General features: G+C 43.8%; 4 protein-coding genes across 11 annotated transcripts; 2 read left to right on the plus strand and 2 right to left on the minus strand.

The window, feature by feature from the left end:
• The first annotated feature begins 1718 nt into the window (after window positions 1-1718).
• Window positions 1719-20644, plus strand: LOC110509611 (inactive carboxypeptidase-like protein X2). The gene is made up of 21 exons (XM_036967250.1): window positions 1719-2644; window positions 6148-6474; window positions 6682-6726; window positions 6945-7028; window positions 7270-7314; window positions 7418-7471; window positions 7560-7619; window positions 8267-8344; window positions 8983-9092; window positions 12484-12623; window positions 12944-13028; window positions 13120-13264; window positions 13465-13544; window positions 13802-13925; window positions 14035-14231; window positions 14445-14618; window positions 14800-14931; window positions 15123-15378; window positions 16028-16167; window positions 19227-19326; window positions 19455-20644. Exons 1-21 carry the CDS (start codon window positions 2401-2403, stop codon window positions 20042-20044), a joined length of 3210 nt encoding a protein of 1069 aa, XP_036823145.1. The 5' UTR covers window positions 1719-2400; the 3' UTR covers window positions 20045-20644.
• Window positions 20645-22286: 1642 nt separating this feature from the next.
• ddx56 (DEAD (Asp-Glu-Ala-Asp) box helicase 56) lies at window positions 22287-29799 on the minus strand. 2 transcript variants are annotated; one of them, XM_021590605.2, is made up of 14 exons: window positions 29658-29799; window positions 29055-29216; window positions 27926-28080; window positions 27613-27783; window positions 26603-26693; window positions 26231-26472; window positions 25970-26107; window positions 25560-25673; window positions 25243-25337; window positions 25045-25118; window positions 23740-23829; window positions 23541-23646; window positions 23333-23433; window positions 22287-23081 (listed from the first exon to the last, which is right to left on the minus strand). In XM_021590605.2, the coding sequence occupies exons 1-14, from the start codon at window positions 29712-29714 to the stop codon at window positions 23001-23003; spliced, it is 1677 nt and encodes a 558-aa protein (XP_021446280.2). In that variant the 5' UTR covers window positions 29715-29799; the 3' UTR covers window positions 22287-23000. The 2 variants fall into 2 exon arrangements, with proteins under 2 accessions (XP_021446280.2, XP_021446279.2); XM_021590604.2 differs by having other exon boundaries at window positions 22287-23084; window positions 29658-29798.
• A 22635-nt stretch (window positions 29800-52434) lies between these two features.
• Window positions 52435-88433, plus strand: LOC100136324 (scavenger receptor class B member 1). Of its 7 annotated transcripts, XR_005040341.1 has the most exons (15): window positions 52759-52872; window positions 56704-56864; window positions 59597-59738; window positions 59863-60066; window positions 61475-61570; window positions 61869-61984; window positions 62272-62438; window positions 63770-63888; window positions 80596-80669; window positions 80842-80893; window positions 81231-81377; window positions 82560-82604; window positions 83421-83479; window positions 84509-84608; window positions 84719-88433. XR_005040341.1 is itself a non-coding variant. In XM_021590607.2 (14 exons), exons 1-13 carry the CDS (start codon window positions 52759-52761, stop codon window positions 83472-83474), a joined length of 1491 nt encoding a protein of 496 aa, XP_021446282.2. In that variant the 3' UTR covers window positions 83475-83479; window positions 84509-88433. The 7 variants fall into 7 exon arrangements, 6 of the variants coding, with proteins under 6 accessions (XP_021446281.2, XP_021446283.2, XP_021446282.2 ...); XM_021590607.2 differs by having other exon boundaries at window positions 84509-88433; XM_036967255.1 differs by lacking the exon at window positions 82560-82604 and having other exon boundaries at window positions 84509-88433.
• A 26958-nt stretch (window positions 88434-115391) lies between these two features.
• Window positions 115392-134972, minus strand: LOC110509316 (substance-P receptor-like). Its single transcript, XM_036968104.1, has 7 exons — window positions 134259-134972; window positions 133892-134067; window positions 121867-122070; window positions 116942-117092; window positions 115943-116148; window positions 115723-115825; window positions 115392-115634 (listed from the first exon to the last, which is right to left on the minus strand). The coding sequence occupies exons 1-7, from the start codon at window positions 134487-134489 to the stop codon at window positions 115422-115424; spliced, it is 1284 nt and encodes a 427-aa protein (XP_036823999.1). The 5' UTR covers window positions 134490-134972; the 3' UTR covers window positions 115392-115421.
• Window positions 134973-144179: the final 9207 nt, after the last annotated feature.

Consider the following 144179-nt stretch of genomic DNA (forward strand, 5'->3'; position numbering starts at 1 on the left):
TAACAGCAAGGCCAAATGTGTGTAAGTGAACAGGAGAGAGAGAGAGACGAGATCTTATGGAAATAAATCTGCCAATTTTCCATGAGACACACAGATACAGATGATACAATGCAGACATCAGTATGACTGATTGGGTGACTGGTTACATGCTACAGTAATAATGAGGAAGGTATTTTTCCGTCCTTGAGGCTTCAACATAGACGTATCTACCAAGTCATAAACTGTACAGGAATTCACAACCCATTCATTTATAACTTTTATGCATGATCAAATGTACAACATATGATAACCAGGTATGTTGAGCTAAGTACATACACTACTGCATTACCTCCCAGAGTTCATAGCATTTTAATTCATGTTCACTGACTTCTGATGATCTGTGAATAGCAGACTTCTATCGTTTCTTTGTACATCAGATCAGATGTGTTCTTTGATGCATGGCAATACAAAGGAATGTCCTCCTGCTGACATTCTTCAGTCTGACTCACTGCTCCAGAAATAGAGAACGTAGATATCCCAGCACATCTGGCCTAGAAATTGAGCACTTAGACATCACAGCACATCTGACTGCCATTACTCTCACAGGATAAATAACTCTCTGTAACTCAGTGGCCCCTAGACTCAGTAGTCCGAGCATGAGTTGGGGTCATACTAAATCTATTACTGTAACTGTAGGTCACTTTCGGTACAAGTCTATGACGAATGAATAGTAACGAACATATTTCTTTATTATGAGAGTATATCGACCAACGCAAAGCTGTAGGTTCTTTCTCCTTCAATGTTTCTAGTCGGAACCCAGAGAACTCTGAAGGAATGAACTGCAACTCACCGCTATGTCCCGACCCACCTTTGGGAACCAGTGTAACTTCATGTATTTTTGGGGGGGAAATTCACTTTCAGCTCACACTCTCCTTTCCACACTTTCTCTCTCTTTTTTCTCTCTCTTTCTCTCCTGTTTTCTGCTTGAGAGCAGAGTAGGCGAGAGGGATAGGTCCCGACATCTCGTGTATGACCTGGAGGCATGTGAAGCTGAGCTGGGTTGTTTTTGTGTGCGTGTGTGTGTGTGTGTGTGTGTGTGTGTGTGTGTGTGTGTGTGTGTGTGTGTGTGTGTGTGTGTGTGTGTGTGTGTGTGTGTGTGTGTGCGTGCGTGCGTGCGTGCGTGCGTGCGTGCGTGCGTGCGTGCGTGCGTGCGTGCGTGCGTGCGTGCGTGCGTGCGTGCGTGCGTGCGTGCGTGCGTGCGTGCGTGCGTGCGTGCGTGCGTGCAGTCTTTTAGCAAGTCTGCTGAAGCACTTATATCCAACCACACAATGTGGGTGCATTCTTAAAGATGGAATGAGTTTTCCTCTCCAATAAATCATTTCATGTGTAAATACTGTAGTTTTTCCGGAACACATTGAACATGTTGACCTAGCTGGATAAAATGGATTCACTATTTTGTCTTTCTGTGCAAATGCCTTGTCAATTTTTTGAGTCTAAACATTCTCTTCTTTTAAAAAATTCTCATTACTATTCTTCTCTTTTCTTTTCTCTTTTCTTTTCTCTTTTCCTTGTCAACTTTTGTCAACTTTTGAGTCTAAACATTCTTCTATTTTTTAAATTCTCATTACTATTCTTCTCTTTTCTCTTTTCTTTCTCCCTCTCTATCTCTCCTCCTCTGGAATGTGAAGTGTGGAAGGCTCCTCCCCTGTGTTTAGTGAAGAGAGGGAGAGGGGGATAGAGGGAGAGGAGAGGAGAGGGGATAAGAGAAGAATGCCTACGGAGGAGCAAGAGGGAGAGGAACAGACGGGAGCCAGGAGGTGTGCTGTGTAGCTGCTTCTGAGACTCCAGACTCCTGCATGCATCTGCGGTTCCTTTCCTTGGTCTCTGCCAGGAGGCTGCTTAAAACCCCTGAGCCCACAGCTATATCCTCCTCCTCTCCTCTCTCTGACACACCACCAAACAGGACTAAGTTCTATACACATCTGCACACCAAAGTTTTCACCACAGCCTTCTACGAACCAAAACGTTCTACACACCAAAGATTTCAACAATATTTTCTTCAGTCTCCTGGCTCTTAGAGACTCTTCAAGCTCTTAGAGACTCTTCAAGACAGACTGACTCCGGCTGAGACGTCTTCTAAACCTGAGGACTGTTGGATGGTCTATTGTTGTTGCTCGTCTAACTCATGCAGGTCATCTGTTAGCTGACTACTCTGACTGGTCTGTGTGAGAGACTGTGGGTGGCCTGAGGATTTTGTGCGTCACTAAAACATTAGTTGGCCTATTTGGTCTGCAACCTTGCCTTTGTTTCGTTGGTACAACCCAGAGTGACTGAGGAATCTTCTCCTGCACGGCAGATAAGGCCTTTTTAGAGCTGGGGTCAGGTTGCACTGCGAGTCCTGGTTCTGAGTGTAGGAAGAAGATGAGGGGTGCAGTGTTGAGTTTGTGGGTGTCTCTGGTCCTGTGCTGCTGGGTTCTGGGCTGGGCTGGAGGTGTAGAGGGACAGGACACTGCACGTGTCCAGACACAGGTGAGACAGACTGGACCTGTGGCACGTGGGAGAGAGGTGGAGGAAAACAGGGAGGAGGTTATGATGGACGACCCTGGCGTGGAGGTGGAGGAGAGCAAACCAAAGAAGAAGAAATCTCCAGAGGAGGTCGAGGAAGGTAAGAGGTGGCTCCTTCAGTTCTTCTTCTTCTTCTTCTTCTTCTTCTTTTGTCCTCTTTCTCTCCTTGACTGTATCTTCCTGGTGGTCCATCAACCAGCAATCCCTGTAACAACCTCTTGGGAACAAACTTACCAAAGACTTGGCCCAGTTTTCCCCTTGTTGCGTCTTGTTCACAAACATGCGTGGAGACAGAGGCATTGGCAGAGATGATCCTGGTCCAGTAGAGCTCCCAGCAGAATGATTCCCACACACTCCTCTCTGAAACACGTGTGCATGGAGCCAACCAGTCTCATCCAAACCCAACACGCCTGATGCTGTCGCCTCTGAGAGAGGAGGGTAACGGAGCTGTAGCACTTTTCTATAATGTTGTTTCTCTATAGTTTAGATATGTAATAATAGTATTGAACAATGTGTGGGAGCCCGAGTCGTTCCTTGAGCCTCTTACTGTCAAAAATGACTCACAATTTCTCATAGGCAGTGGGAAACATCCCAGTTCAGCAGTGTGTGTGTGTGTGTGTGTGTGTAGATGGCAAACACATCTGGTCTGTCTCATGGTAGAAGCGGGGTGGTAAGGGGTACGTGGTGGTAAGGGGTAGAAGCAGGGTGGTAAGGGGTGGTTCAGTGGGTTTCGTTTCCATCCTTTCATCATCCTTCTTCTTATAACCCTTCTCTCTTTACCCCCCCTCCCCCCCCCCCCCCTCCCCTCCATCCTCTCTACACTCTCCATTGCGTGGGGAAAACACACAGTTAGTTATCTGTCAACAATATGTTTTCAGTGAGACTGTTGATGTCTAGACTCCGTAGTGCAGTAGTCTTTATTATCCACAAATGATCTCAGAATACCAATTTTCTAAGAGGCATGCATACATATACATACAGTTTACTTAAAAAGTTTTACAAGTTTGTGTTGTAGTGGGAAAGTGGGGAAGACTCCCTACTGTGGATTTAACCGGTTAGTAACCATGTGGTGTTTGGCTGATGCAGAGTTGTGCTCACTCTCAGCCTGAAGAAAGTGTATGTTTCCGGTTTTCGAGGATACAGTAATTCAGGGATGAGGGAGAGGGTTACTGTCATATACACTTACTTAGCGGTCTGACAGCATTTTCATGGCAGAACCAGAGAAAATATTGCATTGTCTGATTGAATACATTATAGCATCTTTCTGCACACCCAGGCCATCAATTTCCAGAATACTTTTGTGTAAAATACAAAAACATTTTCACAGTAAGGAGAGAGAATTTCTGACTGGGCCCAGTTGTAACAATGGAATTGATGTTTAATGTGTGCACTATTACATTTTCCACTGCAAAGCCACAACTCTACTAGTTCTTTCCAAATCCATTCCGGGCGGTTAGAATTAGGCTACATTTTAAAAAAAAAGGCTGAGTTTGCAGAACCGGGAACCACTGAGTGATCTTTCATTTGGTTGTGCTGCAGGGAGATACAATTATGAACAAAAACTGCTTGATTTATGCATTTAACTTGTCATAAAATGGCATGATTCACAATGCCAAAGACGTCTCACAGGGATCCAGGAGTGCTTCATTGTTTTTACCTACAGATATCAACGTATCTTCATGGGGGGAAAAAAACAGCCTTCTTCAGGCTTGAGTTCTCACTTATTCATTGATTAACAGCACTTGAGGAAAATCCTTACCTACCAATAAAATGTTAGTGGAAAAGGTGAGTAGACAGAGAAAGAGCAGACAGTTTCCTGGGCAGTGTGTTTAGCTGGCCTGTGTGTGTGTGTGAGGATGTTGACATTTACATTTCAGACAGCTAGGTAATGCTGTGATCATGGAACCATAACAGAGCTGCAGGAGCAGGTCTACTGAAGTCTACCGGGGAGAAAACAAGCACTTCTTTGTCTGTTACAGTCCTGTGTCTGTCTGCTAGTCTGGGGATAGTTATGCTACTACTCTGTGTGTTACAGTCCTGTGTCTGTCTGCTAGTCTGGGGATAGTTATGCTACTACTCTGTGTGTTACAGTCCTGTGTCTGTCTGCTAGTCTGGGGAGAGTTATGCTACTGCTCTGTCTGTTACAGTCCTGTGTCTGTCTGCTAGTCTGAGGATAGTTATGCTACTACTCTGTGTGTTACAGTCCTGTGTCTGTCTGCTAGTCTGGGGATAGTTATGCTACTACTCTGTGTATTACAGTCCTGTGTCTGTCTGCTAGTCTGGGGATAGTTATGCTACTGCTCTGTGTATTACAGTCCTGTGTCTGTCTGCTAGTCTGGGGATAGTTATGCTACTACTCTGTGTGTTACAGTCCTGTGTCTGTCTGCTAGTCTGGGGATAGTTATGCTACTACTCTGTGTATTACAGTCCTGTGTCTGTCTGCTAGTCTGGGGATAGTTATGCTACTGCTCTGTGTATTACAGTCCTGTGTCTGTCTTCTAGTCTGAGGGCAATTGCATGGATGGCAATGGTTGACTAGTCTCTTTCCACAGCTGCAGTGTCTCTGAGTATGGCAAGTCTCTGAACACTTTTGATTACAAACTAGTTTTAAAAAAAAAGTTTGTTAACCATAAGTAAACTGCTTTTAAATCATTATATGAAATAGTAGTATTCCACAATACTTTCCTGGGTGATCACTGTAGCTCTACAACTCAACGTCTTGCTTGGTGCGGGGACTGAAGTGTAAATGATTACACCGATAATGAAGCATTATCCACAAGCCACAACGAACCAACCAGGAACAGTTGGACAGCTGTCGACACTCAGAGAGTTGAAGGACCGTCAACGCGGTGGGTTTGAGCTTGGTCAGCTGGCTGCCTGGCCTGCAAACCAAAACAAAGCAGTGACCTGGCTGACCCTGTCTGTCCGTACAAGGGCTCAGCATCATTGCTGAACCCTTGAACCCTGTGGGAGAGGGAGAATGTGTTCAGGCCTGTCCTTCAGGAAATAGGAAAGAGAAGAGAGGGAAAGAGAGGGCAAAGGGATATCTGTGGAGATCTCTCTCTCTCTCTCTCGTTAGTGGTCCCGTCTTCTGTTCCAACCTTTTAGTCTCTTTCTCTAATTTTCTGGATGGAGCTAGGGTGTAGTAATGGTGGTGGTCATTTTTTATTAAATGCTTTTTCTCACACTCTCTCTGTCTCTCTCTCTCTGTCTCTCTCTCTCTGTCTCTCTCTGTCTCTCTCTCTCTCTGTCTCTCTCTGTCTCTCTCTCTCTCTCTCTCTGTCTGTCTCTCTGTCTCTCTCTCTCTGTCTCTCTCTCTGTCTCTCTCTGTCTCTCTCTGTCTCTCTCTGTCTCTCTCTCTGTCTCTCTCTCTATCTCTCTGTCTCTCTCTCTGTCTCTCTCTCTATCTCTCTGTCTCTCTCTCTCTCTCTCTCTCTCTGTCTGTCTCTCTGTCTCTCTCTCTGTCTCTCTCTCTATCTCTCTATCTCTCTGTCTCTCTCTCTCTCTCTCTCTCTGTCTGTCTCTCTGTCTCTCTCTCTCTGTCTCTCTCTCTGTCTCTCTCTCTCTCTCTCTCTGTCTCTCTCTCTCTCTCTCTCTCTTCAGCCAGGGCAAAGAAAGCTGCAGAGAGGGAGGCCAAAGCCAAGAAGCAGAAAGCCCCCAAGGCACCGAAAGCCACCAAGGCACCCAAGAAGCCCAAGGCTACCAAGGCACCTAAAGCCACCAAGGCACCTAAAGCCACCAAGGCACCCAAGAAGCCCAAGGCTACCAAGGCACCTAAAGCCACCAAGGCACTCAAGGTCACCAAGCCCAAAGCTACGAAGGACTCCAAGACGACTGGAAGGAAGGACGAGGTGGTGGAGCCAGTGGCCAAAAGACCCACTCTGGAGGAAGAGGAGGAGAAACTGCTGATTGAGCTGGGCTGGGATAGATGTACTTATACAGAGGCTTTAAAAATAATGTGACAGATGTATATTTGATTTATACAGGGCTTTTCTAAGGACCCCCAAAATGCTTTACAATATTACGTTAGTCTTTTAGTGGGCTGTAGGTTTCAGTAGACAATATAGTATTTTAATGCATTGCGTTGGTTTGTGACTGAGTAGAACGGTTGGTGACTTAACAGAACTGTCTCTGCAGTGATTCCACCTGTGACTCCCAAGGAGCCCCAAGAGCCAGGCCAGGGTAAGAGATGGTTTGATATCAGACAATGGGATCACACATGAGAAATCAGCTTATCTCTGTGCTATGAGCTGGTTCTTTTCACGCGAGACCTTTGACAGGTCACGTTCATGTAACGTTTCAGTGTAATCTCATTCATTTGCAATGTGCAGGTGTTGTAGCCAATTGTTCTCTGTTGACTCTGCGTTGGGGTTTGTGTGTGTGTTGTTTCTGCCCAGTAGACAGGAGACCCTCGGGGCCCACACCACCCTCTGCTGGCTCCAAGACCCTGACAGAGCATGACCAAGATTACTGGGATGCCAAGCGTGCGTCTGACATGACTCAACAGTCACTTTCAATCCAATCTTCTCTGTTTTGACGCATGAGTTCAGCTTGGCAGAGATTATGATCATACGTCATCTATGAGAAATTGCAAAAAAAGCAAGACACTAATATTGTCAAAGCCTCATGTTCGTGACAGTTGAAAGCAAACACGTTCATGTAGAGTACAGAAACAGAAAACTGTTGTTGTTCAGCCCACTAAGACATCTAAACGTCTGTTTACAGCTGACAGAGAGAGGACCACCACTGAGGTCATTATGTATGTACCAGGTAACAACCAATCCCGTCACGTAAAACAAATTACAGTACTAGTTTCAATCGTCTATTTTGCATCTATTTAACACGCACACAAATAAATTTATTTTTCTTTCAGAAGAAACCACCGTACCGCCCATGCCCTGGTACGAAGAGTATGATTATGCAGATTGTAGGTACACCACCTGCCTGTCTGGTTATTTATCATGCTCTGTAAGAGCACTCCCCTCTGTAACGTCCAACCTCTGCTCTCTCCACAGTGGCAGCTAAGAAGCTAGAGGAGGAGGCAGAGAAAGCTCGCAAGGAGAAGGAGGAGAAAGGTCTGAATCTCTTTGAATCTTTCTGCCAGGAAGAACCCTGTAGCTCTGTCCCTTTTAGGACACCCTTATGTGTTAATTCCTCACTTAGGCGACTGGGTTGTTTATGGGACAAGGTATGTTATATCCTGTGGATTGCGACCGTGTCAATACCGGGGAGTGGAAGGAGAGAAGAGTCAATCGCCATGTGGCTGTTGGAGAGAGAATGGGGTGGATTGAGAAAGGGGGAGAGGAAGGGAGAGTGATAAGGAAAAGAATGGGGTTTATCAAAACAGCTGCTGTCACGTGTTGGCGCCCTGGGCCTCAGTATCAGTGAGACAGACAAGGGGGGGAGGGATGAAGAGAGGGAAGAAGGGAGGGAGGGTAGGAGGGGGGTTGGGGTTCCTTTTGAGTGTGTGCAGAGCAGGCGGAGATATTTCAAGTGTACATTTGATGATGTAAAGTGGAGTTAAATTCACCACTCAGTGTAGGCCTATCAGGAAAGTTTCATAGAGTAAACTGAGCCATCTGCTTTTGAGAATATGCAGGGAGGGTTATTGGAGGGTAATGGAATGGCAGTAACTGCGCAGTGCTATATCGGCAGCACATATGAGAGGACAGCATTTGATGCTTGCTGAGCTGGAGAGTAATGGCGGTGTCTTGCACCACAGTGGAGCGGCTGAGGAAGATGTGGGAAGAGGAAGAGGAGGAGAGGCTGAGGCAGATCCCGTTACACGCCGAGTCCAAGAGTAAGAAAATCACCTCAAAACCCAGTTTTCATAATCATATTCACCAATGATCAGCTTCAACTTTACTTGAACCCCTAACCCTATACTCCCAAACCTTCCCTACAGTAAATGTCTCGGTCACAGTCTTTGATATGTGAGTGTTTATCTGTCGCAGTTAGATACTGTTGGAATGCTGGCCTGTTTTCTTCTGTTTCCTGTAATAAACTTGTTTTCTCCACAATCAGCCTTCTGGTCCGGCCAGAAATAGATGTTTACTGTACAGTCAGACTAGGAGACGACTAGCCTGTTCTCTCTTTATCTCACCGTCTCTTTCTCTTCCAAGTACCAGATCTGAGACTCGTGTTACGGCCTCCGAGACCTCATAAAAAGGAAAAAGAATGCTATGAGAAAGCAAAAAAAACGTTTTTTAGCACTTGAAAACAACAACAATAGCCTTTTCAGAATAAAAAAAAAGCATTGTGTGTGGTTGTGGGTGAGTGTGCGTGCGTGTGTGTGTTTGTGTAAGATGTGGTCGGTATTGGACTGTGTTTTCAGCCTGTTGCTCTTGATGACGACAGACCAAAACATTTAGCATGGCTGACTGAACTGTTTTGGTGTGTGTCCCATTAGTTTTCAGTTGTTTTGTTTTGTTTTCCCAGAATGCCCTCCTCTAGGCCTGGAGTCCCATCGTGTTGATGATGACCAGCTGCTGGCCTCGTCTCAGTCTCACCACGGCTTCTCAGCTCAGAGAGGCAGGCTCAACATGCAGGTACACAGAGTACACTATAGTATAGAGATACACAGTACTACACCATAGTATTGCCTTGTCTCAGTCTCACCACGGTTTCTCTGCTTAGAGGGGCAGGCTCCACATGCAGGTACACACTGTATTGTATAACATATACTACATAACATACACACCATAGTACTGCAGATATACTTAGAATACTACATACTGGACACCAAATAAAATAAAATGTTATTGGTCACATACACGTGTTTAGCAGATGTTATTGCAGGTGTAGCAAAATGCTTGTGTTCCTAGCTCCAACAGTGCAGAAGTATCTAACAATTCATACCAATACACACAAATCTAAAAGTAAAAGAATGGAATTAATAAATATATAAACGTTAGATTGAGCAATGTCGGAGTGGCATTGACTAAAATACAGTAGAATAGAATACAGTATATACATATGAGATTAGTAAAGCAGTAATGTAAACATGATTAAAGTGACTAGTGTTCCATTATTAAAGTGGCCATGTCTATGTATATAGGGCAGCAGCCTCGAAGATGCAGGGTTGAGTAACCGGGAGGTAGCCGGCGAGTGATGGCTATTTAACTGTCTGATGGCCTTGAGATAGAAGCTGTTTTTCAGTCTCTAGGTCCCAGCTTTGATGCACCTGTACTGACGTTGCCTTAAAGATAATAGCGGGGTGAACAGGCTGTGGCTCGGGTGGTTGATGTCCTTGATGATATTTTTGGTCTTCCTGTGCTGTAGGTGTCATGGGGGTCAGGCAGTGTGCCCCCGGTGATGCGCCGCATCACCCTCTGGAGATCCCAGTGGTTTTTGGTGGTGCAGTTGCCGTGCCAGGCGGTGATACAGCCCAACAGGATGCTCACAATTGTGCATCAGTAAAAGTTTGTGAGGGTCTTACAGGCCAAGCCAAATTTCTTTAGCCTCCTGCCGTTGAAGATGCACTTTTGTGCCTTCTTCACCACACTGTCTGTGTGGGTAGTCCATTTCAGATTGTCAGTGATGTGTACGCGGAGGAACTTGAAGCTTTCCACCTTCTCCACTTCGGTCCCATCGATGTGGATAGGGGCTTGCTCCCTCTGCTGTTTCCATTGTTGGTAATCAGGCCTACTGCTGTTGTGTATTCTACAAACCTGATGATTGAGTTGGAGGCGTGCGTGGCCAAGCAGTCATGGGTGAACATGGAGTACAGGAGGGGGCTGAGCACGCACCCTTGTGGGGCCCCTGTGATGAGGATCAGCAAAGTGGAGGTGTTGTTTCCTACCTTCACTACCTGAGGGTGGTCCGTCAGGAAGTCCTGGACCCAGTTGCACAAGGCGGAGTGCAGACCCAGGGCCCCGAGCTTAATGATGAGCTTGGAGGGTACTGTGGTGTTGAAGGCTGCGCTATAGTCAATGAACAGCCTTCTTACGTAGGTATTCCTGTTGTCCAAATGGGATAGAGAAGTGTGATGGTGATTGCATTGTCTGTGGATCTATTGTGTCGAATTGAAGTGGGTCTAGGGTGTCATGTAAGGTAGAAATTATATGATCATTAACTAGCCTCTCAAAGCACTTCATGATGACAGAAGTGAGTGTAGTCATTTTGTTCAGTGACCTTTGCTTTCTTGGGTACAGGAACAATGGTGGCCATTTTGAATCATGTGTGGACAGCAGACTGGGATAGGGGGAGATTGAATATATCCTTAAACACTCCAGCCAGCTGGTCTGCTCAAGCTCTGAGAACGCGACTAGGGATGCCGTCTCGGCCGGCAGCCTTGCGAGGGTTAACACGCTTAAATGTCTTACTCACATCGGCCACGGAGATCGAGAGCCCACAGTCCTTGGGTGCAGGCTGCGTCGGTGGCACTATGCTATCCTCAAAGCGGGTGAAAAGGGTGTTTAGCTTGTCTGAGAGCAAGACGGTGTCCGCGACGTGGCTGGTTTTCCCTTTGTAGTCTGTGGTTGTCTGTAGACCCTCGGAGGGAATAATTACACTGTTTGTATTCAACCATATTATCAGTCACCTTGCCATTGTTTAATGCGATAGTTCATGCTTTCAGTTTTGCGCAAATGCTGCCATCTATCCATGTTTTCTGCTTTGGGTAGATTTTAATAGTCACAGTGGGAACAACATCCCCTATAGACTTCCTGATGAACTCACTCACCGTGTCAGTGTATACGTCAATGTTATTCTCAAAGGCTACCCGGAACATATCCCAGTCCGCGTGATCAAAACAATCTTGAAGCATCGATTCTGATTGGTCAGACCAGCGCTGAATAGACCTTAGCACTGGTACTTCCTATTTGAGTTTCTGCCTATGGGAAGGAAGGAGTAAAATGGAGTTTGGATCTGATTTGCTGAAGGGAGGGCGGGGGAGGGCCTTGTAGGCATTTCGAAAGGGGGAGTGTTTTACCAAAGCGAGTACTACAGCAAAAGTGTTGATAGAACTTTGGTAGTGTTTTCCTAAAATGTTCTTTGTTAAAATCCCCAGCTACAATAAATGCTGCCTCAGGATATGTGGTTTCCAGTTTGCATTATGTCCAGTGTAGGTCCTTGATGGCTGTTGTGGTATCGGCTGGAGGGGAATATACACGGCAGTGACTATAACCAAAGAGAATTCTCTTGGGAGGTAATACGGTCTGCATTTGATTGTGAGGTATTCTAGGTCAGGTGAACCAAAGGACTTGAGTTTCTGTATGTTATCACAATCACACCATGAGTAGTTAAAATAATCATGAAACATACAGCACCGCCCTTGTTCTTCCCGAAGAGTTCTTTATTCCTGTCTGTACGATGTACTGAGAACCCAGCTGGCTTTATGAACGGGAACGAGAGTATGTTACAGTCCCTGATGTCTCTCTGGAAGGAGATCCTCGCCCTGAGCTCGTTTACTTTATTGTCCAGAGACTGAACATTAGCAAGTAATATACTTGGAAGTGGTGGATGGTGTGCACGCTTCCTGAGTTGGACTAGAAGTAGTCTCCGAATACTTGTTCTCTGCTGGCGGCGTCTTGGAGCAGCCTCTGGGATAAGTTCAATTGCCCTGGGGGGTACGAACAAAGTATCCAATTTGGTAAAGTCATATTCCTGGTCGTAATGCTGATGAGTTACCTTCGCTCTGATATCCGAAAGTTATTTCCGGCTGTATGCAAAAACACAAAAAAACGCTCTGGGCTAAAAATGTAAGAAATAACACAAAATACTAAGTATTGCAAATTTGCTTAGGAGCTAGAAGCAGAGCTGCCATGTCTGTCGGCACCATCTTGCCACCATAGTACTGGAAAATGGGCTCCCCCTCTAGAGACAGGTTACTCTCAAGGTTCATTCCTACCTAGGGAGCTTTTCCTTCCAACTATTTCCTCAGATCTTAAAAGGATGCTGCATGATTGACCAGTTGAGGGGATCATTTTGTCTCCCCAGAGTTCCGGTGATGACGACGGTGTGTACGGGGGTGCGTGGTGCGCAGAGCCAGAGGAGAATAACCACTGGTTTGAGGTGGACGCTCGCAGAGAGGTGGAGTTCACTGGAGTCATTGTACAGGGCAGGAATTCAGACACAGTGTAAGTCCTGCTGTCCGGGGTCACTGCCCTGGGGTCACTACGCTGTTCACACAGCCAGGGCCAGTTGGAATCCCCATTAGCCTGCACAATTGATTTGAAATGAACAACACATGAAATTAATACAAACCAAACACCATTCACATCAATGTTTTTTTTATCCATTAGATAAGCAGAATGCTGCAAAAATGATTATAAGGAAAAAGTAATAGGAAATTGAATATTTCCTGTGGAATCAAATGGCACTTTGAATGTTAAAGATTACACAATGTTGGCTATTCGTATAAAGTATCTTTCTCTCGCTCTCTCTTCCTGTATTTCAGAGAAGATTTTGTGTCCACGTTCCACGTGTCCTTCAGTAACGACAGTCGTGATTGGACGGTGCTCCACGATGGCTATGCGGAGTGGGTGAGTAACCTCTTAAGATTGGTCAGTGCAGCTGCCAATTTATTATCTCAACTTTCCTCCTCTCTAATCTTTCCCCTCTCCATCCCTCCAGTTGTTCTATGGCAATGTGGATAGGGACACGCCAGTGATGGTGCAGTTTGATTGGCCAATTGTGGCACGTTACATCCGTATCCTTCCCCAGAGCTGGAACGGTAGCTTGTGTCTCAGAGCTGAGGTCATGGCCTGCCAACTGCCAAGTGAGTACAGCACAATGCATAACCCCATCACCTCAGTGAAAACATCCCCTCCAACAACTCCAGAACCTCATCACGTCCCTAACTCCATCACCTCATAACCTATAAAAGGATCATAATCACGCCCACAACCATCCCCGTTACTCTCCCATATGAATTCCACCACATGCTTCCAATGTTGTTCCTCCCTTCACTCCCCGCAGGCAGCTTCCGTAGTGAGAATGAGGTCCACCCCACAGACGACCTGGACTACAGACACCACAACTATAAGGACATGAGACAGGTGAGTCTAAAATGAGAGTGGGGCACAGGTGGGTATGTCAGGTGAGATAGCCACTGTCCCTCTTTCATCTCTCCCTCATCCCTCTCTCTCTATCCTCCTCTCCCACTCTCTCCTCCTGCTCCATCTCCCCCTCCGTCACGCCCACCTAACACATCACTCTCCTCTCTCCCTCCATCTTCCCATATCTCCCACCTCCCTCTCCTCCCTTCCTCTCTCCCACCTCCCTTCTCTCTCCTCCCTCCCTCTCTCCATCCCAGATGATGAAGGTGATAAATGAGGAGTGTCCTAACATCACAAGGATCTATAACATTGGGAAGAGTTCTGCTGGCCTGAAGATGTACGCCATGGAGATCTCTGACAACCCCGGGGAACACCAGACAGGTGTGTGTGTGTGTGTGTGTGAGTAATTGGTGAGCCATACAGCAACGGACCTCGCACACATACTAAGTGATCACAAAACACTGTCACATAAAGACATCTTACTCAACAGGTGAGCCGGAGTTTCGCTACACGGCGGGTCTCCATGGCAACGAGGCGCTGGGGCGGGAGCTGCTCCTCCTGCTGATGCAATTCATGTGTAAGGAGTACAATGACGACAACCCCCGAGTGCGCCGCCTGGTGGAGGGTGTGAGAATACACCTGGTTCCCTCACTCAACCCAGACGCCTACGAACTGGCTTACGAGATGGTGAGGGACCTGGGCTCATTCCAGAAAGATGCTCCAACAAGGAATGTATATGTTTTAATTGATGAAACGGGAACCAATGTAACATTACATAATGTTCTTTCCATATCCTATTTCTCTCCCCACAGGTCCCAAACTGCCTGCTCTAAGAAGTGTATTTGCAATAATCTCTCCAATAGAGATGGCATTTTCTCACCTCTCCTCTCTCGTTTCCAGGGCTCTGAGATGGGGAACTGGGGTCTGGGCCACTGGACGGAGGAGGGATATGATATCTTCCAGAACTTCCCGGACCTCAACAGTGTTCTGTGGGGGGCAGAGGACAGGGGCTGGGTCCCACGCATTGTACCCAATCACCACATCCCACTCCCAGAGAACTTCCTCAATGGCTCTGTGAGTGTTTGGGCTCGAGACGTTGTTGTTTCTGTTATTGATTTTGTACTGTTCAATTTCCAATTACACTAGTCTCTATTTTCTCTCTCGTTTTGTCTCTTTCTCTCTCTCTCTCTCACAATTTCCAATTATACTAGTTTGAATTTCTGGGGTGACATCTCTATTTTCTCTCTTTTTGTAGGTTGCCCTGGAGACCAAAGCTGTCATTAACTGGATGGAGCGGACCCCATTTGTGTTGGGAGCCAATTTGCAGGGGGGAGAAAAAGTAGTGGCATACCCGTTTGATATGCAGCGGCCTCCAAGGGCTGCAGGGGTGGGTTTCGGTTGTGACTGAAATAAGATAAAGCAGGAAAAGTAGTATCCTATATCGGGAATCTTTCTAGGGAATTTCAGACGTACCCATAGATTTATATCTGCACAGGGACCCAAGAGAATAGGATCCCATTTCCAGCCCTGCTACCTTCTATTACATTAACATAATCTGATTCCTGTGTCTTTCAACAGACGTTGGGGTCTCGGCGTGGGTCTCGGCCCGGTATGGACCATGAGATGAACGAGGAGACGTGGGCCCGGATGCAGCGTCAGAACGGGGACGCGCTACGGGAGACGGCAGACGACACCATGTTCCGCTGGCTGGCCATGTCGTACGCCCACAGCCACTTAACCATGACGGAGACCCAGCGGGGCTCCTGCCACACCGACGACATCTCTGGGGGACAGGGCATCATCAACAGGGCCAGCTGGAAGCCTGTGGTGGGGAGTGAGTGTCAATGGGGACGGGGAAAGACGTGAAGAGTGGAGGAGAGGCGAGAGAAGAGAGGAGTCTGAAGGAAGGGCGCGGGAGAGAGATAGAGAGAAAAAAAGGAGAGTATCAAGGCTCAGGAGAAGACCCAGATGCAGTCAGTTTCGAGGTAACAAAAGGTTATTACAAAAACAGTGGGGCAGGCAAATGACAGATCAAGGGCAGACAGAGGTCAGTAATCCAGAGCAGAGTCCAAAAGGTACAGAACAGCAGGTAGGCTCAGGGCAGGCAGAGGTCAGTAATCCAGGCTGGTGTGAAAAGGTACAGAACATCAGGCTGGCTCAGGGCAGGCAGAATGGTCAAAACCGGGAAAACAGAAACTAGAGCAAGACAGGAGCACGGAGAAAACGCTGGTATGCTTGACAAAACAAAACGAACTGGTAACAAACAGAGAACACAGGTATAAATACACTGGGGATAATGGGGAAGGTGTGCCACACCTGGAGGTGGGTGGAGACAAGCACAAAGACGGGTGAAACAGATCAGGGTGTGACAGAGAGAGGAAGAAATAAGTATGATGAATCAGGTTAAAGAGAGATAGAGAAGCAGACAGTGTTAAGAAACTCCATCTCATGATTTATACTTCCCTCATGATTTAAACCCCCAGGTATGAATGACTTCAGCTACCTGCACACTAACTGCTTTGAGCTGTCCGTCTTCTTGGGCTGTGACAAGTTTCCGCACGAGAGTGAGCTGCCTTTGGAGTGGGAGAACAACCGAGAGGCACTACTGTCCTTCATAGAACAGGTCAGAATACACACTACAAAGACAACATCAATTAATGTTTAATATTATCTTGTTTTTTAATGCATTTTACTGTGCCTTTTGTTACTTTGTTATTTTATAAACAGTTGGTATTTTATTAGGATCCCCATTAGCTGTTGCAAAAGCAGCAGCTACTCTTCCTGAGGTCCACATAAAACATGAAACATAATACAGAACATCATTAGACAAGAACAGCTCAAGGACAGAACTACATACGTTTTTAAAATGCCACACATAGCCTACATATCAATGCAGATACACACACACTATCTAGGTCAAATAGGGGAGAGGCATTGTGCTGCGAGGTGTTACTTTTTCTGTTTTTCAAACCAGGTTTGCTGTTTATTTGAGCAATATGAGATGGAAGAAAGTTCCATGCAATAAGGGCTGTACTGTACGCTTTCTTGAATTTGTTCTGGATTTGGAGACTGTGAAAAGACCCCTGGTGGCATGTTTGGTGGGATAGGTGTGTGTGTCTAAGATGTGTATAAACTGACTATGCAAACAATTTGGGATTTTCAACACATTGTTTCTTATAAAAAGAAGTGATGCAGTCAGTCTCCTCAACTCTTAGCCTGGAGAGACTGGCATGCATAGTATTTATATGAGCCCTTTGATTACAATTAAGAGCAAAACGTGCTGCTCTGTTCTGGGCCAGCTGCAGCTTAACTAGGTCTTTCCTTGCAGCTCTCAACCACACAGCTGGACAATAATCAAGATTAGACAAAACTAAGGCCTGCAGAACTTGCTTTTTGGAGTGTGGTGTCAAAAAAGCAGAACATCTCTTTATTACGGCTAGACCTCTCCTAAATCTTTACAACCATTGAATCTATATGTTTTGACCATGACAGTTTACAATCTAAGGTAACGGCAAGTAATTTAGTCTCTTCAACTTGTTCAACAGCCACACCATTCATTACCTGATTCAGCTGAGGTCTAGCACTTAAGGAATGATTTGTACCTAATACAATGCTGTTAGTTTTAGAGATGTTCAGGACCAGTTTATTACTGGCCACCCATTCCAAAACAGACTGCAACTCTTTAAGGGTTTCAGTGACTTCATTAGCTGTGGTTGCTGATGCGTATATGGTTGAATCATCAACATACATGGACACACATGCTTTGTTTAATGCCAGTGGCAGGTCATTGTTAAAAATAGAAAAGAGTAGAGGGCCTAGAGAGCTGCCCTGCGGTACCCCACACTTTACATGTTTGACATTAGAGACGCTTCCATTAAAGAAAATCCTTTGAGTTATATTAGATAGATAGCTCTGAATCCACGATATGGTGGCAGAGGTTGAAAAGCCATAGCACTTAATTAAGTTTTTTCAACAACAGGTTATGGTCAATAATATCAAAGGCTGCACTGAAATCTAACAGCACAGCTCCCACAATCTTCTTATTATCAATTTCTTTCAACCAATCATCACTCATTTGTGTCAGTTGAGTGCCCTTCTCTATAAGCATGCTGAAATAGAGAAATAGCATTGTATTTGGTCAAACACCATTTTTTCCAACAGTTTGCTAAGAGCTGGCTACAAGCTTATAGGTCTGCTGTTAGAACCAGTAAAGGCCTCTTTACCACTCTTGGGTAGCGGAATTACTTTGGCTTCCCCCCAGGCCTGAGGACAAAGACTTTCCTCTAGGCTCAGATTAAAGATATGACAGATAGGAGTGGCTATAGAGTCAGCCAACATCCTCAGTAGCTTTCCATCTAAATTGTCAACGCCAGGAGGTTTGTCATTATTGATCAGTAACAATACATTTTTCCACCTTTCCCTCACTAACTTTACAAAATTCAAACCTGCAGTGCTTTTCTTTCATTATTTGCTTTTTATGCATAAATATAATTGCTCACTGTTTGTCGTGGGCATTTCCTGCCTAAGTTTGCCCACTTTGCCAATGAAATAATCATTAAAATAATTGGCAACATCAAATGGTTTTGTGATGAATAAGCCATCTGATTCGATGAAAGACGGAGTTGAATTTGTCTTTCTGCCCATAATTTCATTTAAAGTACTCCAAAATGTTTTTCCATCGTTCTTTATATAGTTGATCTTGGCTTCATAATACAGTTTCTTCTTCTTTTTGTTGAGTTTAGTCACATAATTTCTCAATTTGCAGTAAGTCAGATGTGTAGCCAGACTTATTAGCCACTCCTTTTGCCCCATCTCTTTCAACCATACAGTTGTTCAATTCCTCATCAGTCAATGGAGTCTTAACAGTTCTAACAATCAGTTTCTTAACAGGTGCATGTTTATCAATAATTGGAAGAAGCAATTTCATAAATTCATCAAGTGCAGCATCTGGATGCTCCTCATTAATCACATCAGACCAACAAATATTTTTAACATCACCCACATAAGAGTCACAGCAAAATATTTTGTATGATCTCTTATACACTATTTTAGGCCCAGCTGTTGGAACTTTGGCTTTCCTGGATATAGCCACTATATTGTGATCACTGCAGCCAATGGGTACGGATACAGCTTTGGAACAAAGTTCTGTAGCATTAGTAAAAATGTGATTGATACATGTGGATGATCTTGTTCCTGTAGTGTTTGTAAACACCCTGGTAGGTTGATTAATAACCTGAACCAGATTACAGGCACTGGTTACAGTAAGAAGCTTCCACTTGAGCGGACAGCTTGATGAAAACCAGTCAATATTCAGGTCCCCAAGAAAGTAAGGGTGGCAGGTGGCCTAGTGGTTAGAGTGTTGGGCCAATAACCGAAAGGTTGCTGGATCAAATCCCTGAGCTGACAAGGTAAAAATATGTTGTTCTGCCCCTGAGCAAGGCAGTTAACCCACTGGTGCTAAAGACGTGGATGTTGATTATGGCAGCGTCCCGCACCTCTGATTCAGAGGGGTTGGTTTAAAATGCGGAAGATACATTTCAGTTGAAGTCATTTAGTTGTACAACTGACCAGGAATCCCCCTTTCCTTATATGCCACTGAGTAAATGCTGTACTTGATCGAATTGCGCCCAGTGATGTCATCTGAGCGTTGAGCCCTGATAGAGGTTCTGTTTCCTGTGCCAGGTGCATCGTGGGATAAAGGGTATAGTGAGGGACATGGAGGGCAATCCTCTGGCCAACGCCACCATCTCTGTGGAAGGTATCAAGCACGACGTCAAGACTGGTAAACCTGCATTTACACACACACAGCATATCGCAGAGGAAGACCAAATGCATGGTATTTACATGGTATTTCCTTCCAAAATGATCCTTTCTTTCTGGTCTCCTCCTCCTCCTCCCCCCCCCCCGTAGCTGCAGCCGGAGACTACTGGCGGTTGTTGAACCCTGGGGAGTACCGTGTGATGGCCCGCGCCGAAGGCCACACTCCCCAGACCCGGCTGTGCATGGTGGGCTACGACTCCGGGGCCACCCCCTGCAGCTTCACCCTGGCCAAGTCCAACTGGGATCGCATCAAGCAGATCATGGACCTCCACGGCAAGAGGCCAATACGGCTTGTCACCAAAGCACCACCCCAGGCAGGAAGTGACATCAGTGGTGGAGCCGTTGGCAGCATGAACACCACGAAGACGGACACCGGTGGCAGGGCAGCCGACTCACAGAATGCTAAGAATCTCCGCCGCTTACGGCTGATGCGCCTGCGCCGCCTGCGGAGACTCAGGGCCAACCTCTCCACCACCACGACCGTTGCCACCACAACCACCACACCGGCCCCCACGACGACAGCGGAGCTGGTGACCGAGAGCACTACTTCCTGGTATGACTCGTGGTTCCCTGTGGAGAGTTCGTACACAGAGCCCACGCAGGCCGAGATCCTCACGGAAATCCAGGAGTCAGAGCCCACACAGGACTACATCTTTGATTACAAGTTTGATGATTACTAAATTGAATTGCTAAAGTAACAAATTACAGTCTGTAAATACACAATCATAGCTAAAAGGCATTATTCAAATTGTAGGAAATAAAAAACAAATTTAATTCCGTCTCGTGCTGAAAGACTATTGTAACTGCATTTTTTGTAGCACTTTTTATATTAAAAGAATAATACTTCTTTGGTGCTCTTCTATTAATGTCTCATGATGGTTTTACATTTATTCTGATATATTCTTGTGACGCACACATTGATCAGATAATAGGGCTGTCTTTCTGTGCAGATCAGGGAGTCAAAGTCATGCTAACGGTATTATTTACTCAGGCAAGCCTACTCTGAGGTATCTAGCCTTGCTATTATGTTGCGGGTCAATTCGACCCATTTCCACTTTTTGAGTCGTCTAAAATACCAGTTAACCTCTCTTTTTCGCCATGAAATTAAATGACTTTCCCTCATTTAGGGTCATGAACCTTCACTTCAAAATGTGGACACACTGATGTGTTGTGGAATGTCTGTCTAGATTGTGTATAAAAACATGATGTCGGAGGTCATTTTGACCAGGAGGCTTTCGTGTGTATAGATAAATCCAAAATAAACAAGTGTCTTTGATGTATTTTGTGTTGACTGGTTCTGGTTGCAATTTTAGAATTATGTTTGGGTGAAAAGGAGCTTTCCCCAAGCTTCTCCTTCTCAGTGCGAGAGCAGCTGATCTCTGACACAGACGGTCAAAAATTAGCTCTGAAAGACATTCAGTCCATGAAGCCTTATCACAAATTCTGGACTGTGACAGTCAAATAGAAGAAGAGGTTTCAGAGACGGAGGACATTTCATAGATGGAGGACAATGCTGTCGATGATCCAGACTGAATTTTTCTTTGGTGAAGAGGATTCCGAGATGATATCTTCCATACCATTCCCTCCATCAGATGAGAGAGAGAGAGAGAGCAACAGCCATCATCCAGAGAAGGGAGGACATAGAAGTCTAAAGATGGTAATACTGAATGGTCACCGTCACCACGACGAAGTAGAGGTAGACTGTCAGCTTCCAATGTAATCAGAGTTGATCCAGGGCCTACACGATTTGCTGTCACTCGAGTCCATGATGCTCTTTTTTACCCCAAGCAATAGAGAAGATTGTACTGGACATGACCAACTTGGGGGGGGGGGGCGTGTGTTTCAAGAGAACTGGAAGCCACTGGATCGGATTGACTTGCAGGTGGACATTAGATTGCTGATATTAGCTGGAGTGTACAAGTCAAACGGAAAGCGAAGGGCCAGCCTGTGGGATGAAGAAAATGGAAAGTCAATATTCCGGGCAACAACTTCTCTGCAAGAATTCCACATCATTTCTCAGGCCATTTGCTTCGATAACCGTGATTCTAGACCCGGTCGACGTGAGAGACAAACTAGCTGCAATCAGAGATGTATGGGATAAATGGGTGGACATGTTACCGTTACTGTACAATCCTGGTCCTCACGTTACAGTGGATGAACGATTTGTTCCATTCTCCCACGTGCCACAGGTCCAGTCTGTCTCACCTGTGTCTGGACACGTGCAGTGTCCTGTCCCTCTACACCTCCAGCCCAGCCCAGAATCCAGCAGCACAGGACCAGAGACACCCACAAACTCAACACTGCACCCCTCATCTTCTTCCTACACTCAGAACCAGGACTCGCAGTGCAACCTGACCCCAGCTCTAAAAAGTCACTCTGGGTTGTACCAACCAAACAAAGGCAAGGTTGCAGACCAAATAGGCCAACTAATGTTTTAGTGACGCACAAAATCCTCAGGCCACCCACAGTCTCTCACACAGACCAGTCAGAGTAGTCAGCTAACAGATGACCTGCATGAGTTAGACGAGCAACAACAATAGACCATCCAACAGTCCTCAGGTTTAGAAGACGTCTCAGCCGGAGTCAGTCTGTCTTGAAGAGTCTCTAAGAGCTTGAAGAGTCTAAGAGCCAGGAGACTAAAGAAAATATTGTTGAAATCTTTGGTGTGTAGAACGTTTTGGTTCGTAGAAGGCTGTGGTGAAAACTTTGGTGTGCAGATGTGTATAGAACTTAGTCCTGTTTGGTGGTGTGTTAGACAGAGGAGAGGATATAGCTGTGGGCTCAGGGGTTTTAAGCAGCCTAATGGCAGAGACCAAGGAAAGGAACCGCAGATGCATGCAGGAGTCTGGAGTCTCAGAAGCAGTAGCACAGCACAACCTTTCATTAGAGGGAGAGACCTCTGGGAGTGACATGATCAACAGCTTAAAGAGCACAAACCATTTAATAAAATGTTACACTTTTCTGAATTATTATGTTACAAAGAAACAATACCCACATGTAACCATCTGAAATCACATGGACATTTCAAGGTACATCGTGTGTCGTAAAACAGGTGTTGCATTTCAGTTACGGAAGTCAATCGAGATCCCAATTCAACAATAGAAAGTTACTTACTGAAACTAAATGGCAATTTTCGTTCTTCAAATTAGGATTTTGAACACTAGTGAAGGTAATTTGCTTCAGTGGAAGTTCAGAGTAATGCAGTCATTGTTACATTACTGTGATAAACACCTGTTGTGTTGAGGGAAGGGACATTCTGTTGAGTTCACAGAAGGTTTTCTAACCAGACAATGGAAACGAGGATGTTGGTTCACTGACAGAGGAGTAACGGTGCTGCTGGGAGGTTCCTCAAACGTGGGTGGTATTCATTAGTGCACACCGTTTCAAGACGTAGCAAAACTCAAATAAGTGTTTCTTATTGGAAAAGTTCAGGCAGTCCCGCCCTGTTTCAGTCGGTTTTCTTCCGTTTGGGGTCTAGTGAATACCACCCTGATGTTGGACACTCCGGCTGCATCTCAGTAGTCTACAATGGCTTCCTCAGTTTGTCTCCTCTCCACCTGAACTGATCTGGAAACTGGTGATGTCATAGGCCAGCTGTGCACAGCAAGTCTGATTGGTGCACGTTAACATGGAGGCCTAGGATTTGCCAGCCTTGCCCCCTCGGCTCCTCCCCCCGGTGTAGTGGAAACTCTTCAAGGGGTTCTTGCCTCGGAAGTCCTTCTAGGAGGAAAAAGGGATGAGACGGGGTTAGACGGATCAGAGTATCCATTACAGTTTTGAAAGTAAATGCTTGCTTATTGTTTGCTGCTCCCAGTGTGAAGGAAATAATGGAAGAAAAAAAAGCTAATGGAACATCTGCAACTCCCCAGCGTGGTCTTTGTTGAGCTAGGTTAGGGTTAAGGCCAGGGGTATAGGGATTATGTTAGGGCTAAAGTTATGTCTGGGCTAGAGTTAGTTCGGAACCTTACCTTAAAGGTCGTCTTGACGACCCCGTCAGGTTTGGGCTTCTCTCTCCTCCTCCTCTTCCTGCCAGACATTGGGTTGGCCACTCCCCTCAGCGTCGGAGGGACTGAAACAGCCAATGAGAATATTGTTTACATATTACCATAAGCTGAGTGTAAGGTTGAAAACCATTATTGATAGGAGAGAGGTCCCTAAGCAATGTGTGTGTCTTACTGAGGTATTCTGGTACGTTCTTCAGGTGTGGCTTGATGACAGCAGGGTGCAGGTCTTTATCGTGCCTCAGCAGCTGCAGGTCTCGGGGGTTGTCCTCAAAGTACGTCTGAGTGACAGAACTGACCAATCAGTGCCATGGAAAAGGAAGAGAAACAGAAAGGGGAGCAGGAGAGAGAGCGAGAGAGAGAAGCCCACTCACCTTGAGTTTCTCTGAGTTGAGCAGCTCCTGTTTGATCTCTTTCAGTCTGGCCTCCCTCACCGCCTGCTTAGTTACTGACCTCATGGCATCCTAGACACACACATTTATTATTACAAATTCCAAACTCATAGACTACCTGTGTATAGCCCAGAGCTTTTCAAACCGCACCTGCCCACACCCGCTGGATCTGTCCAACTACCACCCGCTACCGCAGAACTGGTCCCGAACCCAACCGCAGTCCCACAATGTTATTTTAGGCGTATGTGACGCAGCTCACTTGCCAGCCATATCAAAAACACGCAAAAATAACCTAAGTAGTAGGTTAAATTACCAGACATTCTCACATGGCCCATTATATTAGTTTTATAGGCTCTCTTTTAGGAGCAGGACGATTTTCAGATGGAGACAAATGTGGGTGAACAATATTTATTTCTAGGCAATGTAGTAAACTATAGCCTAACCATATTTAGGAAGTACATTTCCTTGAGAAGACTTCCTTGGAAAGTTGCCCCATGCTTCTCTGCCCATGCAGGAGGCTGGATCCTACTCTAATTGAGACCGCACACACGCACAAACCTGATCTCGCAGGTATGACCACTGAACTAGAGGCAGCAAGAATGACGACAGCGACACTGTCTACATTTCGCATTGTCCTATAGGATATAGCCTGCCTTTAAGGAGGACGATATTCAAGCAGAGACAAAATGGGTCTTTTTGTATGAAAATTAAAGTTGCTCGCGACGCTCACCACGGTTGCCCATACGCACTTCCTGCGCCTTTATCCCATCACGTCATTTTTGGATTGCACCCCCACTCACGTTGGTTGAGCGCCATCCACATCTTTCCACGATCCATATTTATTAGCGAAACTTAAGTCTAATCATACTTAATAAAACTACATTTCCTTGGAAAGATAACCGCCACGTGATTCTCCACCCACGCAAAAGGCAGCCTATACTCTTTCACTGAGAGCACACATAAACTAGGCGCACTTTATCTCGCACGCCCGACCAGGAGAGGGTTACTTAACTCCAGGAGCGAATTGTACCATTTTTTTTGTGTGCTTTTAAGACAATAGGTAGGCCAACTCATGCAAAGCAGAAAGACGACCGTTTCCAAATGATCTGCGGAAACAACAAAAATAGTTGAATAGTTGTCCGTCTGACCGCCCGCTCCCGACCGCCCGCTCCCGACCGCAGCATGAAAGAATCCAGACCGCGCCGCAATGATCTCTGTTGGGACCCGCAGCCCCTCTAGTGTGAGGTGAACAAGTGTGATATAACATCCCAGATGTGCTGTACGTACCCGGCAACGGTATCTGAAGCCCTCAATCTCCTCCATTTTAAACCCGTACGGCTTCAGAGCACACTCAGTGTTATCTGAAAACGCACAACACAGAGACGCTAGGTCAAACACACACAGACTACCGTTACATCCGCACAGAGAATAGGTTTTGTCACAAAGACAGACTACCTCAGATAGAAACACAGTGCCTGATCTTACCGCCAATGAGTGCGTCCTCCACCTCTGCCAGCAGGGGGAGCTCTGTGTGTGAGATGAAGGTGAGCGCGGTGCCTGGGTTGTCTGCTCGTGCCGTTCTACAGAAGGAAAAGGTTGAATTGTTGAGATTTATCCAATACCTTCATCCTTTGAGCGGATAGCCCAGGGGCAAATTTTGAATGACACCCTCTTCTAGAGCCCCGCTCAAAAAGTAGTGCACTACAGGAGCAATAGGGCGTGATTCGAGACGTAGCCTTTGTGTGTTATTTCAGAGGTGCAGGCTTGTTTCTTGTATTCCGTTGCATTCTGTTGACACTGACCGTCCAACGCGGTGGATATAGGACTCCACGGTGGTGGGGAAGTCAAAGTTGATGACGTTGGAGACATTCTGGAAGTCGATTCCTCTGGAGACGCCGTACTCCTTGTCCTTGGCTCTGTGGGAGTCAGGTGTGAGAGGTCAAGGGTCATTGTACCATCACCTGGGGGTGTATTACCTATGAACCAAACCAAACGAAGCAGGGCGCTATGTGAATTTGTCCAATAGAAACTCTCGTTTCCATTGCGAAACATTTTGCTACAGTGTACAGCATCCTAACTAAGTGACTCCTTCTCTGCTACAACAAACAAATTCAGTCCAACTGGGCACAAACGGTATCATTTCAACACTGGATAAGGCGTTTAAAACGACCGATTGCTAAATAGCTCAATTGTATGTTGCAGCATCCCATACCTCCCTGCATTCTTCTTCTTCTTCTTCCCTTTCCCCTCGGCAGCCTGCGCTGTGGTGGTGGGATCAGCCAATACCTGCTCGTCCGTGGCGATGATGTAATCATAGAACCCCTGGTTAAACTGGGTTATGATGTGACACCTGGGGTGAGGGGGGGGGGGGGGGGCGAGAGAGCGCAGGAAAGTGTTCAGATTTTGATGGATAAAACGGATGGACGTCAATCAACACCTACATCGTTCCTTCCCACCCTCCCTCCCTCCTCACCTGGAGTGGACAGGCAGCTCAGAGTTGAGTACACAGGTGGGGATGCTGAACTGTTCCAGGAACAGTTTGAGTCTGTAGCACCTCTCCACTGCCCCAACAAACACCAGGGTCTTGCCCTGAACCAGGTGCAGTTTCAACAGGGTGTAGATGAGCAGGAACTTGTCCTCTTCCTCACACTGAACACTGTACTGCTGCAGCTGGGAGCTGTCTGGCAGCTGGGAGCCCTGCAGCTTTAAAATCACCTAGGACGGACACACACACACACACACCATATGAGAGGAATTCCGACAGATAATATGCTATCAAAGCAGGGCCGTCGAAAAAAGTTTTGAAAAGGAAAACTAAAATGAGCACTACTCTTGTTTGTCTCACAGGATTGTGCAGCAGCAGTTCCTTCAGGGCCTGGACATCCTCGCTGAGAGTAGCTGACATTAGGAAGGACTGGTAGATCTTTGGCAGGTGGCTGATGGAATGACACACACAAATTAAAAAATGTATACTAAAAAAGGTACATGGGAAAGGGAGATTCCCTCTGAACAGGTTTCCATCCAACCTTTCTTACGCAAGTAAAGTAACTGTCACGACAGGCCTGATGGAAACGTGCCAACAAAACAAAATGAGCCCAGACTAGGTGGGATCCTATTGTGTCTGCAAAGATAGTTATGACTAGGTGGGATCCTATTGTGTCTGCAAAGATAGTTATGCGAGAAATTGCGGTGGAATACAATAACCATCATATCGAAGGAAACGGAGTCAAGCAATGACATGCTGTGTGGTCCTCCCACCACGATTCGAGTAAGCACACACTGTATTAGGCTACAGATCAAATAAGTTATGATGAACTTCACAGGGTGGTGGAAGTGCACGGCGATGAGGGTCGGTGCTGCTTTTCAAACGAATATCGAGCGTCTTATTCCGGTGGCATGATTGGCGGCCGTGTGACAAATAAAAAATAATCTTGCGCTTATCCCTAATAATGTCATCATACCGGTAGTCTTCCCACACTATCTGCAAGCTATTGGCTAGAGAACACCTGCTAAGACCAGAGTGGGTACATTCGCTATACAACGCAACGTTTATTGTGACCTAATTATCGGGGGGGGGGGGGGGGGGGGGGGGTCGGTACAAGGGAATTTAATCGCAAAAGTTATTTGTATGTGCACGGTCATCACGCACAGCCCTTTATGCAAGACACGTCAATTTGATGGAAACATCTCTTGTTAGGAAAATGAGCATATTGATTTCTAGAATATTCACATACATATTTTGCCAATTGGATGGAAATCTAGCACATTTCAACATAACCACTCACAAACAGTACTCCGTTATAGATTAGTGACACTGTCAGAGTGTGTGTACGTCTCTCTGTCTTGGTGTCTTACCATAGCAGGCTCTTGAGGTCGGCCTCGAAGCCGAAGGAGAAGAGCAGGTCAGCCTCATCTATGACCAGGGTCTCCAGCGAGGCCTGCAGGTCCAGGCTCTGGGCACTGAGGTGGGCCAGAACCCTAGAGGGGGTCCCCACTACCACATCTGGCTTTTCCATCAGGATGGGCCTGTCATGAAACACACACACGTAAGTGCAGGTACACACACAAGCATGAAGACTACAGATGATTTTTCCCAGGCATTAATATGCAGACCAGAACAATGTCTCCTGAAACAATATGTTAGATGATGACAGTTGAGCAAACTGACCTCTGGGCAGACAGGTCAGCCTTGCCGGAGATGTCTGCCACCCTCACGTCTCTGGCACAGTAGGCAGTCAGCTGGCGGATCATGGCCTGTACCTGCTGCCCCAGCTCCTTGGTAGGAACCAGGATCAACACTCTCACTGCCTGCTCACGGACATTCTGGAGAGAACACACACGCAAGGTTCAAGCTGCTCCCGCTCGCTACATCACCTACTACTATGCTAACTACGGATTACTCTTAGCCCAATCGAAAGGCTCTGCCACTACTACCAGAGATGGTCTAAAGCACAGGTGTCAAACTCGTTCAACGGAGGGAAGACTCAAGTCTCTTTGGGTTTCCACTCCTCCATTGTACTTGATGGACCAAAGAATAATCAATTAAGATCACTGGTTAGTTGGGAACTCACCTGGTTGAGGTTTTACTTGGCTCCGCTCTAGCCTCTATGAATCAGAGAGTGAAAGACTCGTCTAACATTTTGTGAACAGTCCCATGAATGTGCTCTACCTGTTGTTCTGATTTTGTCGTGTAGGAGGTAATCGGAGACAAAATACCCAGAGAGTAGTGTTATTAACCTGACTTTCAGTATGCTGGTCTGTATATCGGTTTTTATTTTCAATGCGAACGCATGCGACTAGCATGCGACTTGCATAGTGTGTCAACAATGGCCGAGTTTAACCCGAAGCACAGACCAAATGTTATCCCACGCAATCAGCCGGCAAATTTCACAAGCACTTCCAGGTGACTGCAAAGGAACACGCTTTGGTCGACAACGTTTGGTTACATGCAGCCATTGTTCACATATTGTGCATCACATGAAACTCATCAGAACCCACCGGTGCTGCAAAACATTGGGTAAACAACATTTTCCCGTGGATACCCCATCCACACTTCCTACAGCCAAATGTACCAACAGCACAGACAACCAGTAAAGTACGTTTAAATGTCTTCTTGAAACTATTGAATATTTCTTAAAGCGGCTTATTTTGGACTGATAGCCATGGAGTACCCATGGTAACAGTGTTGATTAGACCACAGCCATACCACCCTCCACCCATGGAATGAGTTTGACACCCACGGTCTAATGTTATAAACACCTTGATACAGTATGGCCTTTGCTACTACTACTTCTCACTTGTTTGGATGTCAAAATACGCTGGATGACGGGCACAGCGTAAGCAGCTGTTTTTCCTGAGCCAGTCCTGGCCCGGGCTAGAATGTCCTTGCCCTCCAGCGCCAGTGGAATGGCTTTCTCCTGGATCAAAGTGGGCTGAGCCCAGCCCAAGTCCGCCAGCGCCTAGGTGGGGGGGGGGGGGGGGGGTCTTAGTTACTAGCTAGGAAATCATATCAGAACAAAATACTGTGTGACGTTATATGATCTCATTCGTTTATTTCTTAAATATTCTGCATGACAACTTCTTGAATTTCCTGGTGATTGTTTAAATAACTAGCTAACTAGTTACATAACGAAATAACGTAGTTACATAGATAACTAGGTTAATTCTACGTCCCATATTAAATTGAATACGTTGATATCCAGACAGATTGACAGGCAAAGTAAACACTTTTACATGGTAGCTAGCTAACAGTTAGCTATGGTTAGCGACGGATGTTAGCTATCCTAGCAGCGTTCAGTGTCTACTGGCGTATAGTTCTCGGATTTATATCACAATTGAGGTCATGCAATTTAACAATTAATTTATCCTCATATAGTTTCACAGGAGAGAAGAACATCTACCTTTAAAATGCGATCATCTATGCCCATTTCATGGAACTGCAGCCTGTCGGTAGCCATTTCTTGTCTCTAGTGCTTCCACCAGGCTTCGACACGTGTGTACGTCGCTTGACTTATACGTCATCCATCACTTGAGCCGGGACGCGTAGAACATTTTTTATTTGTTTTTACGAAAGGCAACATTATTCCCGTCAATTAATATATTTTCGAATCTATATATATATTTTTATTTTATTTTATTAGTTAAAATATTTACAGAACACGTATGCAATAATAGATCAAATAGATTATTATACCACAACTAAATTTTGTAAAGACCAATAGACTCTGGATGGCGATATTAGACTACTTTTCCTTAAAAGCACACGTTTTTAATCTCGATATATTCATGATATATACCTTTCTCCAAGCAGCAGGATACTATGACCGCAGGAGCCACGGGGCACGAACGCAGAACAACAAAAAATAAAAGAAACCAAAACAAAAATCTTGTTTATTTACAAGTTAAATGTAATGAACATTAACAAGGCTATTAGGACACAGTATAATCACACTTTCTGAACAGGAATGGAGAAAATGATTTACAAGTTGTAGGCTGATATGGGCAGCTTTTCTGTAAATGGCAGTAAATCACCAACCTTGGCTTTATACCTCTTCAGGTGGCAGTAAATCACCAACCTTGGCTTTATACCTGTTCAGGTGGCAGTAAATCACCAACCTTGGCTTTATACCTCTTCAGGTGGCAGTAAATCACCAACCTTGGCTTTATACCTGTTCAGGTGGCAGTAAATCACCAACCTTGGCTTTATACCTCTTCAGGTGGCAGTAAATCACCAACTTTGGCTTTATACCTCTTCAGGTGGCAGTAAATCACCAACCTTGGCTTTATACCTCTTCAGGTGGCAGTAAATCACCAACCTTGGCTTTATACCTCTTCAGGTGGCAGTAAATCACCAACCTTGGCTTTATACCTGTTCAGGTGGCAGTAAATCACCAACCTTGGCTTTATACCTCTTCAGGTGGCAGTAAATCACCAACCTTGGCTTTATACCTCTTCAGGTGGCAGTAAATCACCAACCTTGGCTTTATACCTCTTCAGGTGGCAGTAAATCACCAACCTTGGCTTTATACCTCTTCAGGTGGCAGTAAATCACCAACCTTGGCTTTATACCTCTTCAGGTGGCAGTAAATCACCAACCTTGGCTTTATACCTCTTCAGGTGGCAGTAAATCACCAACCGTGGCTTTATACCTGTTCAGGTGGCAGTAAATCACCAACCGTGGCTTTATACCTGTTCAGGTGGCAGTAAATCACCAACCGTGGCTTTATACCTCTTCAGGTGGCAGTAAATCACCAACCTTGGCTTTATACCTCTTCAGGTGGCAGTAAATCACCAACTTTGGCTTTATACCTCTTCAGGTGGCAGTAAATCACCAACCTTGGCTTTATACCTCTTCAGGTGGCAGTAAATCACCAACCTTGGCTTTATACCTCTTCAGGTGGCAGTAAATCACCAACCTTGGCTTTATACCTCTTCAGGTGGCAGTAAATCACCAACCTTGGCTTTATACCTCTTCAGGTGGCAGTAAATCACCAACCTTGGCTTTATACCTCTTCAGGTGGCAGTAAATCACCAACCTTGGCTTTATACCTCTTCAGGTGGCAGTAAATCACCAACCTTGGCTTTATACCTCTTCAGGTGGCAGTAAATCACCAACCTTGGCTTTATACCTCTTCAGGTGGCAGTAAATCACCAACCTTGGCTTTATACCTCTTCAGGTGGCAGTAAATCACCAACCTTGGCTTTATACCTCTTCAGGTGGCAGTAAATCACCAACCTTGGCTTTATACCTCTTCAGGTGGCAGTAAATCACCAACCTTGGCTTTATACCTCTTCAGGTGGCAGTAAATCACCAACCTTGGCTTTATACCTCTTCAGGTGGCAGTAAATCACCAACCTTGGCTTTATACCTCTTCAGGTGGCAGTAAATCACCAACCTTGGCTTTATACCTCTTCAGGTGGCAGTAAATCACCAACCTTGGCTTTATACCTCTTCAGGTGGCAGTAAATCACCAACCTTGGCTTTATACCTCTTCAGGTGGCAGTAAATCACCAACCTTGGCTTTATACCTCTTCAGGTGGCAGAAATGTACCCTTTCAGTTTGTTTACCAACTCATTTTTATTTTTTACGAGGCAAGCCAGTTAAGAACAAATTCTTATTTACAATGACCAGCTCCAAATACCTATAGAGAGAGAGCATGAGGGAAAAGGGGATAACTAGTCACAACAATGCATTCAACTGAAATATGTCTTCCGCATTTAACACAACCCCTCTGTCAACATCCACATCTTCAGCGCCCGGGGAACAGTGGGTTAACTGCCTTTTTCAGGGACAACGGATTTTTACCTTGTCAGCACGGGGATTCGATCTAACAACCTTTCAGTTACTGGCCCAACGCTCTAACCACTAGGTTACCTGCCGCCCCTCATAGAAGTATTAGTAGAGAATGGACTACTTCAAAAGGGAGATGTTTTAGGGTTTGGCCAGGGTAGGCCGTTATTGGAAATAAGAATTTGTTCTTAACTGACTTGCCTAGTTAAATAAAGGTTATACATTTTTCTTTTTTCAAAGCACTTGGCCTTCCCGTTCTGTGAGCTTGTGTGGCCTACCACTTCGTGGCTGAGATGCTGTTGCTCCTAGATGTTTCCACTTCACAATAACAGCACTTACAGATGCCCGGAGAAGCTCTAGCAGGGAAGAAAGTTGACGAACTGACTTGTTGGAAAGGTGGCGTCCTATGACGCTGCCACGGGGAAAGTCACTGAGCTCTTCAGTACAGGCCATTCTACTGCCAGTGTTTGTCTATGGTGATTGCTAATTTGAATGGGTGTCCACATACTTGTGGTGTATTTGTGTGTCTGTAACTTTCTCACTCATCATTATTAATGATTAACGACTAAAACTTCTGTAATTTCTAAATGTACAAACAAAACAAACAAAAATAAAATATAAACTATCATGAATTATGTTTATTTAGAGTTTTTTGGGGGGCAAAAATGGGGGGGGTTCAAGCTTCTAAATCTTTTTGTCCCGAATACAGTGTTATGTTTAGGGAAAATCCAATATGACACATTACTGAGTACCACTCCTCATATTTTCAAGAATAGTGGTCACTGCATCATGATATGAGTATGCTAGTAAGGACTGGGGATTTTTTTTTGATAAAAAAATTGAGCTAATAACAGGCAAAATCCTAGAAAAAAAACAGATTCAGTCCGCTTTCCACCAGACACTGGGAGATTAATTCACCTTTCAGCAGGACAATAACCTAAATCTACACTGGAGTTGCTTACCAAGAAGATAGTGTATGTTTCTGTGTGGCCGAGTTACGGTTTTGACTTAAATCTGCTTGAGAATCTATGGCAAGAACCTGAAAATGTTTTTAGCCAATGTAGGTGTAAAGGACGTCACGCTGTTTGCTTAGCGAGTACCACTTCCTCCTGATTATGCTCACACTGAGGCTCGAGCCCAGTACCTATGCCTTGCTTGCACACGTGACCACCCTCCCGAAGTATCGTACCAGTCGGCACCACACTAAAAGCTAGCTATTTGCTTGCATAAGTGGGGACACTTTAGACTGAGGAGTACGTTTTACACATCCCCATGTGCTACACTTGCACCTGTCTGACAATTTTTCTCCCCAGAATGCAACACACTTTGAAAGGTGGTGACCAACGATGGTCATCGACTTGATGGCTGGGGCAGAGGCACCAGAAAGAGATCCGCTGAGGTGTGTGATTTGTCTCTTTGTGCACCTCAAAGGAAAATGTATGTTCTGTGAGATTGGGCCATGTGTTCATGTATGTGTGTTTCTGGGAGGACAGCAGAGTGAGGGGTTGTGACCAGAAGAGGAGAAGGTGGAAGGAGGAGGAGAAGTGAGCTCATCCCAAAAAGACCTCCACTACTACACCTCAGTCCTGCCCTCTTCTCCTGCTTCCCCAGAAATTGGTGAGTCTACCTGTCATTCATTCATTTATCTAATCAGGCATTCAACAAATCTGTACATCTGGTAATTGATCCTCCCCTCCCTTCTCCCTGTCTCCCCCAGTGTGTCCTGTGACAGTCTAGAGCTCCAGCGTCACTACCCGCACCTCCCGCTTCTGCCACCTCACAATCAACTGGATTGACAGCTTTCCTTCCTTCCTTCCTTCCTTCCTTCCTTCCTTCCTTCCTTCCTTCCTTCCTTCCTTCCTTCCTTCCTTCCTTCCTTCCTCCTAGCCCCTCCACTCCCCTTCCTCTTCCCACAGCCCTGTCTCTTAGGTCCGGCCCAGCCCGAGCCCAACCAACACACAGAGAGAGAGGCCACAGAATAAGGCACTCACACACACTCACCACCCGTGTGTCTTGTTTGCCCAATGGATGGTAACTGTGTGTGTGTCACAGGTGCTGCTGTTGTCCATGGCCAGATCAGAGGAGCTGTACAGACGGTGCAGTATGATCAGACATAACCACAGGTGAGCGCTGTGGGCACCATGCCTCTTTCATCAAGGTGAGGACGGTTACGTTGTGATTGGGTACAGACCGCAATTTACCTCAACTATAATAAGCACATCATCTTTCTCTCCTCTCCCCCTTCTTCGACAGTTCCTGTTGGGGGAAGTGGGGTCCAAGTCTGCTGAAGGACCTTCAGGCACTGCTGAGGACCGCCTTGCACTGCGTGATGGAACGTAGTGGATTGGACCTCGGCGCCTGCTCCCAGTGGTCAGTATACACACACGTTCACAGTCAGTCCCACACACACACTACACAAGCACATGTTCATGCTCACACACTGGGGAGATTAGATTAATTTGTCCCGGGCGTCCAGAAAGGCGTGTTTTGCACTGGGTTAAAGATGAGTGTATCCGTTTTGGAATCGGGCAGCCTCCTGTTCAAAAGGCGAAGTCGGACCCATAAAATTGTGACATAATTGGCTCAAAACAAAAGTGACGTAAGCATGATGAGTATTGATTTAAAAAAAAAAAGCTTTATCTGCATTCCCAATGAAAACTAGTTTGAAAATACAAACAGATATTTTTAATGGAAAAGAGATGTATGTTTCTGGACGATGCATCATGCTGCCTTGTTGACAACATGACCGAACAGATTTGAGAAGGGCACTCCTCCCTCACCGTTTTTGCCCGTTCACGCTACGGGCCGTAGACCGGTGCCCCACGGCTCAGTGTAATCAAATCCGCCCGCTCTCTCAACTCTCACAGATATACACACACATATACATAGGCAGTACAACAGCCAATCAGATGCTTGCTTTGTTTTGCCCTTTTCCACTTTATGTGGCACTCCATCTACAAACCAGTAACAGTGAATTGGAATGAACAACCCTCCCTCTCTCTCTATCAGGTATAAGTGTCTCTGTTACCCGATGTCTGGCGGATGGTACCTACGGAGGAGGACAAGAACACATTCAGAACGTAACATCAGATGTGTGTGACCTTGTGTTTGTGAGTGAGTTCCAGCCATATCATCTAGTAGTCACAGCTCGCTGCTATTCTAAGGCTTTGACATTGTCTGTGTATCAGGAGGGGGCCCCTCTCCCTGCCAACCTGTGCCTGGTTACAGAACGTAGACCTGGGCTAGCCCCGTCCCCCTCTCCTCTCTCCTGAAGCAGCACACCTCAACAACCAAGGAGGCCTTCGAGGTAAAGTAGGCCCCTAGACCACACAGAGTTTTACTGATATGTAATGTACTAATCTGCTTTGGAGTAAATTCATCCTCGTGATACAAAATAAATTATTATAATGACCGCTCTCTATTCTCACCTGCAGCGACAGGTGAGTTGACCTTCTCAACATCTTACTGTCACTAGGGCTGTGGCTCACACCTACCCAGGTGCAGGAGTTGTTGAATAAGGTGTGTGGAGGGACAATGTCCACACAAGATAGCCTCTCGCTGGGAGGAGCCAGAACCTAATATCAGCATGGAAGGCTATGCATTCTCTTATCTAAAATTATCTGAAATTCCTTCTCTGTGTCAGGCGATTGCCTCAAGGCCAGGATGTAAAGTGGATATTCCAACGGCCCTAGAGCTATGAGATCAGAGGTGTTTACACAATCAATTTAAATAAGGAGAAATGGCCTCACTTTTACTCTCCTGCTGGATGATAACGTTGTGAATGAGCCATCTTCACACCATTATACACACACAAACACAAACACACACACACACACACACACACACACACACACACACACACACACACACACACACACACACACACACACACACACACACACACACACACACACACACACATACACCACACTGAGCGAAAGAGAGTGGTGGCCAATAAAGATAAGGATCTGTACTTTACTCTGTTTCTACAAGACAACTATAGATATTGAATAGATAATGATATAATGGACAAACAGAGATACTGGATACATCTACCTTCATTACATGCCACAGTTTATGTAGGGTATGTTTTTGACCATAACACCACTTAGGATAGATAATGACAAAGTCCTTGTTTGAACCATTACACAAACACATTCATAAACAGTCATATAACATACAGTCGTGGCCAAAAGTCTTGAGAATGACACAAATATACATTTTCATAAAGTCTGCTGCCTCAGTTTGTATGATGGCAATTTGCATATACTCCAGAATGTTATGAAGAGTGATCAGATGAATTGCAATTAATTGCAAAGTCCCTCTTTGCCATTCAAATGAACTGAATCCCCCAAAAAACATTTCCACTGCATTTCAGCCCCGCCACAAAAGGACCAGCTGACATCATGTCAGTGATTCTCTCATTAACACCGGTGTGTTGACGAGGACAAGGCTGGAGATCACTCTGTCATGCTGATTGAGTTTGAATAACAGACTGGAAGCTTCAAAAGGAGGGTGGTGCTTGGAACCATTGTTCTTCCTCTGTCAATCATGGTTACCTGCAAGGAAACACGTGCCATCATCATTGCTTTGCACAAAAGGGCTTCACATGCAAGGATATGGCTGCCAGTAAGATTGCACCTAAATCAACCATTTATCGGATCATCAAGAACTTCAAGGAGAGCGGTTCAATTGTTGTGAAGAAGGCTTCAGGGCGCCAAAGAAAGTCCAGCAAGTGCCAGGACCGTCTCCTAAAGTTGATTCAGCTGCGGTATCGGGGCACCACCAGTACAGAGCTTGCTCAGGAATAGCAGCAGGCAAGTGTGAGTGCATCTGCACGCACAGTGAGGCGAAGACTTTTGGAGGAAGGCCTGGTGTCAAGAAGGGCAGCAAAGAAGCCACTTCTCTCCAGGAAAAACATCAGGGACAGACTGATATTCTGCAAAAGGTACAGGGATTGGACTGCTGAGGACTGGGGTAAAGTCATTTTCTCTGATGAATCCCCTTTCCGATTGTTTGGGGCATCCGGAAAAAAGCTTGTCCGGAGAAGACAAGATGAGCACTACCATCAGTCCAGTGTCATGCCAACAGTAAAGCATCCTGAGACCATTCATGTGTGGGGTTGCTTCTCCGCCAAGGGAGTGTGCTCACTCACAATTTTGCATACGAACACAGCCATGAATAAAGAATGGTACCAACACATCCTCCAAGAGCAACTTCTCCGAACCATCCAGGAACAGTTTGGTGACGAACAATGCCTTTTCCAGCATGATGGAGCACCTTGCCATAAGGCAAAAGTGATAACTAAGTGGCTCGGGAAACAAAACATCAATATTTTGGGTCCATGGCCAGGAAACTCCCCAGACCTTAATTCCATTGAGAACGTGTGGTCAATCCTCAAGAGGCAGGTGGACAAACAAAAACCCACAAATTCTGACAAACTCCAAGCATTGATTAAGCAAGAATGGGCTGCCATTGACAGCATGCCAGGGCAGATTGCAGAGGTCTTGAAAAAGAAGGGTCAACACTACAAATATTTACTCTTTGCATCAACTTCATGTAATTGTCAATAAAAGCCTTAGACACTTATGAAATGCTTGTAATTATACTTCAGTATTCTACAGTAACATCTGACAAAATATCTAAAGACACTGAAGCAGCAAACTTTGTGGAAATTAATATTTGTGTCATTCTCAAAACTTTTGGCCACGACTGTACACATACATGTTAAGTCGCTCTCTCTGTGTGTTCAAGTAACTGTGGGCTGTTACGTGGAGCTCCAGTGAAGGAGGAGGCGTGTGGCTGGAAGTCTGGAGGGTCCAGGGAGGCAACACCAGCTGTGGGGGCTGAAGTGGTGTCTAACAGGGGCAGTGTGGTCAACATCCCCAGCCTGCTGCAGGCCCTGGAGGCAGCAGGTGGGACAAGGCAAGCCCCGGAACTCAGCATCACAGCCCGACAGGACACACTCGGTTATACATGCACACGTACCTCTCTCTCTTTTCATTCTCTTTCTCACACACACGCTCACTCACTCACTCACTCACTCACTCACTCACTCACTCACTCACTCACTCACATAATATGTTAGACTCCTATTATACATGTTGTTAATGTCATAGATTTAGACTGGCTAACCTTATTTTCTCTCTCTACCACCTCCCCCTCTTTACCTTTCTTCACTCTCCCTTGCTTATGACAATTTGTTCTTAACTGACTTGCCTAGTTACATAAAGGTAAAAAAAATAAAAAAAATAAAAAAGTATTATAATATGCTAATATGGCTCAAATTTGCCAGCCAGGAAGGTCTTAGTAGCAGACTGGAGAAGGTTGCGCTTCCGATCTCGTCCTATAAGAAGCCGAAGGAGGACACTGGTCACATGATTGCCCTCATCCACAAGATGCAGAAAATGGTGTAAAAGGTGAGACGTTATAATTGATAAATAAACAGTCCAATGTTATAACAGTGTGTTGCCTCACAATCCTCAATACGGGTTTGTCTAGCACAGACGACAAGTCTGACCCCATCAAAAACAGAGACGAAGGATGAAGAGACCTGATTGGTTGGAGCAGAACAGAGGAGAGAAGATGAACTTAAAATATTACACTACTACTACACACACAATACTACTACAGTCACTCTACTGGGATGATAGAGTGACTACAAACACATGATGTGTTTCTCTTTCCAGACTGTCACCACACAGGAGACCATTTCAACACTAGAGCAAAATTATAAAATGTATTAACTTCTATTTATTTCTCAACTTACTCCCTAGTTCTGAACTCGTCAGGAGAGATATATGTATTTTTTCATGATGATGTAAATGTTACTGCAAACATTCTTCCTTCAACAATTACTTCCATCCATGGTTGGAATGTGATTTTGGAGGAATAAACACGTTTGAAAACATTTGCACGTCATTGTCAAGCTATTTTGGTATATTCCTGTTGTATGTGTGATTTGACAAGGAAAACGATTATGGCCTCAAATATTGGACTATCTTCCCACACAGCTAATTTTTCACACAGCAGTGCAGCTACGGGGAGCTAGAGCTTCAGCCGTACAGGCTGAGACAAACTAGCCTAGCCTATTCATATGTCCGAGAGTTGTTATGATTCTGAACGGTCAGATATATTCAGCAACAATGACAAAAAGCTGCTATGTGGGGAATCAAAGATGGCTTTTCAGCTTGTTGTATTGTTATTGATACCATGTCTTGTCTTGAGGTGTTTTGACTGACCTCGTGTAAATGCTAATATTTGCAAAGATTCGCTAGCTAGCTAACTAACAAATGTAGCAATGACATTTGAGAGACAACAAGTGCTCATTGTGCAAATGTATTTATGTTTTAGTTAAGTACTTGGAGACTAAATGTAATTTAAATGTTATCAACAATCTAAGCCAACCCCATCTCTTTTGCCCCATAGTTGCGCACATGTCGGTTTTGTTGCTAAACAACCAACCCGTCTATACAGTGGCCCAACTACAAATGACTGTTGGTACTCTCCGATATCAATATATTTGACTGTAATGTTGGCCCTACCACTGAGTTATAATAAGAACTGGGGATTTCTTCCAAGATGTCTGACCGTTGTTATCAAGGTAATCTACTAATGTTTGCATATGCCAATTTATGGACCGCCTATTTTCAGGTTGCATCCAGTTTATACTGACATGCACACTAACACACAATGTCATCACGTTGGGCTGTGAATGATGACAATAGCAACATAAAAAACAGTCTCAGTGACAATTATTTGATTAATTTAATGGATGTTTTGTGCACAAAGATGACTACTGTGTCTTATTAGGAATTTTCTAATATTACTTCTCTGTGGCCGTCTATGGAAATTGTCTTTCTGGGCCGGGAGTCAGATAAACTGCTGTGTCCTTTTTTGTTCTGGGGCTGTGTCTCGTGACGGCTTTAGAACAGGAAACCAGGGCCATTTGGAGGAAGTGAGTGCATGGAGACACATCAAATCAAATCAAATTTTATTAGTCACATGCGTTGAATACTACAGGTGTAGACCTAACAATGAAATGCTTACTTACGCGCCCCTAACCAACAATGCAGTTAAAATGAAAAAATAAATACATTCGAATAAGAATAAGAATTCAAGTAAAGAGCAGCAGTAAAATAACAATAGCAAGACTATATAAAGGGGGGTACCAGTACAAAGTCAATGTTAGTCGAGGTAATTGAGGTAATATGTGCATGTAGGTAGAGTTATTAAAGTGACTATGCATAGATAATAACAACAGAGAGTAGCAGCGGTGTAAGGGGGGGGGGGGCAGTGCAAATAGTCTGGGTAGACATTTGATTAGCTGTTCAGGAGTCTTATGGCTTGGGGGGTAGAAGCTGTTTAGAAGCCTCTTGGACCTAGAACTGGGACTCCGGTACCGCTTGTAATGCGGTAGCAGAGAGAACAGTCTATGACTAGGGTGGCTGGAGTCTTTGGCCATTTTTAGGGCCTTCCTCTGACACCGCCTGGTATAGAGGTCCTGGATGGCAGGAACCTTTGCCCCAGTGATGTACTGGGCCGTACGCACTACCTACCCTCTGTAGTGCCTTGAGGTCGGAGGCTGAGCAGTTGCCATACCAGGCTGTGATGCAACCAGTCAGGATGCTCTCGACGGTGCAGCTGTAGAACCTTTTGAGGTTCAAGGCACACTTAACCAGCATGGCTACCACAGCATTCTGCAGTGATACGTCATCCCATCTGGTTTATGCTTAGTGGGACTATCATTTGTTTTTCAACAGGACAATGACTCAACACACCTCCAGGCTGCGTAAAGGCTATTTGAAGGAGAGTGATGGAGTGCTGCATCATAGTGCTGCATCATATGACCTGGTCTGCACAGTCACCCGACCTCAACCCAATTGAGATGATTTGGGATGAGTTGGACCGCAGAGTGAAGGAAAAGCAGCCAACAAGTGCTCAGCATATATGGGAACTCCTTCAAGACTGTTGGAAAAGCATTCCAGGTGAAGCTGGTTGAGATACTGTCAAGAGTGCGCAAAGGTGTCATCAAGGCAAAGGGTGGCTACTTTAAAGAATTTGTTTAACACTTTTTTGGTTCCTACATGTTTCCATATGTGCTATTTCATAGTTTTGATGTCTTCACTATTATTCTACAACGTAGAAAATAGCAAAATGAAGAAAAATCATTGAATGAGTAGGTGTGTTAGAACTTTTGATTGGTACTGTACATACTTTAGTATACTGTACTTGAAATACCAGGATGCCATTGCAACACAAAATAAAATCACTATACTGGTCATATAATATAAATACCATCAAAGGATAAATACTATACAATCAAAAAACTGTGCACGTTTTCTGGAATCTTTCTCAACTGCATTTGATTTGCACAGCAGTGTATCCCAGTGGAGGGAGTTGACAGTGCCAGTCCCACTGTGGTTGCATGTGTTTGATTGAATTCCAGACTAACATTACTGCTAACTAACATTACTACTCGCCTTTGAGTTTCCCCAAACACCACATGGATATTTTTTTAAGTATTTTTCTATTGTAACACTCATCACATGCATGTGACCTATTAAGTATGGAAAATGAACTGTTGCATGACTTTTGAGTACTTGTAATGATTTGAGTCCACCTTCCCCAACTCAAACCAATGAAGCTGTTGAGTAATTATGTGCATCGCTCTATTGTGATTTGATTGCCCATCCTCTTCATTCCAACACCACTGTGGGCAGTTGTGTTGGAGGGGTGATCTAGGATCAGCCCCCCCCCCCCCCCCCCCCCCGTTCATTCATTCAAATCTTAAATGCAAGATCAGCAATTCTACTCTGAGCCGCTTATAAATACAATGCTACCTTGAGAGAAAACTATTCGAAAACAGAATTTAGCTATGTTTAGGAAAGGAATGTTTTTTTTTGTAGCTCTAATGAAGTTATAATTCGAATTCTGTTTGAGTCTGACTGAGCAATAAGAGGGCAGACAGACAGCCTCTTGACTTCATGTTCTACCACTAATAAAAGTATTCACTGTGAATAAACTGATAGAAATCAGTGCAGTGTTTACCTGATAGAATGTTACTCTAGACAAAGAAAAGGAAGTACTCGCGGGAAAACCACGTGTTTTGGTAATGTGACTGTCACCATGTCAGAGGCCGTGTGATTCAGAGTGTGTGCCTGTGTCAAAAACGGCGTTATGCTTCTGTCAGCGATTGGGCAGGAAGGCATGTGACAGAACAACCATTTCAGCTCTTGATCACTCCACCAGACAGGTCCTTTTAAGCTCAGTTGGAAGAGCATGGCGCTTGTAACACCAGGCTTTTATGTCTGATCACACGAGAATAGTATTGATCACCGGCTTCAGTCCGTTTCTATAGTTTTCAATACATATATATTTTTTAAATCAAAATAAAAGCCAGAAAAACAGACAGAACATACACAATGTCCAGATAGAAACACAGTGTGTAGAACAGACATGCCTGTCTGTCATGCAGAGCTAGTAGTGGCATCAGGTCTGTGTGTTGCAGCCCATCGAGACAGCTCCACGATGAGGTGTTTTTGGGTGAGAAGAGACACAACTGGAGAGGGTATGCCCCCCCTAGTAAGACTGACTGATCCTGCAGCCTGTGCTCTCACCAGACTACCATTAAACACCATTTGAGGTCCAGATCCTTTAGCTCCTTTAGATCCTTCAATTCACATATGGTGTCCAAGGCACAGCTGGGGGCTGAAGGGGGTCTATAACAAGTGGCAACGGTGAGAAACTTGTTCCTGGAAAGGTGGATTTGTAAAAGTTGAAACACGAATTGTTTGGGCACAGACCTGGATAGTATGACAGAACTCTGCAGGCTATCTCTGCAGTAAATTTGGCAGTTCCCGTTGGCAGTTCTATCTTGTCGGAAAATGTTATAGTTAGGGATGGAAATGTCAGGATTTTTTTGTGGCCTTCCTAAGCCAGGATTCAGACACAGCTAGGACATCTGGGTCGGCAGAGTGTGCTAAAGCAGTGAATAAAACAAACTTGGAGGAGGCTTCTAATGTTAACATGAATGAAACCAAGGCTTTTACGGTTACAAAAGTCAACAAATGAGAGCACCTGGGGAATGGGAGTGGTGCAGGGGGCTGCAGGACCTGGGTTAACCTATACAACACCAGAGGAACAGAGGAGGGGTAGGATAAGGGTAGGGCTAAAGGCTATAAGAACTGGTCGTCTAGTGCGTTCAGAACAGAGAGTAAAAGGAGCAGATTTCTGGGCGTGGAAAAATAGATTCAAGGCGTAATGTACAGACAAGGGTATGGTAGGATGTGAGTACAGTGGAGGTAAACCTAGGCATTGAGTGACGATGAGAGAGGATTTGTGTCTAGAGGAACGAGATAAGCCAGGTGGACCTCAACTTTAACAAAAGGGCTAGATAAGGCATATCGGACAGGGCTGGAGGCTCTACAGTGAAATAAGACAATAATCCCTAACCAAAACAGCAATAGACAAGGCATATTGACATTAAGGAGAGGCATGTGTAGGCGAGTGATCATAGGGTTTGACAAACAAGGTATTGTAGCCCAAGAATTGGCTGATGGACCTCTTCGGCTAGCCGGGAGATGGGCCTAGCTCCAGGCTATCTGGTGCTTGCTTCAGACAGAGATGTTAGCCAGGAGTAGCCACTCGGATAGCAGCTAGCTAGCTGTGATGATCCGGTGTAAAGGTTCAGAGCTTGCGGTACGAATCCAGAGATGTGGTAGAGAAAAAACAGTCCGATATACGTTAGAGAAAAAACAGTCCGATATGCTCTGGGTTGAAATCGCGCTGTGCAGACTGGCAGGAAGCAATCTGAGGCTGGCTGATGTCCGAGCTAACAGTGATAACCACTAGCAGTGATGACCGCTAGCAACTGACAGCTGGCTTGTAGCTAGTTAGTTGGCTAGCTTCTGGTGGGGGTTCTGGTTCTAAAGTATAAAAATAGCAGTCCGTACCACATTGGGTGAGGCAGGTTGCAGGAGAGTATGTTCAGTCCGTAGATGGAAATTGAGATTAAAAGTATATGCGAAATATATACAAAGAAAATGAAGAAAACGATACATACACGGGATGGGACAGGACAGGACAAGACAAAAACAGATGTCCGACTGCTACGTTCTATTACCAGGTAAATCAAAAAAATCCTCCATGATTTAACTTCTGGTGCTGTGTTCAAGACAACTGGGAACTCTGACTGGGAAAAAAAGTTTTGAACTGTCATCCAACTCGGAATTCCAGGTCGGAAATACGGGCATATTTCTAAAGCTCCAAATTTCCGAACCGAAGATCATCAATGACGTCATGATTTGACCGAGTTCCCAGTTTTCCTTGAAAGCACCATAAGCGGTCTTTCGGTGAAATCGTGTAGAAACGCGTCATAGCTACATGGTTCTCATCGCTGGAAATAAGGGATAACACACTATCACTTTTTTCTTTATTACCTGCATTCCAGATCACCAAATCAGCCACTAAATGGTATTGGCATAATTGTCTATAACACATCCATTCGTTTATATTCTCATGACAAAGTATATATTTCGCTTAGATGTGCTCAATCTAAACAGTGTAACAAATTATTCAACACAGTTTCTCCTTCAAGTACCAAACCTCGCAATGCACCCCATGTGTGTCTGTGGGATATGTTGGAAAAGGCCATTGTTACCAAATTTAGTTAGCTATAGTTACAGACACTGACATAGTTAGCTAGCCAAACTTGGACAAAAACCGTACATTTAGTTATATTCACTTCAGCAAGCTAGCTTCACAAGCATGGTCGCAAGGCTAACATTAGCTAGCTAGCTAAGGTTACCACAGCCAGAGATATTAGCATAGAAAATGGCTAGCTAGCTAGCTAAGGCTCTAGTTAACATTAGTAAGGAAGCCAAAACACCCTTAGTCTGTCGAAATAACATTAGCCGTTTTCCACTTGTCAGTCACCTAGTTGCACTAGAACTAGAATATTAGCAAGCAATGTTACCTAAAAAAAATTGTCACTGAGCAGGTCTGCTGAGCGCAAACTTGAACATTGTCATAATTCTAAGAATTCTTAAATTGAATTGACTTTAACATTGGTTGGCACACAACAACACCTGGGATTTATTTTACGCACAACCCCTTAGATGACAGAAAACTGCATTTCCTGGTTCGCCGCTAGGTCAGAGATCAGCCACAGATTTATTGGCAAGAATACATTTCTGCACTTTGCTGAAAGTTGCCCGGAATAAAGTCCTTAATTGTGAGATTATCTGACAACACCAGCTGAAAAGTAGCAGTGCTCAGTGACACTTGACATTAAGGCCTAGATTCAATCAAATCAAGCGTAAACACGCAATAGACGACATCCGTATAGCTGGTGTTTTGGCGATGTCAGAGGTGTAACTGCATTAAAGGTGTAACTGCATTAGAGCTGTCAAATTGTTAAAGAAAATTAGGATTTCTATCAACCTTATCGAGGTGTAGATTAAATACTGTATCACATTCCAGTGTTCTAACTTGTAAAAATCGCTGCATGGGATTTGTCTTAATGCAGCTCCGTGCAGCCAATGGCAGTTTCCGCTTCAGGTATAATGCCGGGAGACACTTGTAGATTTAACATCTTTAACCCAACGCCACCTCCGACACAGCAGAAACAACCAGGTGTCCGCTATGTGGATCTGATCAAATCTAGGCCTAAGTGTGCAAAAATGCTCTCTGTATTTGAACGTTAAAGGACAAGCAATCCATAAACTCCGACATAATAAGCCAGTAGGGCCCAATCATCAGAATACAAAAACACAACCATTAAGCATTTCCCAATCAAAATGTACCACTATAACTTCACATAAAAAAATTTAAAAAATCATGTTTAGCACACAAAGTAACCTGTGACCCAAAGTTTAAAGTGGAACTGACAGCGTTTTAACTTGTTATAGCTGCAATCCCGCTAACGGGATCGATATGACAACTACCAGTGAAAATAGAGGGCGCCAAATTCAAATTCATTTTAAAGTTAATCTTGTTGTTAATATAGGCAAATAGGCTTTTCAACGAAAGCATTACAAACGATTATGTTAGGTCTCCACCAAACCACAATAAGCACAGACATTTTCCAGCTAAATATAGCATTCACAAAAAGCAGAAAAAGATAAAATTCATCACTAACCTTGAATTATCTTCATCAGATGACACTCATAGGACTTCATGTTACACATGCATGTTTTGTTTGATAAAGTTCATATTTATATCAAAAAATCTGAGTTTACATTGGCGTATTAGATTCACTAGTTCCAAAAACATCAAGTGATTTTGCATAGCCACATCGTTTCAACAGAAATACTCATCATAAATGTAGATGATAATACAAGTTATAGACATGGAATTATAGATATACCTCTCCTTAATGCAACCGCTGTGTCAGATTTCAAAAAAGGTTTACGAAAAAAGCAACCCATGCAATAATCTGAGACGGAGCTCAGAACAGTAGCCAAATTAGCCGCCATGTTGGAGTCAACAGAAACCAGAAAATACATGATAAATGTTTCCTTACCTTTGATGAACTTCATCAGAATGCAGTCCTAGGAATCCCAGGTCCACAATAAATGCTTGATTTGTTTGAAAATGTCTGTTATTTATGTACAATTAGCTACTTTGGTTAGCACGTTTGGTAAACAATTTCAAAGTCACAAAGCGCGTCCACTATAACGTGACGAAATGTCAAAAAGTTCCGTAACAGTCAGTAGAAACATGTCAAACGATGTACTGAATCAATCTTTAGAATGTTGCTTACATATATCTTGAATAACATTCCAACCGGAGAATTAGAATGACTTCAGATGACCGGTGGAACGTAGGTCCTTCCCCTGTGAACGCGCATGATGAAAGCATGGTCAACTCGTGGCAGTGGTGACTATTTCCTGTCTCATTCGACCCCCCTTCACATTAGAGTCATCAGACAAAGTTCTATTGACTGTTGACATCTAGTGGAAGGCGTAAGAAGGGAAAACTCATCCATATCTCGCTGTAATTTCAATGAGAGCTTAGTTGAAAATCTGCCACCCCCAGAAAAATACAAACAGGAAGTGGAATTTCTCAGGTTTTTGCCTGCAATATGAGTTCTGTTATACTCACAGACATAATTCAAACAATTTTAGAAACTTCAGAGTGTTTTCTATCCAATACTACTAATAATATGCATATATTCGCAACTGAGACTGAGGAGCAGGCCGTTTACAATGGGCACCTTTTCATCCAAGCTACTCAATACTGCCCCTGCAGCCATAAAAAGTAAACTACTTTGCAGATATGAAACAAACAGACAATCATAATATGAGTAAAAAATATTAAATTCCCTGTTTATGCTACAAAACCAACTTTATAAGACAATTTACAAATATGTTATATTTGACTCAACTTTCCATGACGTTAGCAGAATACATGGATGCAGTTCAATGCATGATTAATACAATTCGCCAATACATTTATTGATAGTCCAAAAAATATTGCTATCAGTTTGTAAATCACAGCTGGCCTGGTACATTGTTTTCTGTCTCCATTCAGGATGCACTGTTTCAGTTTCAATGACTCAATATTCTGGACAAAAACAAAAATGTAACTAAGGCTGGGAATGTAAGAGTGTTTGCATATTTGCAGAAATCTATTCAGGTGTATTTTGTGGGTTTTGGCAAATGCGTTCTAATGATCTAATGTCACGCTGTTGCAACTGCCTGTAAACACACAGTCCAGTTCAAAGTGAATGATGGCAGGCCTGTGTGGCATTTGGCTTGTTTGTATAAAGGCCTACTGTGGTTCTCATTGGCTTTGTGCAGACTCCGGTCCTGGACAAGACAGATGTTTTTATTCAGGTTTATTTACTGCAGTGTCTAACAATTGTACAAACGCTAGGCCACTTTCCCACTCTATATTGCTATAGAATTTTTACAAATGCCTTAGTATAGGTAATTCCCAAACATTCTAAGAATTTATCAAAACGTGAAAAGGGCCATATCTAAGTGGTCGCTTGTCAGAAAATGTTTAAAAAAGTGTCATATTCTTCCTGGGGGTATATATGAACAGATTGTAATAAGATTACATGTTGCTAAAATGCAGTTCCACTTTAAAAAGTTTCACACACTTAAGTTAATTTCAAAGAGATGGATAACAAAAGAAAGAAAACAACACAGTTCCACTCACCAGATGATGATCCTTTGAATCTTAACTTATAGTTGAAAGTTATTCTTGAAAAGGGAGAAGCTAACAAATTAGCAGCAATTCCCTCTATGATAACACCTGCTCGAAACCACTGCAAACTAGCTGACAATAAAAGCTAGCTTGGTAGACCGTGGTAAAACTACTGCTTGCTATTGTGCAGTGACCTAGCCTTCAAGGCAGAAGTTTCCATAAGAACGGGTCCAACCATTAAGTCAAATTGTGAATGGTTGATTCCACTATCAATCTAAAATGTTGCCCTAATACAGGTGAATGGCAGAGCGTTTATCTAGCTTCTGATGGTCTAGCCAATGGCTGACCTAGATTAATCTCTCCAGAGACGAGCAAAGAAAAATCCTGTAAAAAAAACAAACATTAACTTAAAGTACAGCTATCATTCATGTAACCAAATTATACAGTTCAAAAACCATTTTAATAGATTGCTTTTTATAAATAATGTTTTGTTGTTACATTTAACTGCCAAAAATACTGTTATCGAGCTAATTTCTTTAGTAGGTGGCGTCAGAGGTCAGCATGTTGGAGAATTTGGAGAAGATGCATTTTCCACTAGTAATTACCAGTTGGAGGGTAAACTCCCACTTCCCACTTGGCAACGAATGCAGCATTAGGTACAGTCATTACTGCACTTTGGAATGTAGGAGGGGGCAATGTGCTGGTGGGGCTCATTAGCATATTTGGGGTCATGGTCTAAAATATGTTGTATTTTTGCCAACCTTCAGTGTGAATGGTGTATCATTTTAAGTGGATTTATTGTTATGTTGATTAAACTTAAGGCCTTTTTTGTCTCCACATTGTCAGTTCTGCAATATTTATACGATCTTGTGACAATTGAGATCTGCATTGTTAAGAGGTTACTGTACAATTTCTACTAGCTTAATGACAGCTGGTTCGCTGGAAGTTACTGTTTAATTGTCAATCATTTACTGTCAACTAGTTACAAGTGAGTTATAGTAACTTACTGTAGCTAGTTCATCATACTCACTGACCTGATGGTGTGGTAGGTAAGTGAGTAGTACAATTATATGGAGACTAGCTATACATGTATGTTGCGTTGTAGAATAGTGTGGGGGCACACACTTAATGTTTTTAACTGTATAACTGCCTTAAATGTTCCTTGGCAGCAGCTAATGGGGATCCATAATAAATAAGTTAAATACAAATTAAATATCTTATGTATCTTTTGTATTACATGCAGCTTTTTTGTCACCTACTGTTTCATTAAAACAGCTCATACTTTTACATAGTACTTTGTACACTTCAAAATAGCATAATAGGTGTTAAAAACAGCATTGAACATTTACAAAAAGGTTTTTTTTTTTTTATTGAAAACAACAAAGCTGCCTAAGATAGTACTTTAAAAAAAATCCAATCAGTAAAATCCATCTAAAATGTGCACATATGATTTAAACAAGAGTTTACATTTTTGAGGCATGAAAACATGTTAAAAAGTCACTTTGTTCAAAAAGCTGTCTTCTGTCCTTTGTGTAGGAACAGGGTGAGTCCTTATCAAACTCGCCTCCTCCTGCTCTTCTGAATCAACTCAGTCCCATTCCTTCGGGGCACAGATCCCTCCTCTAGGCGCCGTAGCACTGTCAGGCCGTGGCCACCGGTACCTTAAATGTTGCGGGAGACCCTTTGTCTGGTGTTGAGGCATCCTCTCGTCCATACCATCCCATGGCTATCAAAGTCACTGCCTACTGGCTAGTCAACACGCTATTCCTGATTTAACATGCCATTTTTCTTGTTTTTTCTTGTTGAATTTTCTTTAAAAATAGCTCGATTATATTTTTGTAGATCATTTTATGCACATAAAAATGGCATAAAAGCATAAAAAAACAGCATTTGAATATTGCATTGAAATTAGTTAAAAAGTACATGTTAAAAACAATAGAAACAACCATGAATAAAAGTACTTTTTCTTGTAAAACATAAAATCTGTAAAAGGCATTTGAAATGTGTACAAATTATTTAACCAGGGTAAAACATTTAAGAAATGAAAACATGTTAAAAGCAACTTCATTATAAAGCTGCCTTCAGTCCTTTGTACAGGAATGGGGTGAGTACTTATCAAACTCGTCTCCTCCTGCTAGCACACAATTTAATAGTTTATGAACAGACCACGTTAACTGGGATGACATTCCCTCTTATGGGAGACCGAAAAGCGCTAGCTGAAAGCCACACCTATAATAAACTGTGCCTGCAATCTTCTGATAGGCTACCACTGTTAGAGTATGCTGCCAATCAGCAAGCGATGTGCATGTTGTCAACAGAAGTTAGTGGAGGCACAGTTGGTTATTGGCAAGATTGCTCGTGGCAGCAAGTTTGTTACAGGCAACATTTTGTAAGTTATTGTAGTTTCCTGTTAAGAAATGACAAATTCGCAACAGGCTGCCGTTAAGTTACAGGAAAATACACAATAACCTCTTTTCACTGCAGCTCATTACTGACAATATTTTACCAAGTTTGCAAACCTTCCAAAATAGGTTCTCTACCTTCATCAGCATAAACATCAAACTGTCATTACACTTTTTGGTGTTTTGCGTAATGGTCTCTTTCCATTCTCCATTGTTTGGAGGCTGGAAATATGTGGCAAGTGGATGAATGCGCTTGGGTAGCCTAGTGAAGGAGACATTGAAAGTCAGATTTTTTTTTAAAACCATCATGACAGGTTGTGTTTACGCCACAATAAAATGTAATACATTTTACAACTGAAAATACATACATCTTTATGACTATGTCCATAGAGATCGTATTGAATTAATATGTAATTCTATGATTAGGCCCACACAATGTTTTGGAGCATGCGCACCCTTGCTCAACATCAAGTGTCCTTTAGCACTGCTAGTTTTAAGCTAATGATACTTTCGTGGTGATAATTGGATAATTATGTTCTTGATTCTGTGCAGCTTGTGTGATGTGCAGAAATGCATTCTGGGCCAATAAGTCTGTGGCCATAATTCTTTCACACTCACAAATCTGATGGTGTAGCTGCACTGTAAGCAGGACATTACCGGTTGCCTGTGACCAAGAGGATATGAGTTTGTCACAGTACAAGATTTGTCAAAGTACAAGATTCTTGACTTATTTCTATACTAGATTCTAATATATCTACTGCTGTACATATCACTCTTAGTATATATTGTGTTAATTGCATTTGGATAATTGTTACAGGGCTATTTGATTAGATATGCTGTGCCATTTCTTGATTTATTTTAAATTTAAAATGATTGTGTACTGTTTGACATTTTACTGCAGTGTTAAGAGCTACAATGCCCACTACAACATTCTACTAAACTGTGTAGACTCTGTGACCATTTATTGAAATTGATTAATGTACTGCATTGTTGAGGGAGCTACCGCATAAGCATTTCACTGCACCTTTTATACCTGCTGTACACTGTGTATGTGACGAATAAAAAGTCATTCAAATTCTGATTTGACATGCGCTGTATGCCATGCATGTCTGTTTTCTGCTTTCCCACCACGCACCCCAGCCTTCACCTGTTTGGCCTCGGCTTTTGTTTCGGTCAGGGGGATTGGTATAGCACATCTTGTTCACTGCCTGTAATTATTATTATCTTACATGATGTATGCTCTGGCATTGAGTTACCCTGGAGTAGCAGAGCTTAATGCTAAGCCTGATGTACTGCAATCTTCTAATAAATAAATGGTTAACGAATACGTGGTGTTTTCTGTCTAAACTAAAGGCTTCCCTTTTACTATGTCTTTGAAGGGCTGGAGGTTTCAAAAACTCATCTGAAACTGTAATGTGTATGTCAGTAAGTCAGCCTTGAGTGTACAGATTTGCTGCCTTCCACGGGGCTCTTTCGGTCCAGAGCGTTTCACCACAATTTACACATGGCATTATTATTATCGGTCTGTTGTTTGTCTGTCTGCCTCATAATTCACAACTGCAAACCAAAGGTGATTGATCAACATGTTGTGCTCCATCTTCCTTTCCCACCTGGGGCCTCATTTATAAAATGTGTTTAGTTTTCAAATGTTAGTGTATGATCAGTTCTTAAAATGTGAGGAAACGCTATTCATACAATGTTGATATACATTAATAATGTGTATATCACATTTTCTTATTTTGCACGAAACGTCATGACATAAATTAAATGCGTCTCTGTTAACGCAAATAAACTACAGCCCCCACCAGCCTCAGCGTGAAGGAAGGCGTGGCTTGTACGATATAAACACTGCGGTTCCGCTGCTGATCGCTTACACTCGACTTCAAGACAAGCCTTATTAATGTACCTGTTTTTTGGACTTTAAGATCATCTTCTGAAGAGTGGCAAGATCCTTCAACACTTGAGGTGTTGTTGTGAGTCGGTTGACAGTCCGTCATCTTCTTGCCTTGTTTAGCTCTGCAACGAACCAGGCAGCGCTCCGAACAAAAGCCAGTGAACTTGACATTGCAGATAGCGTACATGCGTTGTTTTTATCTATACATTTCGGTAGGCCTACTGTTTTATCGGTGAACAGTTAAACTGTGTCCATAACAATGAATAAATCTAAGTTAGCAATTGGACTTTTTGTCGCAGGTACTCTGACTGCAGTGTTTGGGTTAGTTATTTTATTCGTTGGACCAATCATCATTGACGACCAAATAGTAAAGGTAAGTTTTGAGATAAAAGCTATGGAATGTAGCTTTTTCCTATAGTTGTATACTTCTGTTGTAGGCCTACATCTAATGGAAAAGGCTTCGTTTTCTCCTGGTCAGTCACGACTAACGTATAGCGAAGAATGAACCTGACTTATTACTCGTATTTCTCGTGTTTTTCTACTTATTTGATTGATATTGATATTGATTACTGCATTGTTGGGAAAGCGCAAACAAGCGAGGCATTTTACTGTAGGGCTTAACTATGCTTAATACCTACCACATGGCTACAGTCCGAGATGAATGCCATACATTTGTTTGGAACATTTCCTAGTTCTCTACAAGCCAGAACGTACTCCACTGGTTGCGGTCGATACTTCTGTGGGTGTGATTTAAAAAAAAATAGAAAATAATAATCGTTCCTTCGTGTTTTGCTAAATATAAGGAATTTGAAATTATTTATTCTTAAGTGTATTTGAGCAACAATTTTTTTTTTACTTTTGAGATTTAAGTAAATATAAAATCAAAATTTTACTGAAGTAACTCACTTATCTGTATGACAATTGGCTACTTTTTACACCACTGTGTAGACTAAACACATGCAAGACTTCGGTTGGTGTCGATGACTGTAGACCTATAGCAGGGTTTCCCAACTGGCGGTGATTTTATTTGACACCCCCAGTGTAGTAATCTATACTATTTATTACACCACCCTGCAACCCACTGCTGGCTTGCTTCTGAAGCTACTGGTCAGTCCCTGGATGCGAGACTAGATGCTGCTGGAAGTGGTGTTGGAAGGCTAGTAGGAGGCTCTCTTTCCCCTGGTCTAAAAAAAAATATCCCAATGCCCCAGGACACTGCCGTGTGTAGGGTGCCGTCTTTCGGATGGGATGTTAAACGGGTGTCCCGACTCTCTGAGTTCATTTAAGATCCCATGGCACTTATTGTAAGAGTAGGGGTGTTAACCCCGGTGTCCTGGCTAAATTCCCAAGCTGTCCCTCATACCATCACGGTCACCTAATCATCCCAAGCTTACAATTGGCTCATTCATCTCCTCTCCCCTGTAACTATTCCCTAGGTCATTACTGTAAATGAGAACGTGTTCTCAGTCAATTTACCTGGGAAAATAACAGCAATAGATTATTTTTTTATTTGATCTGTACTTTATATATTGGTTTTGCCCCACAACTTCCTTTTAAATGTTAAGCTAGTTCCTCCTTGATCATTTACCGTTTTATGCCGTGTAATACATAATCTTCAGCTTTTTAAGTTCCTGGTTGTTAAAACTACAATATAGAAATTGTGACCTCTTAAATGATTGCTATGAACGTGCATATTTGAACCAGCGCTACTGTCAGATGACATGGAAAAATAGAGGTCTTTGGCCACACAGACCAGTGGTGGGTTTGCTCTGGAAATATTGATGCATAAGTGGAAAATAACCCCCATGTCTACTGTAAAATATGGTGGAGGATCTGATACGGGGCTATTTTGCTTTCACTGTTGACCTGACTTTCATTCATGTGATGTCTGCTATTCATTGAATAATTATCTACTCCACTTAAATTGGGTAATAATTAAATGATCATGTAACAATTAACTCATTAGGAATCTGGGGCACCGTGGGAAGAGTTTGTTTAATGAGTTACGATTTCCCAAATTAACTCCATCATAACAGTCAATAATTAATCATTTCCTCATATCAGCCTCGCATAATTAGCACAAACCCGAGTCTCACTGATCATTCTGTTACACTCATTGATTTGATTATTTATTTGCTAACAAGCTAAATGGTAACATGCACACACTCGGTATGGATTAGAACCTTAATATGACGACAACAGTCCCTAGTGGATCAACACATTGACACGTGTTACACAAGATGGAGATTTTAAAGAGAAGCAACGTCTTCATATAACTTAATGGCATCACAAAATGGACATTAATTTTCCACATTCCACCTCTTATTACCAGCATTTGGAGGATGATAGAGATCTCTTTCTGTCCTCATGTCCATTGTTTAATGTTATAGTTTTGGGCTGTAAACCCCTTCATAAGGCACACAGACTTTCCAATCTCTCCAACTAGAGCAGAAAAGAATCGTCTGCTGCCTTACAATTTCTGATGGGCTTGAGGTGTGAACCACACACACACACACACACACACACACACATCAATCCCCCTCCCTCTGCGGGAGAGTTCTGTAGAGCTGATGCACTGTAACCTGATCCTTTGGATCCTCCCAGGAGTCATGACACTGGTCTTGGCGCCCTTGTTAAGGTCAACGGCATCATTACCTTTACCCAGTACCAGGACATTTTAGCCAAAAACCCAGTAGCCTCTGCCAGGGAGGCTGAAACTTGATTGCAATTGGATCTTCTAGCAAGACCACAGCCCCAGGCACACACCAACAAAACCCACAAATAAATGGTTATCTGACCTCACAGATCAACATTTTGCCATGGCCATCAGTCTCTGAACTCTGTTGAACCCCATTAGAAACCTGTGGTTTGAATTGAAGTGGGCAGTCCATAAGCACATACAAAGGAAATCAAGGATCTGGGAAGATTATATGTATATGTATGAATATGCAAACAAATGTAAGGTTTGAAATTGTTTTAGTCAAATATTATATCCGTTTGGGCTTCTTGCGGCCAATTTCGATTCTACAAATGATTTGTAGTTATGTACCAGCCCCCTGACAATCCGCTCAAGAAAATAAATTGCTGTCGTCAACGAGCTACCACAGCCACAAGGTTATAAACCCCACCTATTTCTACAATTTATTTTCTTAAATCTGGTTTCAAACCTAACCCTAACCACACTGCCTAAGCTTAACAGAAATATATAAATTCAAGTTGAAAGATTTTATTGATTTACAGCTCATAGAAGGAAATCAGTAAATTGAAACAAAGTAGTGTATGGATTTCACATAACTGGGTAGGGGAGCCCGAGAGGGCAATCCAAATACGTTTTGCCCCTTAAAGACCTATTATTAATAAAATACCAAATTGCCAATTACCTGCCAAATTCTCTAAAATGTTGGAGGCGGGTTATGGTAGAAACATGGACATTCAAAATTCTCTGGCAACAGCTCTGGTGGACATTCCTGCAGTCAGCATGCCAATTGCATGCTCCCTCAACTTGAGACATCTGTAGCATTGTGTTGTGACAACTGCATATTTTTAATGGCCTTTTTATTGTCCCCCAGCACAAGGTGCACCTGTGTAATGATCATGCTGTTTAATCAGCTTCTATCTAACAGGAATGAAAACAAATTTGTGCACATTTTAGGGAAATGAGCTTTTTGTGGATATGGAACATTTCTGGGATCTTTTATTTCAGCTCATGAAACATTGGACCAACACGTTACATGTTGCGTTTTTATAATTTTGTTCAGTATATCGTCAATGCACTTGACGCCCTATTACCTAAATGTATTGTTTCCTATCCTGACATACAGAAGCCCCAGCCAGCAGGGACCCCTGTGCATTGCATGTTTGACTTCCCATAGTTTATAGGCCTACGGTACGTCTTGCTTTCCCAAGATGTTGCTCCTGTTTTTAAGGATGATTCTGCCATAACCAATTCCCCCTTGGGGTTAATGTCACTTTATACTGCTACCACTATCCTTTTATTGCCAACACCAGTTCCAAAGACTCAGCTGGTTGGCATGAAGTACTGGCAGCCACACAGTTATGGGTTTGGTTCCCCTGTGGATCAGGAACACTGAATATGAGTGTCAACTGCCAGTGATCCCATCCTGCATAGAGGAACAAGCTGTCACACTGAACACCTTTGTATATGTTATGTATAATAATATGCCTTTTATCATTGTTCTCTCAGAACTTAGTAATAGACCCTGAGAATGAGGTGTCCTACACCATGTGGAAGGACATCCCTGTCCCGTTCTTCATGTCTGTCTACTTCTTCAACATCCTCAACCCCACCGAATTCCTGGCGGGAGAGAAACCCATGGTGGAGCAGAGAGGACCCTACGTATACAGGTAGGCTTTCACACCTGACCGGCTACGTAAAGCGTAATAAAGAGCAGTGATACTAGCAGGAAGTAGTGTGTGGATTTCTTTCTATTTCTCATCTTATTCAGCTGTTACCATGCACCTGCAACAAAGAGCTCAGATTTGCGAGTGCCTTTTTGTTTACCCGTTTTCAATTCGTGTGTCCCAAAGTTTGGGGAATGCTGTGCTAACCCGTAACTAACATGTTACCTAGCCTTAACCCTTAGCTAGCATGTAACCATTTAACACTCCAAAACTTAACCTTAACCCCTAGCCTAGCTAACATTAGCCATAAATTGGAATAACAACATGTGATTGACACAATTTACTTTAGAAAATCTTGTGGTAATTAGTCTTTTTCACGACATTCTATGATGGTGTGTTGACTGAACTACTGTACGTTTGAAGAAGGATACAATTGCATCTGCAGGAACCTCTCACTTTTATTTCTATTGGTCAGTTTTTAAAGCTAGAACCCCGGTACACAGTTGGAAGGTGGGGAGACCTCCAGTACAGTAGGTGGCGGTAATGCACCATAACGTTGGTAAACCCCACAGAAGAGGCGGGAACTGGTTTCTCACAGGGCTGTTCGGCAAGTGGGAGCGAAGGACACTGCTAGGTAGGACTCTGGTACACAACAGGTGTGATGAGTAGCTAGCTAAAAATAGCTAGGACACTGTTAGATTGTGTACTTCGCCCCCACCTGTCAGGTGCTGTTTTCCCGCAGTTCTGTTAACAATGGCGAGGGCAGACGTGAGCGAAAGACACTGTACTCGCTAGTAGGATTCCAGTACACAGCAGGCTAGAGACGGGGTGCGACACCGGTAGGCGGTGTCCTTCAACCCCGAATAATTCATTTTTGACCCACATTTTAATTGCGTTGACAATCAGTGGAAATTAAGTGCCACACAAACATGAAGATAGTGTGCTCAGGGGGACGTTCATGCAGGAACCAATGAGACGCTCGAGGAGGGGGGTTGCCCAAATGACTGCATCCTGCAATATTTTGTGCCATCAGTTCTTCCCAAACTAGTTTTCTGCTCTGATCCACCAAAAGCCTCTGCAATATACAGTGAGATTGGACAACCTAGACTGTTCCCAGAGCTGGCCAACTGAGAAATTAATTTGGCCTGAATGCCAAGTGTCAAGTCTGGATTGAGGAAAGATGAATGGAGAAAAGTACAGGCAGATCCTTGATGAAACCTGCTCAGGACCTCTGACTGGAGCGACAGTTCACCTTCCAACAGACAACGACCCTAAGCACACAGCCAAGACAACGCAGGAGTGGCTTCGGGACAAGTCTCTGAATGTCTGAGTGGCCCAGCCAGAGCCAGGACTTGAACCCGATCTAACATCTCGGGAGAGCCCTGAAAATAACTGTGCAGCGACGCTCCCTATCCAACCTGGCAGAGCTTGAGGATCCACAGAGAAGAATGGGAGAAACGCCCGAAATTGAACCCCCTTTCCTTATGGATCTGGCCTGTCTCACCCTGTAACGTATCCAATTGATCTATCCAGTCTCTGTTCTAGGGCTGCACAATTAATTGAATTTGCATCAAAATTGCAATATTGACATGCAATATCATAAAAATCATATTGGAAGAGATCTACACTGCTTGCATTATTTGGAAATGCTTATCAGCCACATGTAACCAACTTTTTGATAGTTTTTTTTAATTTTTATTTTTCTGCTCTTGCGGCTGCTTTCCGCACACGTCAAGCCCCGCCCCATTACTCAAGCAGCGCAGTTCCTCCTAGCTGTTAGCTTCACCAAGTTTGCATGCTCTTCTGTTAGGTCAAATGCAGTCGGGTTGTTCCAAACAAGAACGATGCTGCGTTTTACTTCTAAAGAAATCGGCATCGCACAATTTCGTTAAAAATAAATCTCAGGCCTCCCGGGTGGTGCAGTGGTTAAGGGCGCTGTACTGCTGTGCCATCAGAGTCCCTGGGTTCGCGCCCAGGCTCTGTCGTAACCGGCCGCGACCGGGAGGTCCGTGGGGCGACGCACAATTGGCCTAGCGTCGTCTGGGTTAGGGAGGGCTTGGTCGGTAGGGATGTCCTTGTCTCATCGTGCACCAGCGACTCCTGTGGCGGGCCGGGCGCAGTGCGCGCTAACCAAGGTTGCCAGGAGCACGGTGTAGCCTCCGACACATTGGTGCGGCTGGCTTCCGGGTTGGAGGCGCGCTGTGTTAAGAAGCAGTGCGGCTGGTTGGGTTGTGTATCGGGGGACTTTCAACCTTCGTCTCTCCCGAGCCCGTACGGGAGTTGTAGCGATGCGACAAGATGGTAGCTACTACAACAATTGGATACCATGAAATTGGGGAGAAAAAAGGGGTAAAAATTCAAAAAAACAAACAAAAAAATAAATCTCTGTTTTTTTGCCCATATTGTGCAGCAAGTTTGGCCTACTCTGTTCTCAAACTGATCCTTCTCTCATTACCTTACCTCTCTTTATCCTTGAATAACTCTGAGAATTTCTACCCTGTTCATCTCGGTAAGCGATTTTAGGAAGCCAGTGTCAGTGATTTAATAAAATAACCTAAACTGACATGCCCTATCCCTGCAAGTTAACTGTCAATCCCCTTTCTGTTTCTTTTCTCTATCAGCTATTCAATCAGATCTCCAGTCGTCTTAACTACTAAGTCTATCAACCCTCTGTTGTAAAGTGTCTCCATTTGCATCTGTCAGTTGGGAGGTTGACCTGAGTTGTGTGTTTTCAGGAAGCGTCTTCAGAAGCAGAACATCACGTTCCATCCCAACCATACAGTGTCGTATCTTGAATACAGGAGCTACTTCTTTGAGCCCAGCATGTCAGTGGGCAACGAGTCGGATGTGGTCACCATCCCTAACATGCTGGTGTTGGTAAGACGGCACTGCTACACACACACACTATGTACTGGGCTCCTATCTCTTTGCCCCCCTCATCTCTCCCCCACTTCATCCCGTTTCTCCTCATCCTCTTTTCCCTCTCCCCTCTATCTTCCAGGGTGCGGCGGTGATGATGGACAACATGCCACACGCAGTGCGTCTCTTGCTCAGTGCCACCTTTAAGAGCTTTAAGGAGGGACCCTTCCTAAGCAAGTCTGTAGGGGAGCTGATGTGGGGCTACGACAGCAAGCTGGTGGACTTCCTCAATAAGTGGTTCCCTGGGATGCTGCCCTCCACTGGCAAGTTTGGCCTCTTCTCTGAGGTGAGCGGGTGGAGGAGATGAGCGCACAATGACCGAAAGTCTACGGGTACAGTAGCATATGCTAGTGTTAGTTGGCATTGGCTTGCGAAACCACCTCGTTCTCCCTTCACACTGAGACATAAAAATGCGATTCACAAGTTCATCTCTACTCTGAGTAAGTAGATAAAACAATTGCTAGGATCTCACGGTATCCCTTTAATGCTTGAGCTAATTTAATCAGGGCCTCAGTCAGGCTTTGGAATGATGTAGTGCGAGGGTAGGTTCCCTATTATGTTAATTCACAGGCAGACCTTAAAGCACTATTAATACCATGTCAGAAATGTCCAGTTGGTCAAGTGTTAGATAGGCTTACCAGCTATCTAAATCTTGTAGTTATCCAAGCCAAATAATGTGCCTAGTGGCCTCATCCCCCAGGAGGTAGTTTAGTGTTGGAACCTAGATGGACATGACCACATCCACACTCCATCCCCAGGGGACAGTTTGAACAGTTTGGGGTTGCATGGGTAGTGAGCAATGGCTATGTATGGATGGACAAAGCCATCGCACCTCTCATTCCTCCGTGAAGATTTAACTTACTTTATTTGGCTTCAATGCTCTGTTAAGATGCTGTTCATGGAGACCTAATATGTGCAGTTTGAGTTACTCCTGGAATTGACTTTGCTCAGTGCTGCCCCCTCCATTGAGTAACTCAAGTTCAAGGCTTCAATTGGCATCAAAATAATCCTTTAACTTCTTCTGTGGGGGGGGGGGGGGGGGGGGGGGGTTATTTTTAATGTATATAAAAAATAATCTGTTCAAGAACCTTATCTGGTGTATTAGAAGCAATTATTGGTACCAAGATTATCTTCAAAAAACGTTTTTATTTAGATTGGCCATGAAGATTGGCATTTTTTCCATTCACTCTAATGGGGGATCCTGTTTCCTGTTAACCATGCCTGCAGTACTGAAGTCAGCCTTAACTACTTTGGCTTTTTTACATTTAAAAAAAATATTTTAACCTTTTTATCTAACTAGGCAAGTCAGTTAAGAACAGATTCTTATTTATATTGACAAACGCGCTCGGCCAATTGTGCGCCGCCCTATGGGACTCCCAATCACGGCCGGTTGTGATACAGCCTGGAATCGAACCAGGGTGTCTATAGTGATACCTCTAGCACTGAGATGCAGTGCCTTAGACCGTTGCAACACTTGGGAGCTTCAATGAGGGGGCAGTCGTTCGCCACTGTTACTACGCTGGTAAATGACTATCCATCCGGACTTGTGCCACATAGGAAGTGTGTGTTTGACCCAACCTTCTCAAATACTATATAAGTACCCCTTATCTACAGCCTGTTTAAGTTGGCTGTCTAGTTTTTTTTTAGTGACTGGTGACTGGTTAAATATCAATCCTTCTGTTTTCTCCCATCAGTTCAACAACTCCAACACTGGTATGTTCACCGTCCACACTGGGAAGGATGACATCCGGCTGATTCACAAAGTGAACTCATGGAACGGCTTGACCAAGGTGAGCTGTCTGGAGTTTAGTGATCACACAGCCATGACCTTTCACCTTTACAGATTGGTTTGAGAGAGGCAGTTAGACGCACAGATGAGTGAAAACAAATCTGGGCCCTTTGTTTTCATGGGGTCCTTCTACAATGGGAAGACCTAGTCCGTTGTACAACTGAATGAATTCAACTGAAATGGGTCCTCTGCATTCAACCCAACCTCTCTGAATCAGAGGTGTGCGGGTGACATCCATTCTTTCTTGCTCTAGAAAGAGAGCTCAATGTGTAACGGCTGTTAACCTTCTGTCTCTCTAGTTGATATATTGGAAGACTCCCCAGTGTAACATGATCAACGGTACAGCAGGACAAATGTGGCCGCCCTTCATGACCAAAGAGTCCACACTGCCGTTCTACAGTCCTGACGCCTGCAGGTACACACGCTTTCAAAGATTCACGTAGCCTAGTGGTTAGAGCGTTGGGCTTGTAACCGAAAGGTTGCTGGATCGAATCCCCGAACTGACGAGGTAAAAAGCTGTCGTTCTGCCCCTGAGTAAGGCAGTTAACTCACTGTTCCCCAGGAGCCGAAGATGTGGATTATGGCAGCCCCCCCCCCCCCCCGCACCTCTGATTCAGAAGGGTTGGGTTAAATGTGGAAGACGCATTTCATTTGAATGCGTTGTGACTAGGTATCCCCCTTTCCCTCACACACTCTTTATAGGTCTTTGGAGCTGGTGTATCAGCGTGAGGGGATAATGAAAGGGATTCCCCTCTATCGCTTTGTGGCTCCTAAGACTATGTTGGCTAATGGCTCAGACTACGCTCCCAATGAGGGCTTCTGTCCCTGCAGACAATCTGGCCTCCTCAACGTCAGCAGCTGTCGATCCAGTGAGTACAGATGCATGCATACACACTCCCCTACGTATTTATTTGGACAGTGGCGCTTAAACTTGTAGTTTGGCTCCAGCATTTTGAATTTGAGATCAAATGTTTCATATCAGGTGACAGTACAGACAGAATGTCACCTATTATTTGAGGGTATTTTCATACATATGTTTTACTGTTTAGACATGAAAGCACTGTATCAAGTCCCATTTGAGGAAGTCACAAGTATTTGGACAAATTCTCTGATAGTGTATTAAAATAGTAAAACGCTTAGTATTTGGTCCCATATTCCTAGGACTCGACGACAACATCAAGCTTGTCACTCTACAAACATGCGATTTGTAGTTAATCATAACCGACATACCTTGTCTGGTAAACAGACTGGATGAGGAAGTATGGCGCACACACACACCGAGGAGCCATGCCGCTGTATAAACACATTGTAGACAACACGAGTTATGTTCCCTTATGTTCCCAATAGCGCCCTATAGAACATCACATCTCAAGATCACATGAGCACTTGGTGCCGAATTGTAGCTTGAGAAATGCCCACATACTATAGGAATGTTTTGTATAAATCATGATTCAATGTCAAGGGGATATTTTAAACCAGTGATGGGCAACTTTGATAGGAGTGGGGGCCACAATCTGAACTCATCATGATGGGCCACAGTGGTCTGCATATCCGTATACAAATTCAGTCAGAGCTGGCCTTCGGCCTTTTGGGTGGTAAAGTGTGAGATTTGTACAGGGTAAAAGTGAACTTGAAGAAGGAAGGCTATCACTCCATACAATCCCCTGTGGATGGTGCTTAATTGGAGCCAATTTCTTCCTAGAAAAGGAGAATGAGCCAAAGCACGGTCCAAACTATGGAATAACAATTTAGGGAATAGGCAGTCAGCTGGTATTCTGTCTATAATGGAGTGGCCAGCACAGTCACCAGATCTCAACCCTGTTGAGCTTGACCGTGTGGTACGTAAGAAGTGCCCATCCAACTTGTGGGAGGTGCTTCTGAAACCATCTCTTCAGATTACATAAACAAATTGACAACTAGAATGCCAAAGGTCTGCAAGGCTGTAATTGCTGCAAATGATGGATTCTTTGACGAAAGCAGAGTTTGAAATTCACAATTATTTAAATGAAAAATAAAAATTTCATAACCTTGTTAACATCTTGACTATTTCCTATTCATTTTGCGACTCATTTCATGTATGTTTTCATATAATTATTTTTTCAAGTGACCCCAAACTTTTGAACGGTAGTGTGCTTGTTAAAAAGGAAATGTATGATGGTGGTACAAGTAAAGGTGACGTTGTATTAATATTGTGTTCTAGACGCCCCAGTGTTCATTTCCCAACCCCACTTCTACAATGCTGACCCTGTGCTGCTGGACTACGTACAGGGACTTCAGCCTACTGAGGACGAACACGGGCTATTCATAGACATCCACCCTGTGAGTAACACATACACGCTGTCCTGAATTGGAACACTTAAAAAACTTAGCAAAAAAATAAATGTCCCTTTTTCAGAACCCTGTCTTTGCAAGATAATCCAAATCATTTCACAGATCTTCATTGTAAAGGGTTTGAACACTGTTTCCCGTGCTTGTTCAATGAACCATAAACAATTAATGAACATGCACCTGTGGAATGGTCGTTAAGACACTAACAGCTTACAGATGGTAGGCAATTAAGGTCCGTTATGAACTTAGGACACTAAAGAGGCCTTTCTACTGACTCTGGGGAAAAACACCAAAAGAAAGATGCCCAGGGCCCCTGCTCATCTGCGTGAATGTGCCTTAGGCATGCTGCAAGGAGGCATGAGGACTGCAGATGTGGCCTGGGCAATAAATTGCAATGTCTGTACTGTGAGACGCCTAAGACAGCGCTACAGGGAGACGGGACTGACAGCTGATCGTCCTTCAGTGGCAGAACATGTGTAACAACACCTGCACAAGATCGGTACAGCCGAACGTCACACCTGCGGGACAGGTACAGGATGGCAACAACTGCCCGAGCTACACCAGGAACGCACAATACCTCCATCAGTGCTCAGACTGTCTGCAATAGGCTGAGAGGCTGGACTGAGGGCTGTTGTAAGGCAGGTCCTCACCAGACATCACCGGCAACAATGTCGCCTATGGGCACAAACCCACCGTCGCTAGACAAGACTGGCGAAAAGTGCTCTTCACTGACGAGTCGCAGTTTTGTCTCACCGTGGGTGATAGTCGGATTCACGTTTATCGTTGCAGGAATGAGTGTTACACCGAGGCCTGTGCTCTGGAGCGGGATCGTGCTGGAGGGTCTGTCATGGTCTGCGGCGGTGTGTCACAGCATCATCGGACTGCGCTTGTTATTCCAGGCAATCACAATGCTGTGCATTACAGGGAAGACATCCTCCTCCCTCATGTGGTACCCTTCCTGCAGGCTCATCCTGACATGACCCTCCAGCATGACAATGCTACAAGCCATACTGCTTGTTCTGTGGGTGATTTCCTGCAAGACAGGCATGTCTTGGTGGAAGAGTGGGGTAACATCTCACAGCAAGAACTGGCAAATCTGGTGCAGTCCAGGAGATGCGCTGATACCGACGAACTTTTGATTTTGACACTTCCACCCCCCCCCCTTTGTTCAGGAACACATTATTTAATTTCTGTTAGTCACATGTCTGTGGAACTTGTTCAGTTTCTCAGTTGTTGATTCATGTTCATACAAATGTTTCCACATGTGAAGTTTGCTGAACATAAGCGCGGTTGACAGTGAGGATGTTTTCTTTTTCTGCTGAGTTTAGTAAGATTAATTTTTCCCGTTGACTGTGGACTCGTCCCCTTTTGTTCTAATAGGTCTTGGATGAGATCAGATTAGTGGACGGCCACACACACACCTTTATGATCTATTAGGGTTAAAGACCAGTGGGTTTCTGACAGGCGATCATCCAGAGACAAGACGGCTCCAATGTGGCTCTACAGTTTCGCAGTCAATCGCTTAACCCCTGAACTATACCCCGGTGGGTTTTATTTAGATGAAGAATGTCACTTCTCTGACAGATATATTGAGTTCCAGTTAGATTTGCGACGCTGGTTTTTTAGCCCCACTGATCTGTATCGGGTGTGTAAGTGTTTCAATACCGTGGTGGTCTTGGTGCCCCTTAGTGTCAAAGGTCAAATTGAATGAAGAATTGATTTAGGACGCTCAATATATCTGACTGGGGGGGGGGGGGCGCGCCACATTGTCTGAATGCCTGAAGCATCTGTGCCAAGTTCTTCCCCATTTATAGACGTGTGTGCTTTTACTAGTGTGAATTGGGCCCATTCACATTGTTATAAACGTATATCTCTGGCAGTAAAAGCGAGGCTGTTTCCCCCTTATCTAAATTGATTGTGTAAACACATCTGATCTCATAGCCGTAGCGAACGCACACCATACAGCCTGTCCTTGAGGCAATCACCTGACACACACACACACAGAGGCTTGGCCAGAGCACTTTCTTAGAATTCATTTAGATAACATGTATTTTCCCTGGCTGAGGGTGAGAAACTTGTGTTGGACAGTCATTCGTATATTCCCATTTTTTTTGTGTGTTTGTGACTCCTATGAGTCCTGCCTCTGAACTCATTTGTAGAAAAACATTCATATCCACTCGCTGTTTGATGCAAACATCGTGATCTTCAACTGTAATCGCAGAGAGCATGGTTTTAAAATACACTTGTGGGACAGCCAACGTGAGCAGATATCATCCAATTCTTTTTTTTTGTCCAGCTCCTGTGCCAAGTTGTAAATGGTGTACTCTTTTTCATAGTACATTTGTCATTTAACAGACGCTCTGATCCAGAGCGACTTACAGGAGCAAAGGGTTAGGTGCCTTGCTTAATTAAGAGCACATCGACAGATTTTTAAAATAAAATAACGTTTTAACCTACCGTAATTTCTGGACTATTAAGCGCACCTGAATATAAACCGCACCCACTGAATTATAAAAAAATATGTATTTTGTACATAAATAAGCCGCAGGTGCCTACCGGTACATTGAAACATGTCTATAAGCTGCAGGTGCCTACCGGTACATTGAAACATGTCTATAAGCCGCAGGTGCCTACCGGTACATTGAAACATGTCTATAAGCCGCAGGTGCCTACCGGTACATTGAAACATGTCTATAAGCCGCAGGTGCCTACCGGTACATTGAAACATGTCTATAAGCCGCAGGTGCCTACCGGTACATTGAAACATGTCTATAAGCCGCAGGTGCCTACCGGTACATTGAAACATGTCTATAAGCCGCAGGTGCCTACCGGTACATTGAAACATGTCTATAAGCCGCAGGTGCCTACCGGTACATTGAAACATGTCTATAAGCCGCAGGTGCCTACCGGTACATTGAAACATGTCTATAAGCCGCAGGTGCCTACCGGTACATTGAAACATGTCTATAAGCCGCAGGTGCCTACCGGTACATTGAAACATGTCTATAAGCCGCAGGTGCCTACCGGTACATTGAAACATGTCTATAAGCCGCAGGTGCCTACCGGTACATTGAAACATGTCTATAAGCCGCAGGTGCCTACCGGTACATTGAAACATGTCTATAAGCCGCAGGTGCCTACCGGTACATTGAAACATGTCTATAAGCCGCAGGTGCCTACCGGTACATTGAAACATGTCTATAAGCCGCAGGTGCCTACCGGTACATTGAAACATGTCTATAAGCCGCAGGTGCCTACCGGTACATTGAAACATGTCTATAAGCCGCAGGTGCCTACCGGTACATTGAAACATGTCTATAAGCCGCAGGTGCCTACCGGTACATTGAAACATGTCTATAAGCCGCAGGTGCCTACCGGTACATTGAAACATGTCTATAAGCCGCAGGTGCCTACCGGTACATTGAAACATGTCTATAAGCCGCAGGTGCCTACCGGTACATTGAAACATGTCTATAAGCCGCAGGTGCCTACCGGTACATTGAAACATGTCTATAAGCCGCAGGTGCCTACCGGTACATTGAAACATGTCTATAAGCCGCAGGTGCCTACCGGTACATTGAAACATGTCTATAAGCCGCAGGTGCCTACCGGTACATTGAAACATGTCTATAAGCCGCAGGTGCCTACCGGTACATTGAAACATGTCTATAAGCCGCAGGTGCCTACCGGTACATTGAAACATGTCTATAAGCCGCAGGTGCCTACCGGTACATTGAAACATGTCTATAAGCCGCAGGTGCCTACCGGTACATTGAAACATGTCTATAAGCCGCAGGTGCCTACCGGTACATTGAAACATGTCTATAAGCCGCAGGTGCCTACCGGTACATTGAAACATGTCTATAAGCCGCAGGTGCCTACCGGTACATTGAAACATGTCTATAAGCCGCAGGTGCCTACCGGTACATTGAAACATGTCTATAAGCCGCAGGTGCCTACCGGTACATTGAAACATGTCTATAAGCCGCAGGTGCCTACCGGTACATTGAAACATGTCTATAAGCCGCAGGTGCCTACCGGTACATTGAAACATGTCTATAAGCCGCAGGTGCCTACCGGTACATTGAAACATGTCTATAAGCCGCAGGTGCCTACCGGTACATTGAAACATGTCTATAAGCCGCAGGTGCCTACCGGTACATTGAAACATGTCTATAAGCCGCAGGTGCCTACCGGTACATTGAAACATGTCTATAAGCCGCAGGTGCCTACCGGTACATTGAAACATGTCTATAAGCCGCAGGTGCCTACCGGTACATTGAAACATGTCTATAAGCCGCAGGTGCCTACCGGTACATTGAAACATGTCTATAAGCCGCAGGTGCCTACCGGTACATTGAAACATGTCTATAAGCCGCAGGTGCCTACCGGTACATTGAAACATGTCTATAAGCCGCAGGTGCCTACCGGTACATTGAAACATGTCTATAAGCCGCAGGTGCCTACCGGTACATTGAAACATGTCTATAAGCCGCAGGTGCCTACCGGTACATTGAAACATGTCTATAAGCCGCAGGTGCCTACCGGTACATTGAAACATGTCTATAAGCCGCAGGTGCCTACCGGTACATTGAAACATGTCTATAAGCCGCAGGTGCCTACCGGTACATTGAAACATGTCTATAAGCCGCAGGTGCCTACCGGTACATTGAAACATGTCTATAAGCCGCAGGTGCCTACCGGTACATTGAAACATGTCTATAAGCCGCAGGTGCCTACCGGTACATTGAAACATGTCTATAAGCCGCAGGTGCCTACCGGTACATTGAAACATGTCTATAAGCCGCAGGTGCCTACCGGTACATTGAAACATGTCTATAAGCCGCAGGTGCCTACCGGTACATTGAAACATGTCTATAAGCCGCAGGTGCCTACCGGTACATTGAAACATGTCTATAAGCCGCAGGTGCCTACCGGTACATTGAAACATGTCTATAAGCCGCAGGTGCCTACCGGTACATTGAAACATGTCTATAAGCCGCAGGTGCCTACCGGTACATTGAAACATGTCTATAAGCCGCAGGTGCCTACCGGTACATTGAAACATGTCTATAAGCCGCAGGTGCCTACCGGTACATTGAAACATGTCTATAAGCCGCAGGTGCCTACCGGTACATTGAAACATGTCTATAAGCCGCAGGTGCCTACCGGTACATTGAAACATGTCTATAAGCCGCAGGTGCCTACCGGTACATTGAAACATGTCTATAAGCCGCAGGTGCCTACCGGTACATTGAAACATGTCTATAAGCCGCAGGTGCCTACCGGTACATTGAAACATGTCTATAAGCCGCAGGTGCCTACCGGTACATTGAAACATGTCTATAAGCCGCAGGTGCCTACCGGTACATTGAAACATGTCTATAAGCCGCAGGTGCCTACCGGTACATTGAAACATGTCTATAAGCCGCAGGTGCCTACCGGTACATTGAAACATGTCTATAAGCCGCAGGTGCCTACCGGTACATTGAAACATGTCTATAAGCCGCAGGTGCCTACCGGTACATTGAAACATGTCTATAAGCCGCAGGTGCCTACCGGTACATTGAAACATGTCTATAAGCCGCAGGTGCCTACCGGTACATTGAAACATGTCTATAAGCCGCAGGTGCCTACCGGTACATTGAAACATGTCTATAAGCCGCAGGTGCCTACCGGTACATTGAAACATGTCTATAAGCCGCAGGTGCCTACCGGTACATTGAAACATGTCTATAAGCCGCAGGTGCCTACCGGTACATTGAAACATGTCTATAAGCCGCAGGTGCCTACCGGTACATTGAAACATGTCTATAAGCCGCAGGTGCCTACCGGTACATTGAAACATGTCTATAAGCCGCAGGTGCCTACCGGTACATTGAAACATGTCTATAAGCCGCAGGTGCCTACCGGTACATTGAAACATGTCTATAAGCCGCAGGTGCCTACCGGTACATTGAAACATGTCTATAAGCCGCAGGTGCCTACCGGTACATTGAAACATGTCTATAAGCCGCAGGTGCCTACCGGTACATTGAAACATGTCTATAAGCCGCAGGTGCCTACCGGTACATTGAAACATGTCTATAAGCCGCAGGTGCCTACCGGTACATTGAAACATGTCTATAAGCCGCAGGTGCCTACCGGTACATTGAAACATGTCTATAAGCCGCAGGTGCCTACCGGTACATTGAAACATGTCTATAAGCCGCAGGTGCCTACCGGTACATTGAAACATGTCTATAAGCCGCAGGTGCCTACCGGTACATTGAAACATGTCTATAAGCCGCAGGTGCCTACCGGTACATTGAAACATGTCTATAAGCCGCAGGTGCCTACCGGTACATTGAAACATGTCTATAAGCCGCAGGTGCCTACCGGTACATTGAAACATGTCTATAAGCCGCAGGTGCCTACCGGTACATTGAAACATGTCTATAAGCCGCAGGTGCCTACCGGTACATTGAAACATGTCTATAAGCCGCAGGTGCCTACCGGTACATTGAAACATGTCTATAAGCCGCAGGTGCCTACCGGTACATTGAAACATGTCTATAAGCCGCAGGTGCCTACCGGTACATTGAAACATGTCTATAAGCCGCAGGTGCCTACCGGTACATTGAAACATGTCTATAAGCCGCAGGTGCCTACCGGTACATTGAAACATGTCTATAAGCCGCAGGTGCCTACCGGTACATTGAAACATGTCTATAAGCCGCAGGTGCCTACCGGTACATTGAAACATGTCTATAAGCCGCAGGTGCCTACCGGTACATTGAAACATGTCTATAAGCCGCAGGTGCCTACCGGTACATTGAAACATGTCTATAAGCCGCAGGTGCCTACCGGTACATTGAAACATGTCTATAAGCCGCAGGTGCCTACCGGTACATTGAAACATGTCTATAAGCCGCAGGTGCCTACCGGTACATTGAAACATGTCTATAAGCCGCAGGTGCCTACCGGTACATTGAAACATGTCTATAAGCCGCAGGTGCCTACCGGTACATTGAAACATGTCTATAAGCCGCAGGTGCCTACCGGTACATTGAAACATGTCTATAAGCCGCAGGTGCCTACCGGTACATTGAAACATGTCTATAAGCCGCAGGTGCCTACCGGTACATTGAAACATGTCTATAAGCCGCAGGTGCCTACCGGTACATTGAAACATGTCTATAAGCCGCAGGTGCCTACCGGTACATTGAAACATGTCTATAAGCCGCAGGTGCCTACCGGTACATTGAAACATGTCTATAAGCCGCAGGTGCCTACCGGTACATTGAAACATGTCTATAAGCCGCAGGTGCCTACCGGTACATTGAAACATGTCTATAAGCCGCAGGTGCCTACCGGTACATTGAAACATGTCTATAAGCCGCAGGTGCCTACCGGTACATTGAAACATGTCTATAAGCCGCAGGTGCCTACCGGTACATTGAAACATGTCTATAAGCCGCAGGTGCCTACCGGTACATTGAAACATGTCTATAAGCCGCAGGTGCCTACCGGTACATTGAAACATGTCTATAAGCCGCAGGTGCCTACCGGTACATTGAAACATGTCTATAAGCCGCAGGTGCCTACCGGTACATTGAAACATGTCTATAAGCCGCAGGTGCCTACCGGTACATTGAAACATGTCTATAAGCCGCAGGTGCCTACCGGTACATTGAAACATGTCTATAAGCCGCAGGTGCCTACCGGTACATTGAAACATGTCTATAAGCCGCAGGTGCCTACCGGTACATTGAAACATGTCTATAAGCCGCAGGTGCCTACCGGTACATTGAAACATGTCTATAAGCCGCAGGTGCCTACCGGTACATTGAAACATGTCTATAAGCCGCAGGTGCCTACCGGTACATTGAAACATGTCTATAAGCCGCAGGTGCCTACCGGTACATTGAAACATGTCTATAAGCCGCAGGTGCCTACCGGTACATTGAAACATGTCTATAAGCCGCAGGTGCCTACCGGTACATTGAAACATGTCTATAAGCCGCAGGTGCCTACCGGTACATTGAAACATGTCTATAAGCCGCAGGTGCCTACCGGTACATTGAAACATGTCTATAAGCCGCAGGTGCCTACCGGTACATTGAAACATGTCTATAAGCCGCAGGTGCCTACCGGTACATTGAAACATGTCTATAAGCCGCAGGTGCCTACCGGTACATTGAAACATGTCTATAAGCCGCAGGTGCCTACCGGTACATTGAAACATGTCTATAAGCCGCAGGTGCCTACCGGTACATTGAAACATGTCTATAAGCCGCAGGTGCCTACCGGTACATTGAAACATGTCTATAAGCCGCAGGTGCCTACCGGTACATTGAAACATGTCTATAAGCCGCAGGTGCCTACCGGTACATTGAAACATGTCTATAAGCCGCAGGTGCCTACCGGTACATTGAAACATGTCTATAAGCCGCAGGTGCCTACCGGTACATTGAAACATGTCTATAAGCCGCAGGTGCCTACCGGTACATTGAAACAAATGAACTTGATCACTATCTTCCTCCTCCTGTGCACTGAAACCACTGAAGTCATCTCCTTCGGTGTCGGTGTTGAATAGCCTCAGAATTGCTTCATCCGATGTTGGATCGTTTTCATTGTCACTCTCGTCACTTTCATCCGGAGGCAAATACCCCACTGAGCTCATGCTGCCCCTTCAACACGCAGCAGTCCAGCCTTTTGAAACCCGTTGACGATAGTGGATTTTTTGACAATGCTCCACGCTGTCAGGACCCACTGGCAGACTTGACCATAAGTTGCTCTCCGCATGCGGCCCATTTTAGTGAAGGATTTCTCCCCACTTGTCATCCAAGCCTCCCACTGAACACGGAGCGCCACCTTAAATGCACGATTTACACTGATGTCGAGTGGCTGCAAATACTTTGGGCCATCTGCTTTTCTTCCCTCTGAAAGCTTTTGTTGTCTTTTTGCACTGAGTCAGTTCCTCACGCTGCTGTTTCCAAAGTCTTATCATTGACTCATTAAGGCCAAGCTCCCATGCAGCAGCTCTATTTCCTTTTCCAACAGCCAGATCGATCGCCTTCAACTTGAAAGCTGCATCATAAGCATTTCGCCGTGTCTTTGCCATGATGAGGGTGACAAAATTACTACCGTAATCAGAATGATGGGAAGTTTGAGCGCGCTTGATTTACGTCACATTGTGTGACGGTGCTCAGTTTTTTTGGGCGGCATGAATCTTGTGAAAGCGGGAAAAATCCATAAATTAGCCGTGTCATTGTATAAACCGCGAGGTTCAAAGCGTGGGAATAAAGTAGCGGCTTATAGTCCGGAAATTACTGTAGTCGACTCGTGATTCCTTGCTGTAGAACATTGGCCACAGCATGAGTTCTGTAGGACTGAAGGCCATTAGTGACCGTGTTTGCTTGGGGTCCTTAATTATATACATTGCTTTTCTGTGGCAGTGGTTAGTGTAAATGTCCTCCTATAGCAGCTCTGTCTATCTTAACAATCCTCTAAGGCCTGGGGGTCATGTATGTGGTTTAGGTTGCCTGCCATGCAGTAATCCACCCGGTCCACGATGAAACTATATAAAAGGTCTCAAGTCAAATGGTCTGGAACAGACATTAGCAGCTAAATATTTAAGACGTGTGCATGCTAATGGTAAATTGTCTGGCACAGGACACAAAGTCGGTGACCTTTTTTTAGCGATAGCCTAATTGGAGCTGTAGCTTTTCTGTGTATTACGGTACGAGGAAATGGGTATTATGGTGTCGAGATTGCTCCTATAAACAGATTAAGGCCAGATGTGGGGGGGGGGGGGGGGGGGGGGTGGGGTGGGGGGGGGGGGGGGGGGTGTAAAGGCTGTGACTGGTGCGTTTGGTGATCCCGTACTGTTGCTGGCCAATACACTGCAACTAATTATTGGCACCATGTCATAATATGGCTGAAGGCGATAAGATGTATTGTACAGATAAGACTGCATCTGAGCTGCTAGTATTTGCCCCCAATAAAGTTGGTTTTTGATCGCTGACTAAGCAAGAATCGCATACTTGTTTTAGGTCACTCTACTATCACACCACTGCCAATTATAAAAGCATTGCAGACATGGCAATAAGCTTTGCCCAGTAATTGGTTATATGACCGGTCTGTTGGTGTGTAGCAATTTTAAGGGGGGACAACCACAGCAGGGTTTGAGCCAGTCACTACCAACTGTGCCAATTAGGGCCAGATCTCTTGGTAGTGTACTTCCATACAAGGAGGTGTCGTTATCTAAGTGAAGACATGGTTTGTAACTGCTGCTGTAACGATTGGCAGTGGGGATCAGACGTGGACTGTTGCGCGAAGCATAGTTCCAGGAGGGAGAGGATATGGCGAGAGGAAGGCTCCCCGATGTGGAACTGACCATCTGGGGTTGGATTGCAGCTTGACACCTGGTGGTCCCATCCACAGCCCTGGGCTGCAACTCTCATCGAGGTCCTTGCCAGCCTGAACTGTGCGTGTCAAATCAAATGTTATTTGTCACACGCTTCATAAATAACAGGTGTTGACTAAAAGTGTAATGTTTACTTATGGGCCCTTCAGAACAATGCAGAGACTATATTTTAGAAATCAAGGAATAAGCGCACACTGACTGATAACTTGGTTATATAAACTGGGTACCAAGTCGCTGTACAGGGGTAGGAGGTAATTGAGATGTAATTGTAACAACATATAGGAACTCAAGTCCTTTTTGTTCACCTGACCTAGAATTCCTCACAATCAAATGCCGACCGTATTATCTCCTGAGAGAATTCTCTTCGGTTATTGCCACAGCCGTGTATGCCAACACCACGACTTCCCTCAAGTAACTTGACTGGGCTTTATGAAAACTGGAAACCATATATCCTGAAGCTGCAGTTAATGTCGCTGAGAATGCCGAAGTTCTATCGACTAGCACTCGCGCTGGAAAAACACGACCATTGTTACGCTAACTTCCATGATGCATACAAGGCCTCCGCCCTCCTTTTGGCAAATCTGACCACGGCTCCATTTTGCTCCTCCCTTCCTATAGGCAGAAGCACGGATACTTCCTGTTTTGAGTTGAGGTCTATTCAACGCTGGTCTGACCAATTGGAAACCATGCTTCAAGATTGTTTTGATCACGCGTACTGGGATATGTTCCGGGTAGCCTCTGAGAATAACATGGACGAATACGCTCATTCGGTGACTGCGTTTATCAGGAAGTGTATAGGAGATGTTGTACCCACTGTGACTATTAAAACCTACCCTAACCAGAAACAGTGGATAGATGGCAGCATTCGCAAAACTGAAAGCGTGAACCACTGCATTTAACCATGGCAAGGCGACTGGGAATATGGACGAATACAAACAGAGTAGTTATTATCCTCCAAGGCAATCAAACAGGCAAAATGTCACTATAGAGACAAAGTGGAGTTGCAATTCAAGCGACTCAGACAAGATACAACATTGTGTACTACATAACCTCTTACGTTTCTTTTCAATTTCTCGCATGGAATAACCTTCCTTTCTCAGAACAAGAATAGACTGACGAGTTTCAGAAGAAAGTTCATTGTTTCTGGCCATTTTGAGCCTGTAATCGAACCCATAAATGCTGACGCTCCAGATACTCAACTAGTCTAAAGAAGGCCAGTTGTATTGCTTATTTTAATCAGCATAACAGTTCAGCTGTGCTAACATAATCGCAAAAGTGTTTTCTAATGATAAATAAGCCTTTTTAAAAATGATAGACTTGGATTAGCTAACACAATGTGCCATTGAAATACAGAAGTGATGGTTGCTGATATTGGGCCTCTACGCCTATGTAGATATTCCATTTAAAATCATCAGTTTCCAGCTACAATCATTTACAACATTAACAATGTCTACACTGTATTTCTGATCAATTTGATGTTATAACTGTATTATGGCTTGGGGGTAGAAGGTGGGTGGGGCGGTTGTATGTTAGTCAGTGTGTCACGATCTAAACTCAGGTTAAGATGATGACAGATCAATGACCTCTAGTCTGTTTTCAGTCATCTATTGATTTCTGTTAATGTTCACATATGTAGCATTGCATATGAATGTAACCTATAGATATACTGATGTCTTAGTTGGTGGACTCAGTCGATAATGTTGGTTTAGCAGTCTGTTTTATGGCTATAGGCAGTAACATTTGAATGTGACAATGGTGGAGAGATCGCTCTTGTTGACCAAAGTCTCATGTTATCCAGTCATATTAGGGCTGGGACTTGCCAGAGACCTCACGATACGATATTATCACGATACGTAGTTGCTGAGATATGTAGTGCGATTTTTCACGATTCTATATGTATTTGTTGCTCACTATATGCCTGCTGCAGAGGGACAAAGGGAATGCTGAAAACACGTTGCCTCACTATTTAACCCTGTGAGACCCAAGCATAGATTCAAATGAAGGGGGAAAAAAAACATATTACTCGCCAGAAATACTTGTAATAAGCCTCTTACAAATTTCAAAATGTAAGTTATTTTAAGACAATCTGATGAAGTGTTGCAAAAATGCAACATTGAGCTTCAATGGTAAAAAAATAAATAAATGAAGGATGGTGAAATTGATATTAAAATCACATAAATGGATCAAAAGCATATACAGTGCCTTGCGAAAGTATTCGGCCCCCTTGAACTTTGCGACCTTTTGCCACATTTCAGGCTTCAAACATAAAGATATAAAACTATTTTTTTTGTGAAGAATCAACAACAAGTGGGACACGATCATGAAGTGGAATGACATTTATTGGATATTTCAAACTTTTTTTAACAAATCAAAAACTGAAAAATTGGGCGTGCAAAATTATTCAGCCCTCTTAAGTTAATACTTTGTAGCGCCACCTTTTGCTGCGATTACAGCTGTAAGTCGCTTGGGGTATGTCTATCAGTTTTGCACATCGAGAGACTGACATTTTTTCCCATTCCTCCTTGCAAAACAGCTCGAGCTCAGTGAAGTTGGATGGAGAGCATTTGTGAACAGCAGTTTTCAGTTCTTTCCACAGATTCTCGATTGGATTCAGGTCTGGACTTTGACTTGGCCATTCTAACAACTGGATATGTTTATTTTCGAACCATTCCATTGTAGATTTTGCTTTATGTTTTGGATCATTGTCTTGTTGGAAGACAAATCTCCGTCCCAGTCTCAGGTCTTTTGCAGACTCCATCAGGTTTTCTTCCAGAATGGTCCTGTATTTGGCTCCATCCATCTTCCCATCAATTTGAACCATCTTCCCTGTCCCTGCTGAAGAAAAGCAGGCCCAAACCATGATGCTGCCACCACCATGTTTGACAGTGGGGATGGTGTGTTCATGGTGATGAGCTGTGTTGCTTTTACGCCAAACATAACGTTTTGCATTGTTGCCAAAAAGTTCCATTTTGGTTTCATCTGACCAGAGCACCTTCTTCCACATGTTTGGTGTGTCTCCCAGGTGGCTAGTGGCAAACTTTAAGCAACACTTTTTATGGATATCTTTAAGAAATGGCTTTCTTCTTGCCACTCTTCCATAAAGGCCAGATTTGTGCAATATACGACTGATTGTTGTCCTATGGACAGAGTCTCCCACCTCAGCTGTAGATCTCTGCAGTTCATCCAGAGTGATCATGGGCCTCTTGGCTGCATCTCTGATCAGTCTTCTCCTTGTATGAGCTGAAAGTTTAGAGGGACGGCCAGGTCTTGGTAGATTTGCAGTGGTCTGATACTCCTTCCATTTCAATATTATCACTTGCACAGTGCTCCTTGGGATGTTTAAAGCTTGGGAAATCTTTTTGTATCCAAATCCGGCTTTAAACTTCTTCACAACAGTATCTCGGACCTGCCTGGTGTGTTCCTTGTTCTTCATGATGCTCTCTGCGCTTTTAACTGACCTCTGAGACTATCACAGTGCAGGTGCATTTATACGGAGACTTGATTACACACAGGTGGATTGTATTTATCATCATTAGTCATTTAGGTCAACATTGGATCATTCAGAGATCCTCACTGAACTTCTGGAGAGAGTTTGCTGCACTGAAAGTAAAGGGGCTGAATAATTTTGCACGCCCAATTTTTCAGTTTTTGATTTGTTAAAGTTTGAAATATCCAATAAATGTCGTTTCACTTCATGATTGTGTCCCACTTGTTGTTGATTCTTCACAAAAAATACAGTTTTATCTTTATGTTTGAAGCCTGAAATGTGGCAAAAGGTCGCAAAGTTCAAGGGGGCCGAATACTTTCTCAAGGCACTGTACATGTGATATAAAATATTGTCTAATGGTGTATACATTTGAATTGAAGTCATATTTAATCTGAAATAGCCAAATTGATAAATTTCACCAATCCAAATGTTAGTATTTTATTCAATCAAAAAAAAGTTTAAGGATAAACTATTTTGCGTTTTCTATGTAGAGAGAACATCTAACACATTTTTAGTAATATTTGGTTGGCCTTCTGGCTTAATTTGAAGAGAACCTTACTACTTACCATAAAATGAATGTTCTCTTAAACCACAATTATATCTTTTTTATTTATTTTTATATCTGACATTTTAATGTGACAAGTTCTGTAAGTAATTGGTTGTCCATATTTGGAAGGGAAACAATCCAACTTGTCTATCAATATATGATCTTGACCCAATGTCTGTTTGGCAACCCTTTAAGGCTTTTTGTAGTGTTTTTGCTACACTTACGAAACTAACTCTGGCTCGAATTTTTCTTTTTTTTGCAAAGTTGGGTCTCACAAGGAGCTGCAGAACAAGTTATATGATGACAAATACTGGAGTTTTGGTTCAGGTACGACTAACTTACGCTAGCTAACGCTACCTACAGTAAACACAATTGAGTCATCAATATCATCTAAAATATTACTAACTTTTGGGGTTTTTTGTTAGCTAAGTCATATGGTGTGACATGATATAGGCAGGTGTTGGTGTTTCAGATGGGGAGTTAAACGACTCATGACTTAAGTTGTGAAAGTAGGCAGAGGTAGGTGTCTGATGACGATGCCTTCAAACTGCAGGCCTTTTTGCTCAAATCAGGTTTGGAATACTGACTGTCCGAACAGCAAGTGACCAAATCGGCGCTGTTTGTGGGTTCAGACAGCAGTCATTTGCTGACGTGGCTATTCTAGACGGGTGAGTGCTCAGTGGTGTAGGCTGATTGGCGCTCGTGCTTCCTGTCACTCAGAAGTTATGTAGCAAGCAAAAGGTATTTTTGGTTTAAAATTTATTATTATTATTATTATTAGGGTCCCAATTAGCTGTTGCAAAAGCAGTAGCTACTCTTCCTGGGGTCCACATGAAACAATACAGAACATGAACATACTTAAAACATATTTTAAAGGCACACTTAGCCTACATATCAAGCGGTGTGTAAGATGACTATGCAAACAATGTTGGAATTTTCAACATGTTTCTTATGAAGATAAGTGATGCTGTCAGTCTGTGCTTTTGTGTGCTCATTTGTTTTTCAACAGAACAGTGACCCAAAACACACCTCCAGCCTTTTTTTTAACGGCTATTTGGCCAAGAAGGAGCGTGATTGGACCACAGAGTTGGACCACAGTGAAGGAAACCCTGTTTTTGCTTTGTCATTTATGGGCTATTGTGTGTAGATTGAGGGGGGGGCAATTTAATACATTTTAGATTAAGGCTGGAATGTAAAAAGTGGAACAAGTCAAGGCCTGAGTACTTTCTGAAGGCACTGTGTATGCTGTATATTTGAGTTCAGGACTTTTATCTTGATCACCGTTGATTTTATATAGGTTTTTCATTGTCATTTTTAAAATGAATAAGCCAGTGAACTGAGAACAGTTGATTTGTGAGGTTGGACTGATGCTCAGTCTCCGAGCTCATAGTGGTGTGGTTGTGTCCGCACGTGTATGCCCCTTGTGTTAATTTAACTCGGCGCGTGTGTTTTTAATCCGCTGTTTTGACAAAATGCAGACTTTAAGCTATGCCAGTCAAGTTATGAGGGGATGCACTCGTTTGTGGCACAAAACTGTTTGGGAACAAGGGAGTGGAATGAAATGATCCTGGTAAAAGAAGGCGAGACTGGATGTGTGGTTCTAGCTCTCTCCCTAAGCTTAACGACTGTCTATCCAAATAAGAGGGCAGAGAGCCTTTGTCCAAACACAAAATATTTTTCCATTGAGGACGCGCAGTGTTTTCTCTCATTAATGTGCATTTCCTCTCCTTCAACGGCGCATTTGTTTACTTGCTTACTGTAGCAAGTATTTTGCATTGACACTCTCTCCTCTGTCCTTATCCTCTTTGTCTCTTTTCTATCCTTTCCCTCTTTTCGTGGATTGTTTGTGTGCTGTTCAGAGGGTGACTAGGCAAGACAAAAGATTGCAGTACTTTTGAACAAGGTGTGGTTCTAGTTGCCAGGTGCACCGGTTTGAGTGTGTCAAGAACTATAGCGCTGCAAAGTTGTTTTTCCCCGTGTGTATCAAGAATGGTCCACCACCCAAAGGACATCCAGCCAACTTGACAACTGTGGGAAGCACTGGAGTCAACATGGACCGGCATCCCTGTGGAATGCTTTTGACACCTTGGAGTCCATGCCCTGACGATTCTGAGTGCAGAAGGGGGTGCAACTCAATATTAGGAAGTTGTTCTTCATGTTTAGGACACTCAGTTTGTGTGTGTATGTATGTGTAGAGATATATATATATATATATATATATATATATATATATCTCTCTCTCTCTCTCTGCAGGAGACTGGTGTGCCTCTGAATGTGTCTATCCGTCTGCAGCTCAACCTGTACATGAAGAAGGTGTCGGGTATCACGTAAGGACCCCCCCCCAACCCAGCACTCCCCACATGATGACAACTCCTTATCCCTGACCTTTAACCCCAAAGGCCAAAAAGCTGAAGGATCCCATTCAATCTGGGAGTTTCAGTTCTTTATGTAGGATGTGTTTTTGTGCATCTCTGTGAGTGACTGTTTTGTCTGTTGCAGGGAAACAGGGAAGATCTCGGAGGTTGTGATGCCCATGATCTGGTTTGAGGAGGTGAGTGGTGATTAGACTATTACTGGGTTCGTTTACCCCCTAACCTGCTCTATACCTCTACCCTCCCCCCAACACTCTCCAAACCTAACCAACACACTCTGTCTCTCACCCATTCCGCTAGATCAGCGTTTCTTAATCCTGGTCCTGGGAACCCAAAGGGGTACACCTTTGTTTTTGTAATATCACTGCCAACCTGATACCACTAATCAACTCACCAAAGACCAGGATTAAGCATCACCGCCCTAACGTGTGTCTAGCCCTTTTTAACACCCTCATAACCCTGTCCGCTCATCAGATTTGTGTTCCCTGTGTTTCTCTGTCTCTCTCTCTCGTGTAGAATGGCTATATGGACGGTGCCATCGTGAAAACGTTCCACACCAACCTGGTGCTATTGCCAATGGTGATGGTGTACATGCAGTACTGTTTCCTAGGCCTGGGCCTGGCCACTGTTCTGGGAGCTGTACTACTACACTACAGCGGGAAGGTAAGACCTCTACAGCACATGGTCACCGCTCGCTGACTGTGTGGATGGGAACGTTTTGCGTGGCGTGTTGGATGGGAGAGCGAGAGTGTTTGTGTTCACAAACGGAATGTGCTGCAAGTTCGTTGTGAGAGGGGAGAGACATGAGTCATTCTTTAGTTTGCATGGGTACTAGGTACTGTGACTCTTGCACAGTCCTGAGCAGCCCTCTGTTACCCACCAGAGAACAGGCTCTTCCCACAGCCTCGGCTAACAAACCAACACACTGGCGCCCCCCTTTCTAACTACCAGAAAGGGTGCTGTGAGGTCTCCCCCATCTCCCTCTGAGTAGCTGTAGATTGTGATTTATACAGTACAGTGGTGCCACTTCGGGGGACACACACACACAGTGCCACCTCCACCGCCTCACTTTCGTTAGACTAATCACGGGAGAGATTTCCTTAACACACTCATCCAAAGGTACATGTTGTATTTTACATGGCTGACTCTATACGTTAGCCAGTTAATTTGATCAACGCATGAACGGGAGCTCTCAAGCCAATGCTAACTAGAGTTGTTGTGACGACTGGAAGTCTATGGGTATATGCTAGCATGCTAGATTAGCTCAATGACGACGTCTATGGGTGTATGCTAGCATGCTAGATTAGCTCAATGACGACGTCTATGGGTGTATGTGCTAGCATGCTAGATTAGCTCAATGACGACGTCTATGGGTGTATGTACTAGCATGCTAGATTAGCTCAATGACGACGTCTATGGGTGTATGTACTAGCATGCTAGATTAGCTCAATGACGATGTCTATGGGTGTATGTACTAGCAGATGCCCTCAGACGTCCAATCCTTGTGCTAACGCCAGTTAGCATTGGCTCGCGAAAGTACCTTATCAAACTTCATACTGGACACAGAGACACAGAAATGGTCTCCACGAGTTCATCAGACTCTGGGGAAGTAGACTAAGGGCCTCATTGCCAAGATTCTTAAAAGGAAACTTCAGATTAAGTATGGGGTTATTTGGTGTGTCAGGTCTACGCACATTTCAAGGTTATTTTAGTTTTTGAACGACACTGCTCCCCAGGGACCATAGAGACTACCCATACGTACAGTGTATGGTTATGGCTTGTACACAGGCATTTCAGGTCACGTGGTTATGACTAGTGTGGCGTGAACGGTTTTCTTTCTTGCAGGTGTTGTTGAAAAAAGATCCGTCTACAGTGATAGAGAACCACGGGGTTGGTTTACACATTAAACTGTTCCCAATCACTCCAGAAAATATGCCTCTGTCAATCAGGAGAATGTGATGGCAATATGAATGTACAATTAAATACCCTGACAGCTTCTGATCAGCTTTGATTTGATTATAAGGACCCATCCGTAGGGAGGGGAAGGCCAACTTTGGTCCTTGGGGGCTGCTCCCCCGTGTGCAGGCTTTTGCTCCAGCCAAGCGCTTGCACACTAGTGTTCATGGTCTTCGATCTTTAGTAAAGTTATGTTGGAGATTGAAGACGGTGAGTACTGTTGTGTTAGCTGAGCCAGGTGTGTGTGGAAGCTGGGTTGTCGCAAAAGGGCTGCACACGCTGGCCTTCCTGGACCGGAGTTTTCCTGATCGGGGGGGGAGAAAATGCGTATAACGTGTCAGTTTCAGCCTGATTTGGGTTACTGTACGAAGTTGATTTGATCAGAGGAATATGGAATCTGATCATCCCTTCTCAACTGGGTCAGGTGTCAATCAATCCAAATGGCACAATTGATTTGTCAAGACTGTCTGAGGTGCGTCATTAACAAATTGCATGAGCCCTGTATGCCACACCTTTTAAATCCGTCTTTCTCAGTTTTGAATCTGCACACACACACACTGCAACAATTAAAACACACACTGCATGAACACACATTCAGCCCGTGATTAAATGACCCAATGGCTGAGTGACTAAATACTGCACTTCCTGTCTGTCAGTCAAATCAACCACCTGACAGCCAATCAGGTTGGTCAATGATTTCCTGTAGCTGCTTCTGACTGGCTCATTAGTAAAGGTCTGGCTGTCTTTTAGGCAACGGTTAAAGACCCAGTAAACGGCACAGATGGACACATTTATCATGAATGACACAGGTAGGTTTCAGGCCGACATACACACTCACCCCTTTCCTGTACATTGTGTTTGCACCTTTTGTTTTCTACAGGTCACACACGAACACAAACTGAGGGCTCACACGAAGCATCACGCTCACCCATATTTAATGTACAAACATCACTATCATTTAAAATCGACTTTTCTTATCCACTGCTGTTGTGCCATGTTTCATACGACCCAGTGGTCTGCCCATGTTTGTGTTTTTAAGTGTCCAGTCAATCTGAGCATGGTTTGAGCCAGAACTCCCGACAGGCCATAGTTAATGTTCTCTTGCAGCAGACCCTCTGGTTGAAGACTGCTGTTATACAATTAGGATCAATGTTTTGGAGTTTAAATGATGTTAACAGAATGTGGATTACAGGCGACGTTCTGTAGTCAAACGGGTGTATTCATTACGGAAACAGTTTGCTTCCATTTGGTTCTTAAAAGGTAAACAACTCTACAAGAGTTTCTATTGAACAAATTCGGGTAGGTTCCTCCATTTTTGTTCCGGTTGTTTCAGTTGTTTCAGTTTTAAGAAACTGTTTACAACAGAATCAGTGGAATGAATACACCCAATGTAAATTGAACTGAAAAGTATCTGAGAATTTCTGTTTGGTACGAGGCATTGTTTATGGGCCTTTTGTAGTGAAAAGGTGTTGGTGCGTGAGTTTGATAGATCATTAAGAAGTTTACTCTATGCCCACCACAGGAGGCTGGTGAGTGGAGGACAGCTCATAATAATAAGAATAAGAATAATAACTGGGATGAAGTGAATTGTATCAAATGCAAGGAAACCTTGTCTACCATTCCAGCTATTTATTATGAGCCTGTTCTTCCAATTTTAAGGTGCTGCCAGCTGCCTGTGATGCACAAATTAACTCAATGAAATGATAGTGGTGTCAGCTGCCTAGTTCGGCTCCAAAACAGACTTGATCCTCACTACGTTGACGGTGTTGTGCTTCTAACATCCGTTCTCTTATACCCTCGCCTCTGACTTCTCCCATCCCGTTTCTTTCTCTTGACAGATCATAAAATGTGAGAGGACTGTCATACCGGACGCCAGCGTGAGCACTTCATCCAGCGAGCAAACCCCTCTAATACAGGACCACGTGGACTAACACGCATGTAGGGGGCGAGCTGCCTAGCCCAGTTCTGCAGGACACTCTGTGCATGTGTCCTCTCTCTCTCTGTGCATCATCTCTCTCTCTCTCTCTCTCTCTCTCTCTCTCTCTCAGCTATAAACTCTCTCACCTGGTCCTGCATCTGCTCCGGGAAACTTTGGAGACCTTCATTCTGTTCAGTACTCACCGGTCAACAGGGAAGGGCAGGACCACCCCGGTTGGTTCTGCTCTCTGGTGGTGTCCCATCCAATCCTCCAATGAGGATCCACTATTGGAATACATCCCCGCATCCTCAGTCGTTGTTATGTGAATCCTTCCTTCGTCTCTTTGTCCTTCCAGTTCCTCCGATGTTTTAACAACTTAGTATCATGTGTTTTTACTATTCCTGAAATGCCATAGGAAACCACACCACTAGATCTGTATTGTTCTGCTTTCCTCTCCTCTGGTGTGTGTAGAAGTTGCCTGTATGCACAGACCTAGGATCAGATAATCCTACCCTTAGCCTTTTAGGGGAAGAAATGGAAAAGTGACCCAAAATCGGCACCTAAAAGCAACATTCTACAATATCTCACCAGACCAACGAATCAAAAAGTGAACTTGTTTCTGGGGTAAATTCCAGTCAATTCAGGAAGTAGACTGAATTTCCAACTATCTTCCATGCTTTTCAATTAGGGAAACTGGAATTTGGTTAACTTTCTGACTTGACTGGCATTTAAATGGGATTTACCCCCCAACTCGGGGACAAAGGCTTACCCACTCAGGCTGCTCCAAAAACACATGACTTGTCGGTGTTCCACATGGGATATCATTTGTCTTTTTACCTAAGCACAGTACTTGACTTGGGCAGGAGCTCACTGGAACTGAGTACCGGCAACTCAAATGTTCTTCTGCTTGAATTCCTGCACCTCCCATTGACTATTAACTCCAAAGTATTAAGGAGTTCTTGCACTTAAATACAAACTGTACCAGCACCCAAAATGAGTACCGGAAAGTCAAACACTTGCCTAAACATGTCTACACCATCAGATAGAATTCATAGCAAACCGAAGGAAGGGTGTGTGAAAACAAAAGGGATATATATTTACATTACATTCTATTTGGCAGATGTCCTTGAGTGTCCTAAAAGGCATCTTACATAAAATCTGGTGCTGTACATAGGCCTAAATGAAATAGATTTTATGTAATGAATTTGAATGAATTATTTACCGGGGAAATCAAAAAAGAAACTGTCAGCTTACCAATTTCAAAAATAATGGAAGGGTTCTTGCATGTGTCACTTCACACTGATACCATGTGCAGTAAACCGTAGCAATAGCTGTGTAGGCTAGGCTAGACTGTGTAGGATACTCACCGTGAGCCAGCGGGAACTCACTAGCCAACAACGCTCACTGTTTACAATTTTTTTTTTTTTAAGATACCATTTCTAAAAGAGGATGTTGGAGCATATGCCATGTTATTTGATCTTAGTGATTTCACCATGAAGGGCCTCCTGTCCCCCTCCTTTTTACTCACGGATCTAATTTAAGGGCCTTTTAAGACATTTTCAGTAAATTTATTAAGCGCTTACAATTTTGTTTTCATTCAACACTTCATTTTTTTTTTTTTGAAATGATGAAATGCTCTTCTCCACTTCGACTCATGGACATCAATCAGTCCAGTGAAAAAGTTATTTAAAAGAATGCTCCGATGTGCCTCGTTAATAATAGGCTATTGTCTTACCCGTGTTAATAGCCTAGCGTGAGACTAATTTTGAAATAGAATCCCTTCTATGTTATTTATAAGGGTAGGCCTACGTGGATAAAACTGGAGCTGTTATTTATAAATGAAAATAGGCAAATGCATGAAACAGTCAAAGCAGTATTTCCAGTCAATGATTTTTAGGAATTGAATTGGAAACAGAACTGTGCCCTGTTTCTCTGCCCATGCATTATAGTTAGGCCCTATAGGCTATCGGTAATTTAATTGTTCATCAGATACTTCATATACAATTAATATTCTCACCCATTACGTTATTGTCAATTTAATCTAGTCTTTATGCTAACTATATGTAAAATTACTTTTGATATGGTTTAGGTGTAGTTTGGTTGGGCCATCGGCTGCACAGACCTGATGGGCAGGGGGGGAATGACATCCTCTTAATATCAACTAGAATTGAGGTTATAAGCATTGCGATTCTAACAACGATCACGTGTTGGACTTATTTAGGACAGGGGTGACAGCTTTAAAAAAAAAATTTAAAAAAATTAAATGGCAGAGTAATTGGAGAAAGTGAATTTCCAGTCAATTACTCTTTTGGCTCTTCTAGTGTTAAAGGGTTACGTTTGTGTCCGCCTAGTCTATAGTCTCCTGGTTGCTGATCCAGAGAAGTTGCCAAGCCTGTTGTGATTATTACTGCTATATCAGTGCGTTTTATGTTCTAGTCTCACTCTAATAATTATAGCTCTACGGTTTATTATGTGTAGTAGGTCTGTTTTTTTTGCCCACCTAAATTTTAGCAGGCCCCGCCGTGAATGGACTTCTGCCTATGCCACTGCCTCGACCCCATTTTTTTTTTTGTTTTTTTGCAATGTTAGGAATAACGCCTCATTCAGAGTAAATTAGTTGACCTAGAAATGTCCCTCTACTGATGGCATAGGCACCAATAATGACTGACTGTTTTACTACACCGAAGTGCCTTTTCAATTGGAAACTTCTCCTTTGCCCAAGCCCAAATTGACTCCTAAACCCTTGCCACTCCATGTAGATTGGAGAGGATTGGATAGCTCTGGTAGATCTGGTAGCTCTGGTAGCTCCACCTTGCCCTCTCTGGATTTTCACCATACAGCAAATGCTCATGGGCGTCCAAGGCTAGGGGTCAGGGGTCAATTTGGAATTGGGCCGTTTATGGTGTGTCCTGTGTGTTGTGGCCATAGACCAGGGGTGCTCAAACTTTTGGGCTTGGTGGGCCGAAATATAATCTAAGTTGTGGGCCACGGGCTGAACGTATAAGTATTTATTAAAATAAAATACATTTTTAAAAAAGGATAGCTTTTTAGTAAGCATAAAACAAAATCACACTTCAAAACATTGTAGCCATATAACTTGAAACCCAACTACATTCTGATTACCACCTCACAGGCAAGACAATTTAGTGTGTCCCCTCCCCCAGGGGCCATTTTACAAATGTTGCCATGACTTATGCCATGTTCATCTGAGTGCGTGACTAAGTAAACAATCAGTGGGAGGCCCCTGGTGGTTAGGGCCCCTGCGCACATGCCCAGTTGGTAGTTTGGTGATGATTAGTCTTCTACAAGGTTTAGGTAGTCTAGCCAGCTATCTTATCTAGCAATAACAAAAATATGTTCCCTGACATGGGCTACATTACCATGAGAGGACAAACCAAATGTTGTTGGCCCTGCCATAGACCATACTGTACACAGTAATAATTCTGTGATTGAATGTAAAGAGCGTAGTACCTAAAAATGCTTGTGTCCAAACTGTCTACGTCTCAAATGGCACCCTATTCCCTATATAATACACTACCTTTGGCCAGAGTGCACTATTAGGGAGCCATTTGGGATGTATGTATTGGGCAATAGGGTGTCTTTTGGGACACATATTGGGGAATAGGGTGTCTTTTGGGATGCATATATTGGGAATAGGGTGCGTTTCGGGAGGCACACAAGGGTCTGGATGCATTTCACTGTGTGCTTTTTGACAACGCAGGATCTTTCAATGAGAGAACACAACAGCTGTTGTGAGATTTGTGAATTTGCACCATCGTACTCCTTTAAGTGGCGAGGATAACTTTGTAAATAAATGTGCCATGAATTGGCGTACATTACTTCCACTGCTGGGTTGGTCTCCTGTGGTATTTTACATCGGGTGTGTGTGCTTGTGTGAAGACGTAAACATACTTTTATACTGGTTTATAACACAAAGACCTGTTCATACTTGAAGTGCAATATAACCCATGATGCTTCAATGTGTGTGTTTGCGCTGTACGCATGTTTGTATGCATACATTGTGAAACTGTATGCATAATTGTGTGCTTTATTTATAATGTATACAAAGACATTGCATTACACACACACACACACACACACACAGAGTGAATGTTAGTGTGTGTCTCGGGGTGGTGTGGGAAGTGTTTGACATTCATGGAAATGACTCCAGTGGTCAACAGAATGAAGGTGATGACAATCACAATGGTTACTATGCCAACAATCAGGAATGAGCCACCATTTCACTTTCCCCCCCCCCCCCCCCCCCCCCCCCCCCCCCCTCCAGCTTTGGCTGTAAACACACCAGAGAAAGAGAGGGTGAGAACGAGAAGGGTAAAACATGCACTGTAGTCTATGGCATGTGCTGAACTGCCAAGATCCCACTGTTTGGATAGTCCCTATAGATGCTCAAACTATCAACGACAACTTGATATGCAACAACTTTGGAAAGGAAAGAGAGAGGAGGAAGGAGCATAGAGAGTAAGAGAGAGTGGGTTTGGGATATTTCGACATCTTCCTGATTCTTCAGTCCTCTCCTATAGTCCCAGGGCCACCCATAGAAATAGAATGAAGCGAAAGGATGTCTCCATTCAAGATGATAATGGCATATTGGGTGGACTGGCAGCCATTGTGAGTGTAACTATGCCAGGAAGTAAAAGCAGGAAGTGTACCCTTCATTATGTGCTGTGATTTATTGACCCAATGAAATCACAAAAAGCACTTTACTTTGCATGAGCCAAATCAGTTGCCATATTTTGAATGAGCATTCTACATTACCATGACAATCCAGCATCAGTTGATAGAACGAAACACCATGGGAATTATTGCATCACCCAACCAGGCAGCCATTGCGAGTTTACCATTCAAATTGCCAGGGTTAGAGCTTCCAAGCCCGTTCTCTATGTTGCCACCAACCAAACGTGTTGTTCAGTGACCCTGGAAACAAAACTGTAACATGTCAACAACGTTATGTAGATAATGTTATGAATATGAACACTGTGTGGTTCAACTACACTATATATATACAAACGTATGTGGACACCCCTTCAAATAAGTGGATTCGGCTATTTCAGCCACACCTGTAAAATCAAGCATGCAACCATGCAATCTCCATAGACAAACATTGGCAGTAGAACGGCCTTACTGAAGAGCTTAATGACTTTCAACGTGGCACCGGCATAGGATGCCACCTTTCCAGTCAGTTTGTAAAATTTCTGCCCTGCTAGAGTTGCGCCGGTCAATTGTAAGTGCTGTTATTGTGAAGTAGAAAGATCTAGGAGCAAAAAGGCTCAGCTGCGAAGTGGTAGGCCACACAAGCTCACAGAACTGCACTGCCAAAAAAATGGCTGTCCTCAGTTTCTACACTCACTGCCGAGTTCCAAACTGCCTCTGGAAGCAACGTCAGCACACTAATTGTTCGTAGGGAGCTTCATGAAATGGCTTTCCATGGCCGAGCAGCCGCAGACAAGCCTAAGATCACCATGTGCAAGGCCAAGCATCGGCTAGAATGGCGTAAAGCTCACTGCCATTGGACTCTAGAGCAGTGGAAAAGCATTCTCTGTGTGTGATGAATCACGCTTCACCATCTGGCAATCCGACGGATAAATCTGGGTTTGGCGGATGCCAGGAGAATGCCAACTGTAAAGTTTGGTGGAGGAGGAATAATGGTCTGGTGCTGTTTTTCATGGTTCGGGCTCGTTAGTTCCAGTGAAGGGTAATCTGTGCTTCCAACTATGTGGCAACAGTTTGGGCTAGGACCTTTCCTGTTTCAGCATGACAATGCCCCCTTGCTCAAAGCGAGGTCCATACAGAAATGGTTTGTCGAGATCAGTGTGGATACATTTGACTAGCCTGCACAGAGCCCTGACCTAAACCCCATCGAACAACTTTGGGATGAATTGGAATGCCAACTGTGAGCCAGGCCTAATCGCCCAATATCAGTGCCTGACCTCACTAATGTTCCAACAACTAGTGGAAAGCCTTCCCTAAAGCCTCCACTCCGCAGACCTACTCCATATTAAAGCCCATGATTTTGAAATGAGAATTTTGACAATCAGGTGTGCACGTACTTATGGTCATGTAGTGTAAATTGTGAGTTTGAGTTTAGTTTACTAGAATCACAGCAGCTACTCTTCCTGGGGTCCACATAAAACGAACAAATACATGACAAAGTACAGAACAGTAATAGACATAGGACATGAAATACAATTATCATAATAATAATCAAAAACATGTTTTAAAAATAAGAAAAAAATAGTTAAATATTGGAAAGACACAACAAAAATACCACTGTACTTATACACTAGTCACACGAGTAACTATTCATGTTCGTCCTTGCATAAATTCAAGCAGCACGTTACCAGTCCTTCACTGATCCAGATTAACCCTGAAATTAGGTCATATGTTTTAACCATGGAGTGGTTTTCTCAGTTAACATAAGACATTTTGCCAGACATACAGTGCCTTGCGAAAGTATTCGGCCCCCTTGAACTTTGCGACCTTTTGCCACATTTCAGGCTTCAAACATAAAGATATAAAACTGTATTTTTTTGTGAAGAATCAACAACAAGTGGGACACAATCATGAAGTGGAATGACATTTATTGGATATTTCAAACTTTTTTAACAAAAAAAAAATTGGGCGTGCAAAATTATTCAGCCCCCTTAAGTTAATACTTTGTAGCGCCACCTTTTGCTGCGATTACAGCTGTAAGTCGCTTGGGGTATGTCTCTATCAGTTTTGCACATCGAGAGGCTGAAATTTTTTCCCATTCCTCCTTGCAAAACAGCTCGAGCTCAGTGAGGTTGGATGGAGAGCATTTGTGAACAGCAGTTTTCAGTTCTTTCCACAGATTCTCGATTGGATTCAGGTCTGGACTTTGACTTGGCCATTCTAACACCTGGATATGTTTATTTTTAAACCATTCCATTGTAGATTTTGCTTTATGTTTTGGATCATTGTCTTGTTGGAAGACAAATCTCCGTCCCAGTCTCAGGTCTTTTGCAGACTCCATCAGGTTTTCTTCCAAAATGGTCCTGTATTTGGCTCCATCCATCTTCCCATCAATTTGAACCATCTTCCCTGTCCCTGCTGAAGAAAAGCAGGCCCAAACCATGATGCTGCCACCACCATGTTTGACAGTGGGGATGGTGTGTTCAGCTGTGTTGCTTTTACGCCAAACATAACGTTTTGCATTGTTGCCAAAAAGTTCAATTTTGGTTTCATCTGACCAGAGCACCTTCTTCCACATGTTTGGTGTGTCTCCCAGGTGGCTTGTGGCAAACTTTAAACAACACTTTTTATGGATATCTTTAAGAAATGGCTTTCTTCTTGCCACTCTTCCATAAAGGCCATATTTGTGCAATATACGACTGATTGTTGTCCTATGGACAGAGTCTCCCACCTCAGCTGTAGATCTCTGCAGTTCATCCAGAGTGATCATGGGCCTCTTGGCTGCATCTCTGATCAGTCTTCTCCTTGTATGAGCTGAAAGTTTAGAGGGACGGCCAGGTCTTGGTAGATTTGCAGTGGTCTGATACTCCTTCCATTTCAATATTATCGCTTGCACAGTGCTCCTTGGGATGTTTAAAGCTTGGGAAATCTTTTTGTATCCAAATCCGGCTTTAAACTTCTTCACAACAGTATCTCGGACCTGCCTGGTGTGTTCCTTGTTCTTCATGATGCTCTCTGCGCTTTTAACGGACCTCTGAGACTATCACAGTGCAGGTGCATTTATACGGAGACTTGATTACACACAGGTGGATTGTATTTATCATCATTAGTCATTTAGGTCAACATTGGATCATTCAGAGATCCTCACTGAACTTCTGGAGAGGGTTTGCTGCACTGAAAGTAAAGGGGCTGAATAATTTTGCACGCCCAATTTTTCAGTTTTTGATTTGTTAAAAAAGTTTGAAATATCCAATAAATGTCGTTCCACTTCATGATTGTGTCCCACTTGTTGTTGATTCTTCACAAAAAATACAGTTTTATATCTTTATGTTTGAAGCCTGAAATGTGGCAAAAGGTCGCAAAGTTCAAGGGGGCCGAATACTTTCGCAAGGCACTGTATTTAGCCTACAAGGGCCACCATTGTGTTTGCCTGCTATCCAAACTAAAGACAGCAATTTGCTAGCTAACAACAGCTCTCAAAACATTCAAGGTCCAGAAAGCTACTTAAACCGCTCTTCTGGCATCTGAGGGAAAAAAATGCTTTTAGCACCTTTCAACAGCTTCCTGCGCTATGATTTAGAAATGTTACCTTTTGATTTATAACACTTAATTCATCTGCAACTTGTACAATTTTTAAACCACACAGTGTTCATATTCATTCAAGTATCTACGTAATGATGTTGAAACTTTGCAATGCCTTTTCTGAAGCATTTATTGGTGGGTGGCCCATGGACTACTACAGTCTATCTACTCACCCCCTAATCACTCACCAAACTCTCCCTCTCCTATTCTCTTCCTTCTCAAACAGGATTTTCTACATATTTCCACTGCACCTTCTAACCACTCTACGAGTCAGCTGTTGTTTTGAATAAGTGCTTGCATTTGCATGTGTGCACGTGTTTGTGTGTGTGTGTGTGAGAGAGAGAGAGAGAGAGAGAGAGAGAGAGCATAGTCTGCTGCAGTTTTAATCTGGTCAACTAGATGGCACCAGAGTGAAACAGATGCTTGCTGTTGAGGGACAGAACCAGTCCTCATTCCCCTCTGCCTCCTCTCAGATAGATGTGAGCCAGAGGGCAGAGATGGCCTTTAAAAAAGAGAGAGGGGGGGTAAAGAGAAGGAGATAGAGAGTGAGAGAGACACCTGGAGGAGTGTATGTCGGTGAACAAGAGATGAGCAAGTCTAAGAGGAGGTGACATATGAGGTCAAAAGAAAGAGGGACAGAGGGAACAAGATTAACAGCGAGGGAAATGAAACAAGACAGCAGTCAGGTAAACAAGCGAGGTAGGAATCTATTCAAGCTGAGAGATCAGAAGAGAGAGAGGGAGGGAGAGAAACAGAGAGCGGACTTACGGAAGAAAAAGGGGATGAATTAACTGTCTGGTGACCTTTAGAGTGGCTAGACCTTGTCTGGCTGTTGCCACGACAAAATGCATGTCGTGCTTTGGCTCTGTGCGTCTGCGTGTGTGTCTGTTCGTTCGCCCGTCGGTGTACATGCAGGCGTTTCTTTGTGTGCAGGTGTGTGTTATTCCAACTTGCCCTCGCTCTGAACCCTTTCTCCATCCTTCCCTCCTCTCCTCTGAGGTTTGAAGGTAGGCAGGGATGACAGTCCTATATGGGACATGAAACAGAGCATATAACCCAGGTCCTCCCCACAGGCTTTAGAAGTCTGACCACTGGTTCAGAACAGAACAGACTCTCACACACACCTTGATGTGGGTGTCCAGGTGCCTCGGTGATGTAGTAACTGTCTGAAACAAACAAGAAAATAAACTATTCAAATCGAATCAAATTGTATTGGTCACACACACGTACTTGGCAGATGTTATTGCCGGTGTGACGAAATGCTTGTGTTTCTCGCTCTGACAGTGCAGTAATATCTAACAAGTAACATCTAACAATTTCACAACATATACCCAATACACACAAATCTAAGTAAAGAATTAAGAATATATAAATGTATGGACGAGCAATGCCAGAGCGGCATAGATAGACTAAGATACAGTAGAATAGTATAGAATACAGTATATAAACTCAGCAAAAAAAAGAAACGTCCCTTTTTCAGGACCCTGTCTTTCAAAGATAATTCGTAAAAATCCAAATAACTTCACAGATCTTCATTATAAAGGGTTTCCCATGCTTGTTCAATGAACCATAAACAATTAACGAACATGCACCTGTGGAACGGTCGTTAAGACACTAACAGCTTACAGACGGTAGGCAATTAAGGTCATAGTTATGAAAACTTAGGACACTAAAGAGGCCTTTCTACTGACTCTGAAAAACACCAAATGAAAGATGCCTAGGGTCCCTGCTCATCTGCGTGAATGTGCCTTAGGCATGCTGCAAGGAGGCATGATGACTGCAGATGTGGCCAGGGAAATACATTGCAATGTCCGTACTGTGAGATGCCTAAGACAGCGCTACAGGGAGACAGGACGGACAGCTGATCGTCCTTGCAACACCTGCACAGGATTGGTACATCCGAACATCACAACTGCGGGACAGGTACAGGATGGCAACAACAACTGCCCAAGTTACACCAGGAATGCACAATCCCTTCATCAGTGCTCATACTGTCTGCAATAGGCTGAGAGATGCTGGACTGAGGGCTTGTAGGCCTGTTGTAAGACAGGTCCTCACCAGACATCACCGGCAACAACGTTGCCTATTTTTTGCTGAGTTTACATATGAGATGAATAATGCAAGATATGTAAACTTTATTAAAGTGGCATTAATAAAGTTACTAGTGTTCCATTTATTAAAGTGGCCAGAGATTTCAAGTCTGTGTATATAGGCAGCAGCCTCTGTGCTAGTGATGGCCATTTAACAGTCTGATGGCCTTGAGATAGGAGCTGTTTTTCAGTTTCTCCTTCTCACCTTCTAGAGGATAGCGGGTGAACAGGCAGTGGCTCGGGTGGTTGTTGTCCTTCATGATCTTTTTTGGCCTTCCTATGACATCTGGTGCTGTAGGTGTCCTGGAGGGCAGTTAGTTTGCCCCCTGTGATGCGTTGAACAGACCGCACCACCCTCTGGTGAGCCTTGCAGTTGAGGGCGGTGCAGTTGCCGTACCAGGCGGTCATACAGCAGACAGGATGCTCTCAATTGTGCATCTGTAAAACTTTGTGAGGGTTTTAGATGACAAGCCAAATTTCTTCAGCCTCCTGAGGTTGAAGAGACGCTGTTGTGCCTTCTTCACCACACTGTCTGTGTGGGTGGACCATTTCAGTTTGTCAGTGATGTGTACGCCGAGGAACTGGAAACTTTCCACCTTCTCCACTGCGGTCCTGTCGAAGTGGATGGGGGGTGCTCCCTCTGCTGTTTCCTGAAGTCCACGATAATCTCCTTTGTTTGGTTGATGTTGAGTGAGAGGTTGTTTTCCTGGCACCACATTCGCAAAGCCCTCACCTCCTCCCTGTAGGCTGTCTTGTCGTTGTTGGCAATCAAGCCTACCACAGTAGTGTCGTCTGCAAACTTGATGATTGAGTTGGAGGTGTGCTTGGCCACGCAGTCATGGGTAAACAGGGAGTACAGGAGTGGGCTGAGCATGCACCCATGTGGGGCTCCAGTGTTGAGGATCAGCAAAGGGGAGGTGTTGTTTCCTACCTTCACCACCTGGGGGTGGCCCGTCGGGAAGTCCAGGACACGGTTGCACAAAGCGGGGTTCAGACCGAGGGCCTTGAGCTTAATGATGAGCTATAGTCAATGAACAGCATTCTTACATAGGTATTCCTCTTGTCCAGATGGGATAGGGCAGTGTGCAGTGTGATGACGATTGCATCAGCTGTGAACCTATTGGGGCAGTAAGCAACTTGTAGTGGGTCTAGGGTGACAAGTAAGGTAGAGGTGGCCATCTTGAAGCATGTGGGGACAGCAGACTGGGATAGGGAGAGATTGAATATGTCTGTACACACACCAGTCAGCTGGTCTGCGCATGCATTGAGGACGCGGCTATGGATGCCGTCTGGGCCAGCAGCATTTTGAGGGTTAACACGTTTAAATATCTTACTCATGTCGGCCGTGGAGAAGGCGAGCCCACAGTCTTTGATAGCGGGCCGCATTGGTGGCACTGTGTTATCCTCAAAGCGGTGTTTAGCTTGTCTGGCAGCCAGACGTCGGTGTCTGCGACGTGTCTGGTTTTCCTTTTGTAGTCCATGACTGTCTGTTGACCCTGCCAGATACGTCTTGTCTGAGCCGTTGAATTGTGATTGAATTAGCATGGGTACTTCCTGTATCCAATAGTTCTTCCCGGGAGTATGTAATAACACATAACATTTTCTTGGCTAACAATGTAAGAAACAATATATAACAAAACAAAATACTGCAAGGTTTCCTAACAATTAGAAGCGAGGCAGCCCTCTCTGTCAGTGAAATTTGCGAACAAGTGTTTTTGTTTGCACAACACAGATGCCACAAATTTTTTCACTGTTTTTCAGGTTATGCAATGAAATGGACTTGTAATTCACTAGCAAAGTACATAACAACATAAGGCATTGGACAGAGTGGTAATATAACAGCAAATTGAACTCTTAGGGATCTTTTTTTTTCGCAATACCTGACATTTAATCAGAGTAAAAATATTCCCTGTCTTAGGCCAGTTAGGATCACCACTTTATTTTAAGAATGTGAAATGTCAGAATAACAGTAGAGAGAATTATTTATTTCAGCTATTATTCAGCTTTCATCACATTCCCAGTGGGTGAGAAGTTTACATACACTCAATTAGTATTTGGTTGTATTGCCTTTACATTTTTTAACTTGGGTCAACCGTTTCGGGTAGCCTTCCACAAGTTTCCCAAAATAAGTTGGGTGAATTTTGGCCATTCCTCCTGACAGAGCTGGTGTAACTGGGTCAGGTTTGTAGGCCTCCTTGCTTGCACATGCTTTTTCAGTTCAGCCAAGCACCCCCAAAACATGATGCTGCACCCCCGTGCTTCACGGTTGGGATGGTATTCGGCTTGCAAGCATCCCCCTTTTCCCTCCAAACATAACGATGGTCATTAAGGCCAAACAGTTCTAATTTTGTTTCATCAGACCAGAGGACATTTCTCCAAAAAGTACGATCTTGTCCCCATGTGCAGTTGCAAACCGTAGTCTGGCATTTTTATTGGCTGTTTTTGAGCAGTCCTTCTTCCCTGCTAAGCAGCCTTTCAGGTTCTGTTGATATAGGACTCATTTTACTGTGGATATACAGTGGAGCAAAAAAAGTATTTAGTCAGCCACCAATTGTGCAAGTTCTCCCACTTAAAAAGATGAGAGAGGCCTGTAATGAGAGAGGCCTGTATGATTTCATCATAGGTACACTTCAACTAGGACAGACAAAATGAGAGAAAATAATCCAGAAAATCACATTGTAGGATTTTTAATGAATTTATTTGCAAATTATGGTGGAAAATAAGTATTTGGTCAATAACAAAAGTTTATCTCAATACTTTGTTATATACCCTTTGTTGGCAATGACAGAGGTCAAACGTTTTCTGTAAGTCTTCACAAGGTTTTCACACACTGTTGCTGGTATTTTGATCCATTGCTCCATGCAGATCTCCTCTAGAGCAGTGATGTTTTGGGGCTGTTGCTGGGCAACACGGACTTTCAACTCCCTCCAAAGATGTTCTATGGGGTTGAGATCTGGAGACTGGCTAGGCCACTCCAGGACCTTGAAATGCTTCTTACGAAGCCACTCCTTCGTTGCCCGGGTGGTGTGTTTGGGATCATTGTCATGCTGAAAGACCCAGCCACGTTTCATCTTCAATGCCCTTGCTGATGGAAGTAGGTTTTCACTCAAAATCTCACGATACATGGCCCCATTCATTCTTTCCTTTACACGGATCAGTCGTCCTGGTCCCTTTGCAGAAAAACAGCCCCAAAGCATGATGTTTCCACCCCCATGCTTCACAGTAGGTATGGTGTTCTTTGGATGCAACTCAGCATTCTTTGTCCTCCAAATACGACGAGTTGAGTTTTTACCAAAAAGTTATATTTTGGTTTCATCTGACCACATGACATTCACCCAATCTTCTTCTGGATCATCCAAATGCTCTCTAGCAAACTTGAGACGGGCCTGGACATGTACTGGCTTAAGCAGGGGGACACGTCTGGCACTGCAGGATTTGAGTCCCTGGCGGCGTAGTGTGTTACTGATGGTAGGCTTTGTTACTTTGGTCCCAGCTCTCTGCAGGTCATTCACTAGGTCCCCCCGTGTGGTTCTGGGATTTTTGCTCACCGTTCTTGTGATCATTTTGACCCTACGGGGTGAGATCTTGCGTGGAGCCCCAGATCGAGGGAGATTATCAGTGGTCTTGTATGTCTTCCATTTCCTAATAATTGCTCCCACAGTTGATTTCTTCAAACCAAGCTGCTTACCTATTGCAGATTCAGTCTTCCCAGCCTGGTGCAGGTCTACAATTTTGTTTCTGGTGTCCTTTGACAGCTCTTTGGTCTTGGCCATAGTGGAGTTTGGAGTGTGACTGTTTTAGATTGTGGACAGGTGTCTTTTATACTGATAACAAGTTCAAACAGGTGCCATTAATACAGGTAACGAGTGGAGGACAGAGGAGCCTCTTAAAGAAGTTACAGGTCTTTGAGAGCCAGAAATATTGCTTGTTTGTAGGTGACCAAATACTTATTTTCCACCATAATTTGCAAATAAATAAATAAAAAATCCTACAATGTGATTTTCTGGATTTTTTCCCCTCATTTTGTATGTCATAGTTGAAGTGTACCTATGATGAAAATTACAGGCCTCTCTCATCTTTTTAAGTGGGAGAACTTGCACAATTGTGGTGGCTGACTAAATACTTGTTTTTGCCCCACTGTAGATACTTTTGTACCTGTTTCCTCCAGCATCTTCACAAGGTCATTTGCTGTTGTTCTGGGATTGATTAGGCACTTTTTACTGCAAAGTACATTCATCTCTAGGAGACAGAACGCTATGCCAGAACTGGAATATTGTGTCAACCTGAGTTGCTGGGGAAAGATGTTAAAATGTTAATTGGGAGAAGCAGCTTGCTTGGTTAATGCTAAAGTGATTTCGGGAATTTGGACCAAATTTCTTGATAATGGGATTCAAAACATGGGTGCCAAGATTCATAGGTAGAGCACAGCAACGAGACTGGAGAAGGTGGGAGGCTTGACTGTGACTCCATGATAGCCCAAGTTGGACCAAACTTTTTTCAAATGTAGAAAACCAATAAACACATTTAGATATATTTGCTGACCAGTAGTCAGCCCGCCTGTGGGTTTAGATCTCTCTAGATATACTTTTCTCATTCGTGGATTTGACTTATTCAAAATGAAGTTGAAATAGCAGCTGTCCAGTTGTTTGAACATCGACTTTGGCAGAAAAATTTGAATCCTTGAAATCAGTACAAAAACCTAGGTAGTATAGTCTTCTTGACAGAACTAATGCGACCTGCTAATGAAATGGGAAGAGACGACCACTGTATGAAATCCTGCTGAGTATTGTTTTGAAGTGATGTTTAAACAGAACCTTAATAATGAGCGTGTGATCTTCGTCCCTAAATAAGTAAAGACCTGATGCTCCACTTTAAACAGGAAATTGGCATACTCAATACGTTCTGCTAACTGGCACACTTTTTGTAAGGTTTAACTTATAACCAGAGAATGTCCCAAAACCTTGTAGCATGACTAAGAGATAGGGTATAGACTCCACAGGGCTATATAGATATATAGAAGATATATAGAAGAACATCATCTGCATATGAAGACACCTTGTGAGTTAGTATTCCCTTCATCCTCTCCTCCGCCCGCAGAGGGATAGCAAGAGGCTCAGTAGCTATATCAAATAGGAAAGGGGATAGACAACAACCCTGCCTGGCCCCCCTGTGGAGAGGGAAGTAGCTGGAGGTAACATTGTTGGTGCGGACAGAAGCCACTGGGGACGAGTACAAAATATGAATCCAGGAAAGAAATGACGGGCCAAACCCTAATCTCTCTAGTACTGTAAATAGATATTCCCACTCAACCTGGTCGAAAGCCTTCTCAGCATTGAGAGAGATGACGACCTCTGGCGGTAGAGTTGAGTGGGCAGAATAAAGAACATTAAATAGTAGCTTTATATTATAGAAAGATTGCCTACCTGAGATAAAGCCAGTTTGGTGAGAGTTAATTATGCTAGGAATCACTGTCTGTGAAATGCACAAGAGGACCTGCTCTTTACTCTGACGAGTAAAGAGAAGAGTAGAATTGCTTAAATTGATTGTTGATTTCTTGGGGATTGGTAGAAATTAAATCAGCTTCAACACAGATTTCAGGTATGGTGCTGCTAGCAGCGGATTGTGGAAGCTGGCGAGATTTCTTGCCAGCTTACTCTCCGTGTTCATATAATATCTGCCTCGATTTTAACAGAAGCCGCTCGGCTTGTTTTGTGGGAAAATTGTTGAATTCCATTTGAAGTAGCAGTCTCTCTTTGTAGAGTTTTGGAGTTGGAGAAGAGGCATATCTGTTGTCCACATCTAGAATGGGTTTAGATAGCTTCGATATGCATTTAGTGCGCTGTTTGTTGTCTGTGTGCTGTGTATGAAAAAATGTGGCCCCTTAGATACGGTTTTAACGACTCATACACAGTAGAATGAGAAATGTCAGGGGTGCAGTTGACCTGTAAAAAAAATCTATGTGAGTTTGATATATATATTTTTAAAGGCACTACATGGTAGTAGTAATACTGTCCGGAAAGTGGATATCTAGCTGGACAGGGCTATGGTCTGAGATAAAGATGCTGTGATATTGGTTATTAGTTACAAAAGGAAGACTTCTATTGTTCAGCAGGAAAAAGTCAATCCTAGAGTATGAGGGATGGACTGGAGAAAAAAACAAGTACTGTTTAGCAGTGGGATTGTTCCTCCTCCATGGATTAGACAAATTATGGGATTCTAGAAATGAGTTGATTATTGCGCTCAATTCTGAAGTTACATTGTTGGGCTTCGGTCTGGATCTGTCTAGACTTGGATGTAGTACACAATTGAAATCTCCGCCCAGTATCAAATGATGAGAGTTGAGGTCGGGAAAATGTTTGCGTCATCCCAATTAGGACCAGAGAGGTTAGCCAGAGCAACCTGTGTCTTAAACAATTTCCCCATCACTGTAACATATCTTCCATTAGTATCTGAAATGACTTTGGAGGAGACAAACGGGGTGCCGTTTCTGATAAGGATGGCTGTCCCTCTGGCCTTGGCACTAAAGTTGAAGTGAAATATTTGGTCCACCCATCCTCTCTTTAGTTTACCATGGTCGCTGGACCAGAGATGGGTCTCCTGGAGACAAACGATGTCCAGACTTAAAGACTTAAGATGAGCACACACTCGGCTATGCTTGACCACACGATTCATGCCTTTTAAGTTCCAGCTGATAAAGCTGTTGGAGCCTAGAGCACGTGAATTAGGCATAGTCATAGTAATTACACTGAACAAAAATATAAACGCAACATGTAAAGTGTTGGTCCCATGTTTCATGAGCTGAAATAAAGATCCCGGAAATGTTCCATACGCAAAAATATCGTACTTATCAAAATGTTGAGCACAAATTTGTTCACATCACTGTTCGTGAGCATTTCTCCTTTGCCAAGATATTCAATCTGCCTGACAGGTGTGGCATATCAATAAACTAATTAAAAAGCATGAACATTGCACAGGTGCACCTTGTGCTGTGCTGGGGACAATAAAAGGCCACTCTAAAATGTGCAGTTTTGTCACACAACACAATGCCACAGACGTCTCAAGTTTTGAGGGAGAGTGCAACTTGCATGCTGACTGAATACATTTTTTTTTAAAATTCCAATGGGGGAAAAAAAATTGGACCCATGCAAAGTGTACCTAACCTTTTTCGGAGGCAGAGATGACATCACCTCCTCAACCCAAAGCATAAAAATAAAGAATAAAGAAAAACCCTTGAATGAGTAGGTGTCTAAACGTTTGACTGGTGCTATATGTGTAATAAAACTATTAGCGTCAACACATTCAATGCTATTTTTGGAGTACTTCCCCTAGACCAGAATGTTATCACATTTCAGGCGAATGCGACAGAATTTTGCCTCGCAGCTAGCTCACCGTCTTGTCCTCTTTCACTGGAAGTCTACAAAGCCGTCTTCCTTTATGCAGTGGGATAATTAAGGAGGTGATGTCATCTCTGCCTCCGGAAAAGTTTAGGGTCACTTTGCATGGGTCCAGACAAAAGTTGGACTAAACCTGATCCCCAGTCATACAAAACGCGGAGAGCCTGTCTTTTACTTAGTATAACTTGTATAATTGGATGGATTGGATGGGATGGGTGGGTGAATGAGGGGTTGGGGTTATTGTACTGTTTTTGTTTCTGTTCTCATATCTGAATATCTGTAAATAAACGACATAAAAATTAAACCACATATAAATAAACTATATAACAGAAACTTCCTTCAACTGAACAGCAGGAAAACCGAGGCCCTACTTGTTGTCACCCACCACCAGGTCCAGCACTCACCAAAAACACACCTCACCATTGCAGGACAAGAACATCTCTTTCCCCCTCAGTTTCCAATCTGGGTGTAAAGGTTGATTCCTCCCTGACCTTTGACAGCCACGTCAAACAACTGTGTCAAGCGTCATTCTATCACTTCAAGAACATTGACAAACGCCGTCCCACCCTCACTCACTCTGGTGCGGAGGAGCTTGTCCACGCCTTTATGTCCTCAATGCTGGACGACTGCAATGCACTGTTCATCGTGATCCCTGGCAGAAGTCTCCAGAAGCTCCAATACAGAGCTGCCAGTATCCTGATGAGAGTACAGAAACACCATCACATCACCCCCATCCTGGCACCTCTGGCTCCCCGTCTAATTCCTGATTGAATTCAAAACCCTCCTGCTGGCTTTCCAGTGTATTCATGGCAGTGCCCCTTGGCCCAATCCTTATCGCAAAGAACAATAATAAATAATACATCATTTGCATTGTTATTTGCTGTAACATGCGTGTGTGTCTGTGTGTGTGTATGTGTGTGTGTCTGTGAGGCTGTAATATGTGGCACATTAATATGAGATCAATATTCAGCTATCGGCAGCTTCCTTTCTACTCTCACTCTGGATAGGAAATTACCTGCAATTTTCTTGCCAGTACGTGTGTGTGTGAACACGTAATAGAGAGAAAATTGCAGGTAATTTCTTATAGGCCCTAATGGCATCCAGAGTGAGAGGAGAAGAGAGACAGAAAGCGGCTAATATTGATCAAACATCAATTTGCCACATATTACAGGCACACACACACACACACACACACACACACACACACACACACACACACACACACACACACACACACACACACACACACACACACACTCACTCACTCACTCACTCACTCACTCACTCACTCACTCACTCACTCACTCACTCACTCTCTCTCACACAGACACACACACATGCTAAAGCAGATGGGTTCACGTAGAGGAGCTGTAACCATAACAACCTGGCCATCCAGAACAACCTCTCTCTGTGTCTATATCTCTATGACCTGTTTCTGTCTCTCCTCCCCTCTCTCAGTCACTTTTTCTCTCTTTCTTTGTCTACCTTGCTTTTGCTCCCACTGCATCTCTATATTCCTCTCTTCCCTCCCTTCCCTTCCCTCCTTCTCTTTTGTTAATACCAGCGCTGTCAAACACTGGTTTGTATACAGAGGAGCAATAAAAAATGATCTGTCATCATTGGATAGGAACACAATGGAGTTATATGTCAGTTATGTTTCTCTCTCTGACACACACACACACACACACACAGTAAACACACGGTCAACACACTCAACACACACACTCATCATTGCAAAACATGCAGTCACAGGTGGCTGATGAGGGCTTACAATATCCTTATTTACCTTCAATTGAATTTAAATTTAAATGTGTGTTCACTCAGACTGTTAACACTCAATCAGATGTGTTAACTGCCATGATATCAGCTGCACGGTTTAGATTAATTAGCAAATGATTTCATTTTTGCAGGCCTATTATGAGATCAGACTGTAGTTGTTGTTCCTGTGGAGTTCCTCCAGACACCAGAGCCTGTTGTGGAAAATATTGAATCAAATACTTCTCAGATACCGGCGTTTGTGAATTAAAAAAAAAAAAAAAAGTCTTTCTTACAGAAAGTATCAAAGCCGAGCAATTCCATTCTTAGTGCTTGTCACGTCCTGACCTTAGTTCCTTTTTTTATGTCTCTATTTTAGGTTGGTCAGGGCGTGAGTTGGGATGGGCATTCTACTGTATGTTTTGTTCTATGTTTGTATTTCTATGTGTTTGGCCTGGTATGGTTCCCAATCAGGGGTAGTTGTTTTCTGTCTCTGTACCAGACAGGACTGTTTCGTTTGTTCCGTTTTTGTTATTTTTGTTCTAGTGTTCAGTGTAATTAAAAGATCATGAACATGTACCACGCTGTACCTTGGTCCCCTCCTTCTTCCACCTACGATGACTGTTACAGTGGTTGGTTTTTATACAGTCTTACCCTCACATAAGGTCATCACTTCACTTTATGAATCTTGTTGTCTTACTTAGTTTCCATTCTCTTATTGGCTCAGACATTGGGGCATAGATTCTATTGGTGGCATGACATGCATACTCCTACTGTTGCCTATCACTGATTAGCTAATATTCCTGTCCAAAGGTCTTCACAAGTTCAGACAGATGTTGTAGCCTTCACAAGATCAGACATGGCCCAGACCAGACACATCTTGTTGGTTTACCTTGTCTAATCCACACAGATTCTGCTTACGTTCTGTTTTTTACATGTCCAATGGTCAATTCGATGTTGATCCAGCTTTGTAGACTAACATAGCCTCAGCCTTTATTCTGTTTACACATGTCTAATATTTAAACTTATATCGATTATTCTTTCTACTTCAAAGAGAACAGTATATGTTACTGAAAATCAACCATAGTCATGAATTTTCACCCTACAAGCCCCCCATTTATATCTGGTGCTAATATTCATCCTTTGTCCTGATCTTGTCCACATTCTGATTGTGCCCACAATTTTAGACAGGTGTAGACAATTAAAATACACATTGTCTGATTGGGATCAGATCTTTCTGACCACCTCCGGAAGTAGTCAGGCACACATTGTGTAAACAGATCTGGATGGTTGAGCCATTTAAATCATCATTATAACGTTCTCTAAAATCCTTGACAGGTAGCACCATTGACTTACGGCATCAGTAATTGTCTTAAAATACGTCCATGTTAGTTTGAAAGACTATCTCTCAAATAATTTGCAAACAGGGATGCAACATCTAATCTGGTCACAATGCAAACATAGAGAACAGATAAGCGACACATTTTACTACAATGTGTAGACGCAACAAACCTTAAATCAAATAGTGATTGGATCATGTATTTTAGATCATGAAACTCATGTTTGCTCAAGGTGTAAAAGAGGCTCTGGTGGCACCTGAGCTCATCTCAAGCCTCGTTTATACCTGGTTCTAACATGTGTCCTTTGTCTTGAATTTGTTGACAGGTGTAGACGATTAAAAGAGGGATTGTGATCTGATTGTGATCAGATCTCCCCTGACAACCTCTAGAGGTAGCCAGGGACCCATTGTATCTGGGTATCAATAAAGTGTCAACAGATCTGGATTAAACCATTGAAATCATCACTATACCGGCCTTTAAAACCATTGTACCACCATTGACTTATGGCATCAATTATCTTAAAAATAAACAAATTCATATTTGTTTAAAATAATATTTTAAAAATGTTTTGCGTATAGGGGAGCACCAGGAAATCTGGTCACAATGCAGACACAGTTAGAGCATTGGGCCAGTAACTGAAAGGTTGCTGATTCGAATCCCCAAGCTGACAAGGTGAAGAATCTGTCGATGTGCTCTTGAGCAACCCTAATTGATCCTGTAAGTTGTTTTGGATAAGAGCATCTGCTAAATGACTCAAATGTCAATATAAGCAAAGGCTTCATCAGGCAGAAATTTGCATCCTGTAGCTCTAACTCCAAAAAGTTCTGGGACACTGTGAAGTCCATGGAGAACAAGAGCACCTCCTCCCAGCTGCCCACTGCACTGAGGCTAGGTAACACAGTCACCACCGATAAATCTGTGATTATCGAAAACTTCAACAAGCATTTCTCAACGGCTGGCCATGCCTTCCTCCTACTCCAACCTCGGCCAACAGCAGACGACACCATTCTGTATACTTCCGGCCCGTCCTTGGACACTGTGCTATCTAACCTCCAAACGAGCTTCAATGTCATACAACACTCCTTCCGTGGCCTCCAACTGCTCTTAAACGCTACTAAAACCAAATGCATGCTTTTCAACCGTTCGCTGCCTGCACCCGCACGCCCGACTAGCATCACCACCCTGGATGGTTCCGACCTAGAATATGTGGACATCTATAAGTACCTAGGTGTCTGGCTAGACTGTAAACTCTCCTTCCAGACTCATATCAAACATCTCCAATCTAAAATCAAATCTAGAGTTGGCTTTCTATTCCGCAACAAAGCCTCCTTCACTCACGCCGCCAAACTTACCCTAGTAAAACTGACTATCCTACCGATCCTCGACTTTGGCGATGTCATCTACAAAATAGCTTCCAACACTCTACTCAGCAAACTGGATGCAGTTTATCACAGTACCATCCGTTTTGTTACTAAAGCACCTTATACCACCCACCACTGCGACCTGTATGCTCTAGTTGGCTGGCCCTCGCTACATATTCGTCGCCAGACCCACTGGCTCCAGGACATCTACAAGTCCATGCTAGGTAAAGCTCCGCCTTATCTCAGTTCACTGGTCACGATGGCAACACCCACCCGTAGCACTCGCTTCAGCAGGTGTATCTCACTGATCATCCCTAAAGCCAACACCTCATTTGGCCGCCTTTCGTTCCAGTTCTCTGCTGCCTGTGACTGGAACGAATTGCAAAAATCGCTGAAGTTGGAGACTTTTATCTCCCTCACCAATTTCAAACATCTGCTATCTGAGCAGCTAACCGATCGCTGCAGCTGTACATAGTCTATCGGTAAATAGCCCACCCAATTTTACCTACCTCATCCCCATACTGTTTTTATTTATTTACTTTTCTGCTCTTTTGCACACCAATATCTCTACCTGTACATGACCATCTGATAATTTATCACTCCAGTGTTAATCTGAAAAATTGTAATTATTCGCCTACCTCCTCATGCCTTTTGCACACAATGTATATAAACTCTCTTTTTTCCTACTGTGTTATTGACTTGTTAATTGTTTACTCCATGTGTAACTCTGTGTTGTCTGTTCACACTGCTATGCTTTATCTTGGCCAGGTCGCAGTTGCAAATGAGAACTTGTTCTCAACTAGCCTACCTGGTTAAATAAAGGTGAAATAAAAAATAAATAAAAAAATCAGATCACAAAACCCACATATTAGCGCAAGGTGTATATTTGACTTAAGTTAACTTTCCTCGGGTTACTCGGGTACCTTATTCCCTATATAGTGCTCTAATTGAAATTAAAGTGTTCTCATCAGACTGATCAACAGGCTGTTTACAGCATCTCCCCAGGCAGACAGCGGGTCCTCCGGTTGAATGGATTGTCCTGCAGGCTGTCTGCCGAGACAAACACTTAGAGAAAGTGAACTTCCCATTTAGACATTTCCAAGTTAACTTTCCTGATGTTGTCCAACATATAATACACAACTTTAGAAGTCGAGTTTTCTGTATCATAAATACGTACATTTTGTGTGTGTCAGCAGCATTCTTCAGCTGGTTCACAACTTTGACAGAAGGAAGTCTGGCTACTGTTTGATGCAGTAAATAATGTGTATTCACACTACAGTCAGGGAGCTGAGGTCACAATTTAATTCAATACATCACAAATATGAACACCGTAAAGCTCTAGGCAACATCTTCTGATGCACGACAAAACCAAACATGGACACAGCTGTATATTCAGTACAGAGTCATGATAACATAACATGACATGACTCATAAAACAGTTAAAACTTTTCACGTTAATTTATGTAAACACACCCAATAAGAATAATGACTATGATTCATAAAACATTGTGTGAACTGGCAAATCACGGAGGACATAATGTTCTCAGTGCCTCAGGTATTTAAATGGTTTGATTACCTTCTAAATGAAAGAGTGACAATCATACATCAATCGCACTATGCTACTTATCGTCATGAACTCAACACACACAGACAGCTGAACCAGTAGGCATAATAATGTGGTCAGTCAGTGTGTGTGTGTGTGTGTGTGTGTGTGTGTGTGTGCGTGTGTGCGTGCGTGCGTGCGTGCGTGCGTGTGTGTGTGGGTGACACTTGGCATGTCATACCTGGCTGTGAAAGATGTCTTCCACCAACACACAGAGGGGATAACAGTCCCTACCCTGACCGCTGTGGCAGAGACTTCCAGTGCCACTGTTTGTGTCAACCGAACATGTATATACAGCACATACATACTGTACATGACACATACACACATGAAAGCACAGACACATACTAAGTCACATACTACCATGTGTTTCTCCATTTTACCTCTGCACATTTAGGGTAAGCGTACCTATTAAGCCCACATACCCATTAAGCCCACTCAAAACTAAGATTTTCTCCTATTTAATGTTCCAACATAACTTAGTGAACTACAAGATGTTACATTTCAGGCATTCACAGCTTACATTTTTAAATACATTTTCTCATATTTTACTGTTAAATGAACCGTGCATTGTTATGCATAGACGCCATTTAAAAAAAATATGACATTTATCTTAGGTGGGTTTAAAAGATTAAGTAGCACAGAGATCACTCCCTCTATACAGAATGTAAATGATGATAAATAAATTGACTACAAGTGGTGGACAAAAATGCAAACAAACGAGGGACAATAAGATTTTGGGTGACTACTCATTCACGTTTGAGTGGGGGCATTGTCATATTGTTGTCCTTCATTCATCCAGGTGATTCTGTTTTTGGGTCCACCACCTGTACATTTTTTTATACACAGCAGAGGGAGATTTGAAACTGTCTTCAGAGGGAGATTTGAAACTGTCTTCAGAGGGAGATTTGAAACTGTCTTCAGCGGGAGATTTGAAACTGTCTTCAGCGGGAGATTTGAAACTGTCTTCAGACAGGCTTAAGGAAGACAAGTTGAACTAATTAACAAGTTTAGCAGTACATTAAATGTTATTCAGCTTTCAGATAATCCGTTGACAATTGTGAGTTTTATGGTCTTTGAGCGTTGCTTCTTATACACAGAGGGGCCGGTGTGGCTGCGGGTTTGTCTTCCAACCAAGCAGTAACACACCTGATTCAGCTAATCGTGTCTTGATTGAAGTCTGTGGTTAGTTGATTAGTTGAATCAGGTGTGTACTGGTTGCAAAAAACAAAAGCATAAGTCCACATTGATCTCTGTGGATAAGATTGGACCCCGCCAAGATTTTGGTGGGTTTAATAAGTACACGTACCCACATTTTTCAGTGAACTATCGAAAAACGAAATGTGCATAGGTAAAATCATGGTTGTGGGAGTTAATAATATTGTTTTTTACAACATAGACATATACTCACACATCTGTTTAATGGCTGTCGACTATCACTGACTCAGATCAGGCCCTTAATTGTTTTATTTCCCTGTTTAAATCTAATCCTTGAGAAATGACAGGAAAGAAATTTAGCTTTGGGCTAAGGCTAGACTGACTGATTCTAAGTCTGATAGGCAGAGTTTCAGACAGTTGAGAAATAGATGTCTATCTCTGGTTAGAAAAGCTAAATAGACATACTTCTTGAATTGTGTGTCAGAAACTGGTAGTAATCCAGCAACATTTCTGGAAAGTGGTCAAATCTTTGAAACAAAACTCCATCTCCTCGTTGCCTCAACAGGTTTTGACAGCCTCTGGTCCCATATGAGACAAAATTGAAATGTGTAGTACTTTTAATAACCGTTTTTGATTCAGCAGCTGCCCACTTGTTTGAAAGGATAGTGTCTGAAAATGAATCTCCTCCCACTAAAAGGAGTCCTTTAGTCAGCTCAGAACAGATTGTAGAGAACGATGCTCTAACAGACTCTCATACTTTATTTTAATTTCAACCATTTGATGTCTACGATATATTTTTTATTTTTAAATCCACAGGGGCTGATTCCTTTGACCCCTTCTTACTACAGCTCTCTGCCCCACTCGTTGTTGAACCTTTAACCTGTATTTTTAACTTGGCATTTGCTACTGATGTTCTCCCAAAAATGTGGAAAGTGGCACGTCCTCCCCCTACATAAAGGGGGAGATCCTTCTGACTTAGATAATTACCGTCCGAATCTCCAAGTTTTTTTACTCTAAATATGCACCGGTCTGGTTTTAGATGTGGAACACAACACTGTTTCAGCCATTATGCTTGTTTTAGATTTAGATTTAATTTAGATTTTATTAGGGTCTCTTTTAGTCCTCAGTTGGACTAATCTTCCAAGAGTCCTTAAAAATAAAAATACAATTTATAATACGATCACATTTTCACTGTTACAAACAGACATAATACACGGACATACTGACCAGATAAACACTGTAACAGTCTAAACAGACATAATACACGGACATACTGACCAGATAAACACTGTAACAGTCTAAACAGACATAATACACGGACATACTGACCAGATAAACACTGTAACAGTCTAAACAGACATAATACACGGACATACTGACCAGATAAACACTGTATTTATTGTAAATTATTCAGCCCCCTTAAGTTAATACTTTGTAGCGCCACCTTTTGCTGCGATTACAGCTGTAAGTCGCTTGGGGTATGTCTCTATCAGTTTTGCACATTGAGAGACTGACATTTTTTCCCATTCCTCCTTGCAAAACAGCTCGAGCTCAGTGAGTTTGGATGGAGAGCATTTGTGAACAGCAGTTTTCAGTTCTTTCCACAGATTCTCGATTGGATTCAGGTCTGGACTGACTTGACCATTCTAACACCTGGATATGTTCATTTTTGAACCATTCCATTGTAGATTTTGCTTTATGTTTTGGATCATTGTCTTGTTGGAAGACAAATCTCCGTCCCAGTCTCAGGTCTTTTGCAGACTCCATCAGGTTTTCTTCCAGAATGGTCCTGTATTTGGCTCCATCCATCTTCCCATCAATTTTAACCATCTTCCCTGTCCCTGCTGAAGAAAAGCAGGCCCAAACCATGATGCTGCCACCACCATATTTGACAGTGGGGATGGTGTGTTCAGCTGTGTTGCTTTTACGCCAAACATAACGTTTTGCATTGTTGCCAAAAAGTTCAATTTTGGTTTCATCTGACCAGAGCACCTTCTTCCACATGTTTGGTGTGTCTCCCAGGTGGCTTGTGGCAAACTTTAAACAACACTTTTTATGGATATCTTTAAGAAATGGCTTTCTTCTTGCCACTCTTCCATAAAGGCCAGATTTGTGCAATATATGACTGATTGTTGTCCTATGGACAGAGTCTCCCACCTCAGCTATAGATCTCTGCAGTTCATCCAGAGTGATCATGGGCCTCTTGGCTGCATCTCTGATCAGTCTTCTCCTTGTATGAGCTGAAAGTTTAGAGGGACGGCCAGGTCTTGGTAGATTTGCAGTGGTCTGATACTCCTTACATTTCAATATTATCGCTTGCACAGTGCTCCTTGGGATGTTTAAAGCTTGGGAAATCTTTTTGTATCCAAATCCGGCTTTAAACTTCTTCACAACAGTATCTCGGACCTGCCTGGTGTGTTCCTTGTTCTTCATGATGCTCTCTGCGCTTTTAACGGACCTCTGAGACTATCACAGTGCAGGTGCATTTATACGGAGACTGGATTACACACAGGTGGATTGTATTTATCATCATTAGTCATTTAGGTCAACATTGGATCATTCAGAGATCCTCACTGAACTTCTGGAGAGAGTTTGCTGCACTGAAAGTAAAGGGGCTGAATAATTTTGCACGCCCAATTTATCAGTTTTTGATTTGTTAAAAAAGTTTGAAATATCCAATAAATGTCGTTCCACTTCATGATTGTGTCACACTTGTTGTTGATTCTTCACAAAAAAATACAGTTTTATATCTTTATGTTTGAAGCCTGAAATGTGGCTAAAGGTCGCAAAGTTCAAGGGGGCCGAATACTTTCGCAAGGCACTGTAATACACGGACATACTGACCAGATGAACACTGTAACAGTCTAAACAGACATAATACACTGACATACTGACCAGATAAACACTGTAACAGTCTAAACAGACATAATACACGGACATACTGACCAGATAAACACTGTAACAGTCTAAACAGACATAATACACGGACATACTGACCAGATAAACACTGTAACAGTCTAAACAGACATAATACACGGACATACTGACCAGATAAACACTGTAACAGTCTAAACAGACATAATACACGGACATACTGACCAGATAAACACTGTAACAGTCTAAACAGACATAATACACGGACATACTGACCAGATAAACACTGTAACAGTCTAAACAGACATAATACACGGACATACTGACCAGATAAACACTGTAACAGTCTAAACAGACATAATACACGAACATACTGACCAGATAAACACCGTAACAGTCTAAACAGACATAATACACGGACATACTGACCAGATAAACACCGTAACAGTCTAAACAGACATAATACACGGACATACTGACCAGATAAACACCGTAACAGTCTAAACAGACATAATACACGGACATACTGACCAGATAAACACCGTAACAGTCTAAACAGACATAATACACGGACATACTGACCAGATAAACACTGTAACAGTCTAAACAGACATAATACACGGACATACTGACCAGATAAACACTGTAACAGTCTAAACAGACAGATTGATTCTTCATCGACCACAGTCCAGCACAACTTTCCTATGTGTTTCCTATGTGTTATATTTAAATGATGCTATTGTTGGAATCTATATATTGAAAGGTTTCTGGTTTGCTCAGATAAATTATTCAATTTCTTTACTGCTCTAAATCGAAATGTTATTTTGCCCATTTCTCTTTTCTGTCTGGACAATCTATTCCTAGTATTGACTGAAGGACTGTCTCTTACCAACTGAATACTGTTGTGAATAGAGTTTGGCCGTTTTAAATGGTGTATATTATGAAATAAAATAAGCATGTTTCTTTCAATTATCTTGTTGATTGATGACCAACCAAGAGCATTGCGCATGTGTAACAGTAAATAATTTTAAACCATCGCGCCCATACCCGGGCGCGAACCAGGGACCTTCTGCACACATCAACAGTCACCCTCGAAGCATCGTTACCCATCGCGCCACAAAAGCCGCGGCCCTTGCAGAGCAAGGGGAACTACTACTTCAAGGTCTCAGAGCAAGTGACGTCACTGATTGAAACGCTATTTAGCGCCCACGCTAACTAAGCTAGCCGTTTCACATCCGTTACACTCACCCCCCTTTTGACCTTCCTCCTTTTTCCGCAGCAACCAGTAATCCGGGTCAACAGCATCAATGTAACAGTACAAATTTAGACCGTCCCCTCGCCCATACCCGGGCGCGAACTAGGGACCTTCTGCACACATCAACAGTCACCCTCAAAGCATCGTTACCCATCGCTCCACAAAAGCCACGGCCCTTGCAGAGCAAGGGGAACTACTACTTCAAGGTCTCAGAGCAAGTGACGTCACTGATTGAAACGCTATTTAGCGCCCACGCTAACTAAGCTAGCCGTTTCACATCCGTTACACATGACTGCAACAGAAGAACCATATATACCAATATCACCTTAAAACAATCCTTGCAGCGTTGTTCTGTGCAATCTGCAGCCTCCTAATGTCACTTGCTGTTGCATTTCCCCAGACCACAGAGCAGTAGTTCACCTGACTCTCAATTAATGCTTGTTTTAGATTATGTGTTAAATTGCCTAGATCATAAAAAACATTGTGCTCCCCTATTTGTAGACCTTTCCAAGGCATTCAACATCGTTGACCATTACCTACTCATTCAAAGACCATTCTTAAATGGTCCTGGACTAGGAGTCTTGCATCTGGCAGTCTGACGGACAAATCCACAGTGGAATTATGGTCCAGGGCTTTTTAATTCATGGTTAGGACTAGGCCCCTTAGTTCCCGTGATGTGAAATCTTAACGCTACAGCATACAATGACATTCTAGATGATTCTGTGCTTCCAACTTTGTGGCAACAGTTTGGGGAAGGCCCATTCCTGTTTTAGCATGACAATGCCCCCCTGCACAAAGCGAGGTCCATACAGAAATGGTGATCGAGATCGGTGTAAAAAGAACTTGACTGGCATGTACAGAGCCCTGACCTCAACCCCATCGAACACCTTTGGGATGAATCGGAGCGCCGACTGCGAGCCGGGCCTAATTTCCCAACATCAGTGCCCGACCTCACTAATGCTCTTGTGGCTGACTGGAAGCAAGTCCCCACAGCAATGTTCCAACATCTAGTGGAAAGCCTTCCCAGAAGAACGGAGGCTATTATAGCAGCAAAGGGGGGAACAACTCCATATTAATGCCCATGATATTGGAATGAGATGTTCGACGAGCAGGCGTCCACATACTTTTAGCCATGTAGTGTATCTGCCCTGTGCTCTGACCAGACAGACAGAGTACTGCTCCGCACATTGTTGGCTTTGAGCAGCAATCCCTGACAACAAGTGCTGGACCAGCACACATCACCTCGCAGAAATCCACACACACACACGCTTGCACAAACGAACCCACGCACACGCACACACAACACGCGCTTGCACGAAGAAACAAATGCAGGCAGGCACACACCCTGCCTGACACTGTTCACACATACACACACATGCACGCGCACACACAATCATCAGTGTTTCCTTAGCGAGAGACCCGTGGCTGCTGTTGTTGCTGAGGGACGTGGCGGTCTGAGTGTTCCAAACACAGCCCTATGGTTCTGGAATGCAGGGGGGGTGAGGCAGGGGGTACACAGGAACGGTGTGGTGAATGATGGAAAGAATCCTTAATGTGCTCCCCACTTGGCCTGGTTAGGTATACTAGACAAGAATAATAGAACTGCAGGTCGTAGTCCACCAAAACCACGTCTGCCTACAGAAGCGCTCTCGATGCTAGTCCTGTTAAATACTTCTTGGTGAACTAGTTGGCACCATACTAATGCACATATATCTGCAGAAATGTTTCAGACACCAGCCCAGTTAGGCGTTTATTGAGCTACTAATCCATGTTGCGTCGGCCGCAAAAAAACAGGGCTGTCGGGGGTGTTTGGGGCTGATTGTGAGTCCATGGAGGTGAGCTCCAGAGTTGTCTGGCTGATAGGGGCGCTAGCTGGCAGCTCGGCCCCACAGCACTCCTCCTCAGTAGGTTGCAGAACCGTCGACACACTGGTCTCCGTCCGGCTGGCTCGGTACACACTCACCTGGAAACCGAGATAAAGGAGACAAAGTTTATACACACATTCATGCATATACAAAGTACACGGACTTGAAACACACACACACACACACCTGAGTTTGTAGGTAGCTGGTGGACTTGAGTTCCAGTCCCTCGTAGGAGCCTGCAGGAACACACGGACACCAACAGAACACCTGCTGAAAGCCTGCTCTGAACCTAGAGAGGGATACATATACATATAGAGACAGACAGAGGAACAAAGAGACAAATGGGAACAGCTCATAGCCACCCACAGAACAGTGTGTGGATGTCTGTGTATGTAGGTAAGCCCACCTGTCATTGAGACAGCAGTAGATGATAGGGTTGTACATGGTGGAGCTCATGGCCAACCACATGACAGCCAGGTAGACCTGCTGGATGTAGCGCCACTCGAACAGCTGCATGGGGTCAGGGTGGAACTGCTGGAGCAGGAAGTAGATGTGGTACGGCAGCCAGCACACCGCAAACGTACACACCACCACGATCATCATCTTCACTACCTGAGAGGGAGGTTAGAGAGTTGAAGGAAATTCAGGGGTTTGCCTAAGAATATTCATTTAAGAGGTTCCTTGCGGTCATCATCTTCACTACCCAGAGAGAGGGGAGGGGGATGGAGGGAGAGAGAAAACGGGAGGGAGAAATAGAGAGAGAGAAAGGGAGTGAGAAATAGAGAGAGAGAGAGAAAGGGAGTGAGAAATAGAGAGAGAGAGAAAGAAAGAAAGGGAGGGAGAAATTGAGAGAGAAAGGGAGGGAGAAGTAGAGAGAGAGAAAGGGAGGGAGAAATAGAGAGAGAGAAAGCGAGGGAGAAATAGAGAGAGAGAAAGGGAGTGGGAAATTGAGAGAGAGAGAGAGAGAGAGAGAGAGAGAGAGAGAGAGAGAGGGAGAAATAGAGAGAGAGAAAGGGAGTGGGAAATAGAGAGAGAAAGAGGGAGGGAGGGAGGGAGGGAGGGAGGGAGGGAGGGAGGGAGGGAGAAATAGAGCGGGAGAGAGAGAAAGGGAGTGGGAAATAGAGAGAGAGAGAGAGAGAGAGAGGGAGGGAGAAATAGAGAGAGAGAGAGAGAGAAAGGGAGGGAGAAATAAAGAGAGAGCGAGAAAGGGAGTGGGAAATAGAGAGAGATGAAAGCAATTTAGTAATTTGCCTAAGAATATCTACTTAATTAATAGGTTCCCCGCTGTGTCATGCTTACTTGTGTGTGTGTGTGTGTGTGTGTGTGTGTGTGTGTGTGTGTGTGTGTGTGTGTGTGTGTGTGTGTGTGTGTGTGTGTGTGTGTGTGTGGTTGATTGTGTGTGTACCTTGCGTTTGGCGATGAGCTGTTCTCGGTAGCGGTGGGTGGAGTCTCCAGGGATTGTCCCCGCCCACAGGGACAAGCCCACCACCAGGTAGGCACATCCCATAATGCACAGCGGCAGGAAATAGTAAAGCAACACAACAGACAAATAGTACCTACACACATAGAGAGTTAGTTAGACACATACACAGATCTGTCAAAGTGAGCCCTTGAGCAAGGGCACTTAATCCTAGTTTCTCCAGTGTCGCCATTAATATTGGCAGATCCCTGGCTATGACCACAATCTCCGAGGGTGTCTCAGGGAGAGTGGAATATGCAAAAACTTTTCAAATTCACACATGCGTAAAAATGCACACCTATACAAATTCAGGGACCCGCCAAATTATTACACACAAAATGAGAAAGTCGGACAGGGATGTCACTCAGATAGTAGTCTAGTGGAACACAGAGTTCTGAAGTGCTTTCTTATCTCTGCGTCCGCCTGTCCACACACACACACACACACACACACACACACACACACACACACACACACACACACACACACACATACTGTCTGCTGATTGATTATCGGTCTCGCTACAGGGAGTAGCGAGACTCACTGAAAGATGCATGAAATCAATTAACTGAGAGCAGGAGAGAAGAGGGGGAGGGAAGAGGAAGAGGAAGGAGGGAAGGTCACGAGGATTTATCATCTCCTAGCCCCTAATTTTACCATCAGACTAACTACAGGGAGTCAGCTGCTTATGGAAATGACTTCAATTCCTTCAACACCTGAGACTAATGGGGATACTAAATAACACACACACACACACACACACACACACACACACACACACACACACACACATATACTCATGAGAGAGGGAGAGGGAGAGCAGGTGGAGGGCGAGAAAAACGTTAAGAACAAGTGAGAGAGAGAGGCAGAAAAAGTGGGGACAGGGAGAGCGAAAACAGTGAAACTAGTGATGCCGGGATTCAATCCGATCGTGGGTTACAGGCATTGCGGCTTTTAAAGGCAATTTCCGATTGAGCCGATATAAGCAGCGTTTACTGGGATTTACTGGGATTAATGGGATGTCCGCGAACGCCGCAACTTTTCCTTTAGAAGTGGAAATGCCCGTAATCGGCCCGAGACAACTAGGAAAAAGCCAGGACCATGTGCATCCACATGCACGTGTGTGTGTGTGTGTTTAGGAACTATAAAATCAATAACGTCAGGTAATTAGTAGAGTAAATTCTGTAATAAAGAATTTTTTAATAGCCAAAAAGATCACTTTGTGGTTCTTGGGCAATTGATAAATAAGGTTTTTCGAGTAAAAAATGTCAAGTTAATGAATTAACATGAACTAATGATACTTGAACTGATAATGAACTGATTAACAAGAACTGGTAATACTGCCATCGTCATCGAAGCAGAGGCAATGGACATGTACATTCACTATATATACAAAAGTATGTGGACACACCTTCAAATTAGTGGATTCGGGTATTTCAGCCACACCTGTTGCTAACAGGTGTATAAAACCAAGTACGCAGCCATGCAATCTCCATAGACAAACATTAGCAGTAGAATGGCCTTACTGAAGAGCTCAGTGACTTTCAACGTCCAATACTTTCAATGTCCAACAAGTCAGTTCGTCAAATTTCTGCCCTGCTAGAGTTGCCCCGGTCAACTGTAAGTGCTGTTATTGTGAAGTGGAAACATCTAGGAGCAACTACGGCTCAGCCCCGAAGGGGTAGGCCACCCCAAGGAAAAGGGTGGCTATTTGTAGAATCTCAAATGACACATAATGACACATATGTGTCTCAAATGACACATAGAATGTCAATGACACATAAGAAGATATTTACGAAGTTCCTAAGAGAACCACAAATTCCTAAGAACATTTTGAGGAATTGCGTATACGAACTATCTTATCTTCTTATTTTTTTCCTTAAGAAACTTCTTACGTTTTTTCGTTAGTAATGTTTTGTGAATCCAGCCCCAGGTGACCCCATGAAGCTGGTTGAGAGAATGCCAAGAGTGTGCAAAGCTGTCATCAAGGCAAATGGTGGCTACTTTGAAGAATCTCAAATATGTTTTGATTTGTTTAACACTTTTTTGGTTACTCCATGATTCCATATGTGTTATTTCAAAGTTTTGATGTCTTCACTATTATTCTACAATGTAGAAAATAATAAAAAATAAAGAAAAACTTGTGACCGGTTAGTGTATATACAGTGCCTTGCGAAAGTATTCGGCCCCCTTGAACTTTGCGACCTTTTGCCACATTTCAGGCTTCAAACATAAAGATATAAAACTGTATTTTTTTGTGAAGAATCAACAACAAGTGGGACACTCATGAAGTGGAACGACATTTATTGGATATTTCAAACTTTTTTAACAAATCAAAAACTGAAAAATTGGGCGTGCAAAATTATTGGAGTAGATAGCCCGAGTGAATTTGGAGTAGATAGCCCGAGTGAATTTGGAGTAGATAGCCCGAGTGAATTTGGAGTAGATAGCCCGAGTGAATTTACAAACGCAACCATAAAGTCTCGGTGGGCTAGTGACTGAAAACAGGCATAACTGAAACAAAAGTGTCTTTTAACTCTCCGTTCAAAGGTTGTCATGGAATTTCTCATATGCACCTTCATTTGTAACAAATACATGTTTCTATTATATGCCATTTGATATTAGTGGTACGTAGTGCCCTGTGTTTTGGTTAATCGTGTCACGTGACCTGGATTTGAACCTTTATTTCAAGCTTTTTCATCAAACTGTCCCCTTTTCTTTTTGTATCAGACGGTCTGGCAACATCCTCAGACAATTGCTTACATTTTTGGTCTAATTCTCATTTGGAAAAGGCTTAAAATAAAAGGTTAAACGCCAAGTCATGTGACATGATTAAACAAAAGCGTTGGCTGCGGATCCGACTTTCTTTTTCTTCCAAACGCGGAAGGTCCCAAATCTTCTGTGCATATGGGGATCACGTTCTGCACGTGTGTTTCTTAATACCTGTACTTCACACTCACATTTTGTTGGTCTCCTTCCCTTCACATATCTCACTGTCAATCGTGAATGATAATTCTTCAAGTTTTACCGGTGAAACGGCCTTGCAGCATCAACCATTTGATCTCAATCAGTTTAACAGGGATCTGCACATAAGATCGTATTGAGTTATAGGGCTTACAGTGTTGTTTTCAATGATGTACAGTGAAATAATTTTATAGCATAGGGTGTTAACAAACTGTAGCATTGCCCACCTGTGTCTTTTTCCTCGTGGCACGCAGTTGAGTTTTGGCCATATGAGAGAAAAATGTGGTGGTGTTTTTGTCTTCCAGTAACATTATACTATGCCTCTATATTCTGTTCGGTAGAACTATCATAGTATCATAGGTAGGTACTATCATTATGTGATCGTGCAGACATTGATTCCACTTTGATCTGACTTTATTAAAAGGAGAACCATTTGCCAGAGTAGCCTGTTCTCTACGATTATAGCAGAGTGTCCAAAGTACAAAATAAAGACATGCGCAGAAGCTTCAGGAACAAATTGTCTCCAGAGCCACACGGGGTCCTAACCATTATGACATTGAAAATCATCCCCTGTCATGACAGAGGACAGAGATGTGAACATTTGTGGGAGATTTGTTTCTGCTGAATTGGAGGGTCCACTCCAGCGTGGGCTTTGATGTCATATCAAACACATAGACAGAAATAGTGTTATGTAGTTTAAAAAATCCCCTTCTACGGCTGGTTGCACTATATGATGTTAGTGATTTTCAAATAGAATTATTCAAGTATTTGAAAGAAAATAATTCCATCCTAGCCAAATATTTGGACAGTATTTCATTATATCATCAAATATGTATGCCAAAGTTAAATCTTTGCAGTTTTCTTATGAGTTACAAATTCACAACACTTCTGTCGTTCAAAGGCAACATCAGACGATTGCACCACATGACATTATAACCATTTGTCAAAACAATCAAAAGAAATGGTCATGCTTTGTGATAAATTGATGGGGTGCCAAACGAAGGAGAAATGTGCTGTAAGAAGAATTTTTGCATATCTTGTTTTTCCATATAAATATTATCCTTTGAAACAAAAAAATAATACATCATGTCAATTACGCTCTTAAATGCTGCGTCATTGACTAACAATATGAAACTGGTATCATTTATAGAGAAGAACTTACAGTATATTGTCCCGGTTTGGAACATGGCTGTCTAGGGAGCCTAGGCAGTTAATGAGGAATATTCATATCTTTAATATACTTGATTTGAATTTGCTTATTTTCTGTGTGCCAGACAAAATGCACCAGATACATAACATGGCCACACAGCATCAATAGACGACACGACACTACAAAAAAAAACCCCAGAAAAACAACAACAGCAATGCAATTAATTCAAGTCCTTAAAGTCCTACGACTTCTGCCTAACGATGGTTCTTCGTAACACAACACCCAGAAGCTGTGCATCTACTATGTGTCTGGTTCTTAATCAATCTGTTGACTAATCGAGGTTGGATAGACTCATAAATCTATTCCACTAGACTAGGACGTTACAACATTTCAGAGTGATTCCATTCCAGTATGGGCCGGAAATATTTTTTGGTATCTCAGATTGTTCTGGCAATTCTCACACAGAAACTGCATTGGAAGGATGTTTGATATGATTTTTTTTACCATAAAATCATGATGAAAGTGGCAATTTTAGGCCTTTCTTTGACCTGTGAGAATTGCCAGAACAATCTGTGATACAAAAAAAATATTTGGGGGCTATCATGGTGTGGGATCACCCTTAGCTCAAAGACAGAAAAAGGAAGTGAGTACTAAATCAGATTTTACAGACAGAAAATGATGCAGTTTATTCTCTGTCTAATGTCTAATGCTTCCAGTAAACAAACTCATTTGTGTGTGTGTGTGTGTCAGTACTCACATCTTCTTGAAGTCCATGGTTGTGTTGTTGGTGTAGTCGGGCCATTGGATGTAGCAGACAGTCCTACCAGGCAGCTGTTCTGTAGCTGAGTAGAAGTACTGGGGGAAGGCCAACAGTAGAGCTAACACCCAGATCACTCCGATCACTACACGGGTCTCTGTCGAAGACAACCTCTGCCTCAAGGGGTGGATGATAGCCATGTATCTGGAACAAACACACATACACATACACACACACACACACACACACACACACACACACACACACACACACACACACACACACACACACACATTGTGATCAGTAACACACACACATACACACACATGCAGACCCTTCCTCTGCTTCATCCTTTCCACCCCTTCTCCCTCTCCTCCCGTTCGCTCCTCTTCTCCTCCCCTCCCCTCTAGGCGCTTGATTATTGCCCCTTCCCATTCCATTCTCATTTTCTCCCTGCCTTTCTCTATCCCTACCTCCCTCTCTATCCTCCTCTCCCTCCTTCCCTCTGCCTGTTGAGGTCAAATCGATCCTCCGCAGACACACCTTTTGTAAACACCCAGCAAAACAAAGTTGGTTCTGTTAAAGTTCCCGGAGCATTTGCAAGATTGCGACAAATCAAATCAAAGTGTTTTGGTCGCGTGCACAGACTTACAGATGTTATCACGGGTGCAGCAAAATGCTTGTGTTTCTAGCTCCAACAGTGCAGTCATACCTAGCAAAAATGTTATAAAATAATATACACATAAAACAGAAAAATAAAATAAATTAATATCAGAACGTGCAGTGTCAGAGACAGGAATATAAACATACATGCACTACCGGTCAATAGTTTTAGAACACCGACTCATTCCATGGGTTTTCTTTATTTTTACTATTTTCTACATTGTAGAATAATAGTGAAGACATCAAAACTATCAAATAACACATATGGAATCATGTAGTAACTAAAAAAGTGTTAACAAATCCAAATATGCTTTGCACAATCTTGGCATTCTCTCAACCAGCATCACCTGGAATGCTTTTCCAACAGTCTTGAAGGAGTTCCCACATATGCTGAGCACTTGTTGGCTGCTTTTCCTTCACTCTGCGGTCCGACTCATCCCAAACCATCTCAATTTGGTTGAGGTTGGGGGATTGTGGAGCCCAGGTCATCTGATGAGAGCACTCAATCACTCTCCTTCTTGGTAAAATAGCCGTTACAAAGCCTGGTGGTGTTTTGGGTAATTGTCCTGTTGAAAAACAAATTATATGCCAAACCAGATGGGATGGCATATTGCTGCAGAATGCTGTGGTAGCATGCTGGTTAAGTGTGCCTTGAATTCTAATTAAATCACAGATATTGTCACCAACAAAGCACCCCCACACCATAACACCTCCTTCTCCATGCTTTACGGTGGGAAATACACATGCGGGGATCATCCATTCACCCACACCAGTACCCGCAAAAGACCAGTCTCAATGTCAATGTTGAAGAGGCGACTCCGGGATGCTGGCCTTCTTGGCAGAGTTTATCTGTCCAGTGTCTGTGTTCTTTTCTAAATGACCCCAAACTTTTGAACGGTAGGGTATATACACATATAATGTTGTGTATAGACAGCATGGACAGTATTTGAATAAAGAAGGTGTGTACAGCAGTAGTTATATAGGATGAGCCTTGACTAGAATACAGTATATACATGTACATATAAAGTGGGTAAAACAATATGTAAACATTATTAAAGTGACCAGTGTTCAATGACACTATGTACATAGGGCAGCAGTCTCTAAGGTGCAGGGTCGAGAACCGGGTGAGAGCCGGCTAGTAACAGTGAATAAGGCCTTCCTGTGACACCGGGTGCTGTAGATGTCCTGTAGGGCAGGCAGTGTGCACCCCGGTGATGCTTTGGGCTGACTGCACCACCCTCTGTGAACCACAGCCCAACTGTGGTTCTCATAACACAAGAACTGTCCAGGTGCGCTGATGATTATACAATGTTTGTATAAAATACTCGCCTGATGTTGTAGGAAAGTTCCCAGAACACATTTCGTCTGTTCTTTCAAGGTTCCCAGAATGTTGTATTACGAACAGTCTGGTGGGAACATGGTGGGGATATCACTAAACATATGTTCCCAAAACACTAAAACTGTACAGTTGTGGGGATGATTATACAAAAAAAATTTACCGTGCAAAAAAAACAGTCACGTGATGTCAAAAGAATGTTCCCAGAACACTTGTTTTTAACGTTCAGAAAAAATGTATTTCGGTTGTGGGAACATTGTGTGGATATGACAAGAGATAGTGTTTTGGGAGCCGAAAACTGTCCAGTTGTGCTGACATTCAGCCAATGTTTTCTACTCGGGTGCGCAACACATCCCGTTGTTGTCGCAAGAATGTCGACGGAACATGCTGGGTCCTGACTTCTTTAAAGGTTCCCGAGGAACATTTCATTAGGTTGTGGGAACAGTGTGGGTACATTACCAGAGCTATACGGTAGGTACCCCGAAAAGAAACACGTAAATCTGTCCGGTCGTGAGGACATTCTTACAACGTTTGCATCAGGGTGCACAAAACGTTCCCTCAACGTTCTCAGAACGTCATGCCTAGGCTTTCCAGAATGATAACGTTACATCTTGAACAGGCCACGGAGGTTTCTTTCATCAAGTCAGTCCCATGACAATGTATTCTACATTTATTGTAGAATAGCGTAGTACTTTGGAATGGTATCCCTGGAATGAAGCCACTGCACCACTGGGATTGGACTTTCGCCCAAATATAAAGCTGTTGGCACATTTACTCTGACTTCCAGGTTGTGGAAGAGAGAATAACTCTAGAAAAAGAAGTATCCTCTAGTATTATTTACTCGTCTTCTTTATATTCTGTAAAGTTGTTCTGACTTGTGTTTTTTCCCGACAAAACTTGATTTCAAAAAATCATGTTAAATTATTGCCTGGGAGATTTCGGTGCGGTGTACATACATGTGTACTAAGACATAGTGTACAGCCATAGTTTAGACCATCATTGAAGGATTTCAGTACAACAGGAAATCCACTGGAAACATTCTGATCCTGTTGGCGCAGCAGACTAAGTAGCCGGCGGCTTGAAGATGGCAGATCACAGGTTCAAATATACTTGAAATATACTTGAAATCTTTGGTAATCCCCCCAAAAAAAATGTTGAATGTTTGTGGGATGTTATCATCCTCATGTTAGCTCAAACCCTAACTGGAAGTTAAGGGGAATCTTAGGTCATGTTCTGAGAATGTTCCCGGTTTGCTGGGCACTCTGTGTGAGCATCAAATGGGGCAAAGGCTGCTCTCTCTCTCTCTCTCTCTCTCTCTCTCTCTCTCTCTCTCTCACACATACACATACACACGAGAGAGAGAGAGAGAGAGAGAGAGAGAGAGAGAGAGAGAGAGAGAGAGAGAGAGAGAGAGAGAGCGAGAGAGAGAGAGAAAGAGAAAGAGAGAGAGAGAGAGAGAGAGAGAGAGAGAGAGAGAGAGAGAGAGAGAGAGAGCTGAAAGCTGACTACTGAAAATGCTGGAATGTTCAGATTGTTCTGACATTGTGGTGACAGACTAATGAGAGGGGGATCTATGTTCTGACAGTGAACCCAGAACAAGGGATGGAGAGAAGGAGGGATGGAGAAGAAGGGAGCAGGGATGATCTGAAGGAAAAGGCTGCTCACACACACTTACGCTGTGGCGACATACTGATGACAGTATGCGAGAGAGAAACAGGGTTAGAGAATGGATCTCGAGGAAAAGGTTGCTCATACACACACATTTCAAACACATACAGTATATACACACACACAACACCCACTTGAGTTGTGACTAGACAAGACCTTTAAACAAGTCAACATTCACAAAGCCGCGGATTACCAGGACGTGTGCTCAAAGCATGCACGGATCAAGTGTCTTCACTGACATTTTCAACCTCTCCCTGACCGAGTCTGTAATACCTACATGTTTCAAGCAGACCACCATAGTCCCCGTGCCCAAGGAAGCGAAGGTAACCTGCCTAAATGATTACCACCCCGTACCACTCACATCTGTAGCAATGAAGTGCTTTGAAAGGCTGATCATGGCTCACATCAACAGCATCCTCCTAGATACCCTATCCCCAACAGATCCACAGATGACGCAATCTCAATCGCACTCTACACTGCCCTTTCCCAACTGGACAAAAGGAACACCTATGTGAGAATGCTGTTCATTGACTACAGCTCAGCGTTCAACACCATAGTGCCCACGAAGCTCATCACTAAGCTAAGGACCCTGGGACTAAACACCTCCCTCTGCAACTGGATCCTGGACTTCCTGACAGGCCGCTCCATCTGATCCTCAACACTGGGGCCCCTCAGGGGTGTGTACTTAGTCCCCTCCTGTACTCTCTGTTCACCCATGACTGCGTGGTCAAACACGACTACAACAGCATCATTAAGTTTGCTGATGACACAACAGTGGTAGGCCTGATCACTGACAAGTCAGCCTATAGGGAGGAGGTTAGAGACCTGGCAGTGTGGTGCCAGAACAATAACCTCTCCATCAGTGTGAGCAAGACAAAGGAGCTGATCATGGACTACAGGAACACGCGGGCCGAACAGGCCCCCATTAACATTGATGGGGCTGTAATGGAGCGGGTAGAGAGTTTCAAGTTCCTTGGTGTCCACATCACCAACAAACTATCATGGTCAAAACAAACCAAGACAGTCATGAAGAGGGCACGACAAAACCTTTTCCCCTTCTGGAGACTGAAAATATTTGGCATGGGTCCCCAGATCCTCAAAAAGTTCTACAGCTGCACCATCGAGAGCATCCTGACCGGTTGCATCACCGCCTGGTATGGCAACTGCTCGGCATCTGACCTTAAGGCGCTACAGAAGGTAGTGGCATCACTGGGGCCAAGCTTCCTGCCATTCTGGACCAATATAATAGGCGGTGTCAGAGGAAGACAAACTGTTTTCTCTGCTATCGCAAGGTAAGTGGTTCCGGAGCGCCAAGTCTAGGACCAAAAGGCTCCTTAACAGCTTCTACCCCCAAGCCATAAGACTGCTGAACAATTAATCAAATGGCCACCAGACTATTTACATTGACACCCCTTGCTGCTACTCGCTGTTTATTATCGATGCATAGTCACTTCACCCCTACCTACATGTACAAATGACCTCAACTAACCTGTACCCCAAAACACTGACTCGGTACCGGTACTCCCTGTATATAGCCTAAGTTATTGTTGTGTTATTGTGTTACTTTTTTTATTTTTTACTTTAGTTTATTTGGTAAATATTTGTTTAACTCTTCTTGAACTGCACTGTTGGTTAAGGACTTGTACGTTTCACTTGTTGTATTCGGCACATGTGACAAATAAAGTTTGATTTGATGTGACAAGTCAAAAGCTAATCCTGTGGTTTTATATCTCCCTCTCTAACTTTGAGCATCAGCTGTCAGAGCTGCTTACCGATCACTGTACCTGTACACAGCCAATCTGTAAATTTCACACCCAACTACCTCATCTCCATATTGTTACTTATCCTCTTGCTCTTTTGCACCCCAGTATCTCTACTTGCACATCATCATCTGCACATCTATCACTACAGTGTTAATGCTAAATTGTAATTATTTCACCACTATGGCCTATTTATTGCCTTACCTCCCTAACCTTACTACATTTGCACACACTGTACATAGATTTTTCTATTGTGTTTTTGGCTGTACGTTTGTTGATGTGTAACTTTGTGTTGTTTTTGTCGCACTGCTTTGCTTTACCTTGGCCAGGTCGCAGTTGTAAATGAGAACTTGTTCTCGACTGGCCTGCCTGGTTAATTAAAGGTTAAATATATATATATATTTGTTGTAATGAAGCCAATGCTGAAGAGTATAGAGGGGATTTATGACTCATGTTGCCTTCAGAAAGTATTCACATCCACATGTTACAGCCTGAATTTAAAATGGATTCAATGTAGATGTTTTTGTGACTGGCCTAAACACAATCCTCCATAATGTCAAAGTCAAATGATATTTTTCAAAATGTGTACAAATTAATACAAAATAGTATTCAACCCCTTTGTTACCCCTTTGTTACGGCAAGCCTAAATAAGTTCAGGGGTAAAAATGATCTGTAAGGTCCCTCAGTCGAGCAGCGAATTTCAACACAGATTCAACCGCAAGGACCAGAGAAGTTTTCCAATGTCGTCTCGCAAAGAAGGGCAACGACTGGTAGATGGGCACAACAACAAAAAAGCGGACATTGTATGTCCCTTTAAGCATGGTGAAGTTATTAATTCAACTTTGGATGCTATATCAATACCAGGGTTTGGAATCAAAATGATTTTCCAATCGTTTCATTCTGAACAGAACCCACTATTATTTTTGATCCGTTCCACTGTGCCGACCAGCAAAGGTTCTGAACCGGTTCGAACCCCAAAAAAGTACCGGTTGATATCATTCCTTTTTGTTCCTTTTTAACCTGTGAAATCAAAAGGTTTTTCCATTTAGCTCATTCATTTACATCACCAATCGGTGCGGATAGAGCAGGCAAGTTAGTTGTTCAGAGAAAGAGAGAGGGAGAGAGGGTTGAGGAGCAGGCTTGAAGCAGTAGGCATCTTGTTATGATATGCATTATCTGAATTGGCTCCAAAGAATTATACCTACGATGAAGGAACTTATACCTTCTATGAAGGAACTTTGAATGTCCTTTGAGCTTGCAAGCTCACAAGCTTTCTAGCTAATTACCTTTTTATAGTTAATAAATCCAACGTGAAACGTGATAACTAGGCCTATAGTGTCCTTAGGTAGCATGTAAAAAAGTTAATCCATTCTTCTCTAGCTAATTAAAAATCTCTCTCCTATCTTTTCATGCTTCAAACGTCAGTACAGTCGCCTACGATAACGTCAGTACAGCAGCCTTCGAAAAGGGGTGGGGCAAGTAGCCTAAACAGGCACACACACTGACAAATATTTTCAGCTGGCTGGCAGATGCTGTAATGCATTTCTGAGGGACATAGTGAGGGCTTTGCATGTTCACTTTGTTACGTTTTTTGTGGGACTAGCATATAACTAGTATATAATGGTATTAACCATTTTCCATGCTTTTAAAATAACGGTTCTGTTCCAGAACAGTGTGGACCACTTTCGTTCCTGGTTCCGTTTCTGTTTTACGTGTTATTTCTTACATTAGTACCCCAGGTCATCTTAGGTTTCGTTACATACAGTCGAGAAGAACTACTGAATATAAGAGCAGCGTCAACTCACCATCAGTACGACCAAGAATATGACTTTCACGAAGCGGATCCTGTGTTCTGCCTTTCACTCAGGACAACGGAATGGATCCCAGCCGGCGACCAAAAAAACTACTTCGTAAAAGAGGGAAACGTAGCGGTCTTCTGGTCAGACTCCGGAGACGGGCACATCGTGCACCACTCCCCAGTATACTTCTCGCCAATGTCCAGTCTCTTGACAACAAGGTTGATGAAATCCGAGCAAGGGTAGCATTCCAGAGGGACATCAGAGACTGTAACGTTCTTTGCTTCACGGAAACATGGCTCACTGGAGAGACGCTATCGGAGTCAGTGCAGCCAGCTGGTTTCTCCACGCTTCGCGCAGACAGAAACAAACATCTTTCTGGTAAGAAGAGGGGCGGGGGCGTATGCCTTATGGCTAACGAGACGTGGTGTGGTCACAAAAGCATACAGGAACTCAAGTCCTTCTGTTCACCTGATTTAGAATTCCTCACAATCAAATGTCGACCGCATTATCTACCAAGGGAATTCTCTTCGATTATAATCACAGCCGTATATATTCCCCCCCAAGCAGACACATCGATGGCTCTGAACAAACTTTATTTGACTCTTTGCAAACTGGAATCCATACATCCTGAGGCTGCATTCATTGTAGCTGGGGATTTTAACAAGGCTAATCTGAAAACAAGACTCCCTAAATTGTATCAGCATATCGACTGCGCAACCAGGGCTGGCAAAACCTTGGATCACTGCTATTCTATTCATATAAGGCCCTGCCCCGCCCTCCTTTTGGAAAAGCTGACCACGACTCCATTTTGTTGATCCCTACCTACAGACAGAAACTAAAACAAGAAGCTCGCACGCTGAGGTCTGTTCAACGCTGGTTGGACCAATCTGATTCCACACTCCAAGACTGCTTCCATCACGTGGACTGGGATATGTTTTGTATTGCGTCAGACGACAACATTGACGAATACGCTGATTCGGTGTGCGAGTTCATTAGAACGTGCGTTGAAGATGTCGTTCCCATAGCAACGATTAAAATATTCCCTAACCAGAAACCGTGGATTGATGGCAGCATTCGCGTGAAATTGAAAGCGCGAACCACTGCTTTTAATCAGGGCAAGGAGACCGGAAACATGACCGAATACAAACAGTGCAGCTATTCCCTCCGCAAGGCAATCAAACAAGCTAAGCGTCAGTATAGAGACAAAGTAGAATCTCAATTCAACGGCTCAGACACAAGAGGTATGTGGCAGGGTCTACAGTCAATCACGGATTACAAAAAGAAAACCAGCCCCGTCACGGACCAGGATGTCTTGCTCCCAGGCAGACTAAATAACTTTTTTGCCCGCTTTGAGGACAATACAGTGCCACTGATACGGCCTGCAACCAAAACATGCTGCCTCTCCTTCACTGCAGCCGAGGTGAGTAAAACATTTAAACGTGTTAACCCTCGCAAGGCTGCAGGCCCAGACGGCATCCCCAGCCGCGCCCTCAGAGCATGCGCAGACCAGCTGGCTGGTGTGTTTACGGACATATTCAATCAATCCCTATCCCTGTCTGCTGTTCCCACATGCTTCAAGAGGGCCACCATTGTTCCTGTTCCCAAGAAAGCTAAGGTAACTGAGCTAAACGACTACCGCCCCGTAGCACTCACTTCCGTCATCATGAAGTGCTTTGAGAGACTAGTCAAGGACCATATCACCTCCACCCTACCTGACACCCTAGACCCACTCCAATTTGCTTACCGCCCAAATAGGTCCACAGACGATGCAATCTCAACCACACTGCACACTGCCCTAACCCATCTGGACAAGAGGAATACCTATGTGAGAATGCTGTTCATCGACTACAGCTCGGCATTTAACACCATAGTACCCTCCAAGCTCGTCATCAAGCTCGAGACCCTGGGTCTCGACCCCGCCCTGTGCAACTGGGTACTGGACTTCCTGACGGGCCGCCCCCAGGTGGTGAGGGTAGGCAACAACATCTCCACCGCGCTGATCCTCAACACTGGGGCCCCACAAGGGTGCGTTCTGAGCCCTCTCCTGTACTCCCTGTTCACCCACGACTGCGTGGCCACGCACGCCTCCAACTCAATCATCAAGTTTGCGGACGACACAACAGTGGTAGGCTTGATTACCAACAACGACGAGACGGCCTACAGGGAGGAGGTGAGGGCCCACGGAGTGTGGTGTCAGGAAAATAACCTCACACTCAACGTCAACAAAACTAAGGAGATGATTGTGGACTTCAGGAAACAGCAGAGGGAACACCCCCCTATCCACATCAATGGAACAGTAGTGGAGAGGGTAGCAAGTTTTAAGTTCCTCGGCATACACATCACAGACAAACTGAATTGGTCCACCCACACAGACAGCATCGTGAAGAATGCGCAGCAGCGCCTCTTCAACCTCAGGAGGCTGAAGAAATTTGGCTTGTCACCAAAAGCACTCACAAACTTCTACAGATGCACAATCGAGAGCATCCTGGCGGGCTGTATCACCACCTGGTACTCCGCCCAGAACCGTAAGGCTCTCCAGAGGGTAGTGAGGTCTGCACAACGCATCACCGGGGGCAAACTACCTGCCCTCCAGGACACCTACACCACCCGATGTTACAGGAAGGCCATAAAGATCATCAAGGACAACAACCACCCGAGCCACTGCCTGTTCACCCCGCTATCATCCAGAAGGCGAGGTCAGTACAGGTGCATCAAAGCTGGGACCGAGAGACTGAAAAACAGCTTCTATCTCAAGGCCATCAGACTGTTAAACAGCCACCACTAACATTGAGTGGCTGCTGCCAACACACTGACTCAACTCCAGCCACTTTAATAATGGGAATTGATGGGAAATTATGTAAAATATAGCACTAGCCACTTTAAACAATGCTACCTAATATGTTTACATACCCTACATTATTCATCTCATATGTATATGTATATACTGTACTCTATATAATCTACTGCATCTTTATGTAATACATGTATCACTAGCCACTTCAACTATGCCACTTTGTTTACATGCTCATCTCATATGTATATACTGCACTCGATACCATCTACTGTATCTTGCCTATGCCGCTCTGTAGCATCACTCATTCATATATCTTTATGTACATATTCTTTATCCCTTTACACTTGTGTGTATAAGACAGTAGTTTTGGAATTGTTAGTTAGATTACTTGTTGGTTATTACTGCATTGTCGGAACTAGAAGCACAAGCATTTCGCTACACTCGCATTAACATCTGCTAACCATGTGTATGTGACAAATAAAATTTGATTTGATTCGATTTGATTTGCCTGAGAGGAAGGAAACGGCTCAGGGATTTCACCATGAGGCCAATGGTGACTTTAAAACAGTTACAGAGTTGAATGGCTGTAATAGGAGAAAACTGCCATTGTAGTTACCCCACAATAATAACCTAAATGACAGAGGGAAAAGAAGGAAGCCTGTACAAAAAATATTCCACAACATGCATCCTGTTTGCAACAAGGCACTAAACTTGCAGGCCTGGGAAACTCCAATCCTCGGGGGCCTGATTGGTGTCACACTTTTGCCTCAGCCCCAGCTGACACACCTGACCCCAATAATCAACTAATCATGATCTTCAGTTAAAAATGTAATTAGTTTAAATCAGGTGTGTTTGGTAGGGATGGGAGAAAAGTGTGATTGTCCAGACCTGTAAGTAATACTGCAATGTGGCAAAACAATTTACATGTGTCCTGAATACAAAGTGTTATGTTTGGGGTAGATTCAGTAAAATATATTACTGAGAAAGGAGATACCTAGTCAGTTGCACAAATGAATGCATTCAACCAAAATGTGTCTTCCGCATTTAACCCAACCCCTCTGAATCAGACAGGTGCAGGGGGCTGCCTTAATCAACATCATCAATACACAGTTCTGGTTGGGGGTTAACTGCTTTGCTCAAGAGCAGAATGGAAGATTTTTCCACCTTGCCAGCTCTGGGATTCAAACCAGCAACCTTTCGGTTAATGGCCCAATGTGCTTAACCGCTAGGCTACACACTGAGAATCACTTTCCATATTTTCAAGCATAGTGATGGCTGCATCATGTTATGGGTATGCTTGTAATCGTTAAGCACTGGAGAGTTTTTCAGGATAAAACATTTACGGAATGGAGCTACGCACAGGCAAAATCCTAGAGGAAAACCTGGTTCAGTCTGCTTTCCACCAGACACTGGGAGATGAATTCACCTTTCAGCAGGACAATAACCTAAAACACAAGGTAAAATTTACACTGGAGTTGCTTACCAGTGAAAGTTCTTGAGTGGCTGAGTTACAGTGTTTACTTAAATCTACTTGAAAATATATGGCAAGAGCTGGAAATGGGGGTCTAGCAAATATCAACAATCAATTTGACAGTGCTTGACAGTTTTTTTTGTTGAATAATGAGCCAATTCTGCACAATCCAGGTATGGAAAGCTCTTGGAGATTTACCCAGAAAGACTCACAGCTGTAATCGCTGCCAAAGTTGCTTCTACAAAGTAATGACTCAGGGGTGTGAATACTTATGTAAATTATGCAAAATGTGTAATAAGTGAAGGGGTATGAATCCTTTCTGAAGGCACCGTACATGTTGTGTACTCTTTACTGTAGCTGGCTGTGGCGTGGTCATACACGCACACACACACACACACACACACACACACACACACAAAAGCATGCACACGCATGCACACACACAGTATATAGGGTTTCTCACCTGTTCCGAGCTATAGCAGTCGTGCGGTCATGGAGTACAATCCAGTGACAACAAACACAAACACTGCTCACCTGTCCAGTGCTATGGCGGTCATGGAGTATATGCTGGCGAAGACAGCTGCGATGGGGAAGAAGTTATGGAAGCGACAGTAGCCCAGACCAAAGTACCACTCGTTATGGACACTGTAGGCAAAGTTTATCACTGTGTTGAAGGCAGACATGGACGCCTCTGCAAAGGCTAGGTTCACCTGAGAGGAGAAGAAGAGAGGGATCAGACAGACAGATAGAGGGAGAGAGGGAAACAGACAGACAGAGAGAGAGAGAGACACACACACACAGACAAACACACACACATTCATTTAAAATACAAATATATATAATTAAAATAAATTAAATAAAAGCCATCTCCTTCTTTAGATTTTAAGATGCGTTTGTTTACCAGGAAGTAGTTGGTCACGGTCCTCATGCGTTTGTGCGCGAGGATGATCCAGATGACCACCAGGTTACCGATCATGGAGACGCACACCATGCTGCAGTAGGCGACTGCCCAAAGAGCGATCTGCCACACCGGCTGCACGAACTGGTTATAGTCTTCTGTGTCGTTCAAATCGGAGCCGTTAGTGGCGTTAACGGAAGGGTAGTAATCCGTCATGTTCAACAGCAAGTCCATTTTCGGATCTCAGAGCTTTGATGTTGAAAGAGTAAGAATCCAGATATTATATGCTAAAATAATAAATATTATATTTAATAATATGTTTAGATATTTCCAGTTGCCTAATTTAGTGTGATAAAAAAATATATTTTTGATTGTTTCACAACAACAAAAGTATTCTTTACGGCTCTGAAAAAAAAATTGCCGAGGGTTATAACACCCAAAATATTTTGACTGTGACCGAAAAAAAAGACAAAAGAAAGTGATTGGAATGTTGATCGTAGCAGTCATGCAGTTACTTTCTTCTATTGCCTGGGTCACTGGTCAAGTGTACGCACTTCTCTCTCCCAAATCCACACGAAATTCTCGGAATCAGAGTTACCGGTGAAATGGTCTTGGCTCTCTGTTATTCGTGTTAAGTTTGACGTCAACGGTAGGCCTAAACCTTGTGTCAGTGTTTTCTCTCCGCGCGCGGGCTGGGATGGACTCAGACTATGTGCTCTCGTGAGTCCATCACAATGCCAAGCATTTGAAGGCGCATGCCATGCCCATGCAGCACACACACACACACACACACACTTAAGCCACATAGCACGCGCGTAAAAGCCCCCCCACACACATTCGGCAAAGGCTTATGTTTAAGGTGAAGTGCATGTATTATAATAGTTTATGTACTGTATTTATGTATGTATTCAGGTGTTGATTGAAATCTCTCTCCCTCTGGAAGTAATGTTTTCTGCATCTATATAAAATATGGTCATCTGAGTGGGTCTGCCATCATGTCAGGCTCATAGACCTTCTAAATTTTTGCATTTAAATGACCCTCCCTTCCTGACACACCGATCCAGGCTACATCTCAACCTTCGTGATTCCACCAATAGGCGGCCCACGGCCCCCCAAGTTTTCTGAGCAACAACAATGAATGTATATATTTTTTAGATTTGTCGTTGTTGGAAATGGAATACTGTAAAATCTGGAGGAAATCATCTAAAAGTGATTTTAATTTAGGAAATCTGTTGTGATCAACTCCTGTGGCGGGCCGTGCGCAGTGCGCGCTAACCAAGGTTGCCAGGTGCACGGTGTTTCCTCCAACACATTGGTGCGGCTGGCTTCCGGGTTACAGTGCGGCTTGGTTGGGTATCGGAGGATGCATGACTTTCAACCTTCGTCTCTCCCGAGCCCGTACGGGAGTTGTAGCGATGAGACAGATAGTAGCTACTAAAAACAATTGGACACCATGAAATTGGGGAGAAAAAGGGGTAAAATTCAACAACAAAAACACTTTAAAAAGGAAGACTATTTCAAGTGTTTCTCTTCATTTCTTCTCTCCCTTCCTCCTCAGTCTCCCTATTTACCTTCATGTATCTCTCCTCCTTCCTCCGTCCCTCTCTCCCACTCTTCCAGAGAGAGGGAGCATCAATAGGGAGAGTGGTCTGTGTGAGTTCCCGCTATAAATATTGTGTTGTCTGGATCTCAAGGCTGGAGAGATTTAAAGCCTATTTTACAAGACAGGGGTTGCATTAATATTGCTTTACTCTATTCTGTCTCTCTCTCTGTCTATCTGCTCTCTTCCTCTTTCGCTGCTCACTATCTATCACAATTTCCTATCGCTCTGTCATCCATTTCTCTCTTCTTAACCCACCCACTCTCTCTCTCCCTCAAACCCACTCTCTCTCTCTCTCTCGCTCCCCCCCCCCCCCCCCCCCCCCCTCTGTCTTACCCTGCCCCCCCTTCTCTCTCTCTCCCTTTGTCTCTCTCTCTGACCAGACAGGGTTGTCATCAGAATGGAACACAGGGGAATGGAAGCCAATACTACTCAGAACAACAACACAATCCACCTTAAGAGAGGAAAGGAGAGAGGGATGGGGAGAGTAGAGGAGAGAGAGGGATGGGGAGAGTAGAGAGAGAGGGATGGGGAGAGTAGAGGAGAGAGAGGGATGGGGAGCGTAGAGGAGAGAGAGGGATGGGGGAGAGTAGAGGAGAGAGAGGGATGGGGAGAGTAGAGGAGAGAGAGGGATGGGGAGAGTAGAGGAGAGAGAGGGATGGGGAGAGTAGAGGAGAGAGATGGATGGGAAGTGAAAGGAAGTGGAGGAGGGGAGTGGGAGGGAGGGGAATAATGGAGACGAGGAGGGGAAACAAGGGAGGGGGAAAGAGAAGTAATGGAAAGTTACAAAGAGGGGGGTTGTAACCCATCTCCTCTTCCAGAGATGTGGGATAGACTAAAACAAATATCTCATCCTCCAGACAGACCCTTGGCACACAGGTCTCCAAATCGGAATGTACAAAAGAGCGATGGAGGCAGTGAGAAAGAAAGAAAGATGAATGTGAGAAAGAGAGATGGAGGTGTGGAGTGAACGCCTAAGTACCTGGAACCTTAGGTTAGTCTCTCAGCCTCCCAGTCACACGTAGGTAATTACATTTAAGAGCCGGAGACATAGAAAAAAAAGAGGTGAGAGAGAGAGGAGGGAATGAGAACGCAATAAAATCTGGTCCTGAGAAGATTGATTGGATATGTGCAGGCAAAATGAGAATTTTGCTCTTGTTGTGAGTGAGATTAAGACAGAGACACAACAACCATTGTTCAATCAGAGAATAAATAAGACAGATATACAGTTTTTCACCACCATCAACAAAACACCAAACAATGGAATTTATTGTGTAAGAATGGTGTCGCATCCCTCCAATAGAGTTCCAAACACTTCGAAAAGCATTTATCTTTTGTCTTGCCCATTCACCCTCTGCATGGCACATATACACAATCCGTGTCTCAAAGTTATCAAGGCTTAAAAATCCTTCTTTAACCTGTCTCCTCTCATTCATCTGCAATGATTCTGATTGAAGTGGATTTAACAGGTGACGTCAATAAGGGATCATACCTTTCACCTGGATTCACCTGATCAGTCAATATCATGTGTCCATAAAGTTGTTAAACTGTTTTTTGTACACTCAGTATATACAGTTGAAGTCAGAAGTTTACATGCACTTAGGTTGGAGTCATTAAAACTCGTTTTTCAACCACTCCACAAATGTCCTGTGTCCTGCCAAAACTACAAACTATAGTTTTGGCAAGTCGGTTAGGACATCTACTTTGTGCAAGTTATTTTTCCAACAATTGTTTACAGACAGATTATTTCACTTATAATTCACTGTATCACAATTCCAGTGGGTCAGAAGTTTACATACACTAAGTTGACTGTGCCTTTAAACAGCTTGGACAATTCCAGAAAATGATGTCATAGTTTTAGAAGCTTCTGACAAACATATTTATTCAATTTTAGAATAAGGCTGTAAAATAACAAAATGTGGAAAAACTCAAGGGATCTGAATACTTTCTGAATGCACTATACAGTACCAGTCAAAAGTTTGGACACATCTACTCATTCAATAGTTTTTCTTTATTTTTACTATTTTCTGCATTGTACAATAATAGTGAAAGACATCAAACTATAAAAATACACATATGGAATCATGTAATAACCAAAAAAGTGTTAAACAAATCAAAGTCAAATATATATTTGAGATTCTTCAAAGTAGCCACCCTTTGCCTTGATTGCAGCTTTGTACACTCTTGGCATTCTCTCAACCAGCTTCATGAGGTGGAATGCATTTCCAAAATTCTTGAAGGAGTTCCCACATATTCTGAGCACTTGTTGGCTGTTTTCCTTCACTCTGCGGTCCAATTCATCCCAAACCATCTCAATTGGGTTGAGGTCGGTGATTGTGGAGGCCAGGTCATCTGATGAAGCACTCCATCACTCTCCTTCTTGGTCAAATAGCCCTAACACAGCCTGGAGGTGGGTTTTGGGTCATTGTCCTGTTGGAAAACAAATGACACTCCCACTAAGCGCAAACCAGATAGGATGGCGTATCGCTGCATAATGATGTGGTAGCCATGCTGGTTATGTGTGCCTTGTATTCTAAATAAATCACAGACAGTGTCACCAGCAAAGCACCCCCACACCTCCTCCTCCATGCTTCACAGTGGGAACCACACATGGGGAGATCATCCGTTCACCTACTCTGCGTCTCACATAGACACTTGAAACCATCAGGCAAAAGGACAGATTTCCACCGGTCTAATGTCCATTGCTCGTGTTCCTTGGCCCAAGCAAGTCTCTTCTTCTTAATGGTGTCCTTTAGTAATGGTTTCTTTGCAGCAATTCAACCATGAAGCCCTGATTCACAAAGTCTCCTCTGAACAGTTGACGTTGAGATGTGTCTGTTACTTGATCTCTGTGAAGCGTTTATTTGGGCTGCAGTTTGAGGTAATTGCTGTTAATTGCTGATTTCTGAGGCTGGTAACTCTAATGAACTTATCCTCTGCAGGAGAGGTAACTCTGGGTCTTCCTTTCCTGTGGCTGTCCTCATGTGAGCCAGTTTCATCATTGCGCTAGATGGCTTTTGCGACTGCACTTTAAAAAAACTTTTAAAGTTCTTGACATTTTCCGTATTGACTGTCTTAAAGTAATGATGGACTGTCATTTCTCTTTGCTTATTTGAGCTGTTCTTGCCATAATATGGACTTGGTCTTTTACCAAATAGGGATATCTTCTGTATACCACCGGTACCATGTCACAACACAACTGTTTGGCTCAAACGCATTAAGAAGGAAAGAAACTCCACAAATGAACATTTAGGAAGGTTTACCTTTTCATCTGGTTGAGAGAATGGTGGTTGATTGAGAGAATACCAAGAGTGTGCAAAGCTGTCATCAAGGCAAAGGGTGGCTATTTGAAGAATCTCAAATATAAAATATACTTTGTTTGTTTAACACTTTTTTGGTTACTACATGATTCAATGTGTCATTTCATAGTTTTGATGTCTTTACTATTATTCTACAATGTATAAAATAGTAAAAATAAAATCCTGGAATTAGTAAGTGTGTCCACATTTTTGACTGGTACTGTCACCCCCTGACCTTAGAGAGCCATTTTATTTATCTATTTGGTTAGGTCAGGGTGTGATTTGGGGTGGGCATTCTATGTTTTCTATTTCTTTGTTTTTGGCTGAGTGTGGTTCCCAATCAGATGCAGCTGTCTATCGTTGTCTCTGATTGGGAACCATACTTAGGCAGCCTTTTTCTCACCTGTGTTTTGTGGGTAGTTATTTTCTGTTTAGTATCTGTTATCCTGACAGAACTGTTCGCTTTCGTTTTGTTACTTTGTTCGAGTGTTTCTTTGATCAATAAAATCATGAACACTTTTCACGCTACGCTTTGGTCCACTCATTGCGACGACAGGCGTTACAGAACTACCCACCACCGAAGGACCAAGCAGCGTGGTAAAAAGGACGAGTGGACATGGGAGGAGATCCTGGACGGAAAAGGACCCTGGGCGCAGGCTGGAGAGTATCGTTGTCCAAGGGAGGAGATAGAAGCAGCAAGAGCGGAACGGCGAAGATACGAGGAATTAGAGGAACGGCGACGAGACCAGGAGTCACGACAACAACGGGAGCCCAAGAGGCACATGGGGAGATTGGTGGTGTCAGGATTTAGACCTGAGCCAACTCCCTGTGCTTACCGTGGGAAGCGTGTGACTGGTCAGGCACCGGGTTATGCGGTGATGCGCAAGGTGTCTCCAGTGAGCATTCACAGGCCGGTGTGCTCTGTGCCAGCACCCCTCATTTGCCGGGCGGAAGTGGGCATCCAGCCAGGACGGGTTGTGCCAGCTTTATGCTCTAGACCTCCAGTGCGCCTCGACGGCCCAGCGTATCCGGTGCCTGCTCCACGCACCAGGCTTCCAGTTCATCTCCCCAGTCCGGTGAGACCTGTTCCGGTTCCACGTACCAGGCCTCCAGTATGTCTCCCCAGCCTGGTAAGCCCTGTGGCAGCTCCACGCACCAGGCCTCCAGTACGTCTCCTCAGTCCTGTGAGACCTGTTCCGGCTCTACGAAGCCTCTAGTGATGGTCCATGGTACGAAGCCTCCAGTGATGATCCATGGCACGAAGCCGGTAGTGATGATCCATGGTCCGGAGCCTGTAGTGATGATCCATGGCACGAAGCCTGTAGTGATGATCCATGGCCCGGAGCCTGTCGTAATGATCCATGGCACGAAACCTGTAGTGATGATCCATGGCCCGGAGCCTGTAGTGATGATCCATGGTCCGGAGCCTGTAGTGATGATCCATGGCACGAAGCCTGTAGTGATGATCCATGGCACAAAGCCTCCTGTGATGATCCATGGCCCGGAGCCTGCAGTGAAAATCCAGGGCAAGGAGCCTCCAGCGATGGTCCCCAGTCCGGAGCGTTCAGCGACGGTCCCCAGTCCGGAGCCTCCAGCGACGGTCCGCAGTCCGGAGTCTCCAACGACGGTCCGCAGTCCGGAGCCTCCAGCGGGGGTTCCCAGTCCGGAGCCTCCGGCGACGATCTGCAGTTTGGAACCTTCAGCGGTGGTTCCCAGTTCAGAGCCTCCGGTGATGATCCACGGTCCGGTTCCACAGAAGCGGAGGGATCAGCGTAGGGAGCGGGGGCTAAGTCCCGAACCGGAGCTGCCACCGAGCGTAGATGCCCACTTGGAACCTCCCCTATAGGTTCAGGTTTGCGGCCGGGAGTCCGCACCTTTGGGGGGGGATACTGTCACACCCTGACCTTAGAGAGACGTTTTATTTCTCTAAATAATTTGGGTTGGGCATTCTATGTTTTCTATTTTTTTGTTTTTGGCCGAGTGTGGTTTCCAATCAGAGACAGCTGTCTATCGTTGTCTCTGATTGGGAATCATACTTAGGCAGCCTTTTTCCCACCTGTGTTTTGTGGGTAGTTATTTTCTGTTTAGTATCTGTTATCCTGACAGAACTGTTCGCTTTCGTTTTGTCACTTTATTCGAGTGTTTCTTTGATCAATGAAATCATGAACACTTTTCACGCTACGCTTTGGTCCACTCATTCCGACGACAGGCGTTACTGGTACTATGTATATGCTGTCTGTATGATGTGATGTGGAGTACAAAACTGTGTCTTATCTGTCTCCTCTCTGGCGTGTGTGTTTGTGTGCATTGTGCATTGTGATGCTCTCAATTGTATGTCCTCTCCGTATCTCGCCCTCTCATCAGACATGAAAAACCAAGCCATCTGTGTGTCTGTTCATGTTTGAGTGTTTGCATTTGAATGTGTATGTGTGTGTGTGTTTGAGTGTATACACCTTTGTTTGAGTGTGTGTGTGCATGCATGTGCATGCTTGCGTTCGTGCGCAACAGAATTAGGGTAATCCAGTGGCTCTATTAATGGGAAATAGGACTGGATCACTCTGAGGAGAGATATGCAAATTAGCCGGATTAATTAAGCAGTGATGTCGCCCGCTAATGAATATTAATGAGCAAAGATAAGGAAGCGACAATGTGCACGTGTTTCTGAGCACACGTGCGTGTGAGTGTGTGCATGGGCTTGCGTGTGTACGTGTGTGCCTGCGCTTGTGTGTGTGAGGGGTATGGGAGGGACAAGGAGAGTGACGAACCAAAAATAGAGATCGTAAGGGAGAGAGAGAGCGAGGGAGAAAGACTGTCTGTTACTGCACCCTAGAGAACAGAAGATGTTTTGCTCTTTCTATCTGCTTATGTACTTTCTAAGATTGAACCATTATTTATTTCCTCTGCTATTTGGAAAGGCCATTATATTATTACAATTATAACCTTGATTTTGTATGATATCGTTATACTAATATTTCTGTGATATATTAACTAGCTGAGAGGATATGACTGGGTTAGATGGAAGATGGTTATCTCTATGCTATTATAATGTCTCCTTGGGGGAGGATTCATGTAGCCTTTCTAGTTATTAATGCTCCCTATCTCTGTAATATGATGATGATGATAACTGCTGATATGAGAGGTACACGGTTATCCAAACGTCACACCAGGGTGAGCCTACACGTAAACACAGCCCTTATTTCAAGTGTTTCTAAAATCCCCTGTGAGAAAAATGTATGGTGGAAAAATGATTTGAAACATTTCCCTGTTGACCGTTAGGTTTTATGGGTATTATAACTCATACTGCAGTACTCTATAGCAGGGTTGAAATCATTTAGCCAAATTAAAATACCGTTTTTATTAGACAAATTCAGGTAGGTCCCCGTTTCGTTCCGTTTAAGAAAGGCTTTACCACAGAATCGGCGTAATGAATACACCCCAGCTTTCATTGATTTCAAAGGAAGTGTTCCCTCAATGGTTGATGTCAATGCTGGAGGCCCGACGGTGTCACAATGTAGCAGGGCAGAAATACATCTGTTTGACGTGATTGTTGAAGCGGCGGCTGCCCTGCTGGGATCACTAGCCGAGTCGACATCAGTCTACTACTATGGTGAGTGTCGAGTCCGCAGGCCTATTCAGTCAATAGCTGGGGTCTATAAGTGTGTGTGTGAGGTTGTCGTCAGCTCAACTGTAGCTAGTCTGTGAACACTGGGTTAGAGGATAGACATCACAGCTGATTAACTGCGGGACTTCAAAGATCATCCGCCCGGAGTCCGACAACAATATGAATTAGAATTTAGAAGTGGAGAAAATATAGTCCGCTGTCTGGGTGGCCAGCGACACCTATTGGAGTGGAAATGGCAGGCCAGTATCACATCAATTCTATGTGGTCCAGCCTAAACATTTGTCCCTCCCTGGCTACCCAAGGGTAGGTTAGTTATTTCAATGGGGCGTGGGCGTATATCAAACGCTGAATGCTGAAATGTGGCATGCTCCCATTCACCACATAATCAGTAAATGATATCCTGTCCATTGATACGCTTTGATCAATCGATATCTGATCGATATCCATAGTGAACATGCATTGGGTGTAGGCCCAATCAGATCGGAATAGAATGGTTCATCCGCAGCAGTGACAGGACACACAGATCAATAAACTACTATGACAAGTGCAGAATGGTTTTAAGCATGTAGGACAGCAGACGGATCAATTTGACTGTGAACAAGAACCTTGAAGCTCTTGGTATAATTCGCAGTATACCTCCCTCTTTTCCCGCCCTCTGATGGGTGAATGGGTGGGGCGTGTGGCCAATAAATACATGCCAATCAACTCATAGAAATCGAGACTGTGAACGACCGCACAGGTTTATAATTGCAGGAGTTTACACTGATTTATTTAGATCTAGCAAGGCCTATAGATCTTTTTTTCATCACGCAGTAGGCCTAATAGTTCTCCAGGCTGTTATATTGCATACACAATGTCCCTTCGATCTGAAAAGAACATTGCACACATGGCAGTAGCTATTGAGGGTGGTAGAAAAGTTTGCAGAGAGAGGAATTGAGAATCTATTCTAATTCTAGGATTCCATTCATGTACTCCTCAATTCCCTGCTGCTTTGTGCAGTATTTCGATCCTTCTAAAGTTCCACCTCAGAAAAACCTTACAGAAACACTAGAAATGTATTACTTCGGCCTCTCAAGTGGTGCAACGGTCTAAGGCACTGCCTCGCAGTGCTATAAGTGTTACTACCGACTTGGGTTCAATCCCAGGCTGTGACGCAGCTGGCTGTGACCCATGAGGTGGCCCACAATTTTCCCAGTGTCATCTGGGTTAGGGGAGGGTTTGGCTGACTGGGATGTCATTGCCCCATTGCGCTCTAGTGACTCTCTGTGGTGGGCTGGGAGTAGTGCATGCTGACTTTGGTTGCCAGTTGCCCGGTGTTTCCTCTGACACATTGATGCTTCTGGGTTAAGCGAGGAGTGTATCAAGAAGCAGTGTGGCTTGGCAGGGTTGTGTTTCGGAGGACG

This window comes from Oncorhynchus mykiss, chromosome Y (genome assembly GCF_013265735.2).
Source record: "Oncorhynchus mykiss isolate Arlee chromosome Y, USDA_OmykA_1.1, whole genome shotgun sequence".
Taxonomy (NCBI): Eukaryota; Metazoa; Chordata; class Actinopteri; order Salmoniformes; family Salmonidae; genus Oncorhynchus; species Oncorhynchus mykiss.

What these genes read in the sequence shown, in the direction of transcription:
- LOC110509611 (XM_036967250.1), top strand. Translation starts at nt 2,401, where the DNA reads ATGAGGGGTGCAGTGTTGAGTTTGTGGGTGTCTCTGGTCCTGTGCTGC. An exon ending in GGCAGGAATTCAGACACAGT is followed by an intron (nt 12,624 to 12,943) that starts GTAAGTCCTGCT and finishes CCTGTATTTCAG; the next exon opens with AGAAGATTTTGTGTCCACGT. An exon ending in TACTGTCCTTCATAGAACAG is followed by an intron (nt 16,168 to 19,226) that starts GTCAGAATACAC and finishes TTCCTGTGCCAG; the next exon opens with GTGCATCGTGGGATAAAGGG.
- ddx56 (XM_021590604.2), bottom strand. Translation starts at nt 29,714, where the DNA reads ATGGCTACCGACAGGCTGCAGTTCCATGAAATGGGCATAGATGATCGC. An exon ending in TATATCCACCGCGTTGGACG is followed by an intron (nt 25,338 to 25,559) that starts GTCAGTGTCAAC and finishes TTCCTTCTGTAG; the next exon opens with AACGGCACGAGCAGACAACC. An exon ending in TCGTCAAGACGACCTTTAAG is followed by an intron (nt 23,085 to 23,332) that starts GTAAGGTTCCGA and finishes TTTTCCTCCTAG; the next exon opens with AAGGACTTCCGAGGCAAGAA.
- LOC100136324 (XM_021590606.2), top strand. Translation starts at nt 52,759, where the DNA reads ATGAATAAATCTAAGTTAGCAATTGGACTTTTTGTCGCAGGTACTCTG. An exon ending in TTGACGACCAAATAGTAAAG is followed by an intron (nt 52,873 to 56,703) that starts GTAAGTTTTGAG and finishes TTGTTCTCTCAG; the next exon opens with AACTTAGTAATAGACCCTGA. An exon ending in TACAGTCCTGACGCCTGCAG is followed by an intron (nt 61,985 to 62,271) that starts GTACACACGCTT and finishes CACTCTTTATAG; the next exon opens with GTCTTTGGAGCTGGTGTATC.
- LOC110509316 (XM_036968104.1), bottom strand. Translation starts at nt 134,489, where the DNA reads ATGGACTTGCTGTTGAACATGACGGATTACTACCCTTCCGTTAACGCC. An exon ending in TACTGCTGTCTCAATGACAG is followed by an intron (nt 115,826 to 115,942) that starts GTGGGCTTACCT and finishes ATCCCTCTCTAG; the next exon opens with GTTCAGAGCAGGCTTTCAGC. An exon ending in CCAGCTACCTACAAACTCAG is followed by an intron (nt 115,635 to 115,722) that starts GTGTGTGTGTGT and finishes CTCGGTTTCCAG; the next exon opens with GTGAGTGTGTACCGAGCCAG.